The sequence below is a fragment of the Artibeus jamaicensis genome, unplaced genomic scaffold (assembly GCF_021234435.1).
Source record: "Artibeus jamaicensis isolate MK-2021 breed Jamaican fruit bat unplaced genomic scaffold, CSHL_Jam_final contig_471, whole genome shotgun sequence".
Classification (NCBI taxonomy): Eukaryota; Metazoa; Chordata; class Mammalia; order Chiroptera; family Phyllostomidae; genus Artibeus; species Artibeus jamaicensis.
Window position 1 is genome coordinate 4,850,573 of NW_026521850.1, and position 137,157 is coordinate 4,987,729.

Genomic DNA, 137,157 nt, shown 5'->3' on the forward strand with positions numbered 1-137,157 from the left:
GGCTATGTCCACTTCATTTAGTTCTTTTTCTGGGGTTTTGTTCTGTTCTTTCCTTTGGGCCACGTTTCCTGTCTCCTCAATTTAACAGCCTCCCTGGGTCTGTTTCTGTGTGTTAGGTAGAGCTACTTTGACTCCTTCTCTCAGGCACCTGTTAAGTTGTATGGGGTGGGAGAACCCTAGGTAGTTGTGAGAGAAAACCCGCTTCACTGTTCTGTGGCTCTGTAGTGGGGGAGGGAGTGGACAGGGGACCATGATGCTGAGGCTTGCTCAGCACACGACCCTTTTCCAGTCACTTCTTCCCGTTCCTGTTTGCGACAGACACCCCCCTGGCTGCTGCTCTGGTGTTGGTTCCCAGAGCAGGTGGGTTCCTGTTCGTTCTAGGACCGTGCAGGCCCTTTAAAAAGCCTCTCCTGACAGACCGGCAGTTTATTCCTCCGCCCCAGCCCCATGGGTTTTTACAGCCAGAAGTCACGAGGCTTTGTTTTCCAGTCACTGGAACCCTGGGCTGCGTGGTCTGGCCTGTGGCCGGGATCACTCGGTCTCTAATCCTCCCTCCCGATTTTATCCACCACTCATGAATGTGGGACCGCTTCTTCCGCCACCACTGTGTCACTGCCGCTGCCACACTGCATCCTCTCCACCCCTGCACCCCGGCTCCGCCCCACATGCCCATCTGGGTGAATATGGCTTCTTTAAATCCTGGGTTTTGGGACTCCACACAGTTCTGGGTGCTTTTGTTTTTTGAGGTTAGTTGTGATCCTGCTTATGGTTGTGCAAGGAGGTGAAGTGTGTCTACCTACACCTCCATCTTGCCCAGAAGTCCCTGGGTGATTTTCTTCATCTGTGTCCTGGGCGGCGGAATGTCTCTCCTCGGAGCACAATGGCTCGGATAGCATCTAGATTGTTCACGATCTCTCCCGGAGCACAAAGGTCAACCACTGTGGTCTCCTGGGGTCAGGGCGGCCGTGCCTGCAGGTCCTGAAACAATAGCTTTGCACACGCATGAACTACTAGGCTTAATTGCATTAATTACTAACTATTACTCGAAACTAAAATTTTCCCACTCTGGAGTTTCCCCATCACCGTGATGACTACAGTACAAATCTGACCTGGAAGGTCACTTCAAGGGCAGTCCCGGTTTAGGGTTTTTTCCTTAACCACGCATTTCCCCAGACCGCTCCCTGGGGTCAGGAACCAGCGGCAAGGCGGAGCTGCTTCCTTCTCTCTCCGAGCCTCCTCTGAAGTCAGACAATTGCTCCGCGAAGACCTGCTCCCTGCACCACGGGAAACGCCAAGGGGGACGAGCTGGAGGAAGTGCGCGGGGCTCTGGGCGCAGCTCCTGTTTGCACAGAGGTGTAGAAAGGTGACAGCGGCTCTGTTGTGAACGTTTGGAAAAGATGCAATGAAAATAAGAGATTAAAATATACAATAAAGGTACCATTGAATGGAGCTTGGTGCATTTCCCACAGGCCTCCAGGCCCACGGGAGCACCCCACCCCCTCTCCAGTCTCCCTCATACCTGTGAGGCAGGGGCCCCTGTTTCACAGGCAACGAATGTGCCTGGAGCTCAGGGAAAACTGGCCCCACACCCGTGGCTGCCACGAGAAACCACACGGCACGAACACCAGCCCAGTGAGGCTTTAGGGACGATCTTGGCCGAAGATCTGAGAAGGGTCTGTCCTCCTTGCCAGGCCCTGGCTCAGCTGGTTGATTTCAGTAGCCAGTGAGGCAAACATTCCCACCAGGAAGTCACACACGTGTAGTCAGAAGGGCCTCCCTAAAGCCCCACTGGTTTGGGGCCTCAGGAGCCAGCAGGTAACCACCCACCCTTTGCCTGCGCTGGTTTTCCCAGTTTCTGCTGGGGGGGGGGGGGTGTTTCATCTCGTTTCAGAAGAGACCAAGCAGGACTGCGCATGCCTCCTACACAAAGGAGGGAGGGATTCCCAGGGTCCCTCTCTGGCTGTCTCTAGTCCACCATTCTTTCAGGGGGCACAAAAGACCCCACAGCTGAGCTTTCTGAGCCACAAGGAAGACAGCCACCTCCAGCAGTCCCCCGAGGTGGGGGCACAGGAGGCCGACATCCTCTGTTCTCAAATAGAAACATCCAGGGAGCCAGCTCTCACAGTTCCACCCTGTACCCAGTTGGAGATAAACCCGATTTCAGGCTTATCTTTCCAGCCCGGTCCCTGGCCATGACCCGGAGGTATCTCTGGGGGCTGGGACCGCCCTGTCTGGCAGCCCCACGCTCCGGAAACGTGGGTGTCCACTGTGTCTCTTTTTGTTTTTCTTTTCTTTCTTACTTTTTTTTTTTTTTAATTTGCCAGTGAATCTTTTGTCCAGATGCAGGAAGATACGGCATATGGCAAATGGACGAGAAGCAGTAAGGGTGGGAGTTCCAAGGGTCTCCCTCCTGGCAGGCCTGCTGGGTCGGAATTGCTGTCCCCACTTTGAGGAACCCGAGGCCCAGAGGCTCAGCTGGTAGAGGGCCCAGGACCTGCCAGGCGCTGCACAATTAGACGTGACTATCTCAGTTCTCTCAGCTGCTCTGGGGAGTGAGCGACTGCCAGCTGGGTTTTACAGTTGAGAAAACAGGCTCAGAGAGGGAAACTGCTTGCCTGAAGCCACACAGCTGCCACCGAAAGCCGGCCCCGGGACTCCATGCCAGCTGAGTCTGGCTCCAGAGCACATGGCCAGTGTCTTTGTCCTCTGACCAGCCCTTGCCTTGGTCTTTGCTGCTTTGGGACACAGGCCACACTGACACTGCTGTCCCCTCGGGAAGGCCCAAGTTAGATCTTCCCTCACCCCCACTTCCCCAGGGCGCCCCTGACAAAGCAAGCCGTGTTGGCAAAACTAGAGGGACAAGAGTCCTGCCTTTGCCGAGGTCCCACCCCAAGCCTGGGAAAGGGGATGCAGCAAGGTGAGGATTCAGAAACAAGGGCCTAGGAGACTCTCAGGGCACAGACCGCTGACTCGGTCCAGGGCAGAGCTGATGGACCCCTGGGGAAGTCACCACAACTTGCCCGGAGCCTCTCGGGAAAGCACAGCGATGCCCGAGAAAAGCCGTGAGTGTGGGCCTGTGCCCTGTGGCTGCTCTAGCGAATGACCACAGATTGGTTGCCTGGAGGCCAGTTCTGGAGGCCGGCAGTCCAAAATCAACCCCTGTGGGCTAAAGTCAAGGTGTCCGCAAGCCCGGGTCCTCCCGGAGGCTCTGAGGAAGCAGGGGTTCCCTAGTCTTTCACTGCCCCTGGGTGGGAGCCGCCTGCGGTCTCCTGCTATCTCCCTTCATCTTCAAAGCGATCTGTAGAACACCTTCCTCCTCAACAACCTTTCTTCTTCCTTTATCTTTTCTCCCTCTTATCTGCCTACATAGAGACAGCTAAGGCTGTGGAGAATTTTCCTAAGAGTTTATCTGAGCCAAGCTGATGACATGGACTGGGCAGCAAGATCTCAGGTGCTCCAGAGAAGAACAGTTTCACAGCTTCTTCTCTGCATTTGACTCGAAGGAGGGGCCTAAGGAAGATTATGGGGAGGCGGGAGAAAGCGCAATGCAGGCTGGGTTTCAGGATGGTTGACAAGACTGCCATCCATTGAGGTGGCCACTGCTCATTTCAGAGGCCAGTTAATGTCCACACACAGAAAGAAAGGACGGAGCTTGCTCGAGGCAAAGGTAAACCTTTTACTAAAAAGTTATGTGCCTGTCCTGACTGGTGCGGCTCAGTAGGTTGGGTATCGTTTTGCAAAGCAAAAAAAGTCTCTGGTTGATTCCCAGTCGAGGCCCAGGCCCGGGATGCGGGTTCTGTTCCATAGAGGAAAGGTCAGGGCGTGCGCAAGGGGCAGTGGGAGGAGGATTCTCTCGCACATCCCCACCTCTCTCCCTCTCTCTTTCCCCCCCTTCCCTCTCTCTAAGAATTAAAACAACCAAAAGCTACATGCCGGGGGAAGGTAACGACCCACCACAACCCTCTCAGTTAGGGATTTATGATCAGATCACCCTGTGAGGCCACTTTCCATAGAACCCCCTTTTTTGTCCACAAATTTTCCTGCCTCCCTCTTAGGAAAACTTCTGCGATTAAATCAGATTCACCCACGAAATCTAGGGTAATCTGCTCTGCAAAGTCCCCTTGGGCATGTAGGGTAACACAGTCACCGACTCTGGGGATGGGGACGGGGACATCTTGGGGGGGGCAATATGCAGCCTATCGCAAGTAGCAAAGTCACATCAGTGAGGGTGGGGGTGTGGCTGCGGCTCAGGTGTCCGGGCTGAGTCGGGGGCAGAGGGCTCGGTTCTCATGCCCAACACCTGCCCTGACTCGCAGGGAGGTGAGCACAGGTGAGCAACATCTACTACCTGCAGAGGTCCTGGCAGGTGCCGCACTTTGTCGCACCCCCCGATGGAAGGCACAGCTGCACACCCCCACTTTACAGATGAGGGACGTCAAAGAGAAAACCACAGGCCCAGTATGGCGTCGCTGGCGCTAAAAGCCCACGATACCAAAACTAGACCTACTGCCTGGAGGAATCGCAGTCAAACCTCTGCCTGGACCACAACCCTAATCAAGCAATCTGGAATGCCTGGGCCAGCGCCCTGATCTGCATGCAGGCACCACCTGCCCCCTTCCCACCCCCATGAAAAGAAGAGGCAATCTCATGATAAAACTCCTTTCCCTTCTCTTCCCCTCCCCCAAAGAAATGGGGGCTTCAAAAGAACCCTTTCTTTCCTTTCCCATTTAGCTCCCCCCACCTTCTGCCTATAAACATCTTCAGTGTTGAGCCGTCCCTTGCAGCAAGCACCCGTTTAGCTGCCAGACTGGCTGAGGCCTGATTCATGAATCCCTCAGTAGAGCCAATTAGATATTCAAATTTACTCGGTTGAATATTTTTTTAACAGGAAACAGAAAGTGGGTAAGGATTTTCCGGGGAGGGACGGTCCTGGGACACCCGCAGGGTGCCTGCTCCCCCAAGCACCTAGGGTCAGAGGTGCTTCAGCAGCTGGCTGGGAGTGGGCGGGTGCTGGGCGCGGACGGGCCTCCTCGCCGCTCTCCCCGCCTCCTCGCTCCTCTAGAAACCGCCGCGCGTCCTCCCGGAGCTCCCGCGTCGAGATGCCTTCCCCGGTCCTGGCGCTGGTTAGCGGCCAGGTGCTCCCGGCCTTCCTGCTCTGCAGCACGCTGCTCATCCTCAAGATGTACGTGGTGGCGGTCATCACCGGCCAAGTCCGGCTGCGGAAGAAGGTACGTGCCGCCCTCGGGGATCCCCGCGCTGGCCGCGGGCGCGCTTCCCCGCTCGCTACCACGGTGGTTTCAGCGCCAGGATGCGAGTGTCCGGAGCTGTGGGGCCCCGGGGCCTCGCCCAGTCCTGAGGGAAGGCACCTCCGTGGCCCCGGGTTTCAGCAGGGCCCGCGCCTCCCTGTCCTCTGTTTGAAGAGATTCCCTCACTCAGCTGTGCCACCAGCTAAGTTGTAGGCAGGACGATGAGTGCGGCTGAGCTCTTGAGACTAGGAGCCCCCGGGGTGGAGAGAGAGCGCACAGAAACGCTCCTCCGACCTGGCCGCCTCCCAGCACAGGAGATCGGAGGTTTGGGTGGGGTGGGAACCGGCGAAACAGGACCCAAGAGCTTCCAGTGGAAATTCCCAGCTCCCTGGCCCGGTCACTTACAGACCGGCCGCAGGCCCTGGAGGACAGGCTGGTCTCCGCTGGGCTCCGCTTCTAGGGAGGAATTTCGCCCTCCAGTCGGAGTCCCTGAGTCCCAGAACCAAAACAGCAATAAAGTGGCCCAGCCCTGAGCCGGGGCCAGCAGATGGGAGCCACCCACACTGGAAGGTGGGAGGGAGTGGAGAAGCTGGGGGCCAAGGCCCAGGGGGCACCCACTGGTATTTCAGTAGAGCAGTCCTTCCAGGAAAGCGTGCCCCTTCCTCGAGTGCAAAGGCAAGGTGAGGCTGGCTCTGGCATCCTTGGGGGGGTCCGGGGTAGGCACTGTAGAGTTGCCTGCCTTCCACCAGGGCAGCCCACCAGGTGCAGTTACTCCTGGCACACTGAGCACCTGGCCCCCTCCTTGCAGTGGCCCACCCCGGGCTGCCGGGTACAGACACCCAGCGGGGACAGCCCTTCCCTCCCACCGAGTCCCTTCTGAGTGCTGAGCAGTAATAATCCCCAGCATGACCCTGGGGTGGGAGGAGGGGTTGTAGTTGCCTGTGTTCCACGTGAGGAATCGGGTCTGGAGAGGAGACACTCCTACTTTGAAGGTCGCACACCTGGGTTTGAACCCAGGTGTCCAGCTGCAAGGTTCACACCCTGCCGCAGGGGGTGGGACCCCGACAGTGAGGTTCTGGGACCCAGAGTTTTTCCTTTGCCTGAGAATTCGGGGAAGCGAGGAGGCAGGTCTGTCTGAGTGCCTGTCGGCCTGGCCTGAGGGGAGGGGCAGACGGCATTCCCCCCTCAGACTGAGCCAGCCCACCAGTGTCTCTCTCATTTCAGCTTGGGGAGGTGGCCCGGAGGTGGCAGATGCAGGTGCTGGCGCTGGCTCCTCCACCCACCAGCCTTGGGACCCGAGCCTGTCCGGGAGCTCAGTTTCCTCCGCTGGACGCCAGGGTAGTGGTCACAGCGCCAAGAGGATTGGGCCCTGGTGCAGTAAATGCTCCTCGGTGCTGGTTCTCCTGACTTGTGACCGGACCCCTTCACCAGCGTTCCCTGGGGCCCCCCAGCTTCTGGCCACGGGCCTCCTCCGCCCACTCCACTGCTGGTCCCTGCTTGGGCTGACTTGTATTCTAGTCGTCTGCAGGGCAACCGTGAACTCCACAGGCAGCTGCCTGCCGAATGCCGAGACCCCTTACAGGGTGTCACGAGTCCACAGACTGTGCAGGGCCATGGGGATTGGTGATTCCATGACTTAGGGCTAGTAGAGGGAAGAATCTGGGCAGGGGGGGCGCAGTGCTCTGATCCTGAGACACGCATCAGGCATGGGCTCCATTTACCTCTGGGGAGGGCACAGGGTCAGGCCCACCAGGCAGGACAAGCCAGTGCCTGGTGCCACAAAGCATCTTGAGTCAGAAGCAGCAGGATACGCCATTGGGTGGGCAATTCTGAGACCCGGTGCCGAGGCCGGGTTTGCTGTGAGCTGGTGGAGCTGGCTTACTCAGGTGCCAGCAGGGAGGAGCGGAGCGTGAGTGATGGGCGTGAGCCTTTGATAACCTGAGCGTGACCTTAAATCTTTGCTTTCCATGGACGATTCATTGAGTGCCCCTGTTGTTCTGACCCTGGGGCCTTTGCACATGCTCTTCCTCTGCCTCAGTTGCCGTTGCTCCAGCCCTCCTTCCATCCAGTTGATGTTGATGCATCCTTCAAGCCTCAGCTTTCCTGTCACTGCCCCAGAGAAGCCTTCTGTGATCCCCAGACTCAGTCAGCTCTGAGTGAACATTTTGTGAATGTTCTTGAGGCAACCCTGTCTTCTTTTGCTTAACACGCCCCCCCCCCCCCCATTCTGTCCTGGTTTGTTAGACTGGGAGCTTCACAAGAGCGGGGCAGGAGAGCCTTTGCATTCGTGTGTTCAGCCAGCTGTAACAAAATACCATACACTGGGCAGTTTACAAACAACAGAAATTTATTGCTGACTGCTCTGGAGCCTGGAAGTCCAAGGTCAAACCCCTGGCAGACGCTGGGTCTGGCGAGGGCCTGCTTTCTCGTTCTTAGACAGCCATCTTCTGGCCTCGTGCTCACCCGGCAGGAGGGGCTAGGGAGCTGCCTGGGGTCTTTTTTGTAAGGGCACAAATGTTAGGTCTGGACGGTTGAATCTGCTGCGGGGACACAAACATTTGGTGTGTGGCAGCCTCGTTCACTGTGAGTCCCCAGCACTCAGCACATAGAGGGAGCTCCCGGATGCTGGCGAACGGACGTGACCAGGCTGCCCATCGCACGCACAGTAATTCTCAGCTGATGTGTTTCAGGCTTTCGCCAACCCCGAGGACGCCCTGAGACACGGAGGCCTCCAGTACTGCCGCAGCGACCAGTACGTGGACCGCTGCCTCAGGCAAGTACCGCGGGACTCGGCCCGCCCACTTCTGAGCACTGGGGCGTGGAGGGCTCCCAAGGCCGGGTCCGCTGCCTTCCTGGCCCCCTCAGGTGGCCCCATCTTATTCACTGCCTTGGTTTCTAACTGTGGAAGAGGAATACATGCTGATGGCCCCGGATTACAAAGTTAGAGAAGGCTATTCAGCGAGCTGTCTCCCTGTCGGCTGTGACCACCGTGTCCCGGCCAGGGCTACCCTCCGGGGCAGACACTGTCCCAGGCTCCTCTGCCCTTACAAACACAGGTGCCGAGCTTTGTCCCACGCACCTGCAAACCATCAGCCTCTGCTCACTGGTCTGCACTGTGTGCTTTCTCACGGCAGAGATGGTTTCACCTTGGCTCCTAGAGCGCGCCGACCTTCACTGTGTGGCGGCTGCAGTGTCTGTCGTCGCCCTGCGCGTGGTTGACCCTTGACTTACCTAAGTCCCCTCTGATGGGCACCGAGGCCATTCTTACTCTGTGCTACAGACAGAGTGCACAAAACCTCTCATTGGCCTCTGCACGTGCGAGCAAAACCGCGGATGCAGTCAGATGGCAGGAAAGACCGCCAAAGGGGCCTCAGGCCTCCGCCCGGCACCGCGCAGGCTGCTGCTCTCTGGCCGGCCACCTCGGCGCCTCCGCTTCCGGGCGGACACACTGCCAACGTGACAGGTGGAAATGCATGTCACGTCCTGGTTTATTTTGCATTTCTCTTATCCCGAGAGAAGTTGAACATCTTTTCCTACACTTAGCATCCCCCCAGCCGATCAAAAACAAGATTTCTTATATAGAAATCAGAACTATTCACTTCAGACAATGTGGGTGACGTTGGCAATACAGAGACGAGGAAAGGAAACCCACTTAGGATTCCAGTCCCTGTTCACACTCTCTTCTGTCTGTCTCTCCTTGTCTTCTAGATACTTTATATATTTTTTATCCACATAAGCACGCGCTGTATACCCAGTTTGGGGGGTTCTGATATTTTTCAGTCAGCAGCATCTCATGAGCTTTTTCCAATGTCAGTAAATATTACTCAAAAGTGATTCTTTAAATATGGCCGTGTAAAAATTCCATCCGAGACTCAGGGTTAATTCCATGTCGCCAGTCCCAGTGTGGGACTTCTGGGCGGTTTCCTCTCTGCTCTTTCACACCAGGGGCTGGAGAGTGGGGGCTGCGCTCGGAGTCACGGAGAGGTGGGGAGGGTGGGCAGCCGAACGGGAGCGAGACAGGAGAGAGACCCTCACACAGGGCTCCTGCGTTGCAGGCAGAAATGGGTGGGACACTGTAGAAGTAATAGAGAGTGTTTTCTTAAAGCCTGTTTTTCTCATTTTCGTTGTTATTTTCTCGGTCGCTGCAAAGAATCTGTACACGTGCGGCTTTTACCTTTCACAGAAATGTTAATGTGAGAAGTGAAATTCTTTGCCGTTTCACCTTTTCTAATATATTTACAGCATTTGGTCCCTCATATGAGGCCCATCCATCTAGCCATCATCCAGTTAGCATGTAATGAGCACCTACTATGTGCAAGACCCTTTACTGAGACCTAGTTGTGCTTCAGTGAACAAAAGCCTTATCCACTCTTAAATCCATACTGGGGACCCTTCTCCCCACCCCTACCCTGGGTTGGCTTGAGCCTCTGGGCTGCAGTGGGCACCAGCTGCCCAGACCGGACAGCCTGAGCCAGCTCACAGGAGCCACCAGCAGGATGTTGGCTTCCCCCAAGGCCCTGGGGTTCTGTGTAGCCAAGCTCACTTGAGGCACAGGAGTGATCACACGGGCTTATGAACACTTGGTGTGTTTTCTCTGGCTGTACCCATGCCATCAAGAGACATTTGCACCCACCCAATTCAGTTTTTTAAAAAATTTATATGAGAAACACACATGTCATTTTTTGTTGTTGATGTTTGTTCTACTGATTGATGCATTCATTGTTTGATTCTTTTTTTTTTTAAGATTTTTAAAATTTATTTTTAGAGGGCAAGGGAGGGAGACAAACATCAAGGTGTGGTTGCCTCTAGTGCACCCCCTACTGGGGACCTGGCCTGCAACCCAGGCATGTGCCCTGACTGGGAATCAAACCTGTGATGCTTTGGTTTACAGGTTGCACTCAGTCCATTGAGCCACACCAGCCAGGGCTCATTGTTTTATTCTTATATGTGCTCTGACTGGGGATCAAACCCGTAACCTTGGTGTATCGGGACAACATTCTAACCAGCTGAGCTACCTGGCCAGGGTCAGTTTTTTCTTCTGACCACAGTTACCCACCATGTGTAATAGTAGTGACATTCAAATGCTTGAGATTCAGTTCAGCACTTTCTGAGCACCTCTTATCTACTGATGCCTTGTATCTATTTGGTGGGTATTTATTGGGGACCTACCGTGCCGGACCTGGGGTTCCTGGTCCCCCGGGCTCCTCCTCCTGACTCTATATCATGAACTCTGAGGGCACAGAGCTCAGACTCGCACAGCCTGGCACCAGCTCCTCAAGCACCGGCTGGAACCGGGTCCCGGAGGGAAAGATGCCTTGGAAGCGAAAGCTGGTTAAATATTAGACCAGAGTTTACAGGGTGGTCTGGCCCCCCTTCTGCACAAACAGGAAAGCCCTCAGGCCTTGGCTCTTGGAGGTACACCTGCCTTGCAGGTGAGCACCTGCTGGAGCCCGGCCATGAGCCCAGCTCCGCCAGTCAGGAGCCAGCTCTCCGGGAAAAGGAGGAAGCCCACCTCCTTTTTAGGCTGCCCCCCAAGTCCTTGGCCTGTGTATTTTGGCCCAGTCTGAGTCTGTGTGTAGGAACCGGCAGCGAGGGTGAAACCAGAAAAGCCAGTGTTCGGGCCGCCTGTCACCGCCAGACCCAATAAGCAGAGACAGGGACTGAATCTCTGTGGACGCTTCGTTAAGACGGCTGGTGATCTGAGAAGACGGCGGGTTTGCACCCATCAGACCATCTTCCATCTCCTTTCAAGCCTTTTTCATAAGGAGGAGGAAGTGTGGGTGAGGGATTTGGAATCAGGAAAGGGTTAATCAGATCAAAGCTGCCGTCTGTCAATTTCCCCAACATGCTTTCAGCCGCTGACCAGTGCTTTTCTCTCTGGGTCCTGTCCCCTGTGTCCTGGGTGGCGGGCTGTCTCTCCCTGGAACGCAGTGGCTCAGGTACCATCTTTTTAAAGGATTTTATTTATTTTTAGAGAGAGATGAAAGGAGGAAGAAAGGGAGAGAAGCAACGATCTGTTGTCTCTCTCACACCTCCAACTGGAGGGTTGGCCCACAACCCAGGCGTGTGCCGTGACTGGGAATCAAACCGGCAACCTTTCAGTCCACAAGCCGTCACTCAACCCGCTGAGCCACACCCGCTAGGGCTAGATTCCAAGTGAGATCATAGGATATGTGTCTCTCACTGACTGACTGACTTCATTCAGCATAATCCTCTCAGCTCCATCTAAGCACCTGATAGGCACCAAGCCCCCCGGGCTCTCCCAGCAGCCTTTGGAGGAGGGAACTCTTATCTATGGAGGAAGACTCTGGTTTGTCAAGCCAGGAGGCTGTCCTCTGCCTGAAGGCGACTTTACTGTCTTCTATTACACCTGCCTTGAAAACTGAGCAGCCTTTCTTTACGGGGTCTCCAACCCGAGTTCAAGGCCAGCGTTTAAGGAGATCGGGGCACGGGAAGAGGAGAGACCGGCCCTGGCAGCCAGCTTTGTCTCCAGGGGACCGACCTCCTTCTCCCCCTCACCCGATGGCGCGGAGTGCAGCTGGTGTTGCCCCGATTGTCTGATGGGGCGGGGCTGGTGCTGCAGGAAGCCTGCAAGTTCAGTCTAGCGGGGATGCCTTGGATGACTTCTACCCTGAAAAAGCCGTGGTTATCGGAATGACACATTTTGCCCGGGCATCTCTCGGGTACGTGACTCCGTCCTGTCTCCCCATCCAGATTTTGGGGCGGGGAGGAAGGGAATGCGTTTTCTTGCATCATCCCTAATTTCCCCACTTCTCCCTGTCTGGGGCAGCTCTGTGGTTTGCACACAGCAGAGGGCGAGGGAGGACCCGGCCTGACCCTTGGGCTGAGCGCCAGGTCCCAGCCACCTCTCCTTCCTCATGGTTCGGGGGTGGAGGGGGGACGACTCTGAGCCTTCCAGCCCCAAGGGGCAGGGCTCAGCTCCCCTGCTTGGTTTCCTGCAAGGGCCCCTCTCCACCTCCAGGGGCCCATGCCTGCCACGACTGTCCCCTCCCTTATCTTCTCCCCCCTCACCTGCTCTTTGGGGTTTGGCCAACTAGTCTCTTAACTGCTTTCTTTAAAAAGACTCACTCTTAAAATACAAATAGATACTTTTAAGGAAAAGTAAATGAATGGGTTTCATAGCCTACTTATGGTTTTCCTGAAGCTTTTAGATAAAACTATGTAACTATGACAAAAATTACCTATTTACCTAAAAGTTTCAGGACAAGCATAACCAGCCTGTGAAACTCATTCATTCATTCACTTTTTATTAAAAAATGTGGGCCCCAGGGCCAAGGATGCCTGAGACACTGCTGGAAGCAAAAATGGCAAAATTGAAGCTGCCCTGTCTCGGACATGTCCCGGGACCTCCCTCCCGAGAGGCAGGTCCTTGGAAAAGGTGGTCATGCCGGGGACCTGTCAGGCAGCAGGAAAAGAGGGGACCAACTAGGAGACGGATCGACTCCATAAGAGAAGCGCTAGGCAGGAGTCTGCGGGCGCCAAGCAGGGCTGTGAGTTCAGGACTCTGGGGACATCACTCATTCATACCTGTAACTCACACAGGACAGGAACACTCCTCCAGGTGGCTTCACCATGTGGGTGGACAGAGCACCTTCTGGAACACACTGACCTGACCTAAAACAGGTTTTCCAAATGTGTCCCTCTAAGAGCAAGCGGGTGGGGCGCTTGTGTCACAGGGCCATTCCCAAGGGCGGGGCGATTTTAGAGGGATCTTTGCCGCCTTCTCTCTGTAACTCACAGGTGAGGCAAGGGACTTGCCTGATTGGGGAACTGGAGTGGCCCCTGCCCTCAGCTTTCCTCTGTCCCTCTTCCCTGTGGCCAAGACCCAGCCAGGACCTCCTGTCTCTGGTCTGGGAGGAAGCAGCCCCCACCCCCGTGGGTGACACCTGCCCAGTTAGGGACTTCCTTTCCATGTGGCCTGGTCCCAAGATCGATTCCTGGAGAGAAGGAGAAGGCAGGCTCACCTGGGCTCTAAGACATAAGGGTGGAGACCCTGACCACTGTGTCCTGAGTTTGACCTAAGAAAGGTCCAGGCCCTGCTGGTTTTATAGGAGCTTTTGTGCACTGGGGTTGAATTCGACTCCTCACCTTGCTTCTCAGGCCCCCTCCCCACTCTTGTCTGGCCTCGCTTTCCCTCCTGCACCCCACTCCAGCCACTTGGGTCACTTTTCTAGGCTTCCAATATACTGTGCTTCTCCCCACCTCAGAGCCTGTGTGGGTGCCAAATCTCCTCCCTGGGAAGGGTCTTCCCTGCGTGGATGCCCCGCATTGCATCCTCCAGGCTGCTGTGCAAACCTTTCCTCCCCGTGACACCCACCCTGCTGAGACCCCTCCAGCAGTGGATTGCCTGGAGCTCCGGGTCCTCTTCCTGCCCCGCCCGGTCCAGTCTCTTTTGGTCAGGCCGCATACCACAGCCCTTGCCTAAGGCTCTGCAGTGGGTCACCGCCCGGGGCGCTGGGCTGGGCGGAGGTGAGATGCATTCCAGCTGGAAGGCAGGCCTGGAGAAGGGGCTCCTGCTGCAGCAGAGTCCCTGCACCTCACACGCGTGGCCTCTCCCACGGGGAGGTCATGCCCTGGCACCAGGCTCCCATTTATGTGAGCCTCTATCATGCCGTCTATGGCTGTCATCACTTGCTCAGTGTCTAACTTGTGGGGCCCGACCTGCCCACCCTCTGTAAAGAACGCTACCCGTCAGCAGGAGTCATGGAAAATGTGAACGGACTCTTAGCTGAAATGGGCGAGTTTTCCTTCTCGGTCATTTGTTTACGGCAGGGTTATACGCAGGCCGCCCTGAGCCCTTCCCCCGCCCACCCTGTATCACACACTTGGTTATTTTAAACAAAAAAAGCAGGACAGCACAGATGGGACGAAGAGCGTCGCTAGGGTCTGGCAGCTGGTTGGTTGCAGCCAGGGGAGGCTGCTCTGTTGTTTTTACCCTGAAAGGGGGAGGGGATTTGCTTCTGTTCAGGGGCAGAATTAGAGGCAGGTGTGGATTTCAGAGGCGGGCTCCTGGGCTCCAACCCATTCCACCTGGGAGGGCCCAGGAACCTGTGTTTGGAAAGGGAGCAACCTTGGAGAAGCCTGGCCTTGCTGATGAAGAGCGTGAACTTGAGTCAGACCCAGGTCCACCCGGCCCTCACTCAGCACCTTGGAGCCCCACTTTGCCCGTGGTGGGGGAGGTCCAAGGCCAGAGGACAAGGTTGGGGAGACTGGCAGGGACCAAGTCCTGGTGAGCCCTAGGGCTTGGTAAGATGACCCCAACCAGCCACCCACGGCTCCTAGCCTGGTAACAGGCTGTTTCCCCAGCTGCTGGCAGGGCCAGCTTGGGAGTGGCCACCCCTCCTACCTCTGGGTACCTCTTGTTCTGGCCACAAAGGGACTTGAGTCTGGTGCCCTTGAGATGACCCCCAGTGGCACAGGGCCTTTCAGGGCAGAGGGCCCCAGCTTCTGGGACATTCTCAAAGCTGCCACCTGGCTGACCGTCCACCCTTACCTTTCCAGAGCCCACCGTAACGACATGGAGAACATCTACCCCTTCCTGTTCCTGGGCTTTGTCTACTCCTTCCTGGAGCCCAACCCGTTCGTGGCCCGGATGCATTTCCTCCTCGTCTTCCTGGGCCGCATGGTGCACACCGTGGCCTACCTGGGGAAGCTGCGGGCACCCACCCGCTCTCTGGCCTACACGGTGGCCCAGGTCCCCTGCGCCTCCATGGCCTTGCAGATCATCTGGGAAGCAGCCCGCCACCTGTGACTGGCCACTGACACCTCGGCTGCTGGACCACTGACCGCCAGCCACCTGGGCTGGGCCTTACTTGGGGAACTGGGCGTTCTTTCAAGATTGGGATAGACCCCAGGGCCTGGTTTCCTAGCAACCTGCTGAGTGTAGGCTCCTGGCCCAGCCGGCCTGTGTGTGCGCACACACATGTGAATGCATGCCCCTTGGATTCCTGGGAGAAGGCGCTGGTCGGAACCGTTTAGAGACAGGTCGTCAGGGTTGAGAGACAGTCCCTCTACTCGGGTGACAGCACCGAAGACATCACCCAGTCTCTTCCTGCCCAAAAACAGGGAGAGCGCGCAGAGACGCAGCCCAGGTCCCTACAGCCGACAGCCCTCCGGTCCAGAGCTATAATAAATGCAAACTTCTCAGACTGTCCCCAGAGTCTCCGGTTCGGCCAGTCTGGAGGGGCACCTGGACGTCCGCATGTGGAGAAAGCTGCCCTGTGAGCCCCAGCCGTGGTCAGGCCTGGGAGCCCCTACCGGTCCCTGGAGAGGCCCAGGGTCAGCCGGGGTGTGGTTTCTCGGTTTCACTGGAGGTGGGAGTTTGGTGAGGTGGGGTGCAGTTTCATGCGTTTGGGTCCTGGTGACTCCTCCCTGTGCTGCCCACATTTCCTGCCGGTCCCGCTCTCCTTGGAGCAGGTGCTGATGGGAAGGGCGGAGGCGAGGTTGGCCTTCTTTCCCTGAGGCCTTCGCCGCTCCTGAGGGCTGTTAGTTGAGGACCAAGGGCTTTGAATGACTGACCACTTAAAGAAACTTCTGGCTCCTTCAATCTCTGCCAGTTTCAAAAATCGCTAGTGTGCACCTCCTTGGGGAATCAGGACTCTCCTAGACTCTTGTCTCAGGACCTGTGTGGCCCTGTTCTAACCACTTCACTCCACTACCTCACTCTCCCTAAACCCCCTCCCAGCCCTGCCCTGCCCTGCCCTGCCCTCCGGAATCTGGGCATGGGGGCCTCCCACCGCTCTGCAGCCTCTGAACCCCTGCCCCCTCCGGACTGAGGGAGTGGGAGGGGGGTTCCCGGAAGCCCGAGTTAGCCCCTACCCCGTGGTGTTCCGACCTCGGAGCCGGAGCGGATGGCACTGCCCCCTGGTGGTGAGAGGAGCTTCCATTCTTGGGCCGCAGCAGCACACGAGCCAGGGAAGTGCTAGTCTCGCATCTAAGTGCCTGCGGTTTGCTCAACACATGCTGTGCGGTACTTGGAATTTTCCTCTTAACTCCTTAAGCCGGAGGGAGGGGATGTAGGTATGGAAGTAAGGCTCAGAGAAGCAGGTCTCGCGTGTGTTTTTATATTTCTATCGTTTTCCTCCTGGAGAAAGGGGCTGAGGGGGCAACGCACCCAGATGGGACCCAGATGAGGAGGCCATCCGATGGCACTGGGACCCGGGGAAGGGGGCGGAGCCACAGGGATGCTGAGCTCCTTGCGCACCACATCATTCGTTCACCGGTGTGGCACCACCTCTGATAGTGCCCAGCCTGAGGGCAGGGACAGTTGGGGGACACCAGGACAAGAGACAGTGACAACTCCAAGTGCTCAGCACCCTAATGGGGCAGGTGGTGCAGCGGGGGCACAGGGAGGGCCCTCCAACCCCTGCTTGGGGGGAGGTGGAAACTCTCCGGAGATGCAGGGTGAGTCACACTGGTTGGGGGATGTCCAAAGATGAGCCAGCTCTGGCCCCCTGGGGTCTTGCTGCTGAGAAGTGGTGGGGAGGGGGGTATGGAGGGAAAGGAGGCCAAAGGGTCCTCAGTGGGGCTCCCCTGGGGTTGGGGCTTGTTGGGAGTTCAGAGCCCGGGAGAAGGGTTGGGAAATGGGATTGGGAGAGCCCAGAGCCCAGGGTCAGGGTGCTGGGCTGTGAGTGGGGTCCCTCTCCTTAACTCGCTGCCAGATGGGTCTAATGCTGTGGACCCTTTTGCACCCACCCCAGTACACATCCCTAAGGGGGAAGCCCAGACAGGCGCTGGCTGATGCACCCTGCCCACCCGACTTCCCCAGGCCCATAAGGGCCCCTCCAAGGAACCCCTGGGGCTCCGTCCTTTTGTGAATTTCTTGGCTTGAGGCTTTCCAAGCGCTTCCTTCCTTTGAGAGGGACTTGGAGGCACAGACAGAAGTGAGGGTACAAAGGGACCTGGTTTGCACAGTCCTGAGGGCAGGGACAGAACCTGGGGATGCCCCAGGGAGGTAGAGCCCATTTTCCACATAAAATCCAGGGACCCTGTGGCCACTGTGTGTGTGTGCCCAGGAGGCCCCTGCTCTCGGGAATGGCCTTGCAGACCGGCCAGGGCAGTCACAGAAGAGGGAGTGTCTGTCGGAGCTGGTGGCACTCCAGGCGGGCTTCCTGGGAGAGGCAGGTTGGAGTTGGAACCTGGAAGGTGGGTGGGCTTTTCAAGAACTTAATTACTCCGCTCACAGCATGGTCAATGTCAAGCAAAGGCTTGAGAACCACAGAAAAGCTCAAAGAAAGAAAATGTAAACCTCCCATAATCTCACTGCGCAGAGTCTGTCCTGTGTTACACTCTGGGGCTCTGGGACACTTGTTCACACTCGGTGCCACCAGGGCCTCTGTCACTGCAACAGCTTCCCAATCAGAGCCCCACGTCCATCCCTCCCCCCATCCCCCACCCAACCCAGAGGCTTCTCAGGCCTGCCAAGCCCCCCCCCCCCCACGGCTTCTCCCCTCAGAGGGCGGCCCCACACTCTCCTTCATCTGGTGTCTTCATCTACCACGCGTGCTCTTGGGGGCAGGGGTATGGTGCCATGTCCCCAGGTCTGGGGACAGCACCTGGCTCCTAGGGCATTTCCAGTCAATGACTGGTGTGTAAAGTGAGTGTGTGTGTGTGTGTGTGTGTGTGTGTGTGAAGTACAGAGATAGGGGTTCAGGACTGTTTTTACCCTGGATGGAAGTTCACAGCAAAAAAATTTGACCGAGGGTTTCTTGGTGCTGGGAGGCACCTGCGTGTCACAGGCGTGGTGGCATCTGTGCTCGGGGGCTCCGTCTCCCCTTTTGTCATCCATTGGTTGAGACTCTCCTTAGTAACTGTCCACCTGCCCTTTCTCCCAGGCCTTCCCACGGCCAATGTCATGAATTCTACCAGCTCCCAGCGTTCGGTCACCCCGATACCCTCCTTGTTTATGGGACCTGCCCTCGTGGTTGGGGAATCGAGTTTCCAGGCAGCATCAGCACGGTGGAGTCCTTCTCAGGCGCCTTCGAACTTCGACCTCCGTGCACCTGCTGTTCTTTGAGGTGTGTTTCTAGAAGCAAACTCGCCGGACCAAAAGGCGCGCCTGCCCTGGAGGCTTGTGGTGTACACCGCCCCCCGGAAAAGATGGTTCCGATTCGGATAGGGTTTTTCCAATAATACAGGGTGGGGCAAAAGTGGGTTTACAGCTGTTTGTATGCAAAATAATGCAGCAATTAATCAACAGAATACAAGAATAAACTGTTTCATGTACTCACGACTGTAAACCTGCTTTTGTCCACCCCGTCTTGTCAATATGCAGCCCGAGCAGGGACATTTACAAGGGGTCTATGTATCGAGACTAGAGACCCCACATCCCTGAGAAGGTCACTGTTCATGTTAGGGTTTGTCACTTCCCAGACGTTCCCACGAGGCGCAGTAAAGACATATGTATGCTGCATGTGATGTGCGTGGTATATTTATATACATGCACATTAAATATACATTACATTATACTAATTATGCTATAGGTATGTATACACCCACAGTGTCTGTGTGTCCCCAGGGAGAGAGAGGCTGAGGTGGGTCATGTTTCTCTACCCCTGCTCCCAGGGGACCCTGCCACACGGCCACCTATGTGACCATTGTCGCTCCTGTTGGTATCCGTACCAACCAAGACTTTGAATAAAGAAAGCTTCACTTTTTAAAATTTGAGTTGGAAAGAGAATAGAATTCTTCTTCCCATTGTCCAAATATAAAATTATGACACTGAATTCATCTTTTTCACCTGCACGCGCCTCCCCAGACGCGCTACTGTGTCTGCTGACGGCCCGGAAGTTACCTTGGTTTGTTCGAAAGTCGACACCATCGTCTCCCTTGTTGGAATGGATTTTCTCTGGCAGGAGGGCTGGGTGGGGGCTTCAAGGGGACCGTGGAAGGAAGGAGAGTGATGGGGAGAGGGGACTGAGATGTCGGGCTCGTCTCCAGAAGCTGGGGTACGGGACGGGGGGGTTTGAGGCCGGCAGGGAGAGCAGGGCTGGATGGCGGAGCCTTGATACCTGGCCTGGGTGATGGGCTGTGTGGCGAGGGCCGTGGGGAGCCATAGGAGGCTCCAGGTGGGGGCAGTTCATCTGTCAGCTTGTGCAGAATCGCCCGGAAGGAGTTAAAATGGGAGGTCGTTGCTACGGCCTGGTAGATCATCTGGGGTCTGGGGGTACCGCAGGCAGAGCGAGGCCAAGCTCAAGGTGGGACTTCCAAGCTCCATGTCCACCTGTGTTAGTTTTCTATGCTGTGTAACCAGTTGCCACAAACAGAGCTTAAAACAACACCATTTATGACCTTGTGGTTTCTGTAGATCAGAAGTCTGGGCACGGCTTACCTGGGTCCTCTGCTGGGGGTCTCACAAGGCTGCCGTCAAGGGCTCCTCCAGGCCGAGCCCCCCCCCCCCATCTCAGTGTCCCCTTCCACGCCCATCCAGATGGGCAGCAGGCAGAATTCGGTTCCGTGCGCTGTAAGCCCAAGGCCCTCACCACCGCGGGCAGTTCACGGCAAGGCCCTTGCTCTTCAAGATCAGTGGGGCAGCATCCCTCTGCTTTGACTCTCTTCTTTTGAAGGGCCCTCTTTGAAGGGCTCACCAGGTTAGGCCAGGCCCACCCAGGGCAACCTCCCTTTTGATTAAGTCCAAGTCAACTGATTAGGGACCTTAATTACATCTGCGCAGTCCTTTTGTCTTTTCCCTATTCTCTTGGTCAGAAGCAAGTCCCTACACACAGGGACCAGGCACAGAGGTGTGGCTGCCTGGGTTGGGGGTCACGGGGCTGTCCTAGCCTCAGGCCGCCACACCCCCCTCTCCTTTCAGTTCTTCCGATTCCCAGATGCCCCCGCTGCCCCTCACACCCCAAGCTCAATCCCTTCCCACTTCTAAGAGGCAGACCGAGAGTTAAGAAGCCCTCAAACCTGTTTTCTGCAGCACTTGCACTACAAAACGGGGTTGGACCACAGAGCTTCAAGACCAGAGGACTGATGGGGCGTCACAGCTGAGCTGGGGGCGGCGCGCTCACTCAGCAACGGTATCGAAAAGACGAGTCCAGCTCTGGCTGAGGCACCGCAGGGGACGGAGAAGGGAAGCAAGCGCCCATTTGCGTCTTCAGAGGGCTGCTTGTGTAGTCGGCACTGTCGCACCGGCCTGCCTGTTGTGTTTCTCTCCCGGGCGGTTAGTCACATTGCAGACAATGCGGAGACCGGGGCCTGGGGAGTCTCTATGAGGTTTAAACCATTGCCGATTTGGTGTGTGTCTTCCCAGATTTTTGGCGTTGCGGTGTGAGAAACATCTGGGCACACTCCCTCCACCCCCACCCCGTTTTGGATTATTTCTCCACGTGGGCTTAGACGTGAAATTTCTGAGCAAGAGCACGCACACATTTTCAAGGCTGTTGGTGCATTTTCCGGAAAACTTGTGCTGATTTTCTTGCTGTGACCCCTGCTGGTGGTTGGGGATTTGCTGGTTTCTTTGTCTTCCAAGAGAAGGAAGGCTGCGTCTGGAGCTTGCTGCAGGCTGGGTGATCTGTGTGGGCAGGGGGCGGTGTTCTCCCTGCTCTGTGGCCCCACAGTGCCCTCCAGGGGCGGGTGGCGGGGGTGCAGGAGCTGAAGACACGGTTTGGTCCCCAATCGGTGCTCCTAAGGTTCCAGGCCCCTGCAACGCGTGTACCGGGTTCCCGGGCAGGGACAGTGCCAGCTACCCCCAGGACGGGAAGAGTTTTGACTTCCTCAGACTCCACCGCTCCCTGTGCTCCTTCGCCATAGACACGCAAGCCCCAGTTGTGGAGAGTAAGGTGCCAATAAACCCTAGGAAGTGGCTTCTGTGATTACTCTCGTTTACGGAGGGGGAAACTGAGGACCAGAGAAGTGCCTCACTCATTGTAAAGCTCTGGGCATCATTTCTCAGGTTTGGGGGTTCCCAAGAGCCAGGCTGCCTTTCTCCCCATTTCTCTCTCAAATGAATTTCCTTTACACACACACACACACACACACACACACACACACACACACACACAAAGGGAGACAAAGACGCTCTGAGTTCTCCCAGCCTGGGATGGGGCCTTGGGTACCTGCCCCTCGTGGAAAGTTATCCCCGGGGCCTGGTGCCCAGGAGGCTCCGCATGGCCCTGTACTGGGGCTGCCCTGCTACAGCGAGGTTTGGATGTATTTTCTTTCACAGGGAGGGCCCGCGCCCCTCCCTCAGCGCCCCGAGCAACATGTGTAAACAGTTAAGCGGGTTTGTTTTTTCTAGAGCACTTGGGAGGAAGTGACACTGACATACTTGCGTCCCACCGCAGGGCCAGTGCCTCTGTGGGAACCAGGCCCTGGCTTTGGCCAAAGCTGGCAGTTTTGGGACCTGCCTTCCAGGCCCTCAGCGGGAGCCCCGCCCCGCCCCCATTCCCCTTGACCCCATCTCTGCTGCAGACTGCCCCAACCTAGCCAGCTTCGGGGCACCCACCCCAACTTTGAATTGCACAGAGCAAGACCCGCGGGCCTGCATCTGCGCAAATGCTGGATCGCCGGAGGTGCCTGGGTGCTGGGCGCCCAGCCACTCGGTTTCTCGCTCCCTGTTCAGGGCTTCTGGGGAGGAAAGAGACACTGGCTGCCTAGGAGCTCCCTGCTCTGGGCTCCATGCCAGCCCTTGGTTGGTGCAAAGCCCCTGCCAGGTGGGAGGGGTCAGCTCTGTGTGAGGGAGGACTCTTACTCAGACCAGGATGGTCCCACTCTTGTCCACGTGGAAGGCAACCAGCATCTTCCAGGGACTTCTAGCAGGCAGGTCTCCTTCCCAGGGTTCCTTCCTCCCCGGGCACTTCCGGGTGCCTAAGCCAGATCCTGGCCCCCTGGCCTCTGCCTTCTCCCCAGCCCATCATCTCGTCATCAGCCCCCGACCCTGCTGTGTCCAGGACACCTCCCCGATCTGACACCTGACCCCAGCTGGCCCAGGATGCTGTCTCTTCTGCCTGGACGCCTGCCCCAGCCTCCACACAGCGCCCAGGGTGCAGCTTCCTCCTCCAAGCAAATCCCCTCCGTGGCTTCCGAGTGCCAGGGTGACATCCAAACTTTTAGACCTGGCCACACCTGTCCCACAGGAGCTGGCTCCTGCATGTGTTCATTCCACACCGGGACACCCAGCCCTGGAACTGCCCCGAAGAGACGGCTGCTGGCTTTCCCCAGGGCCTTCCCATTTGCTTTCCCTGAGCCAGAAGCACCGCTCTCCCTCTCCTCTCTGTTTGGTGAACGCTTCATCCTTCTCAGACTCCTCCTCCAGGAAGTCTGCCTAGATGCCTTAGACTAAGTCTGGGGCCTCGTGTGCTGGGTATGGCCTCTGCAGCCAGGGACCCTATGTCGGTCCTCTCTGCTTTCTCCTCAGGGCCTGGTGCAGAGTGGCTGTTCCACAATATTTGTTCAGTGATTAATGGCAATGAAGGCCCAAAAAGCCCGAGGCAGAGGCCACACTGAGTGAGAAAACGCAGCCCTGGCTGCATCCACGGGTACACCTGTCCAGGTGCAGCTCTCTCCCCGGCTCCAGCCCTGCCCTCCTGTCAGGTGGGCCCGAGCCAAGTCAGGGCGTGAGCAGCATGGCCCCTCCCACGGCTTCAGCTCCAGCTTGTGCCTCCCTGGTCCCCCTCGGTCCCCCCTTGGTGCTGACTGAGTCCCAACCATCCAGCCACCAGGAAGTCACGCAGTGAGCATCCCCACTCACGTCTGCACATCAGACAGGGCCAAGCTCCGCCCACAAGGACCATGTTTTCACGGTGGAGTTCCAGGCAGAGTACAAGGGAGGTCATCGAGGGGTGAATTGGGGGAGACTGGGGAGGGGTCCTCACCTCACTCATGGGTATAGTCACCATACTTCTTAAAACAAAAATGGGACCCTCCCTCAAGCAAGCCTTTGTCACGTAGCTTGGACCTGACTGAGGTCATCCAGATGTGGCCTGTAGGTGGGACCGCTGGCCCTTTAGGGGTGCTCCGAGGCTGTGGGGCTGGCAGATGATACAATATTGACCCCGTCAGGGCGTGCGTGACCACTATGTCACTGTGAGGGCTGCCCAAACGAAGGGGCTGGTCATCTTCGCACCCTCGAGGGTCAGGGAGCGCCGTCCTATTTCCTGGGGGCTAGTTGAAGTGCCAGACATGAACTTTGAAGGGGTGGCAGAGGGCCGGGCGGAGGGGCTGGCTTCAGACCACTGCCCTCACCCCGCAGTTTTCTGTAGCTCCTCATTGGTGTCACTGGCTGGTGGCACAGGTGTCCTCTGTCGCCCCCAGTTACCACCTGCAAAAAGGTGGCTTGGGGGGCTTGAGCAAAGCCCTCTGGTGTCCTGAACCGTTGGGACTACTCCATCCTGTAAGCCTGCCTAGGACCTCCGCTCTGTGCCCCAACTTTGCGGGCCATTTGCCCAGGCTCCTCCACAGTCAAATGCTCAGAGGGGTCCCCCACTTTTTGTATTCACAAAAACAGGGAATTTCATTTCAGCATCTGCCCATACACCTTCTGGCCAGTTCGTGGTCACCCATCTGCACCGTGCCCTAGGGCAGGGGGGTCACTCCCTGACCTCTTAGACAGGGGAGGGGTCCTCTTGCTCAGAGTCACTTAGACCCTGCATGTCCACAGAGTCTGGGGCAGCTCTTTGTCCTCCTGTCCCTGTCCCCACCCTGGGGCTCTGTGGGGTGAGGCAGGACTTCATTCAGAAGGAGACAGATGTGTGGACAGCTGGCCTCGCTGGCCACTGGACCCAGTCTCCATGGACCCTGGATGGCGGCCCCTAATTGGTTTGCTGCCCGTACCTGCCCTCCCACAACCTTTTTGGGCTTAAACAACTTTTTATTTCTTAAAGACAAAAGCTATTTGGTTTTAATACACAAAGTAAATGAGGTCCTTGGTTAGCTCCTGCTCCACCTTCCAGCCCAACACCTCTGAGGGTCATGGGCCGAAGTCTCCAGCCAGGCTTTTGGCATCTCAGCAGCCTCTCCGTCCCAGGAGTCTGGGCTGGACAGAAGGGCCAGGAGAACCCTGGGGACAGGGACAGGAGGAGGTCACTTTCCTGTGTGCCTGCCCTCTTTTCTGTCACTGTAGACCAGGCAGGCAGCCGGGTCCCCACAGGGCAGGCGGTCAGTTCACGGTGGGCACTTGGCTGTGGTGCAGGCTGAACTCCTTCGCCTTGAGGCGGAGGCTGGCGATGCTGTTGGCCATGTTGACCCCTGGGGTTGCCGGGCTGGAGCCTCCAGGGCTGTAGGGTGGCACTGTACTGGGGGCGACACAAGACACAGGACGCATTGGGTGTGGCCGGCGTGGTGCCCGGGGCACTTCTGGCTGCCTGTCCTGGACCCCAGCCTCTCCCGCCCCCCCCCTCTTCAGCTTGCTCTCCCAGGAAGCTTTCCGCTGGGGGTGGGGTGACAAGGGGCTGCAGCATTTGGGGAGGGGTCAGGAGCACCCACAGCCAGCACAGTGGTGTGTGGACGTTCCTCGCTGGACCAGGAGCTTCCTGAGAGCCGAGCCCGAGTCCCGTTCACCCCAGCACCTGCGCGGGCTGCAGGTGAATGAACACACACCTCTGTTTAAGGGTGCCTCTGCGTGATTCTCCTGCCCCAGGTGAGGACGGGGCAGGGGCAGTTGGGAGAGATCTCAGGCGTCACTAGGACTCCGATCCCACAAGCTGACCTGCTGGATCTCACCTTTGAGGAGACCAGGGCTCCAGCAGAGCTGCTCACAGACTAAGGGGCACCCCCTGGAGTTGTGGGGAACAGATTCCTAGCACCCCCTCCCTCTTCTGCCTCACCCTGCCACCTTGGGCGGAGCCTTTTTTCCAGGTTTGACCAGCAGAAACTGCCCCAGGACTTGGCTCTGGAACCCCGCTGGGTCCCCAGGATGGGGAGGCCATTCTCTCAGCCCCCCTGGGCTCAGTTTCTGGCCAGGAGGGTGGGCGCGGTGCTGGGCTCTCTCACCAGCCGTCCTACAGGGCGCCTGAGGGTGGCAGCGGCTCTTCCCTTCCCCTCCAGACAGGCCTGGTCTTCTCACCCTTCCACACGCTCACGTGCACAGGAGTGTGCATGCACACGCACACTCCTGTGCACTCACACACTCATGCAACACACACACTCACAAGCACACACTCAAACACTTGCCCACATACCACCAGGTGGGCCCCCAGTCCAAGGGGCTCGTGGGCACAGTTCACAGGTCTCTTCAGATGCTCAGAGGAGCCTGGGCCCTGACACGCCCCGGGGTCCCCTGGCTGTGACCCCTCCTTCCCTGAGAGGGTCCTGGCTCTCACCTGTACGGGGACGAGGCCGTCCAGGAGAGGTAATCTGGGCTCAGGGCGGTGGGCCGGGGGGCCACAGGCTGCTCGATGGCGGCCTCCTGGCTGTAGGACTTGAGCAGCGAGGCGGAGCGGTTGGCCAGCATGGCCCGCTCGTTGCGGCGGAACTTGGCCCGGCGGTTCTGGAACCAGACCTGGGGGTGGGAGGGCACGGTGAGCAGGGTGGAGCCGGCCGCAAAGGGGACCCCGGTCCCTTTGAACCCAGCGTGTGCCTGCTCCGCTCCCAGCCCGGGACTGGCAGCTTCACCTCTGCGAGCCCCACTTTTCACGTCTGTAAAGTGGGGGTGAGAGAGTGTGCTAGAGAAGGGGGGCGTGAATGGATGAAACGGCCAATAAATGACACTTCACTGTTGTGAGGTTATCGCGAGGGAGCTGCATGCTGAGCTCTCAGCTCGCGGCTGGCGCAGTGGACAGGACACTTCACAACGACTTTTATTTATCAGAACCCTTTGTGGCGGGCACAGCTCCAAGCACTTTACAATGTACTGACTCCTGTAATTCTCAGAGGACCTCTAGGAAACAGACCCCCGGGACCCTCATTGCACAGGGAGGCACCCAAGGCACAGACAAGTTAAGTAACTCACTCCAGGTCACACAGCTAGTAAGTGGCAGGGCTGGGGTTTGAACCTCAGCCCTCCTGGCCCCAGATGTTCCTGCTCTTAAATGCCTCACCTGGGCAAGTCCCTAAGCCAGAGCCAATGGTCACTGCACGGCCCCACAGATGGCCGACCGATGGGCCGCCCTCACCTGCACGCGCGCCTCGCTGAGGTTGACACGCCGGGCCAGCTCCTCGCGCACAAAGGCGTCAGGGTAGTGCGTGCGCTCGAACACGCGCTCCAGCGCTTGCAGTTGGCTGCTGTTGAACGTGGTGCGGTTCCGCCGCTGCTTCTTCTTCCGCTTGGTGGCGCTTCCGCGCCCAGGACTGGGACACTCACCTGTGGGGGAGGAACCCGAGGGTCAGTGGGGCGGAGGCCATGGCGCGGTGGGTGTCCACAGCCAGGCCAGGAAAGGCCACTCCTGCACCCAGAGGCGCTGGGAAAGGCACCCAGGCATCTGCCTGCTCAGCGCTCTACTGAGCCTCCCTTTGATTCACTCCTTCGTTCATTCGTCCATTCATTCATTCATTCTCCCACACAGTCACCCAGCACCTCCTGTGAGGCAGGCTCAGTGCCAGGGCCCTGGGCTATATAATGGTGAGCAAAAGCGCCAGGCTCTGCCTGTGGAGCCAGGGGGTGGGCACCTGCTGCCATGAGGGACAACTACCTGGCCAGGGAGGGTCCAGGGACGGGTGGGGGGGTCCTTAGCACCTGGTCTGGGCTCTAGCCTGTGGTAATCCCTCCATCGACATTTGTTGTTTAATTAAAATGATATGCAGTAAAAAGCAGTAAGAGTCACAGTTCAAAGGGTCCACTGCACCCAGGCTCCTTAGCACCCACAGATCATTGGGTGCTTGTGGGGACCCTATAGGTCGGTGCTGGATCCTCATCGCTCCCCATTTACAGAGGGGAAGGATGTTCAGCTACTATTTCCACATTTAACTTTTATCCAGGGACAGGAATGCTGACCCTTCATCCCCCAGAGCTTAGCTCACTGCTCCCTCATCCAGGGAGCCCTCCCTGACTACCTAAGTCCACATGAAACCTCCTCCCCTTCACTGCACTCATTTGCCTCTTAGAACCAATGCTTCCCTGTTCAGCACTTCCTTGTGTAGCTGATTTTCTTACTAAATATATATATATATATTTTTAATAACAAGTAATATCACTGCTTGTCACAGTAACAGCTTCAAACAACGCAGAAGGGAATAAAGTAAAACCAGGTACATCCGCCTCCCCAGCTCCACTCTCTGTACTTTATAAGACTACACATGTGCATTTAAAAAAATGTACAAGCAAGTCTGACCCATGTGGCTCCGTGGGTTGGGCGTTGTCCCACAAATGAAAGGTTGAGGTTCGATTCCTGGTCAGGTCACATACTTGGGTTGGGGGCCAGGTCCTCGGTTGGGGACGTGAGAGAGAGAAAGAGGCAACTGATCGATGTTTCTCTCCCTCTCTTTCTCCCTCCCTTCCCCTCTTTTTAAAAATAAATAAATAAAATCTTTAAAAAAATTATTTTCAAGAAAATGTACAAGCATGAAATCATGCTGAACACATTGGTAATTCAATGAGCCTATTTTTATTTAGTAACATTCCAGACGCCATTTCGTTCAGGACAGTAATACTCACCCTTTCCTTTTTTAAAACTCACATCTTTGGGCCCTGGCCAGTGTAGCTCAGTGGATTGAGCACGGGCCTGGGAACCAAACAACCACAGTTCGATTCCCTGTCAGGGCACATGCCTGGGTTGCAGGCCAGTTCCTAGCAGAGGACACACAAGAGGCAACCATACATTGATGTTTCTCTCCCTCTCTCCTTCCCTTCCCCTCTAAAGATAAATAAATAAAATCTTTAAAAAATATATTAGAGTAATAGCCCTGGCTGGTGTGGCTCAGTGGATTGAGCACCAGCCTGCAATTTGCCATTTCCATTCCCAGTCAGGGCACATGCCTGGGTTGCAGGCCAGTTCCCAGCAGGGGGTGTGCAAGAGGCAACCATATATTGATGTTTCCCTCTCTTTCTCCCTCCCTTCCTCATCTCTCTAAAAATAAATAAATAAAATATATTTTTAAAAAGATCTAGGGTGTCATTATAACCAAAATTCCATGTTAAAAAATCACATCTTTAACTATATTTTATGGATTATGCTATTACAGTGGTCCCAGTTTTTCCCCTTTTGCCCCCCTCCACCCAGCACCCTCCACTCCCTCAAGCAGTCCCCACACCATTTTCACGTCCGTGGTCATGGTGTAAGTTCCTAGGCTGCTCCATGTCCTACGCTGCACTTGACCTCCCCAGGGCTGCTCTGTGACTGCCTGTTTGTACTTCTTAGTCCCCGCACCGCTCACCCATTCCCCCAACACCCTCCCATCTGTCAGCCGTCAAAACGCTCTCTGTATCCATGATCCTGTCTCTGGTCTTCTTGTTCACTTAGTTTGTTTTTCAGATTTACCTGTTGATAGATATGTTTATTGCCATTTTATTGTCCATAGTTTTGATCTTCTTTATCTTAAATAAGTCCCTTTAACATTTCATATAGTAATGGTTTGGTGGTGATAAACTCCTTTATTTTTTTCTTGTCTTGGAAGCTCTTTATCTGCCCTTTGATTCTAAATGACATCTTTGCTGGGTAGAGCAATCTTGTGTAGGTCCCTGCTTTTCACAACTTAGAATATTTCTTGCCAAACCCTTCTAGCCTGCAAAGTTTCCATTGAGAAAGCAGCTGACAGTCTTATGGGAACCCCCCATATGTAATTAACTGCTTTTCTCATGTTGCTTTTAAGATTCTCTCTTTATCTTTAACTTTTGGCATTTCAGTTATGATGTGTCTAGGAGTGGGCCTCTTTGCATCCATCTGGTCTGGGACTCTGTGCTTCCTGGACTTGCAAGTCTATTTCCTTCACCAAATTGGAGAAGTTTTCTTTCATTATTTTTTCTAATAAATTTCCAATTTCTTGCCCTTTCTCTTCTCCTGGCACCCTCTGATGCAAAAGTTGGGTTGCTTGAAGTTGTCCCAGAGGCTGCTTACACTATCTTCATTTGTTTTTTAATTCTTTTTTCTCCTTGTTGTTCTGATTGGTTGTTTCTTGCTTCCTTGTGTTCTAAATCATTGATTTGATTATCAGGTTCGTCCACTCTACAGTTGTTTCCCTGTGAATTGTTCTTTATTTCCATCAGCGTGTCCTTCATTTCTCACTGGGTCTTTTTGATGCTGCTGAGGTCCTCACTAAGTTCCCTGAGCATCCTGATAACCAGTGTTTTGAACTCCGCATCTGATAGATTGCTTATCTCCGTTGTGCTTAGTTCTTTTTCTGGAGTTTTAATCTATTCTTTCACTTGGGCTACGTTTCTTCGTCTCCTCGTTTTGGCAGCCTCCCTGTGTTGGTTTCCGTGTGTTAGGCAGAGCTGCTCTGAGCCCCTGTCTTGGCAGTGTGGCCTGATGCAGCAGGTGTCCCATGGGGTCCGGTGGCCCAGCCGCCCCTCCCGCCCACGCTGTCACCCTTTTCTCTGGATTGTTCTCTGCACTCAGTGTTTCCTCTTATTCTCTCCCTCCAAGTGCAGGGACCTGATTCTTAACTCGGTTTGGCTTTATGTTTCTGCATTGATTTTTGCAAATATAATGAGCTGTGCAGGATGTTTTCTCCCCCCATCTTCTATCAAAAGGCAGCCTTCCGCGTGCTACTCTGCTCTCGCTTTTCCTCCCTCGATCTGTCCCAGGGGCCCCTCCACCCAGTGCACAGAGAACTTCCTGGTTCCCCTTCACAGCGTCGGAGCACTGGGGTGTACGGCTGGCTGAGGACTATTCACCAGAGCCCTGGGGACGGCCACTCCCGAGTGGTCCAGATCTTTTGCAACCAAAAGAATGCCGCAGGGCATCTCTGTGCAAACAGAATTTTCTCTTTCCGCCTCTGCGCTTTTGGGACGGAGTCCTGGAGGTGAGATTGCTGGGCCAGCGAGCACAATGCCAGATGTGGCCAAACACGCCAGCCGGGTAGGAAGGCCTGTTCTGCCCAATTTGGCCCACAGAGCTTGGGCCAATCTTTTGGGTTTTAGTGCTTCCTTGTATTTTTGCTTCTCCAGGAACGCATTCCCTTTGTGTGTCCTATGTTCTTCACACAATGCTGTCCATTGGTTCAGCTGAGCACCTAGAACATTCCAGGCACTGTCATGGACACCAGTCGCTCTCTGCTTTCAAACGAGCTCCCAGGTGGGCCAGTTTGCCGACCGCTGAGCAGCCAGCTGACTCGGTCTGAGGCTAAGTTGTTCCGCCAGCCTGGTGCCTGGTTCGGCTGAGGGAGAGGGGCGGGGTGGGGGCGGGGTGGGGGCGGGGTGGGGCGGGGTGGGGGCGGAAGGGGTGGAGCAGTCAGGCCGAGTCCGGGAAGGCGTGGGGGTGGGGGGCAGAAAGAGGGCTTCGCAGCGGGGTCTGGACCAGCGGTTCTCAACGGAGGGCAATTTTGCCTTCAGGAGCGGTCTGGCAGTGTCTGAAGACATTTTTAAAAAATCTTTTAAAAAAACACAAAACTTTATTTTTAGAGTGAGGGGAAATGAGGGAGAAAGAGAAGGAGATAAACATCGATGTGAGAGAGATACATTGATCAGTTGACTCTTGTAAGGCAACCAAACCCACAACCCAGGTACGTGCCCTGACCGGGAATTGAACTGGCGATCTTTCGCTTTGTGGAATGACACCCAACCCACTGAGCCACACTGGTAAGGGTGAGACATTTCTGATTGCCAGGGTTAGGATGGAAAGGGTACAAGCTGGGACGTTGCTAAATGCCCTTCGATACACAGGACAGGCCTCCACATCCAAGAAGTACCCGGTTCCCATCATCCCCAGCGCTGAGGGTGAGAAACCCTGGTGGAGAGGTAGCCCCTGGAGTTTCCACTCGGAGCCCTTTCCCTCGTGGGAGCACAAACTTGCAAACACACGGACACATGTGGAGGGGGGTGGGCAGTGGCAGGGAGCTCAGGGTGGCCCCTGTGAGCCACCAGCCTCCCCTCCCGGACTGTCTCAGTCTTCACTCCTCACCCCTTTCCTCCAAGAAAAGGCGAAGATGGATGGGAATGTCTGGTGCCTGTGAATGTCTCTCCACCCCGTACCCCCGGCCCCCCTGAGCGGGAAGAAACCTTAAACCAAAACAACAAGGGCCCATGCGCTGAAAACTGGGTGGTGATCAATAGCCTGGGCCCGACAGAAGCTTCTGGAACACCCACCATTGCAGACTCAGTGTCCGCCCCGCTTCAGGCAATGCTGTTTGGGCACACGCCCAACGCAGGAGGCATTTCAGCCAAAAATGGAGACTTTTTTCGGGAAGTTTCCAAGCAATTCAAAACGGAGGGTGTTTAAATGAAAACCATTTTGCAGCGCTCGCCTGGCCAAGTGGGCGCCGGAAGGAATAGCTCGTCTCTTCCGCCAAACTGTGCAGGGACTTGGAGCCGAAACCTCCCCCCAAAATCTTGGACTGTACCCCTCCCCGGAGCCTCCCACCCTTGACACCAGCTGGCCCCACAGTGACGGACTGGGCCCTCTCAGGGTTCCCGCCAAGGTGGCTGGGATGGGGTGCACTCAACAGAAGTCGGGTTTGGCAGGAGTGGGGCCCAGGGCGGGTAAGCTGGCGTCCAGGGAGGCCTGGTACCCACCCATGTTACACACGGGGAGACCGAGGCTCCGAGTGGCCTGCCCAAGGTCCTGCGGCTTCGATTGACAGTCAGGTCTGTGGAAGGGCCCGGCCCAGAGACTGTGAGCCTGTCTCCGTGGGGGGTCTCCTTCATCCACCTCAAAACTAGGGGATGTGACGCGGGGGGGGGGGTCTGGCATGCGCTCGGGCCCAGCTCCGGGAGACGCTGTGGGGAGGTCCCCAGGTTCATCATCTCACTGCACTGCCGACGTCTCCATCCCCCTGGCCACCTCTTTCCAGGGAGCGGGGAGGGAGGGACAGTGGTTTGCTCAAGGTCACACCAAGTCCCTGAGGAGCTGAGTGCTACTCAATGGCAGGGGCACAGTAATGGCTGGATTGAGTGCCCGCCACCCGCGGCATTATCGCTAGTGTGCAAGGCACTTGGTGCGTAAAGACAAGGCTCTTCCTCTGTCACCCCAGCCTGGAGAAGAAAGAGGGTGTCAGTCCCTGAGGTGGGCAGAGGAGAGGCAGCCCGGGGTGAGGAAGATCCGGGCAGCATCTGGGAGGTGACTCAGGACTCGAACCCTGAGCCTGGGACTCAGCCAGGGCTCCCCGGGCAGCCTCCGCTTCCCGGCGGATGAGCTGTTCCCGTAAGTTCCTGAATCACCTCCTGAGAAATGTCCTTCAGTGGGCGTGGGCGTCCCCCTGGGGCTGGAAGACAAACACTCTCCAAGCTCCGGCCAAGTCTGGCTATGCCCAGAGTTTCCTTTTGTTCAATAAAAGTTCTGCTCCTCTCTAGGATTAAAACCAAAGCCCGAAACCACCTCCTTTTACCCTGGCTGTTTAGATTCGGTTGGGAGGGGCTGGATCGAGGAGGAAGGGAGGGGTGCGTTCAGATGGGGGCGGCCTGCCACACTCTCTCTGCCTTAAAACCGAAATGACTCCGTCCCCGATTATATTACCACGGAAAAAAATGACTGGCGCGCAGTTCTCTGCCATTAAATTATTTCACACATACCATTTATTTGGCTGACTGTGGGCCAAAGACATTTAAAAACTCCGCTCTCAGCCAATGATCAAGTGTTCCTGGCTCCTCTCCCCGGCACCCATGGTTTTTCTTATTCCATGTAATTTAAGGGCCTAAATAGTCTGGAGGGAATTACTGCAAATTCTTCCCAAGACAAATAAACCCGGCCTCTTCGTTCCTGCCTTTCTCAAGCCGTGGGGAGACACTCTCTATTTGTTTTTGCTTCAAATAGTCAGTTTGCGCCTGACCCCAGGGCCACGGCGAGCTCCAACCCAAATAAATAACTTTTATTAATTAGCATTTATTCTGACCAAAGCAGCAGCCTCCCTGCCCCCCGTGTGATCTCTGCCAACACCCTCACAAAAATAAACAACGGGTCCTCAGGACCTTGATGTGGGTTTAACAAATTAACACCGGGCCCTGGTCAAAGGGGCTGCAGCGCCTTCCCAGGCAGGGAAGTCTTGGGAAGGAAGTGAGTGGGGCGGGGGGCGCAGAGAGGCCAGCGAGGGCTTTGCCTCTCCCCAGGCCCCCAGGTCTCTTGGGAGAGATTTGGGTTCCTTTGCAGGACCCCGGGGAGCAGAGCTCACACAGGAATTCTGGGAACTGCCGGAGCATCTCTGAGGACTGGGGGTGGGGTGGGGAATCTCTTCGCCTCCGCACCCGGGAAGTGAGAGGCAGAGTGGCCTTGTGGGTGAGGATGTGGGAGGGCCTGGCTCCATCAGGTGACCCCTTAACCTCGTCCAGCCTCGGGAATCTCACTGAAAAGATGGGAATAACATGAACCACCTCATTTAGCCCTTTTACCAACCCTGTATGGGGGGCTGTTAGCTCGGTTTTACAGGCAAGGAAACTGAGGCACGGGGGTGAGACAACACACCAAGGCCACGCATGTGGCTAGTAAAGCCGGAGCGGGGCTTGGACTCGGCAGATCCGCACGGCTCCCAGGCTCTGAACGACTGCAGTGCCCCACCCTGGTCCTTGTGCACGGACTCCTGAGCGCCTCTCCAGGGTCTCGGCATGGGGGGGGGGTGTGGAACCACCACAAGGGGGGACGGTGAGGACCACCGAGGCATTTCTGGAGCTGGGGCACGTGTTGGAGTTCCTAGGCACGCAGGCCAGGGGGGCTTCCAGGAGGGGGAGGCGGGTGGGCTGTCTAGCCTGTGAGACCCGCAAGGGCAGGACCAAGGTCAGGCCTGCGACTGACCTTGGTCAGGTGGACAATATTTAAAGAAAGAGAGGAAGGGCTCCCTGGCAGAAGGGAGGGGGAAGGAGAAGATTCACGGTTCCTAGAGGCCTGTGGAGAAGGGAGCGGGCCTCCTGGGGGCAGCCCCCCACCCCAGCCAGGATCCCGTGAAAGGGGCCCCGAGGGTTGGTTTCATCTCCGGTCATGCTGGCCTCAGTCCCGGACGTGTAGGGACCGGGGATGAAGCACAGAGGAGGGTTTGGTGCCTCTGGTGACAGTGCACAGGCTGGCTTCCCAGCCTCACACCCCTCCCCCCACCCGGAGGCCCCCCACCGGGCCCCTGAGGAGCAGGCAGGGCTGTCGCTCCTCACTGGGAGGGGCCAGGGCCCACCCGGGTCACTCAGTGAGAGGGAGCCCTTCGGCCTGCAACCCCAGCTCCCTTCTTCTGCCACAGCCCTGGGGGCCACTTTGCCAGGAACGACAGAGAGAGGAGGACCCCCGGGCCGCAGCCCAGCCCTGGGCCAATCATCGGTGAGCACGCACAGCAGAAGGAGGCAGCCATTCTCCCCAGGATCTCTCTGGCTCGATTCACACCCAGGTCACCCCCGTGACAGAGTCGGGGCTGGGGTGCTTGAGCCATCTCAGGGCTGCTGTCTGGGTTCACGGCCTCCCTGAAGTCAGCGCCCACCCTCGCCCTGTGGAGCCCTGCTCAAAGCGTTCCTGGGCTGGCAACTTCTCTCCCTCCCTGGCTCACCTTCCGGTCTCAGCAGCTATACCACCTCCTCCAGGAAGCCTTCCCCGACCACTCCCCCCCCCCCCACCGTAGCTCTGTCACTGCAGGGTTAAGTGTGAGGTCATTGGTCAAGCAGGAACTGGAACTTACTGTTTTCTGTCCCTCTGGGACCCTTCACAGGGCCTGGCCCAAAGTAAAGTCTTCACAACTATACTTCAAGTGTTAATGAATGAATGAATGAACAAATGAACGAATGAATGAACGACCAGGAGGAACTGGAAGGGTGTAGAGGGACTACACAGACTGCCCTCCGTTCTGGGCTGTCTCCAGACCCCAGGGTCCTTCGTACAGAGCCCTGAAGGCCTGGCCAGTGCCGAGTCCTGTGAGATCGCCTGTCCTGGTCGGGGGGCAGGGTCAGCCATTGCCTGCCACTGCCCCTCCTCCTCCCAAGGATGTTTCACCTCATTAATTTTGAACAAAACCCAAGGTGCTGACACGTTTTTATAGCTACCAGTCTGGAGAAGGAGCAAACACTTCAGGAAGGAAGGTGAGGAGGAACCATGCGGCCCGAGGACCCAGAGAGTGTCACCAGGGGCCGGTCCAAGCCCCGCGGCCTTGTGGCCTCTGCACAGCACATGGGGAGCTAGGGTCACGGCAGCCCCGGCCTGGGACGGCCGCACCCCCGCCCGCTGCCAGCCCCGAGGCCAGCGACCAGTGTGGCTACAGGAAGGTCCCAGCAGGCTTAAGGCCGGCAAGGCTCCTGCGTAGCCACAAGAAACCTCGGCAGCACCCTGGAGGCAGCTGCAATGCATCTGGGTCCCTTGGGGGGCTGGAGCTGCCCTGACGAAGGACTTGGCATGCTGCCTGTGCTCCCAAGGGGCCAATGCACCCTCCAGCAGGGGGACCAGGGGCCAAGGGGGTCTGCCTTCCCAGACAGGATGGGCTCCTACCCACCTCGAGGCCTTTGCACAGGCTCTTCCCGTGCCTGGAGCAAGGCACCCCTTTTGCCCGGCAAATGCTAATCCCACCTTTAGTCAGAGCCTGATTTTTCTGCCCCGAGAGGCCTTTCCAGCCCCCGGACCAGGACGGGTCTTCTCGCTACTGGCTCCCGGGCCCTGGCCCTGTCCTGCATGTCTGTAATTAAGCCATCCTCTGCTGTGGCATCTGCTGCAGCCTGCCTCCTCCACCTGAGTCTCAGCTCTAGGAAGGTGGGTCTGGCTTTGCCTCATCATTGCTGTGTCCCCGGAGCTAAACAAGAAGTTCGGTTCCAGATAAGATTCTGGATAAATGACTATAGAAACAGAGGGATGCCTCATTCCAGAACACGAGCTGGAGCCCCCACGTCCCCTCCAGAGGGCCAGACGGTGGTTCTTTGGATGTGACACCCAGCGCACAAGCCACTGAAGGAAAAAAGAAGTCCTGACGCCATCGAAATAAAAAACTTCTGTGGACACCATTGAGAAAGTGAAAGATAACCTACAGAAGGCTTTGACTTCTGTCAGTTAGCAAACATTTTCAAGAAGAAATACTTGCTAATCATATATTTGATCATTGTAGATAGGAAGCAAAGAACACTTGAAAAGTTAAATCGTGTAATTTAAAAATGGGGAAAGGATCGGAACAGAAACTTTCTCCAAAGAAAGTACACGAACAAACGATAAGCACAGAAGATGCTCAGTGCCCCAGCCATCAGGGAAACAAATCAAAACCGCAGCGAGATTCTACTTCACACCCACCAGAGGGTGGCTACAATCAAAAGTCAGACAATAACAAGTGTGGACAAGAATGTGAGACCCTGGAGCCCTGATCCACTGCTGGGCGGGATGAAAAGTGGTGAAGCCACTTTGGAGAACAGTCCCTCTGGCAGTCCCTCAAATGTGAATCACAGAGTTACCCGATGATCCAGCAACGCCACTCGTAGGTATCTACCCAAGAGAATCGAAAACAGACATCCACACAAAAAAACTTGTACGCGAATGTTCACAGCAGCATCGTTCATTAGAGCCCAAAAGTGGAAACAGCCCACATGCCCCTCAACTGGTGAACAGATGAACCAAGGGCAGTGTAACCACACGAGGGAAAGGATTCGGCCCTACGGGGGGAGAAAGCGCTGGTCCAGCGTACCACCTGGAGGGACCGTGAGGGCGTGGAGCTGAGTGGGGGCAGTCGGTGCCACTCACAGAAGGCCGCGGGCCGTGTGACCCCACTTACACGCAGCGTCCAGAGCAGGCAAACCCACAGAGGCGGACAGCAGCTGGGCGGTGCCGGGGACCGGGGGGGCCTAGGAGGGGCTCGAGGGTGGTGGGCGCAAGGTTTCTCTCTGGGGCGATGAGACCTTCTAGACCTGACTGTGGTGCTGGCTGTACAACCGAACACACTAAAAATCACTGCCTTGCACACTTTAAGTGGGTGAACTGTATGGTGTGTGAATTATAACTCATTAAAGTTGTTAAAAAAACAAAAAGGGGGAAGTGGTCAGAAAGAGACACAGGGATTGGCAGAGACTGGCAAGAAAGGGGACACTGGGAAGAGAGTGACGGGGAGCAGGAGCGGAGTGGCTCAGGCCCAGACGGTGGTGGCTCAGCACCGCTAGGGACCCCAAAGCTGCTCTGCGTGGGGGTGTTGGGGAGACAACCCTCCGTGAAAGGCGGGGGGGAGTGCCACGGCAGGCTCCCTGGGCGAGGCCAGGGGGCGGGCAAAGGTGGGGCTAAAGCTTCTGAGCCCAAGGCAGAGGCCGGGGTGGGGGTGGCGCAGGGGAGAAGCCACTGAGCAGAGAGCAGGCGTGTCCACTGTGAGGCACAGAAAAGGGCCAGGAGGGCCAAGGCCAGGGACAACCGTCCAGCTCCAAGTCCGAGGCGCTCTCTAGAAGCTTCCATCCTGCAGGCTCGATGGCCTTCCGCCTCCAAGCTCCTCGAGCCAGGGGCTCCAACCTCCTGGCTCCCCAGGTCACCTCAGTGGTCAGCCTGGTCATCCCTGCTCCTGCGACCCCAAAACCACGCTCCCGGAGGGGAGGGTCGCCTGGAGGAGTGGGGGTGCAGGGCGAGGGAGCCAGGAGCCACTGAGGAGGATGACAGCAGCTCTCTGCTCAAAATTTGATCTGGGGAGGGGTCGGCGTCTGGTTTTAATCTCAGGTTGGCGGCCACATGCCGAACGTATTGTAAAACCTACATTTTAATAAGGGGCTGGTGTCTGGGGAAGCGCTGCCCTCATTAACCGTTTCCAGACCAGGGCGAGGCTGCCGCTCGGGGCTCGGTGTGGGGTTTCCTCTCCCAGATGAGAGCCACCGGGCCCCTCAAAGCCCAGGGCCAGCAACTGAGAGCCCGAGAGCAGCCTAGTGGTCGGGGACAGCGACGTTCTGACCCCTCGGCTCAGTTCTGGTGTGAACCTGCAAACTGCTCTCATCATCGTCTCAAGGACTGAGACCTGAAAGGACCTCACACATCATCTGTCAAAGCTCCTCATTTTGGCAGGCGGGGAAACTGAGGCACGGGGAGGGGCCGCGAGTTGGCCCAGGGCTCACTGCAGACAGCAGGCCCCCCAGCCCCATTTACTGAGACTCCAGCCCCGAGAACCCCAGTTTTCCTCCTTTCTGCACCCTCTCTATTCTTGGGTTCTATGCGGTGGGGGGCGGGGGTGGGGGTAGGGGAGTAGACCCCTGACCCACCAATTGGACGTGGTTGGAGGGGCAACCAGCTGCCCACCCAGAGGGTAAGTAGTTGCCCCCTGAAGCCTCTGAGAATGAGGAGAGCACCCCCCCACCCCACCGTGTGATGGGAGTCAGGAGAGCCTCCGTCCCGGCTCTCAGTTCCTGCCTCTGAGCCCTGGGGTGAGATCAGAATGGATGCCCCCCTCCCAGGGAGGTGCAGAGAGGGTGGGGCAGCCCAGGGCTGACCTCGGGGCTGGGCCCTCATGGTGGGGCTACACCGATGGTCGTTAGCCCCGATACTATAGTGCCCACGTACAGCCAAGGCCCTGGCTCACTGGCTCCGCCCCTATTTTGATCATGAACCCTTAAGTCATCTGACAGATGCCGTTGGGACCTCTTCCCAGGAAAACACAGGTGCACACAGAAGTCAGCCTGCGTCTCTGGGGCAAGGGGGTGCGGGGGGGGGGGCGGGTATAGTCTCTGAATCCTGTCCACAGACCCCACCCAAAAAAGTCAGCTGGGTGAAGAATCAGGCTTTTTAGCCCCAGAAAAATCTGCCCGTCTGCCCTGTTCCACCTTGAGGTTTCACCTTGGGGTCCCCTGCCCAGGAAGCAGCCAAGAGAAAGGCAGTGCCCACCGCCTCCTCCTCTGAGGCTGGCAGGACCCGGCGCCCCCGGCTCTGCACTCCCAGAGCGTCCGACCTTCCAGGCATTGCTGGAGGCTTCCTGGCCCATCTGCCAGCCCAGGCTGGAAAATGGGAGCCGAAGGCCCGGCTCCGCGCGGCTCCGGGGCTGTCTGGGATGTTCCCAGCGCTCCTGACCCAGCTCGGGCCTGTGGCCAGGGGACAAGGGCTCCTCCTTCCCCACTTTTTTTTTTTTTGGCTTCAATTGACTACAACCAGTGCCTGGCGCTGGGCTCTCAAGCCCTGCCTTCAGAAATGGGAAAGGCATTCGAAGCTTTGGTCTCAGCTGGGGACGGGGAGGGGCACCTGAGGTAGCGGACCCAGGTCACACAGCCAGGCAGCGACGACACTGGGATTCGTGTCCAGTCTGTCTGTCCCCAAAGTGGCTGATGTCTGGAGGACAGTGGCCCTTGTTAACCATTTCCAGGCCGAGGTGAGGTTGCAGCTTGGGCCGGCAGGGGTGGGGTGGGGGGTGCGGGTGGGGGCCCCTCCCAGTGCAGAGCTCCTGGGCTTCCCGGAGCCCCAGACGGCACCTGCTGGGCCCAGGGTGAGCACTGGCGCTGGGCACGGACGCCCGCTCCCGTTTCACGTGGCTTCACTGACCAATCTTCTCTCCTCAAACCAATCTGAGAGCTCTGCCCGCACCCTCACACCAGGCTCCCGGTCCTGGTGCCCTCAAGTCTGCCGGTCCCTTGCAGCGCCCCAGCCTCCCCAGTGAGGTGCTCGCTCAGAGCCTGGGCCCGGAGCCATCTGTGGCCTCTCTGCCGGCTTCCCAGTCACGCCTTGGAGCAACAGCCAGCCTGACTCCAAAGAGTTCTCCACGGCAGCGGCCGTAATCCCTCTCCCTGTGGGTGTCCCCGCTTGTCCCAGGGCCCTATGTGGAGGGGCAGCACACAGAGACCCTCCCCAGGACCACCCAGCTAACATTCGAAGTCAGTTTTCCACCACCTTCAGCCATGACTCTGGAAACCCGCCCTGTCCCCTTCGCCACGCTGTGACCCTCGGGGAGGAGCTGACAGAGCACTTCCAGATCCCTCAAAGAGTGTCCACTGACGATTTGCTTTGGAACTCCCTGGGAAGTTGGTTTACGAGAGATGCTCCAAGCCCCGGCTGGTGTGGCTCAGTGGGTTGCGTGTTGGCCAGCGAACCGAAAGGTCACCAGTTCGATTCCCTGTTGGGTATTACAGTAGACTGTTGGCCAAAGGGGAAATAAAGGCAGGGCCCTCAGCACTGCAGTCCAACAAAGGGCTTCAGCAGGAGGGTAAAAGTAAAGGGGGGCACGTCTCTGGTGCCGACCCGTCAGGTCTGAGCCGGGTTCCGTAAGGCTGCCAGGCACTCGGAACAACACAGGCAAACTGGGACAGTGCAGGGAGCTGGGGGGGGAGGGCCCTTGAAGGGCTGTAGCCATCGTCTCCACGAGCGGGGGTGGGGAGGAAAACCTTGAGAGCTGTATTCATCCCAAGGCCTGGGAGGGGGCGGGGGGCGGACCACAGTGCCCAGAGAAAAGCCCGTGAAACAGCTCTGGTTGATTGTCTGCCCCTGTCACTTGTGGGAAAGGAACAAATGGAGTCGGAGCAAGGTGAGGATTCAGGCTAACAGGGCTAACAGACCCCCTCCCGTACCCACGTTTGGGGAGTCATGTCTCCCCAGGAAAGCTGGCACCACCTCTACCTGTCAATCAACGTGCAACTGCCTCACCCCCAGGCCTCCAACTATAGAAGCCCTCAGGGCGCAAAGGGCTTTCTCTGTCCTCTCGGCCCTTCTTGGGCCACCTGGCCTCTGGCCACCCTTGCTTTTGCTCTCCCATTAGAACTCGGCACTAGTGAACTTGGCCTGCACGCTCACGGGCTGGCTGACCTGTCCTTCTTTACTGTGTGGGTGAGAAGAACCGTTTCTCTGGTAACAAGGGGGCCTGTCTGTTTTGGGCCAGGTCCCTTGTTGGGGGCGCAAGAGGCACCGACAGATGTATCTCTTGCACATGGATGTTTCTCTCCCTCTCTTTCTCCCTCCCTTCCCCTCTCTCTAAAAATAAATAAATAAAATCTTTAAAAAGAGAGAGATGTTTTGGCACCTGGAGTGTGCCTGAGGGGTGTGTGTGTGGGGGGGAAGTGTCTGTCTTTTGCAGATGCTTCGGGAGAAGCTAGAAAGCCACAGTCACGGACTGAACTTGCCTCTTTATCCTCAGCACCTGGCACAGTGTCTGACACACAGTAGGTGCTCAGTAAATACGAGGTGATTCACTGTATGACTGAAGGGGTGGGATCTGGGTCCCCATGGGGAGGGGTTCCCAATTTCCTGTCTATCTGAACACGAGAAGACTTTGACCCACTCTTGATTGGTGTTAACGGTTAAAAGCTGCCCACTTTCCTGACCCTCCCGTCTGCAAGAACGAGTTTCTTTATTGGTTTTTTAAATTGAGGGGTGAGGGCAAGAGCCAGAGAAGTGCCCTCCCAACGGCGCAGGCGTTGCTCAAGGCCACAGGCCCAGAGGCCTCGTTCCTCCCGTGGGGAAGGGGAGGGGACAGAAGGAGGCCCTGGGGCGGGTCCGCGGAGCCTGCCCTGCAGGGCAGAGGGGCCGGACTGTCCTTGGGGTCAGGCTGGATGCCTTCGCAACTGGACCCTCCCTCTACCCCCTAAAGGTTTGGAATGAACAGCCTTGTTCCTTGAGCCTCCAAACGCAGGGCGGATTTGATCTCAAGCCCCAGGCTGGGTTTCAGCAGCTGGGTTGGAATCCCTCCTCCTTGGGCCTGTCTCAAATCCTCGCTGGCCCTCCATGTTCTCATGAAATGGGCAGGCGAAGGTTCCAGCAAGATGACAGTGGTGCCAGAGGCAGCAGCCACCGCAGCGCTGACGCAGGACCAGAGCTCCCCAGGCCAGGTCCCCGCCTCCCCCCCCACCACCCGGGCTGAGCCCTGCTGACAGTGCAGACTACCCTCACCCCACAGGCACTTAAGAGAGGATTCGTCTTTCAGTGTTGATGTTTATGGAGCGGACACCCCCTGCCCCCCACTCAGCATCCCAGCACCCCCCCATTTCTAGAACAGGGAAGGCTGCAAGGCAGGGAAATCCACTCTTTCCACATGTCTCCCAACCCTTTCCATGAAACGCTCCTGGGAGAGCAAGGCGGAGGGGCCCCCAACCTAGGGACCACCCCGACCCGGAAGGCCTCGGTGTGGCTGCCTCAGCACAGCCCTGTCCCCTCCTCTCCGCCACCTCCATTTCGGTGGGACCAAAGGGTCTCCTCCCCACGCCCCCTCCCCACCTTCCTAACCTCAGGGCCCAGGTAGTGAGACCTGGGAGCTTTGCGGGCCCACTCCCCTCACTTCACAGGACCCCAGAGGAGGTCCAGAGAGGAAAGCAGCTGGTCCTGAAGAGCGGAGCACCCCAAGGCAGCCGTGGGGGTGGGGGTGGGGATAGGGCAAGCTGCTGACCGGCAGCCAAGGCTGGGGACCATCCTGTGGTCGGAGCAGATTTGGTGCCAAGCTGGGACGGTCCTCAACGCAATCCCTGTATTTCCCCGGTGGGCAGAAAGTCCTGTTCAAAGTCTGCGCGTTTCAAAGCTGTCAACTCCTACATTTCCTTCGCCCAGTTTCCTGCTCCCCTCCCCCATTTTTGGCATTTCTCAGTATGGACCAAACTCTTCATCATAGGGGGAGCTCTGACTCAGAACTTTAAAAAATCTCAGACACAAACTTAAGAAAACAAACTTGGGAGTTGGGGATTGCGGGAACAGTCCCCAGCCCTTGTAAGGGGGTGTTGGAGAGGCTGGGCTTTCTGAGAGGCCATCCTCCTACCCCTGCGGACGGGGCCAGCGGGCAGGCGGGGCAGATACCACCCGGGGGTTCCAGCTTTCAAGGAGCGGGGTACGGGGTGGGGGACTACTCTTCCATCTGGGAGGGACTCTGTCTGAGCACGGCGGGTGGGTGGGGGTCTCTTTAACGCACACACGGGTCTAGGGTCGACCCTGAAACCCAGGGGGTGCCCGTCCCGACGCGCCAGCCGCCGCCCACCCCGCCTGGCCATGTGCACGCCAGCCCGTGCGTGCGAGCGCGCCGCGCCGGTGGCGGCCAGAGCGGCGCCGCGGCACATCTGGTTCCAGGCGAGCCCCTGGCGCCTGCCTCGCCGCAGACCCGCGGCCCAGACACACAGACGTTAATAGATCGGCGCGCCCAGCCCCGCGCGGCCCGCGCCCGCCGCCGCCCAATGTGAGTGCCGAGTGGGAGAGACGCGCAGGGCTGGGAGCGCGCGGAGGAGGGGCGCAAGGCACGAAGTTCACCCTCCCCCTCTTCCGGCCGCCGGTCTGCCCTCTGGCTCGGACATCTCTTTCCCTACCCCTGCTCCCAACTCTCCGCTAAGTTCGGGGTTGTGGCTAGGCCTGCCCCCTTCTCATCCTGGGAAACCAAATTCCCGGAAATCCAATCGCAGTTAGTAACAGGCGGTTCTCACGTGCCCGGCGCGTCCCTCGGGCCAAGGGCTGGGCTGAGCGCGTCATGTGCGCTCCTCGGCAAAGAATCGCGCTAGGAGTCAGGTACGCTGCCACCCTCGCCCATCGTCATTTCAGAGCCAGGGAAACTGAGGCTGGACAGGTCACTGGCCCAAGTCCACACAGCGAGAAGGCCACAGAGCTCGGCTCTTGGACTCCAGCCCCAGGCAGAAGAGCTTCCTCCACTCCTGACGCTTGCACGTGACACGCAGAGTCACCTAAAGTTGGCCCTAACGCGTGTTTTCCCTTGGGGCGGCCCTCCCCCTCCCCTCCCCTTTTCAGAGAACCTCTCCTCAGCTGCACCCTAACCCCCTCCCACCAGAGCACCTGGGGGCAGTGAGGTTCCGTGGGGACCCTGTGGGGGGGCTCCTTGCCCTTGGCAAGGTTCCAACACGGCTGCTTATGCAGAACTGCTCCCCATGCCAACCTGGAACCTGGAGGCTGTATGCTGGGCCCACTCTTGCTCCCAGAGAAATGTTCTGCTCCAGCAGCTCCCGTTTACTGTTCAAGGGCGCATGATGTGTTGTGCTTTGGAAACGTGGCTGTGAACTTTGGGAAGAGTCCTCATACTGGAATTAAAGGTCCATCAATCCGAGTGGGCCCAAGTGGGTCAGTTTTGGCTTTCTCCCTCCTACCCTCTGTCCCTCTCGCCCTCCCGGTTCCTCTCCCTCCCTGTCTGCCCCCGCCTTACATGTGTATGTATGTATGTATGTATGTATTCATTCATTCATTCATTCATTCATTCATTCCTATTCCAGCCTTTAGTCCCTATGGGCAGAGTATGTGTGCTTGCAAATTGCAAGTAATTTGTTGACTATAGGTTAAGTTTTTGCCCCCCCTTAAGATTTTACTTCCCCCTCCTCCGAGGGGACTTTATAAGGAAGTGAGCCCATATCAAAACGCCACACTCACCCTTACTCTGGGGGAGAGCATTTTTTTCTGAGCTGCTTACACGATGGGGAAGGAATTTGTTTAGAACCTCCCCATTAATCCCCTCTGAATTCACTTGGGGGGCTTGTTAACTCTGGCTGTCCAAAACGCTGCGTTTTAGAACAAAACCACACTTTGAAACGACTCCCAGCCTGAAGGTAATAAGCTCTGTAATGGCCCCGGAGAACGTGCCCGGGCACTGGAAACCGGCCGGCAGTCTCTTTTCCTCTCCAGCCAAGTCCCACATGAAAGGTTCCCGGCTGGTGCGGCCCCTGCCCCGCCCCCACCCCCCAAGCATGTGGGGTCTAGAGAAGAGTAGAATGGGGCGGGAAAGGGAGGCCGCAGCAAACTGGGGGCTCCTGACCTAGCCCTCAGCCCCCACCCAGGATAAGACCCGCCCCTTCCCCAGTGGGCTGGGTGGCGGCGGGGCGTGAAGGCCAGGCCATGGACCACGAGCAGCCAACCCCGACTCAGAGCGTCATGGCCGAACCACACAAGCAAGCTGGTCAGGCAGAGCCTGGAGCAAGTGACATCGCATTTGGAGGGAAGCCGGTCCCTACAAGGTGTCTGTAGCTTCTGCCTCCAGTCCTTCCACAGAGGCAGTTTCTCCTGGTGCTAGAGAGAGCTTGTGGCCGCTCCTGGTCCCCTTGCCTTTCCTTGTACCTGGTGGTCTCTCCTCACCCCCCCCCCTTAGCCAGAAAGCTCGGAAGGGGTGCTCATTGCAGGCACCGGTCCACACTCCGGGGCCCCAGGTCGGGGTGGGGGCGCCCTAGACCAGCCGAACGGCCCTGATCTCCGTGAGGCCCTGGCTTCGGCCGGGCCAAGCCCCTGTGGGGTGCTGAGTTCCTCCCTAGCTGGCCAGGTAACCCCAGTGGGTTAGCCGTGGTGCCGCGGCCCCGCCCCTACTCTCTCTAACCGGCCTGTAGCTCGGCCCACTCCTCTGTGTGGTGGTCCCGTTTCAGCTGGATCCTGCAGATGGTGGGGAGGGGTGCTCAAGAGGAGAGGGGCACTGACCCTCCCTGGCCAGAGGCCCGGCCCAGCCAGGAGGCCTTTGCTCAGCCTCCAGGGCCACGTGCAGACACCACGGTGGTCACCAGGATTCTGAGAGGGGCACCCGGGCTGCCCTCCAGGGAGCCCCCAACATGCCAGGTGCTTTGTGCACGGAACCTGCACACCCGCAACCTGAGGAGGCGGGCGTCGTTATCACCGGTCACACAGATAAGGAGAGAGGACCTGGGAGGTCTCGTAAGTTCTCTAAGGTCACACAGCCTATGTGCGGGAGAACTGGGACTCACTCCCCAACGACTTGTTGACACTCCTAACCACTGAACTACACTGCCTTCCTACCGGGCACAGGTGAGTCTGCTCCGGCCCCGGCAGCCACCTGCTCGGACAGTCAGAGTCGCCGGGGTTTTCAGTGCACTCGGACCAGGGCTGGCTCACACTGTCACCCCTCCGGCCCTTCTCTTCGCCTGGGAGCAGTAGCTGCTGGAACACTGCGTTAGGGGGGATGCTGAGGAGCCCTGGTTGATTAACTCAGGGTACCCTGGGCTCGGAAGGGGGTTCTGACGAGGAAGCAGGCATTTTCCAACCCTGAACCTGGTTCTGTAGGTGCTCGCTCCCTCTGGTCACGCCTCGGCGGGGACACACTGGTCGGGAGGCTCCGCGGAGGTCCCAGAAGTCCCTTGGAGACAGCGCGTTCAGTTCTGGCCCCTTTAAGCAAATTCATGAACAGCGGTCGGGTGTTGCGGGGGGCAGACCCTTGTCAGGGTCGCGGTGGGGGTAGGAGAAATGAGCCGACCTCTGTGTTTAATCAGGGACAGCATTCCACTCCCTGCACAGAAGCACCACATTGCTAGGTCTCGTCGGCAAGCTGGGCCCCAAGAGCACAACTGTTTTTAGGACTATCTGCCATTGAGAAGACATTTTTACAAAAGTTAATTATAAACGACCCAATTTTAAAAATGGGCCAAAGACCTTAATGGTCACGTCATCCAAGAAGATGTACAGATGGTAAGTAAGCCCACGAAACGACGCTTGACATCACATGTTACAAAGGAAACGTGGATTAGACAACAGGGAGATACCGCCACGCACCCAGGATGGCCAAACCCTGAACGCCACCGCCACCAAATGCCGGCGAGGACTCGGAGCAGCAGGGCCCTTTCTCAGCCGTTGCCGGTGGGACGGCTAAATGGTCCAGCCACTTCCAAGGAGGGTTTGGAGATTTCCTGCAAAACTAAACCAGCTCTTACCAGGAATCCCACTTCCTGGCATTTACCCGAGGGGACTGAAACCTGACGTCCACCCCAGAAGCTGCACACAGATGCTACGGCGGCTCCATCCGCCACTGCTCCTGCCGGACACAGCCGGCCTGCCCTTCCGCAGGGGAACGGGTGAGCAGGCTGCGGTCCGCCCGGACGGCGGAACACGGCTATACACCGTGAAGCCGTGAGAGGACACAGAGGAACTCGAAGTGGAAAGGGCCAGTGGGCAGAGACTACACACTGCCTAGTCCCACTGTGAGCTCTGGAAAAGGCAAAACTACGCAGGCGGTGAAAAGATCGGTGTGAGCAGGGGAGGGATGAACAGGCGGAGCGGACAGGGTTCTTCGGGCAGTGGGACTACTCCGTGTGACACTGTCATTAAGTGTCTGTCCAAACCCCACGGACTCTGGGTGACTTTGCGTGACAATGCTGTGTCTGTGTAGGTTCACAGATTGTGACACACGTGCAGCTCTGGGCAGGGGGCAGAGCGCAGGGGAGGCCGTGTGAGTGAGCGTGAGGCAAGGGGAGTGTGCACACTCTGCACTTCCCGCTCAGGGTGGCTGTGAACCTGACGCTTCTCTAAAAAGTACCGTCTAATGGAAAGGGGGAAAATATTAAATCATAGTCTGTGGTGTGTGTGCTGGCAAATGTCAGACAGCTAGTTCTCTGGAAGGAGGGGCCCTTAATTTATAATGTTTGCCAGTGTCTGGGGTGCCAACATTTCCACCGGGGCCAGTGTCTAGCTACAATGTAACAGTGACGAAGGCAGAACTGGGACGAGCTGGGAAGCACCAGACACACCCCCGAGAACGCAAATAACGAGCACCAGTCAGAGGTTATCAGGTGGCTGGAGTGAGGCGAGTTTTGAGAATATATGGCCCTTCTTTTAAGTGTAATTTTAAATGTAATTACAATGACCATTTCAATGCAATGGTAAGTTTGTATTACACTTTAACTTTTGACAGCATCTGCATTTGACAACCAGCCTTCAACATTCTGACAACCCAACAGCCGTGAATCCTGAGCCACAGGAGCCGGCACCACTGCAGTTTCCGGCCCAACTGAGGGAGGTGGGCTCAGTGTCGCCTGCCTTTTCTCACCCTTCTCCACGGGCAGGTGTACTCAGTCAGAGCTGGCCTCGTGGCCTGCGGCCCATTTTGGATTTGGAAGCCAGGTACGGTCGTGATGGCAACAGCAGTGTCTGTCCCAGGACCAGCCGCCCCCTGCCCTCAGGAGGGCTTGGGGGGTCCCCAGGTCCCGCTCACCTTGTCATCAGGATTCAGATCCTTCCCGGCAACTTGATGCCACCTGTGTGTCTAAAAACCTCACCTGCCCTGAGCCCTGGGGGCCTGGCTAAAGCGAGGTGTTCCCTGAAAAGTCCCACTAGAGAAAACAGATCTGTGGGTTTCACCCCAAGTATCAGGAAAAGGTGATGCACCCCCAAGGCGGAGGCCAAGGGCAAGGAAGGATGGGCGGAGGAAGGGGCGAGGGACGGAGGCAGCAAGGTGGGACTGGGGTCCTCAGCCCTCACTGCTGGGTGCAATCACTGAGCGGGGGGTGGGGGCTGGAGGGTGAGGGTGGAGGGAGAGCTTTTAAAAATAAGACGCCAACCCCCAGGACCCCTCCACTCTCAGTCTGACTCACCAGGTTCAGGATGGGGTCTGGCCATTAGCACCCACTGAGTGGTCTCCAGGTAGTGCCACTGTGTAGCCAGCGCACAGAACCACTCACCAAGGCCAAGTGCATGGTCTTTGGGATCAGACCAGCCTAGAGCCCTGACCACAGGCCAGTTACCCCCAAATGAGCATCCATTTCTTCCTCTGCAAACAGAGGCCTCAGCAAACACGGCGTCACAGGGGCACCGCAGGAGGACAGGAAGTGACAGGTCTCAGGAGCGATTCCTGTGCACAGGGCTCTGAGCTGAGTACACTGCCCGGGGCCAAAAGGCCGTCACTTACTCCGCTTTCCAGGATGAGGAAGCCAGGGCACAGAGGGACTGAGGACTTCCCCAGGGTCACCCAACAGGCCAGTGGCAGTGGCAGTGGCAGTGTCAGGGATCAGACAGAATTGGGCAGGCGTGTTACTGAAGACAGGAGAGCTTCAGATCACAGGGCAGGAAAGCTTGAAAGAAGAAAGATGGGAGAGGAGGTGGGAGTGTACTGAGGGGCACATTGGATGGATGGATGGATGGATGGATGGATGGAAGGATGGAAGCCGTGTCTCCCTGTGCCAGGGACCAGCATCCCTAAGCCACTGGCCTCTTGGAAACCAATGACATGGAGCGTCCCTGGCCTTGTGTGTGCCTGGCCTTCTTCTAGTGAGACCCTCAGTCCTCATAACGTCTGCAGTCTCAGCAGAGCAGGCCCTTTCCATTCCATCCTGCGGATGAGAAGGGGGGTGAGCATGCAAGCCGAGAGCCACAGGCAGAGGGTGTACAGCGGGAACTGGTGAACGGTGGGCTCCTACTCATCCTACAAGACCCCACTTGAAAAGCCCTGCCCATGCCCAGAACTCCTTGTGCACGTGTCTGCTTCAGCCTTATTGCCTTGGCTTCCAGGCCTGGTCCCCCGTCTCAAAGCCCCTAGGCCGTGACTCCCAGGTGCCCCTTTGGACTCAGTATAATCGAGCAGTTGGAGACAGGGGAACAGAAACATGGGCCCAGGGAGCCCCTCCTGGTCTTTCTCCTTCCCAGTCAACCAGACCTTGTCCTGCCACCGATGGTGCTTCTTGGAAAAATGTGAGACTGATGTATCGTTAGGGTGGTAGGGTGGGCGGCACAGAGAGAGGGGCAGAGACTGAGGGCAGCTCGCAGTCAGGGCCCACGCCATGGCACCTGGGTGGCTCTTCAAACAACCCCTCCTCACGCGGCCAGGGGACCCTCCCCAGTCCTCACAGCCCTTTCTCACCTGCGCTCAGTCACAGTGCCGGGGGGACTGTCATTTCCTACAGGAGGGGCCGCTGGCTCAGGGTGCTGCTGGAGTCGGGCCACCTGCCCCCACCTCCCACGCTGCACCCACTGTCTGCTCCCCTCAGTGGGCGGGTGTAGGGGTCCCCAGCGCGTTGTTGTAACAATTCCTGGGACTCGGGTACAGTGACCAAGAGTGGCTGTGACCTGGACTGCTGGTTCTGTGGCCTTGGCGAGACACTCTGCCACTCCGTGCCTCAGTTTCCTTGTCTGCACAGCACATCGCTCGTGGGGTGCTATGGGAGTTCCATGGGATGATGTCTGGAAGGCGGCCAAGACCCAGGACCCACAGGGGTCGCCGTGGCAGACAGGCATGGGTGTGGCCCTCTGGACACCTCTGGAAGGGGGTCACCCAGACAGGCCAAGCTCCCTGCCAAGCTGCAGGCCCTTGTCTTTGCCCCTCCCCCCCGCGACGTGTCCCTGAAGGCCCAGTGCCACCCCGACCTCACAGGCTCCCAGGGCAGAAGAAGCAAACCTGCCTGTTCTCCATCACCCCCAGGCCCCCCCGCAGGAGGCCACACCCAGGGGCTGTCCCTCAGCCACCACCAATCAGTTATGGAAAAGAATTGGCCACGGGTTGGGCGGCTTCTCTTGATCCTCCCCTCACGGGTGTCTGGCCCCCACGTGGGCACCCCTCATTTCACTAGCATTCGCCAGGTCTCCCCACCAGGCCTGCCAAGGCCCCCCCCCCACTCAAAATATTAGGACCTTGAGGGTTATTTCACAGAGGGGAGGGGTCCTGGGGGAGGAGGGACAGCTGACAAATTCCAAGCTGAGAAGGGAGAACTTAGGGAGGTGCTGTCTCAGGGCCGACCGGCACATGCAGGGCCCTGACCGTGGCAGGGGCGCCCACGCGCCCCCCACTCTCCTCCCACTGGTCCCAACCCTCCGCCCAGACCAGAGAGGAGCTGATACACCAGACCAGAGCCTGGATCCCAACTTCGGGGGGACCTATCCCTGCAGCCTCATCTGGTTCCCCTGCCCCCCACAAGCCTCCCACCAGCCACACTCAGTCACTTCCTGTCTTCACACATGCTATTCCCTCCGGCTGGAATACTTTTCCCACCTCATCGGGAAGCCCAACCCAGTCTCTCCTCTTACCACTTCCTGTAGGAACCCTGCCCTCACTGCCCAGAAAGGCTTGGGGACCAGTCTGTCCCCACCCCCCACCACTTCACCATCATTGATGAAACTTGCTTGGTCTGTTTTCCTCTGCCCCTCTCCAAGATTGTCTGTGTTGATAGTAGAGCCTGGCACAATATAGGTGCTCAGGAAACACTGGATGATGGATGGGTGGTGGGTGGATGGATGGATGGATGGATGGGTGATGGATGAATGGATGATGGATGATGGATGAATGGGTGATGGATGAATGGATGGGCGATGGATGAATGGATGGATGGTGGATGGATGGATGGATGGACGGATGGATGGCTGAAGGATGGATGATAGATGATGGATGATGGATGGATGGTGGACAGCTCAGTGGTGAATGGCTGGCCCATAGCCCAGTTTTGTTTTCCCTTTAGGCCCACAATGCCAAAGGCCCAGGAACTTTATCAAAGACCCAGGAAAATGGGAGCCCTGAAGTACAGTTTTTTATTGGTTCCAAAAAGCACAGAAGGGTGATTAACAGATGGCTGATGACGTGTTGATGTTGCCTGTCTCCTCTTAGCTGGAAGCTCCTAAGGGCTGATGGGTGGCTGTCTGCCCAGTGCCTGCACATAGTAGGGGCTCAAGAAATGTGTGCGGAGTGGAGGGCCTCTGCTTCTCGCCTAAAAACAGGGATGTTTTTAGAGCCTCTGAAGATGAAGGGAGAGCACGTGGCTTAGGCCACAGTGGGAGCCTCTTCAGGAGGGACAATTGGTCACTGTTATGAGGGGGTCCTAGCAGGGGCTCCCTGTGGACAGTGACTTCTCCCGAGGAAGTGACTTTAATAATGGCATAGCAGACACTTGCACAGCGGGGAGGAGGGCAAGATGGGGACAACAGTCTGAGGTCCCCACGGTGGAGCTGGAAGCCAGGGCCCCACCCTGGGAAGTCCCAACCCTGCTCTGGTGGCCCAGGCTTTTGTCTTTCTGCTGTGCCCAAGGCTGAGTAGCACTGAAGACACCCGGGCGGTCCCCCAGGGTGGACACAGCCCTGCTGAGAAAGGCATGGGGACACTGTCTGCATCCCCCGCCCGTTCTCACCCAGATGTGCCAACAAACAGGAAATAAACAAGCCCTAACTCACAGGGTGGTGCCCAGCTCCAGGGTGGCGCTGGGGTGGAGGGAGACTCTTGCCTTAACCTGGAGCTAGTTTGGGTTGGGACACTCCCTGTCGCCATGCTGGGGAGAGGAGAGACCCTGGGGACCAGCAGCTGCCAGGGTTGTGGCTGGCTCTTCCACCCACCCACCCTCTCAGGGACCTGTCTGTGAGTCGCTACTCACGGTGGTGGTGGTAATAATACCAGCAGCAGCCGTGGGCCACAGGCCTGTACCTGTGGCCCCCACAGGGCAGCCTCGCTCTCCCAACCTCGGCCATTGATCCTGGTTTGAAGAAAGCAGAGAATATTTGCCACGATGTCCCCAGAGCCCGAGAAGCTGCCGTGGAGCCCTGCAGAGCACCAGGTCCCGCTGTGGGGCTCCTAACTGGCCCCCGGGTGCCAGAGGGGGAACACCTCCCACCTCCGGCCTCTCTGGACTGGGTGATGGCTTTCCTCCCCCCTCGCTGAGTCTCCTCCCACATGGTCCACAGACTGACATCTGCAGCGGGTCTGGTTCTGGGCCAGGGGGAGGAGGAGAGGGTGTGGGGAGAATCTGGGAGTGGCACCAGTGGAGGTGAACCCAATAGGCTCACTTGATTCCCTAGCACCCCGAGCTCTGTGCACCTCCCTGCCACCTGCCTCCACACACCCTGGGCTCCCTGACCATCACAAAACCTGCTTCTTGGTGGCCACTTGGACACGTGGGTCCTGGGCAGAGAAAAAGGCCAGCATGGGGGGCGGGGAGCCAGCATCGAGATCAGTTTTCCCATGAGTGCAAACCCCCCACTGAACCGGCTTTGCAGAGGCCCGGGAATCAGCTGCGTTCCAGTGTGTGCACATGTGTGTGCATGCTGGTGCATCATGTGCATGTGCCGCACACACGTGCACATGCATCTACACGCACCTGTGGGGCATGCATGTTTACACACATGTTCATGCTGCAGGCAGGTGGTGAGAGCCCACCCGTAATCCCCGAGCGAGCACATGTGAGCATCTCAGCCTTCCTCCCCAAGCCATCTTCTCCGCAGACCCTCTAGAAGTTGCAATTAACCGCTAATTTGAATTTATAACCTCAAGTACCACATTATAAAAATAATCGTGTAGTGTTTTATAGGCGGTATTTGTCAGGAAATCATGCATGGTTACTATTTGTGCCACAGAAAATAAAACAAGATGCTCCTTCCGCACGAGCTGGGCTGCGGTGAGCCAGCGCCACACTCCTGGTGAGGGGCCCGGGTCTCCAGACAGGGCCGGGCGGGGCACCGGGCGGGTCCTGTGCGTGTGTCGGGGACACCCGGGGCTGGAGAACCTGTCTCCCTTTTGGAGCACATAGGTATCAGCAAAGAGCGAGGCTGGGACCAGGATCCCACAGGTAAGCCAGGGCCCTCCCAACTTGTGGCCCGCCCCTGGGACGGCTGGGGACCCCCTGGGACTCTCCGGGCTGACTCTCTGCTTCCACGCCTGGTCACCATCGAGCCGCATTGGGGACGTGGGGGCCTGGCCTGCCCACCTGGGTTGAGGAGCCGCACTGGGTTCTGCCCAGCAGCATTGCTCCGGCGCTAGCGAATCTCTCACCGGCACCCTCCACACACACGCCATCTTTCTGGGCCTCCGTTTTCTCGCCCGGGAAATGGGGCTGCAAGGCTGCCAGTCCCTAGAGTTTCTGAGGTGGTCCCCAAGGAGGGGTTAGCACGTAGCAGGTGCACAAGGAATGGTCCCGACGGTTGGGGTCTCGGTGACGATGACAGTGATGAAGATGAGCACACCTGAAAGCCACTCCCACCCCAGTCACCCAGCTCCGCTGCCAGCAGCCCGAACTCCCTCCGTCCCTCCAGGGACGCAGGCTTTGCAGCCAGGTGGCCCAGTGGCCTTCCTCATCGTGCAATGGGGCTGCTAATGAAACTCCCATCTTGGGGCTGCCGTGCGCCCATGGCCTGAAGCACTGGTGTCGAGTCCAGGGCTCCAGCCGTGCCGCACACGGACTGGCGAGCTGACGCTGGGCAGGCACCTGCCCCACTTCACTTTTCAAACAGCCCCCAGGAGGTTCCTCACTGGACTTGGGATCGTAGACCTCAGAGTGGCCTGGCCTCCCCAGGTGGCTCTGGGCAGTCGGGACATAACTGCTGTCCCCACGTTAGCCATTCACTTCCCACGTGACAGGGAACACTTGCTCACCAAGGGAGCTCCTGGGGAGGGCCTGGGTGCCCCGGGCACCCAGACGCCCACAGGTGCGCCGGGCACTTCCCCACTGTTCCCAGCAGAACAGCTGAGCACCTTGAGCCAGAGCTCCATCCTCTGGCCTCTCCCACCGGGCACCCTCCCAGCCTCTGTGGCTACTGTCCCCTCCACCTGGAGCACCCTTCCCAACCTCTTCCTCTGGCTAATTCCACTCATCCTTCTGGTTACTCCTGAAAGTCCGCTTCCTCCAGGAAGCCTTCCCTGAAGCCCAGACTAGGGCTCCGTTATCTGCTCTCACAGTAGCCACGACATCTTGTTAGCAGAGACCACACATCCCTCCTCCCCTGTGGGTTCCCAGTACTCGGCCCTCAGCCTGGCACTGAGTAGGTCCTCAACAAATACTGTGGAGGGAAGGCGGAAAGGGCTCGTGGGCTGCCTCGCCCATCATTCCCCGCTTCAGGGAGACGCCAGCCCTTGAAAAGGCAGCCTCCCACCCCAGTTCTGTTTGGCCTCAGATTCGAAGTCACTGCGACATCAACTCTTGCCTTTAAACAATGACCCCGCTTTCAGACACATTAGATCTTTGCCTTTTCTTTTTTTTCCTTCCTGGAGAAACCAGAGCAGCCTCTTTTACTTCTTGTCTCCAGCAATTTCCCGCTCAGGGCCCTGACACTCTCCGCACCGGTGGCCGGCCGGGCAGCGGGCTCTGCGGGGGAGGCCGGCCTCCCAGTGGAAACGCGAGGTCTCTCGGAAACACAAGATCCCCAAAGGCCCGGGTCCCTTCTCGGCCGCCAGCCCCAGCCTCTCCGTCATGGCTCAGCCCTCCTGCCAATGGCTCTGGGTCAGGCTTTGCACAGAGTGTCCCCAGAAAAGTGGCACCTTCCTCAAGGGTTCCCAGGGGAGAATCGGGGAGACAGGAAGCAGGACCCTGGCTGCTTCCAGCAAGAGGACACCGGGCAGCTCACTGAGCATCTGGGGACCCTGCACATGGTGGCTGGTGCTGTACTTCGGGTCTGGGGAGCCTGCATATTTCCTGGATGGCCTTGGACAAATCGTTTTGCCTTTCTGAGCCTCAGTATTTTCAACTGTAAGATGAGGGTAAGGCTCTTCTGCTTCGCTGCCTGATTAGGGGCCAGATTTCACCTGTCCCACCTGGGCACTGAACAAATGAATGAATGAATCCCATGCAGTTTTCTTGGAACCAAAAACCCAAGGCATATCTTGGAGGGGGAGGAGCAGGAAGACAGAAGGCCTGCTTCCTGTAGCTTTATCCTAAGAGAGAAACGGGGAACAAAGTGCCACTTGGTCCTTCTGCCCACCTTCGGGTGTTTTTCTGGACATTCCTCCCTGGTCTGGGAGGCCCTTCCTTCTCCCAGCCAGACCCCCTGAGCAGCACTGGATGGCGCTTCGGGCCCCTCTGGCTCCCAATCCCAGGGGGTAGTGGTGGGAGTTTGGCGGGCTCCTGGCCTCAGTGAGGGGCAGTGGCAGCCCGCTGTCCCTTAAAGGCGGGCTCACGCTCTGCGGGCGCCGAGCGCTGTGGCCGTGAGACCCGTGTCTGCACCCACCGCACCCGGCACGGCGAGGCTCTTGGCTCTGTTCCTCTCAGGATCAGGAAAGGGGCTGACTCCGGGGCTTCTCCACCCGCTGTGTCTCCTTGGGCGGGTCACTCCACCGTGGTGAGCCTCGGCGTCCCCAACTCTAATCTTAGTAGCAGGAACCCTTTCTGAGTGATTCGCAGGTGTCCGCTGCTCTGCTCCCGACACCTCTTCAACTCCTTGAAACTGCCCTTTGAGCAGACGTGAAATCTTCTCGACGACAAACAAGGCTCAGAGAGAAGAAATTTGTCCAGGTCCCACAGCCGGCCAAGTGGCGGCTGGGGCGCCACCATCCAGGGCACGGTCCCTGTACAGACAGACACTCACTGACTGGCTCTCGTCAGTGAGAAGAGAGGCTGAGTGACCGAGCGGGAGAAGGGAGACCCCCAGGTCCCGCAGAGTGCAGAGGGCGGGGGCCAGGATAGGAGGGGGGTGCCTGGCTCTCCCGAGGGCCCTGGACCACCCCCCCGGGGTGGGGGCAGGCAAAACCTGAGCCCCGCTCCGCTGGGCTGCCCGCTGGCTGGACCAGCTGCCCAGGGCACCATCTTGAGAGCATTAGGGGCTGCTGCGAACAGCTGTTTTCTGTTACGTGTTATTTGTTAGTCTAATGAAAGGAGGTGCACTGGCGTTCAGGACCTCTGCGTTCTGCGGGCTTTTATATGGGAGGCCGGCGCGGAGCTCTGGCGGCCAGAGGAGGCCCGCGGCCCCTGCCAGGCGCGCCCGGCGGCTCAGCTTTGATTCTGAGGTTTGCAGCCATCCGCGCGGTAATTCCAGCTCTGGTTAAATGTCATTTTTAATAACGCCATCTCTGGCGTGTAAACGTCTGTGCCCACGGCAAGAGGGGAGGCCAGGAGGGGAGGCCCGCGGTGGGGGAGGACCGACAGGGCGGTGGGGGGCAGGGCGCTGTGGACAATACCTGGGCAAGGTGACCGCCCTTCAGGGGGGAGTGCACGCCCTACCTGAGGGGACTGCTTCGAGGGGAGGCTGCAGGGCTGCGAGGGGCAGAGAGGGGCGTGAGGGGGCAGAGAGGAGCAGGCAGGCGGGATGCTAGGAGGCAGCTTTTCCAGTGACAAGAGTGACAGGGACCCCCAGCTGGGCAGTGAGGCTTCCGACTACCCCGCCACCACCACCCTGGCAGCTACAGGGTGCCAGGGTGCTTGAGAGGGACAGAGAGAGCCCTCCCCCAACGCAAAGTTCCCTTCGTTCCAGATCTCCCGGCTGCCTTGGTGCGGTGGGTGCTCAGTAGGTGCCTGGGGAAATGCTGGTGGGTGGTCAGCAGCCACTGCTGTCTCTCTCCTGGATGCAGGCGTGCAGCTTCCTGCATGAAGGCAGCCTCCAGGATTGCCGGCGGGGACACTGAGGCTCGGACCAGTGACTGAGCTGCAGGGCAGGGGGCAACCCAGTTCCCGGACCCCCGGTCCGGGGCCCCGCCTACTGCGTCCATGGTGAGGGCAGCAGCGTCACTGTCACCGTCACCCAGAGGCGAGTTTTCAAGCAGCCCAGGCTCTTGCTCCGTGTCGGATGGAGGGGCCTCTGTGGAAGCTTCCCGGTCTCTAGCGACTAGGCCTCCTGCTTTGTCACTGCCCCAAAGGCCACCATCTGCCAGGCAGCCCCTGTCCACCTCTCAGGCCCCCGGGTCCCAGGTTCTTGGCTTCTCTTAACTCACTGCCCCCCCACCCTCCCAATCCCTTTCACTGTCCCCCAGGCCAGAAGGTTCCGGCTGGGTGCCCATCCCACATACAGAAAAGCAGAGTGATCACTGAGAGGGACCGAAAATGTCTTCCAGAGCCTGCTTCATTTTTAGGATGCAATAAAAGTCATCATTAACCCTAAAAGGCCCCACTCGAACCGTGTCCTGTCATCGCGGTGGCCCCTCGGAGCCAGGGCGGGAACAAGAGCTTCCCAGAAGTGGAAGGAACATGGGACAAAGGGGCAGCAAGAGCTCTGGAGTCTTTTTAACGACCTTCATTCCCAGGACATCTTGAGATCCCACTCTGGGTTCGGCTGGGCAGGCTCTGCCCGGAGCTCTGGGGAGGCCCCGCCTCTTCCTGGCAGCGACTCTCTCCCCACTCCTCCAGGGACAGGGAGCACCCTGCCCCAGGCCCCTGCCCCTTGTCTCCTCGCCTGGCTTCTAGAGGCTGCAGGGCACCCTGTCTCCTGGACTGCGCTCGGCACGGGGCGGCTGAGACAACCTGCCCCTGCTCCCTCTGTCTAAACAGGAAGCTCCCACGGTGCTCTCTGACTCACCACCTCGCCGAAGGCACTTAACCCTTGGCCCCGGCCACCGCGGTGTGGCTGCTCATCCAGTCATTAGCTGCCTGCTGCCATCCTGGCTATTAAAAGCTTGGCCTTGATTTGGGGGCGAGGCGGGAGCCCTCTTGCTGTGGTGTGTGTGAGTGTGTGTGTGTTGTGTGCATGTGTGTGATGGGGGGTGTCATGTGCACCTGTGAGTCTGGGACAGCCAGTCCACCGTGTGGTCCCCAAATGCCAGCCCACAACAAGCTTTCACCGACCTCCCACAAAATGAGAAAAATCGGGGTGACGTGCGGGTTTTGTTTTGTTAAGCTAAACAGGGTCAGTGTCGGGCAGATGCTAAAAGGCTCTTTCTTGGGCAAACAGACGGGGCCACAAGACGGCGGCTGCTGTGAGTGGATGCTTTTCTTGGCAGCTCCGTGCCCGCCCTCTCTCTGCCGGTCCCCTAAGTGCCGGGAAGTTTCACCGGCGCTTGAAACCCGGAAGTCTGGGTAGGCGGTGGGAACCCAAGGCCTGGCACACAGTCTGCTTAAAAAACGATTGTTGGATGAACTAACAAACGAAGGAATGAATGAATGAATGAATGAGTGGGGGAGTCCGGGGATGGACTGGGAAGGGGGCCTGTCCTTCAGAGTCAGGGACCCTCCACGGTTCTCCCCGTCAGCTTGCAGAGGGTGAGGGAGGCCATGTGGATGTTTCTGGGTGGAAGGGGATCGGAACCCCCTCGCAATCATACCTTCCAACACCCCCAAAGCCCGTCAGTCCCCACACCGCCAGGCCTGGCCTGTCTCATCTCCCACAGGCCTGTGACCCAGGCCAGGACCCCAAGAAGACCCCTCCCCGGCTGCCTCATAGTGCCCAGTTCAGCCCACAGCTGGGAGTGGGTGTCCCCGGCTGGCCACCTGGCGTTTGGCCGGGGTTTGCGGGGTGGCCTGGGACAGTGATGGAGAACAGGGCCTCAGAACAGGACAGGCCTGGGGACACGTGACCTTGGCAAGGGGCTCAACTCTGACCCTCACTTTCCCTCTTCATAAAATGAGGACAATAAAAGGACTGGCTCCCCCGACCGGTGGGGGGACCAGGAGGGGTGAGGCCTGGGGAGCCCCGACCAGTGAGAGGCTGTGTCTTGGTCACCCTGCCCCCTCTGGTTCCCCAAACAAACCTCAGCTCAAGTCCAGTCTCCCAACAAACTGGGGTGGCTTCCCCTCCCCACTCCTCCAGCCTAAATGCAGAGCTGCGCAGAGAAAGAGGCCTGGACTTGGGACCCCCGCTCCTTCCCAGCTGGTGGGACCTTGGGCAAGTTCCTTAGCTTCTCTGGACTTCCAAAAAGTAGGGGTGTCAGTCACTAACCCCTGCCTGACTCACGGGGCTGCTGTGAGCACCTATCTCCATGAGCTGTCAAGGAGACCATTTATGAGCACCTACTATGTGCTAGGCACGGCCTCCCACACCCATTCAAGGCTCACCACGCCTGTGAGAGACCCCACTGTCCAGCGGCCCCATTTTACAGACAGCGACACTGAGCCTCAGGGTGTTTTTCAGGCCTCACGGGCGGTGTGGGAGCAGGCAGGACCACTGCTGCTCCAGTTACTTTCCCAGTGTCTCCCGGGAGGGGCAGCGACAGCTGCAGCCCCTCTGACCTTCGGCCCAGAGGGAAGGGCCCTTGTTGGGGCACTAGCTGGTCCCAGGCTCCCATGCCAGGCCCCCCACCCCGAGCTCCACCCAAACGACCTCTCGACTGGAGGTGCACGGTCACCCTGGAGCCACGAACAAGGGGCAGAGACGCAGACCACTGGCCCCTCTCCCACCGGCCAGCCATTCTCCCGCTGAGTCCCCCTGGGCTCTCGGCCTATCACTCACGCTTCCTCTCTCCTTGCTCCTGCACATGTGCAGAGGGACACCCAGGCACCTGTCTGAGGGTCCACCCCCCCCCCGGGGACCCATCGTGGGGCATTTTCTGAACCTGGGTCAGATGATGACGAGGGACAGGAGGCCCCTCGCAAACGACTGTGCACTGTCTGGCAGTGTCCGGTGGGAAGCTGAGAACCCATGAGACACGCTCAAGGTCACACGTGGAGGGGACAGCAAAAGCCAGAACCCGAACCTGGGGGTCTTGATCCCCCGCCAGGGGCTCCTGTGCTGCGGATGGCTCTGCCCGCCCCGTCCCCGGAAATGGATGAAGGGGAAAGAAGGGGAGAAGAAGAGGGAGGAAGAGGGAAGCAGGCATGTCAGTAAAAAGCTCGGTTCTGGAGAGACCCTTGTCTTTCCCCCCGCAGCCCTGCTCCTGTCTGGCCTGGAGACTTCCGCCACCCCTCTCCCTCCCCCAGGGCCCCGGAGGCCGCCGCCACCGCCTCCACCTTTCGGAGTCGGGCAGAACGAGGCTCGCTAACTCTCGAGTCCACTGCGGGGGATGGAAAACAGTGTGGAGGCTCCTTAGAACGTGAGCCATAGAACGACCGCACAACCGGACACGCCCGCTTCTGGGTGTGCAGGTACCAAAAGCACTGCCGGCAGGAACGGAGCCGCTGTCCGCACGCCCACGGCCACGGCAGCATCAGTCACGGCAGCCAACGACGGTGGGCACAGCCCAGGGGGGCCTCCCCCACGGGTGGGGGAGGGAGGGACAGCCTGCGGCCGGTCCCCATGACAGGATGTCATTAGGTCTCGAGGAGGACATCCTGCCACCTGCCACCCCACGGGCAGCCCCCGAGGATGTGAGGCTGTGAAATAAGCCAGGAGAACAGATACTGTGAGGGTCCATGTACATGAGGTCCCCAGGATGTCAAGTTCAAAGGGACAGAAAGGAGAATGGCGGGTGCCAGGGGCTGGGGGAGGGGAATTAGAGTTTAATGGGGACGGAGTTTCAGTCTGGGAAAATGAAAATTTTCTGGAGAGGGACGGCTGCCGAACAATGGGAATGCACTACAATGTCCCCGAACTGCATGCTTAAAAATGATAGCTTTTAATCTAACTGTATTTTACCACTATAAACATTTAAAAGTTGAAAGCAAGTCTCCCAGTCTCTGGAACTCCATGGTCCCTCAGGTCCACCACCTGGCGCGCCCGCCCTTCCCTGGATGGTGGGGAGCAGGTGCCCACCCCACATCGACACACCCTCGGCTTCCTGTCATCAGGTAGCAGATGTGGCTCAGGAAGCAGGTCCTCCCAGGGATGCCAACGAGCCCCCCTGCCCTGCCTGGGGCCCCGCCCAACCCCTGCTCAGCAGGCACCCCACCACCCTGAATCGCAGGCAGGCGGACCTGCTGGGTCCCCAGGTTTTCCGAAACAGGTACCATGAGCCCTGCTCTCAGGAGGCCTCCTCCGGGGCTGGGGGCCTCTCCCCGCTGGTCCCCGGCTTTGTTTATTTTCTCAGTGTGTCCGCATCTCTGTTTCCGCCCTGCCCACAGGAGGGAACGCTTTCAAGAAAATCTCAGTTATTAATGTGGTTTCTTTTGTTGTAAGTCATTGCAAAGGCAGCGAGTGAGGGTTTATTTTCCTAACGTGCTTGGCATAGCTCAGCGCCCCGGCACAGACCTCACTCAGCATTTGACTTGGGAGGAACCCGAGACCCCAGTTTGCTCTGAGTCACCGGCGAAGCCACAGCCTTCCTGGCCAGTTCTGCGGGAGCCCGGTCTGGGAAAATCATTGGTAAGAATACGCCGTATCTACTGTGGGCTTTGTGAAAACAAAAGAGTAAAAAATATGTTTAAAAAATGTCTGAGCCTGGTATCCTGGCAGGTTGAAAACATATCAATTTTCTAGCCCATTAGCTTCCCTATAAACTCTTATTTTTCTAACAGGAGACACCCCATCTCTCTGGCGGCAGCCCCTTTGTTTGGACCGGAAACATCTCTGGAAGCCACAAGACAACCCGCTTGCAAGTTTGTCCGAATCCTCAGAGAGGTAGCAGGCCTCCCGGAGGGCCCGGGACTGGGGGACAAAGTCACAGCCCAGGGTCCACCCCTGCTGGCCTGGGGTCCAGGGCCCTGGCAGGTGCCCCGAGGGTTGGCTGCCTGCTTTGGGTCCAGTGGTGTGGGCCGGGCTGACCAGGATGAGGTCCCTTCTCCCACACCTTTGGAGACATCTTGCCTGGGAATTCACAGACAGTGACAGGAGAGGGGACAAGGGGCTCTGGAGAAGGAAGGACTGCAGGAAGCTGGCCTCTCCGGGGCCACCTTCTGTCCCCAGGCCCAGACCCAGAGAGCCAGCTGGGGACTCTCACAGGCCCGGGGCAGCGGCAGGGCACCCTGCCCCTGCCCCTGCCCCAGGGTCGCTCTCCTGGCAGCAGGCGCCCCCAGAATGCACGCAGTTGGCCTCAGGAGGTGTTCGGCTCCACATTAAACATTTGGATTTCATGGGCTAGTGATTTGTTTTCAATCTGATGCACGAGTATAGAATTACCTCCTTTTAATTTTGCCAAGTAAAGGCATTAACATAAAACAATCTCCAGTTATTATTCCCGTTTCATAATGACTATGTTTTAACACCAGAAAAGGAGTAGGGAAGATGTAATCCCATATACGAAAGTATCCTTTAAACTGGAGTGTTCAGCTTCCCGAACAAGTCCTCATTCTGCCCGGGTCGCTCCAATGTGCAGAGGTCTGGAGAAACGCCCTGCGGTCCAGGGGTGCTTACAAGGGCGGGGTGTGAGCCTCTTGTTGACCCAACTCTGCCTGAGGCCCCTCACCTCTGGGGGCAGGCTGATCGCCGCCCTCAGGCCCGTCCTACCTGACCCCGCACCCAGTTGTCCTCTGTCTCCAGCACCTGGGTGTTCCCAGTGTGCCCAAGCCGCTCCTTAGGGAAAGGCCAGAAAGTCCCCCAGGCTCTCACGGACAGTGGCCTGGCCCCGGGGCTGCTGAGGAAGCCCGTGACCCAACCTGATACCTGGGGGCTGCCGTGGCCCGGTCCATGCACCTGTGTCCCCAGGTAACACAGCCACTTCCCCCAGGAAAACCCTCCATCCGAGACCTCTTAGGATGTGCTCAGGAGAAGCAAAGCCTTCCACTGCCCATCCCCACGGCCAGGGGCCCAGGTGGGCATGGGCTTCGTCCCTGGCCAGTCCTCCTTCCTTCCCTCCAACCACTCCTGCGCCCCTCCTGATCCTCTCCTCTCCTCTCCTCCCTTTTCTCCCTTCCTTCTTGGCTTTACCTACAGTTTGCTCCTCTTCATCACTCCCCTGGGGCCCCCCATTCATCGGGGTGAAGTCAGAGACCAGCTGCCCCTCCCACGAGACCTGAGATCTGGGGACCAACTGGGGATGGCAGGGCTCCCCGTTCTGTACCAGAGAGCACCCCACTTCACCCCTGGCCTAAACCAGATACCCCCTTCCACTTTTCCCCCAGGGACTCCCCACTCCCATGGGTGGGCCTGCCCACTTTACGTTCACTCCACAGGGAGAAGGGACATGTTGGCCCGCTGTGGCTGGTGGGCGGTGAATGCCAGTGGGAGCCGGTGGCCACCAGACACAGCGGGCACCCGCCGGGCACTCCCTGAGCTACAGGCACGTATCAGGTACCCCGCCTTACACACGTGCCCCTGAGGTTTCAGAGAAGGCAGCGGGCGGCACAGCCAGCTCGGCACCTCCTGTCATCCTGGACGCGGGTCTTGCCGCCAGTGCGGCTCCCTGGGGACCTGGAGGCTGGTGCAGGAAGTGGGGGTCCCGGGGGTGGGGGCAGGTGGGAAGGCTGCTGGAGTCTGGTGGTGGGTGACTCTTAAAGGGTCCAGAACGTCCAGCAGGCCGGTCTGTGTTCCTGAGCTAGGGGATGGGGACAGGGGTCCCAGACCATCCCACCTCCTACTCAGGGTGTGGGTGAGCAGCACCGACTAGGGCGCCCCTGCTTCATGAAACTGCCCGGGGCTGGACCTGGGCTTTATCTTCCTTTTCTCTCCTTGCTGCCCCTCCCACTTCTTACCAAGGGTTCAGGACGCTTCCAACCAGCGTGACTTATTTTGAAAAAAGCCACTTGGGTGGGTTGTTTGTTTTTAAAGCCCCTTCCTGATGACCTTTAACCTTATCAGGAAAAGCGAGGCCTAGCTGGCTCTTTAGGGCTGGGACATTCCACCTAGGAAACTGCTAGCCGGCCAGACCGGAGTGGGGGCAGCCCCCCACCCCCACCCCGCGCGCAGGCTACAACCCAAGTGTTCAGAAGTCCTAGTGCAGCCAGGGAGGCGTCACGGAGGGAGGGGGCAGAGCTGGAAAGCCAGCGCTGTGGCTTGGTCTCTGTGCTCCTCGGAAGCCTCAGTTTCCCCAGCTGTATGATCGCACCCACCTTCCCAGGCTGCTTGGGAGCAGGGCCCGCGAGGGCTGCCCCGGAGCTGGCCCCAAAGGCAGCCGACCTCCTCCCCGACCCCACCACGACTTGAGGTAACTTAAGGCCAAAAGGCGGCCCCTCCCCGGTGGAGAGCTGGGGTCACCGCACCCCACCCCACAGTAAAAGGCAACCTCCACTGTGGCCGCCGGGCAGCCTGACCCACTGCGCACGCGGGGCGCCCGCACCCCGGGGAGGTCCCGCCACACGCAGTGTGTCCGCCAGCGCCCGTTTCCTTCGCAGCCTCGGACCCGGCGGCCCGCGCGCCCCGCGTCTTTGCCTGCCGCGTGCGCGCTCCTTGGGCCCCGCGGGCCCCCAGCCTCGGCCCCCGAGAGCCCGGGACCCCGAGTTCCGCTCCCACGCCCCCGGGCCGCGCCCGCGGAGCCCGCACTCACCGTCCTGCGGCGCCGCCTCGCTGCCGCTGCTGCCCCCGGACGGGTCCCGCGCCGCGCCCTCCCGCGCCTCGGCCCCCGCGGGACGCGCTGCCAGCCGCCCGGCCGCGGCCACCTCCTCCAGGTCCAGGAGGTGGCTCACCGTGAAGTTCTTGCGCGCCTGGGCGCAGTCGCCGGGCCCCAGGGCAGAGGGCGGCGGAGGTCCCGGGCCCAGCGCCGGCTTGTCCACGGCGAAGGCGGCGGCCGCGCTGTCCATGCCCGCGAGCCGCCCCGGGGTCGCCGGCCGGGTCGCCGGCGGGGTCGCAGCCAGCGCGCCCCGCCGCCCCGCACTCTGCCCGGCTCCGGCCGCCTCCCGGCTCCGTGGCCACCCGGCCCGCCCGGCGCCGACGTCGGGGGAACCAACTTTCCGCCCTCCCTCCTCTGCCTCCTCGCTCTCTCCCAAGTTGCGAGAACACGAGCCGCTCCGGCCACACGCCCCTTCTTGAAGCAAACCTCGCCCGGCCTCTCCTCCTGCCCCTCCTCCCCGCCCCTCGGGCTGCAGGCTGGGAGGGGGTCCTGCGCCGAGTCCGGCTGGCGGCTGGGGGCGGGGAGAGGGGGCAGAAGAGAGGGCGTCGCCTTCCCACCCACATTTTAAGGAGCGGGAAACTTCAGTTTTGTTGCTGTTAATCCCCGCGCAAGTGTGTGGGGAGGTGATGGTGGAGGGGTTAGCAGCCCCCCCATGTACAAATTCCTCCGCGGGGGTCTGGGGAGCGACTCAGAGACAGTTGACCCCCCCAGCTCCGCCCTCGCTCCCCCTGCGCCCCAACACGGCCCCTGTCTTGACCGAAAGACTCAGAGGTCTTCTCTGCTCCACCTGGTCCCAAGTTCTCTTCCCCAGAAAGCCCCACATCCTCCACCTTCTAGGGTGCATGCGCCCCCCACAACACCCCTCCCGCCCACCTCCAGGATGCGCCAGGCAGCAGAGCCCCTCCAGGATTCCTAGAGGATAGACAGCCAGACGACAGCCAGACTGACAGATGGGTGACGGGGAAAGAGAGGAGCAGGCTGGGGTCTCTGCTCCTGTTGTCGCTTTTGAAGGGAGGCGCAGGGCAGTGGCGCCCGGCGGCTGAGCCGACTCCAGGCCCTCCAGGTGTCCCAGGTCTTTCCCCAGGAGGGGTGGCTGCTGGCCTGGCCCTGTCCGCCCTGGCTCTCAGCAGAGCCCCAACAGTCATAGCAACAAAACTAAGGCCACCAGGCGGACTTCAGAATGTCCTCTCTGGGGTCCCACACAGAAAGCCCACCCTACGTGCCCCTCTTAAATCCTGCAGGCCAGCAGCATAGGTTCTGTGTGACTTGGTTTTCCGTGTGACCCACAAAAGAATCACTCCCCAAGTGAGGCTGAGTGTCCCGCCACAAGCGACTTGGGCCACGGCCATCCCTGGGGGGACGCAGGTGGGCAGGCTGGGGGTCCAGAGACGATACAGGTCGTCAGCAGAAAGCCGCCCCGGAGAGCCCCGCCCGGGCACCGGGGGCTCCTCAGCGCTGCCCATGGTGTGTGCGGTTGAACAACCTTCTGAAGGACCGAGCAGGGTGGGCCCAAGACGCAGCCCCGGGGACCATCTGGGAGGGACTCGCCCCTGGCAGAGCACCCGGCAAACCCAGAGTGGGGACTTTTCTGGGGACAGGGCAGCCCAGTGTTTGGGACGGTCTGGTGCCGGAGACGAGGTTGCAGGCCCAGCTCTGTTGTGCACTGCCGGGGGACCTCAACCACGCAACCTTCCCTTTCGGACCCCAGCTTCTCTCCTTGTAGAACAGGCCAATAAAGCACTATCTCCCTCGCTCGTGGGGATTCTGTCCCTGGGAACTCCTGGGCCCGTGGCCGAGAACACAGAGAGGGTACTGTCTGCACAGGCCTGCGGAGCTGGGACGGCCCGAGAGGTCAGGTACGTCCCATTCCCTCGGACGGCAGGGTGAGGGACTGAGGCTGAAAGGCAGAGGCTCTTTCCAGAGCCAGGGAACCACCGACGGGGTGCGGTCCGAGCCGTTAGCTGTGCAGGTCGGCAAAGCAAGGTGCCGAGGTCTCTCGCTGAGGCCGGTGGTCACCGCGCCTTCCAGCGTCCGCTGGTGCGTTGATTCATCTGTGTGTGTGAAGAGGGAATATCCTACCTCTCCGTGGGAGGATGGGCTCTGGCTCCAAAACCAGGCCTTGCACTTCCTTGCTGGGGACCTTGGCAATCTACTTAGCTTCCGTTTTTCTTAGTGTCTCCTCTGTAAAATGGGTGCTTAGGATGATTAAGTAAGTTCTTCTTTTAAAAGATTTTATTTCATTTATTTCTAATAAGAGAGGAGAAGGGAGGGAGAGAAACATTCTTGTGGGGTTGCCTCTCACGCGTCCCCTACTGGGGACCTAGCCCACAACCCAGGCATGTGCCCTGGCTGGGAATTGAACCAGCAACCCTTTGGTTCACAGACGAGTGCTCAGTTCACCAAGCCACACCAGCCAGGGCTTAAGTAAATTGATAAATGTGGGCCCTTGGTACTTAGTGAGCGCTCAATAAATGTTAATTACTATTTTCTAAACACCTGTTTCCAAGAAACAGTACAGGGTAGTGCTGGCAAACTTGGACTTCAGAGCTGGTGAGATGGGTTTGAGTGAGTTCACTGCCATTTACTGGCTGTGTGGCCTTGGGGCTGGGGGTCCCGAGGGGGGTCACTCGCTGGTCCTCTCTCAGTCTGATCTGTCACCTGTGCAAAGGGATACCAAAGAGGCCAGCCCGAAAGGACTCTAGTGAATTTGGCATTATTATTATTATTGTTGTTATTGGGTTGTTGCTACCCTTGCCAGTCCCAGGCTGGGGGTCGAGTGGTCCTCTGATGGCAGTTGGGGACAAGTTGCTGGGACTGCTACACCAAACCTCAGCTCTTGAGGAGGAGCTAGGCCTGTCATAGCCTGCAAATGCACCCAGGACAGCTCCGGCCAACCCAAGGATGGGGGGACTCATCACCCCAAAGGGAGACGGATAAAAACGAAGTTCCTTGCTCTGTGAGTTACATAAACCCTACGATGCCAACCCCATGTGGGGGATGAAGGGCAAATGGGGTCCCAGTTTGGAACCTCTCAGTCCAACAAATGTTCATGGAACCAAGTCCTGCTCTAGGTGGGGGTGGGGGTGGGAACAGAGCGGGCACAGAGGGCCCCTGTTCTCCAGACGGCAGGCCGTGGGTTGGCGACCCTGCGGAGATTGGGTCCTGGGTGTGGCCTCGAGTGAAAATGCACATTTGCCCCCGTTTCAGAAGACCACATGCCAAACAATGACAGAAAACAAACAAAATATGTGAACTTTTGTTATGACAGAAGCAATATGCTTTTCGTGGAGATTTTAGAAAACAGTAACATTGCGAAAATAAAACTCACTTGCCCCACTCCCAGAGATCTCGGACACACAGTAGGTATTCTGTACATTTTTTAAACTTAGTTTAATGACAGGGATTGAAGATAACCATTTATTTATTCAATGTTGAATTGAAGACCTAGGAAAAGCAATAACAGAAGAAAGGGGGCTTTTAAAATACATTTTTCGATTTCAGAGTGTATCTTCCTAGTCTTATATCTACGTTCTAGGTAGAGTATGTCTTACTAGCCCATATCTATATCCTAGATGGATGGGGAAATAGCCACAAGTATTACAAAAGCTGAGCCATGAGGTGCCAACGTTTAAATAATTGCTTACCGTGTCATTTAGTCTCGCCCGCCACTGTTTTTCAGGACAGCCCGGAGACACACCACTCACTATTGCTATACAGCCATAGTTATTTTCTTGATAATAAAGACCTAGCAATAGACTATCTGGGTGCAGTAGGCAGACAAAAGCCTCCCGAAGATGTCCCCCCCCCATAAGCCCTGGGACCTGTGAATACAGCAAAACAGAAATTAGGTAGCAGGTGACATTAAGGCTCCCTATCAGGTGACCTTAAGAAGGGGAGATCGTGCCCTGCCTGGTGTGGCTCAGTGGGGTGAGTGCTGTCCTGAAAACCAAAGGGTCGCCAGTTCCAGTCCCAGTCAGGGCATGTGCCTGGGTTGCAGGCTGAGGCCCTGGTTGGGGGTGTGCGGGAGGCAACCAGTGGATGTTGCACTCCCTGTTTTTCTCCCTCCCTTCCCATCTCTCTAAAAATCAAATAAAGCAGAAATAGAGGACAGCCACCAGGTACATTAGAAAGCTAAAAAAAAAAAAAAAAAGAATGGGAGATCATTTTAGACGACCCGGGTGGGCCCCGTGGAATCACGAGGGGCTTCAAAAGCGGAAGAGAGAGTTAGGGGCCTCATGGTGAGAAACGCTGGCCACTGCTGGCGTTGGAGGTGGAGGAAGGCAGCCGCCACCTAAGGGACGCGGGCAGCCTCTAGAAGCTGGAGAAGGCAAGAAAACAGAGTCTCCCCTAGAGCCTGGGACAGAAGCCCAGGCAGCCTGACACCTTGGGATAATACATTTGTATCGCTTCGAAACACTAGCTTTTCGATCATTTGTTACAGCAGCGAGAAGACAACAAACACTGGGTCAAAGATTCCCCGAAAGATTTAAGGCTTTTGAAGGTATTGCCGCAGAGCCTGCAGAAGCGTATCCGTGTGTCTGCCTCTGGCGGGGTCTCTGTGTGCTTGCTAGCAGGGGCTCCGCCGTTTGTGTGTTTGTATCTGGCAGCATTTTTATGGTTTTATTTAGCACAAATAAAAGAGCACTTGAACGTGCACGGGAACGTCTGTTCGTTTTCGCCATCAGCCGGGCGTTGGGACTGTGACTGATGGTGCCGGCTGCTCCTCCCAGGCAGCTTCGCCGCTTAAAGGCAACGCGGTGGCAAGATCGGGAGCGACCTCGAGGAGTGAGATTTGTTGCACGTCAGCGACGGTCACTTCCTGCTCCTTGACGCTGCAGGTCTTAGAGGAAACGTTGTGGCAACATCGGGAGCAATTTCACAGAGAAAGATTTGTTGCACACCAGCGACATTTGTCACTTCCTGCTCCCTGACACTGTGGACCGGCAACTTCCGGAAGTCAAGGGGTAGCGTGTGTTTGGTTTTCTTATTGCCCCTGTCACCGCTGTTAGGCATGGAAACAGCTCTCGGAGAAGACTCAGGGGCTGTTTCAGTGCCGCTGGGTGCCTGCCAGTTGGGCCTAGTTTTGATCTTCTTGGTTCTGTCTGTGACGATCTGAGGCTGCCCAAGGGCCCGAGTGGGGACTGGCTGCCATCTCTGTAGGCAGCACCAAGGAAGGGCGGTAATAATGACCGATTTTTAATTTCAAAAGGCATTTTCTCATTTTCATCTGCCTACCTTGAATTATTTCTGAAGGATTTTCTTTTTAGTATTTGATAGCCACTTACATTTCTTATCTGTAAAAGTCTATACACATTCACTACACATTTTTGTACTAGACGGATCCTCTCCTATTTCTTATGGGGTTATATTAGTGTCATTCTTTTTTCTTTTTTAGAGGGAGGGAGAGAAACGTTGATTGGTTACCTCTCAAACACAGTCTGACCAGGGAATGAACCTGCAACCCAGGCACGTGCCCTGTCTGGGGATCCAACCAGAGACTTTCAGCTTTTCAGGGCGATGCCCCACTCGCTGAGCCACACCTGTCAGGGCTATCCTGGTGTCACTCTTTAGCCACGACAACCTCTGCAAGAAACTGTCGGTCACTCAAGGACCAGGCCCATTCCCCAGATGTGGAAACAGAGACCAAGCGCATGATGGAACCCTGGAGGTCCTCGGGTTCCCCTGCCCAGCCTCCGTGGCCACACACCCAGGAGCCGCTTTGGAAGGAGCCGGTTGGGCAGAGGCAGCGCACGGAGGCACACGGGCCGAACCGTGCTCTCCACCGCACGTCTGGGAATTATAAACACTGAGGCCGTGATGACTCAGACGTGACCAGGCACGACAGTAACAGATCGCAGGGCTCTGTAAATATTGTTTCAGGCGGCGATCACAGTGGGGCACCCTGCTCATCCCAGACCCTGGTCCACCCTGTGAGAAGCAGAGGGGAGCCCATCGGGGCTGGACGTCTGGCTCTCTCCCTCGGTTCACTGCCCAAACATCTCCCAGCCTCAGTTTCCTTCCTGAGCACCTCCTGCTGAAGTGACCAGTTCTCTGCTCTTGGCAAGAGGGGAATACCCTTCGCAAAATGTTTAATAGCAGGGGCTCCCATTTAATGAGCCTTGCTGTAAGCCAGGTGACACACTGGACCACATTTTCTCGCAGCTGCCTCACACTCACCATGCAGGGAGGGGAAACTGAGATCAGAGAGCTCCAGCTCCATGTCCTGTAAGTTTAGCAGGCTCCCCGCCACCACACCAAGTTGTTCCAGGAGAATTTAGGGCTGGGAAGGTATTTGTTTCTCTTGAAGAATTATAGTCTCTCCAAAAAAAAATAAAATAAAGAATGAAATAATGAGACTTGGGCAACACATTGCATTTCCCTTTTTGCCTTGGCCGCCAGGAAACCCATAGCTAATGTTAAGACATAATCGCGGTAACTCTATCTGTCAAGGTGGCAGGTCTGTGTATTATTAGCTTCTCGTTTCTTCTCCTCACATGTGAGTTTCTGTTTTCCTTGGCTTTGTTTTCAATCTTTTCGATGCAGTGGCTTTTTCCAGCAGCGTGACATCGACTGGGTTACTAACCTCTCTGGGTTTCCCCATCTGTAACTTGGAAGTGACAACGGCGCCTGCCTCGCAGTGCTGTTGTGAGACTCAAGCGGAGTAATCCGTGAGAATAAAAAGCCTAGCACAAGCTCAGCACGTGGGAAATAGTCAACACACATCATCTATGGGTGTCAAAAAGGCTTTGATGAAGCCAGAGCAGAGAGGGCCTGTCCCCAGTGGGAAGACTTGGCTGTATTTGAGGCTGGCCCTGCTATGGACCTACTGGGTGGCTTTGGGCCATGAGTTTCCCTGTCTGAGCCTCGGTTTCCCACCTGTAAGTGGCCGCTCTGTCCCTTCTCCTCTGTATCCCAGAGCCTGTATAGGAGAAGAAAGGAGCAGTGAGGTAGGCCCTGGTGCTGCACATAGTAGGACTCTCCATACATGTCGAGTGGCTAGGATCAGATTCCCCTTTGCTCAGGAAGTGCCTTGGCAGTGCCTGGGGCAGTGCCCAGGTGGCATGAATGCAAATCTCAGGTCCTGAGGAGAAGGGCTGGGACAGGCCTGGATCCGAGTCTGGGCCAAACGACAAGCCCGTGTGGAATACCTACTGTGTGCAGTGTCCCTGGCAGGCAGAGCTTGTTGTCCGTGTATACGTTACATTCTAGACACATGCCACCCTCTTGCTCAGGGGGCTCAGGCTTCACAGGAAGGTGGTCCTGAACAACTCATCCCACAGCTATTTACTCAGTGCCCACTGCACGCTGAGGACCGGGGGTGAGGCCAGGCCGTGAGCCCTGGGAGGACTGTCTGAGGAGAGGCTGCGGCCTGGCCATGGCGGCCTGGGCCCCAACACTACCCTCGAAAGGGCCGGTCCCTCGGGTACATCAGTGACATCGTCCGACCTGCTGTCTCTGGGTTCCTGGGACTGACGTGACCCCGGGGCCACCCTTTTTGAAGAACTCCCTCCTGCAACAGGCAAAGGGAAAAGAGCCGAGCTCCCTGTTGCTCTCCAGAATTTTCTCTTGGGGAATTGCTCTACCCCCTCTTGCTCTGCCTTCCCTGGGAGTCAGAGGAAGGGTGCTGGGGGCGAGGGTGTCGGTCAGACGCAGGGGAGCCGCGTGGCCCCGCCATCGCCCCCGCCAGGCTGCAGTGTCTCCCTGCGGTCCCTCCGTAGTGAGTAGGTGGGAGCCACGCACTCTCCGAGGCTCTCCCTGCGCCCAGCACGGTGGGGGCCGCAGGACGACCGACTGCGAAGGTGGCTGAGGACAAGGCAGGGCTGAGGGAGGGGACGATGCGTTCAGCTCACGGGCCTAATGGGGGACGTAATCGTTATGATTATCTAGAACTTGCTCTTGAACCCACGCCAGGAGAGTGTGTTCGCAGTCCGCACGATCCAGGCAGGCGTTAAATAATTAAACCAAGGTCCTAATCGGCGGCGAAACTCCCCCTGGGCTCCCACTTCCTTAGTTCGCTGATTGCTGATATTTTGGGGGTGAAATATGACCATTTTTACGATCAAAGAGATCAGAGCTCCAAAGGAAAGAAACGGGAAAAGGGGGGGCGGGGGGCGGGCTCTTCCAGGTTTCTTTCCCTCTGACTTCGTGGTCTGGTAAAGTTTCTTTAGACATGCAAAGATTTACACAGCGACCTGTAGGGAGCCTTAAATTACTCCCGATTCCTCGCACGCTCCCGGAGCCCGGGAACAGTAAGTCATTGAGAAGTGGGCAGGCCCCTCGTAATCGCGCCGGCGGCCTTTGAGAGCGAGAATGTCTAATGACTTTTTTTTGAAGTGGAGGTCAAGGTTTTTTAAATAAAACAATCTGCGTTAATGCAATTTCCTTTTCAGCCGCAGCACTGGGCTTTATTTTATTTTATTTTTTGGACACAGGAGGCGGAGGTGGGGAGGCGCATCGTTTTTCTCCCGCCAGACAGCGCGTCCCTAATGAGATACATTTATTTAAAACTCTGTATATCATCACCCTGTCAGGGCCTCCGAGGGGGACCCCGCGTCTCCCTCTCGGTTTGTTTCAGATTAGCTGCCGTGCGGACGGCCCTGCAGTCTGGCTGGCGCTCGCTGCCACTGGTCTTCACCTGCCTGGCTGCGGCCACAGCGCGTGCCCACATACAGCAGTGGCCATGGTCACCATCATTACTGCTTCCCTAGACCTAGAGCCACAGGGCAGAACCCCTGCTGTTTCCCCGTCTTTCCCCAGCTCATAAGCCTGCTGCCCCCAAAGGCAAGCTTCCCAGTGCTGGATCCCCAGGCTGGAGCACTGGGGATAGGGTGGTCCCGGCCTGCAGAGAAGTTAATGAGATCAGGGGACCATGGGGGGAGTGGGCTGGGGGAGGCCTATCAGGGAGGGCTTCCCTAAGGAAGGGGCATCAAGCCGTTCTTGGAGCCGAGCAGGATCTAGCAGGTGACAGAGGGCAGGGTCTTGGGGTGGCCAGGCAGGAGATGCTGCAATGTTTGAAGGACCCACGGAGCCACCAAACCTCACCTGTTCCAAGGGGTGGGCCCTGCGGAAGCCCCTTGTTGGCCTCTCTGAGCCTCCCTCGCCCCTTCGTGCCCACAGCTTGAACTGCATTTTTAAACTGCTCTGCGTGGCCCAAGTTCCTGAGACACCCAGTCCACAAATATGTACCTTGCTCCTTCCTAGGCCAGCTCTGGCTGGGCCTGGGGCTGCCCCGGGGACCGGCTGGAGCTGGCTCCTGCCCCCGGGGCTCACCAAGGAAGAACGAAGGTGGAGGTGAGCTCAGGCCTGGACTGCAGGTACTGCCATCCCGGGCAGGGGGTGTCAAGCAAGGGCCCCCAGGTTGTGTGGACTGGAGGGCAGGGGTTGGGGCTTGGGGAGGATGGGAATTACCCCAGAAGTCCTCTGCCCAGAGCAGGGATCACGCTTTTCCCCTGGCCGGTGGACTCTTGGGAGCACTGCTGTGGCCTGGGGCTCTGGGCCCTCATGGGAGCCCCTCTGCGGCCCTCTGGGCTCTGGACCCCCTGCCCCCACTAGAGACCAGGGACAGGTTACTAATGAGTAGTGATGACACAGCTTTGGGGGTCAAGGCTGGGAAGCCGTCTACCCATTCCTACGACCATGAGCACCTGCAGCCTGCAGGGTTCTGCGCCGCAGGGCAGGAGAGGCCCCAGGGCCTCCGGGCAGGGGAGGCACCCACTTTAACCACTGCAAACTGCCTGGTCAGGGTTGGCCTGTCCAGCTCCAGACCCGCTGGGAGCTACCTGATGGCCTTCCACACCAATGCCCCGAGAACCCAGTCTGGTGCCTGGCACACAAGAGCACAAAGTAAATAGTTCCCACGTGCAGTAACGGCAATGACAGTGACCGAGGCAGCATGTCTAGATGGGATCTGGACAGGCCTGGGATTGACCCCTGGCATCGTTACTCAAGGGCTCTGTGACCTTGGACAAGTCATTCTGCCTCTCATCTGTACTGGGGCTCATAACAGTATCTGTGCCTCAGGGGGGTCAGAAGGAGTCAACCCGTGATAAGCTGGGGCTTAATGCCGGCCGGCACCCTGCAGGACGCTCGGCCCGGTGTCCATTTCTGGAACCCTCTGAAGCTCTCTCAGTCTGTGAAGTGGGCCTTTACTGCTTTTACTTCGGAAACCTCCACAGCCAATTCCCAGCACACAGCCGGCCATGCCCCTCCTCTTCCGGGCTCTCAGTGTTCACCCGTCCCCGCTCTCCCGTGTCTGCCTCCAGCAGGGTGTCCCTGCCTTTGGCTCCCCTCCCTCTCTGTCTGCCAGGGGTCCTGTCCCAGAGGAGCTGATTCTCCAGGGTCTCCCGCGCCCCCCTTCACAGCAGCGAGATGGGAAGAGGGAGGGAGGGAGGGAGGGAGGGAGGAAAAGAGGGAGGGAGGAGGGAAAAAAAATCAAAGCCCACATATTGGTTCCAGATGTGGCCCTCTCTCACAGCCCTCTCCAGCAATTTAATTAAATTCCCCCAGACAGCCAGGAGGGTTTCTTAATGATCAAATTTCCCGGCTCCCCTCCTCGAACGGCTCACTCTGTCTCCCTGACGGATGGCCGGCGGGGTTCTTCCTGCCGTCAGCTTTGTCAGCTTTGCCAAGCAGGGCCAGTGGGGGTGGAGGGGGGGCTTCCCGGGGAGCACAAAGGACCCTGCACTGCACCCGCCTGCCCTCCCTCCTTCCCCAGGGGATGTAAGTTCTCAGGAGCCCTCCCTTGCCAGGGCAGACGAGGCCTGGCTGCAGCGGCTGGAGGTGGCCCAGGGGACCCCTCCCCGGAGCTCTGCCTCAGGGCTGGCCTGCCAGGGACCCATGCCAGCAGGGGCCAGTGGGGGCTTCAGTGGGGAGAACTCTGGGCTCACAGACTAGCCAGAGATGAGGCAGGCTCAGACCTCCTCGGCACCCTCCCCCACTCATTTGGCAGCCAGATAGACCAAGGCTCAGAGAGGGCACGACGTGGGCCCAGATCACACAGAGCGGCTTGCCAGGAATGGGCCACGTGAGCACGCAGGCCGGGGCGGCCGACCAGCACTGAGGAGGAGAGGGTCTGCGGGGGGTGGAGGGGTGTTGGGTGCTATTTCTGGGTGCAGTTCTCCCATGTGAAGCTAAGGATCACTCTCAGCAGACCTTTGGCTTCTGGAGTAGGACGGAACCTGGGGGAGCCTTGAAACCACCATCTTCTCCCACAGACAGTGCAGTGAGGCTGAGCCAGCCCCACCTCCCTCCCATCACGGGGTGAGGGGTCAGAGGTTCTCTGTGTGGACTGAACGTTTGTGTCCCCCACGAGTTCACGTGCTGAAGCCTGAACCCCCATGTGATGGTATTACGAGGCGGGGCCTGTGAGAGGATTATGTTAGATGGGGTCGTGAGGATGGGGCCCTCGGGATGGGATTGGTGTCCTCCTAAGAAGAGGAGACATCTCCAGAGGTCGCCCTCCCTGCCCTTGAGCAGAAGAAGGAGGTCGTGTGAGCACACACAGAGGGCGGCTGCCTGTAAGCCAGGAAAAGAGACTTCAGAGGGAACCTGCCTTACAGCTCCACGACCTTGACTTTCCCAGCATCTAGCACTGCGGGGAACCAAAGCCTGCTGCGTAAGCCGCCCAGGCCACGACAGCGTGTGGCGGTAGCCTGAGCTGACTAAGACAGGCTCTCGGCACCTTCTCGCCCCGTTCTCCTGGCCTTCTGGGGGCCCTGGGGACTTGCCCCTCACCCCCCCCCCGGGGAGAGGCTGGGGATCGGGCAGGGCCCCTGATGTGGACACGGAAAGGATGGTGGAGAAAGAGAGGTGCCTCAGCGATCCATCCGGGTGGCCCACCTGGGGCTTTCCCCAGGGCCCAGCCCAGCTCATAGCTGGCTCTGAAGGCCCCACACCATGGTCAGGCACGGGCACCGGCTGGCGGGGCCTGGGTGTGGAGTGGGGTGGGTGTTGGCGAGGAGGCGGCCCTCAGAGCCAGGGCCTCTGGCCGGCCGGGGCAGTTTTCCTGGAGGCAGCAGATGGCGCTCACACGAGGGAGGAGTAGGGCAGGCTGCTGGGAGGGCAGCGGACCCAGGGCTTGTTGCCCAAGCATGAGGATCCCCCGAAATGGTGCTGAGAGCTTCGCAGGAGCGCGAATGGGGTGAGGGAGGAGACAGGAAAGTCTGTCCCTAGCCCAGCCGATGTCCTACCACCCATTGCTCCTGCCCCCAGCCTGCTGGCCCCTTAGTTCCTGGCTGAGTCCCCAGCAGTGAGGGATCTGGGCCCTGCCCTTCAGTGTGGGGACCGAGGCCAAACAGGGCCAGGTGGACTGGGTCTCCTGGTCAGAGACATGCTGGGGTCACGAGGTAGGAGGTCAGAGGAGGGTCAAGGTGAGAGGAGGGAAGAGGGAAGGAAAGGGTAGAAGCGGTCTGGAGGAAGCGCGGGGGACAGTTCCTGGCCACACCTCAGAGCCACGCCCAGTCCTGCCCCTCTGGGTCTCCATGCCCCTGGGACCTGCAGGGCTGAAGCTATGCCTGCCACCAGGTCGCCAACCTTTCCAAAGGTCTCACTTTATGGAAACTGCCAAATCAAAAAAGGAGACATTAAGGGGGGCTTTTCACCCAATATCTCCCTAGAGGGTCTTGTAAAGCTCAGACTGGGCTGCTGACGGCCCCTCCCAGGCAGAGGGGCCTGGGGGAGGTGAGGGTGCTGGGATGGGGGCAGGGTCACCACCCTTCCAGGGGCCACCACCCTGGCCACCGGTGTAACAGTGTTTAAGTGTGAGCATGTGTGTGCCTGTGTGTGAGAGAGTGTCTATGCACGTGAGGAGTGTGCAGGGCCTCATTCTCCGCCTCCGGCTGATTGAGCATTTTGAGTCCAATGGAAAAAGATACATTCATTGGTAAAAAGGTAGAAAATATGTAGAAGATAAAAGTTCCCCTGTCCCAGCCCCCAGAGACAACCCTGGCACCGGCTTGGCATGGGGCCAAGAGGACGAAGCCCGGACACACACTTGTGCACACGCACACCCACGCCCCGTACCTTTTCCTAAACGGGACCGTGTGGTACCTGCTGTTCCGTGACTTGCTTCGCTGAGCTGCTGTAGGGCCGAGCCTAGCAGGTGACAAGTCCTCTGTGTCAGCTATTGTCACCACTGGTGGCGGACAACTAGAAAGGCTAAACTTCTCACCTGGTGTTTGTGGACAGTTTTTCGTCCTTTGTGGCTCGCCTGGACACATCCTTTGCCCATTTTTCTCCTGGTGTTTTTGCCTTCTCCTTGTTGGTTTTTAACAGCTCTTTACATATTAAGGTCACCCCACTCTGCACATGGGAGAGTGGGAGTGACTCCCGAGCTGCCTGCAGTGCAGGAAGGAGGGAGAGACCCTGCCGGGGTCCGAGCGCCAGGAGGTTGGCCCCAGGACCCCAGCCTGCAGAGGAAACCTGGAGTCGGGCAGCAGGAAGCGGCGGAGCTGGCAAGGCAGTGGGGGCCGTTGGCAAAGGGAGAAACGGAGTAGGCTCAGAGCTGAAAACAGAGGGTCTGAGTGACGGAGGGTTAATGGGAGGCAGATGGAGGAAACCAGGTTACCCTTGCTGACAGGAGGGAGGTCAGGGGGCATGGAGCTTGCTCAAGACAGGAGCCTGGCGACAGGCCGGCGGCAGGGCCTGGCTCCAAAGTGTGGTGCCCGAGGGCTGGGGCAGAGCAGGGGTCGGCTCCTCCCTGCTGCATGTCCTGGGCCTCTTGGGCCCAGAGCCTGAAGGACCACAGGTCACTCGGGCCCCAGGGGTTGGACAAGCGCCCAAACCTCTCCGAGAAAACCTCTCCATTTCCTTGTCTGTAAAACGACCTGAGACCATCCCCTTCTTCACAGGGTTTCTTGAGATCAGCATGTCAGATATCAGCACAACGCCTGGCACTTTGAGAGGGCTCAGCAAGTGAAAAGTGACTCCTTTTGTCACTGTGCTGGTTTTCCTCCTGGTGGGGCTCTGTCAAGCTCTTGGCTGGCTCCGAGACCGCCAGGGCGAAAGGCCTCCGGCTCTGAGGTGAGGAAACCGAGGCCCAGGGACCACAGGGGGCATGCCTGTCCTCCAAAGAGAGATAAAGGGGCTTTGCACATGTAAGCAAGTTAAGAAGATGTCACGCTGGATTTAGGGGGGCCCTAAATCCAACAACTGGTGTCCCTTGGAGGGAGTGGGAGGTTTGGACAGCAACGCGGACATGGGGAAGCAGGCCGTGGCACAGAAAGGGATGGAGACGATGCTGCCGGGTCCCAGGGGTGCGTGGGGCTGCCCTGGTGGGGAGAGTTCGGGAAGGAACCTTCTCAAGACTCTCTGAAGAGAGCGTGGCCCTGCTGGGACCAGGGTTTCTGACTCCTGGTCCCCGGAACCAAGAGAGGACACGTTTCTGGTGTTTTGAGCCACCTAGTATGTGGCACTTTGTTCCAATGACCTTAGGAAACTAACAGAACCAGGGAAGAAGTGGGGGGACAGTCGGACCAGACCGTCCCCCCAGGTCTGCTCTGGACCCCGTTCTAGAGGGGCCTCGTCCACTTGTGCACTGTGTGCCCTCCGGCGTCGTCACCTGTGCTGTGGGGCGCTGACCCTGGGTCAGCTGAGAGAAGGGCTGTGCAGCGCTGGGGTCACCTGTGGGCTGCTGTGCCATTCGGAACCTTGGGATCAGTGGGGAGGAGGGTAAGACGGCAGGGTGTGGACCCTGAAAACAGAAACGGACACTCCCCACCGCCCAGGGTAACACCTGGGGAGGCTGAGGCACACTGGAGCAAGAGCCCCATCCAGATGCTCATCGTTGCCAGAGAGAAATTTGGGCCCAGGTGCCGGATCTTCTGATTTTACAAGTTAAGCTGGAAATCTCCATTTCTGTGTTGACAAAATTTCCTAATTTCAGTCATGGGGAAGATCCTTCTCTTCTGGATCATGAACCTAGGCAGATGTGTGCTGGGAACCTGAGGTCTCATGCTGGCCGTCCCTGAAGAGGCCTAAACCAGCTGCCCACCCCAGGCCTCCTTGCTCTTCTAGGCAATGGAAGGGGAGGCAAAATGAGGCGTTTTGAGTGGCTGATAGGTGTTTTAATTAGCTTGTCGTTTGATCTGCAAAACAACCTTATAAACCTAAGAATACCAGCGGTGTGCAATTATCCATCCCCTGCTGCATACTTGACCCCACTCGGTCCCCACAGCTGGACCTGGGCAAGCTTTCGATGGGGTGTGCTTGTGAACGGTTTTGCTCTTGTTGGAGGAGGCTTACTGTGCCCATTTTAATGTCTAATGTCTTTAAATGTGACTGTAACCTGATTTCCTCCCCTTGACAACTCTTGCCTCTGGCAAGGTGCCAGGTGGGAGAGACTCCCAAGCCTGCATGGTGGGAGTGGTGGAAGGCCAAGGCTGGGATCACAGGCCTCTTCATAACGGACTTTCCAAAATCATTAAGAGATCAGGGCTCCACAGGGGAGCTCGAGGTTGGGCAGGTTCAAATACGTGTCCCAAAGGAAGATGCCGAAAAGTGGTCCTAGGCTTGGGCAGGCCAAGGCTTGAGTAGGGGCATTGGCGGAGCCCAGCAATGGGCGGAGCTCGGACGGCGCCCAGCGGCCGCGGGCGGGATCGCAGGCGGAGCAGGTCTGTGCAGGGAAGGGGCGAGAGCGCCTCCCGCTGAGATTCCGCTTGGCGGTGAGTCCGCGCCCTTCACTCCGGGGTAGGTCGACCTGACACCTCCCGCTCGCGCGCCGGGTCGCGCCGCGGTCCTCCGAGCCCGCAGGGGCCGCTGTTGCCCAAGTTCATTTCCGGGGTCATAGCGAGTCGGAAGTCATTGCGAGAGTTACTTCCGGCGTGGAGCAGCGGGTGCGGCGGCAGACCTGGCCGGAGAGGGGCTTGGAGCAGAGCAGGCCTGGCTAGTCCGTGGCCGCTCATCGCCCCCGGTCGGTGTCAGAGCCTCGGCAGAAGGTGTGGCAGCCCTGCCGCGCCCGGGGACGCCGCGATGCCATTCCTGCACGGCTTCCGGAGGATCATCTTCGAGTACCAGCCGCTGGTGGATGCGATTCTGAGCTCCCTGGGGATCCAGGACCCGGAACGGCAGGAGCCCCTGGACGGGTAACTCGCTGTCTTCCTGCTGACCCGGGCCGCTCCGACCTGGTTCTGCCTTCTTTTAATTGTCACTACAAGCGGGGCGGGGAGCGGGGTGTCTGTGTCCCCACTGTACAGATAAGAGACAGGAGGGGCCCCCGAGTCGCGCAGCTTCGAGTGCAAGCCGCCCGGAGCAGGCGGTGCAGGAGGGCTGCACCAGTACAAGGAGAGCCGGAGGGCGGGCGCGGTCGGGGCCTCTGCCTCAGTGCCCACCCTTTTGCAACTACACCCGGAGCTGCAAAGGAGTAGGGTGGCATCTATGAAGGCCTCAATTTTTATCCTCAGTGCCAGAATGAACTTCCTGCAGCTGAGTTAGCATTTTATATAAACAGGAGTAGGTTTCTCCGTGAAGCCGTGGGGAAGGTGTCAGAAAGTGCATCATTCAGGGTTATGTCAGGGTACTAAACAAAACCTCTAGCCTTCCTGATGCTCACGCGCCAGAGGAGAGAGGCTGACGATTATGGAAAGTACCTAGGATTTCTGAGGAAAGGGGGATCAGGTGTGTGTTTGCAGGGATCCGTTGGAATTTCACAGTGGTGGTTATGACTCTCTCCGGGGACTTTGGTGGGAACCAGGCTTCCATCAGGGCTGTTCTCTTCACTTTGAGTCTTGTTCTGAGAACGCAGTGCTAGGTGTCTCCTTAACTGTGAGGCTGTTCTGGGGTGGCTGCAGGGCTTATATTTTCATAGTCCCAGAATCTCTGTTTTGCACGGTGGGGCACTGGGCACTCTCCAGGGCTGGGGAGGTGACAGCAGGAGACTAAAGGCCACCCACCCACAGGATGCCCAGGCCAGCTGGGCCCACAGCTGTTCCCACACTCAGCTGATCTGCCTCTCTCTTGCACCAGGCCCAGTTATGTCCCCAGCGAGGAGGGCCGACTCCTTGTTCTCACTGAGCTTCTGGAGAGAAAGGCCCACTCCCCATTCTACCAGGAAGGCGTGAGCAATGCCCTGCTGAAGATGGCTGAGCTGGGGCTGACCCAGGCAGCCGATGTTCTCCTGCGGCATGGGGCCAACCTCAACTTTGAAGGTCGGGGGAACCCCATGGGGCTGGAGTGGGTGGGTGGCTTCAGTGGAACCCTGCTTCCTTCCGGTGGGCAAGCCAGCCCTTTGGGCTCTGCTGACTGTTGTCTTAGAAGCTACACTTCCCTCATTTATTTCCCGGCTGTTGACTAAGGAAACCCACACTGGGTGGCCTCCCATCCCCCCATCTGCTGGGCTTTAAATGGCCCTTTCCACCTCTGGTCCAAGAGCAAGTGTTGCTGCTTCTGTCATGGCATTGACTTAGCAAATCTTCTCGGCTCCCAGCTAATTCCCTGCTTCCATTAATGTAAAAATGCAGCTGCTGGCACTGTGCCCAGAGCTAAGAGAAGGTAGCTCTGCCTCGCACTCTGAGCCATCTTGCATTTTTGTTCCTGCTGTAGGAAGTGGGGGGAAAAGTCACACTGGGCGTACATCACGGGGGGACTGTGTTGGCATCTAGCCTGTAGGTGCTGGCGGAGGGGCAGTGCAGCACTTCCCTCTTTGGCTGCCCCAGGGAGGGCAGGGTCAGCTAGGAGGCTGCAGGGCCAACTTATGACCAAACGGGGGTCTGTGTACTGACCCAGGATGCAGCCGGGCGTGCCTCCTCTCCCCATTTGAGGACAGGCTCAGAGGCTGCTGGGCTGCTGGAGGGTCAGGGGGCTGAGGGCCAGCCAGCTTCTCGAAGCTGCCAGTTTCAGTGTCCTCTCGAGAACCCAGAGGAGATATCGTGTTGTGTGGCCCCATTTTACAGAGAGGAAACGAGCCCAGACAGACAGAGGACACTGCCCCTAGAACGCCCCCAGGACTGAACCTAGGTCTGACCCCAGAGCCTGTGCTATAGCATCCTATGAGGACAACTGTGTTGTGACCCCTCAGGGTGACAGAGCCCGGCCTCCTGTGCTGGGAGTGCTGGGCCCAGGCTGCCAGGCCAGGGCCTAGGCTCCTGCAGGAACGTGCCACCGATAGGCAGGGCTGACTGAGCTGTGTCTTTACCTTAGACCCAGTCACCTACTACACGGCGCTGCATATCGCTGTCCTGCGCAACCAGCCTGACATGGTGGAGCTGCTGGTGCGCCATGGGGCCGACATCAACCGGAGGGACCGGGTAAGAGCTGGGTCCAGCCTACTGTGAAGGGGGGGTGCGGGAGGGAGCCACGAGCGGCCTCCAGGACGACCTGGCTGTGCTTTCTCGGCCCAGATCCACGAGAGCAGCCCCCTGGACCTGGCCAGCGAGGAGCCCGAGCGCCTGCCCTGCCTGCGGCGCCTTCTGGACCTTGGGGCAGATGTCAACGCAGCCGACAAGCATGGTGGGCACCTCCCGTGGGAAAGCAGGACAGCCCCGGGCCTGGGTGCCTTGTGAGGGGAGTGGGGGTACCCAAGGACGACAGGTGGGCAGGCACAGCACAGTCCAGGTTGTGCTCAGGTGACTTGCTCACTTGCAGAGGCTCTGGAGAGAGTGCAGGCATCGGCCCCACGCCAGCCCCAGGAAGGCTTCTGTAGGGGGATGGGGGGTATGCCTGGCTTCTGAGGGAACTGTGTGTCAGATAGCTTCTCAGGGGCCAGAAAAACCCTACCTCCCTTGGCCCTTGCACTCTGATTTGTGTGGGTGGAAAGAGGATGGCCAGAAAGTGGTGGCCCTCAGCCCGAGTTGAGAGGGCAGTCCTTTCCAAAGATCACTTGCTGATCTCCCGCCACCATTGCATGCCCCGCCCCGGGCTCCGCAGCCTCCACCCTCACTGCCTCTCCTCCTTAGGAAAGACCGCTCTGCTCCATGCGCTGGCCAGCAGTGACGGGGTGCAGATCCACAACACTGAGAACATCCGCCTGCTGCTGGAAGGAGGTGAGGCTGGTCCCCAGCTGTCCCCAAGCCCCGTCCTTTCACAGGGTGCTTCGGGTCCTGCAGGCTCTCCCCAAGCCTAAACACTGAGCTACTTTAAGGACGTTGGGGCTTCTCCGACCTTCTGTTCTCCTGTCCGCTCCTCCAGGGGCCAATGTCAAAGCGACCACCAAAGACGGGGACACCGTGTTCACCTGCATCATCTTCCTGCTCGGTGAGACGGTGGGTGGGGACAAAGAGGAGGCCCAGATGATCAACCGCTTCTGCTTCCAAGTCACGCAGCTGCTGCTGGCCCACGGGGCCGACCCCAGCGAGTGCCCGGCCCACGAGTCCCTCACACACATCTGCCTCAAGAGCTTCAAAGTGCACTTCCCCCTGCTGCGCTTCCTGCTGGAGTCCGGGGCCGCCTACAACTGCTCCCTGCACGGCGCGTCCTGCTGGTCCGGCTTCCACGTCGTCTTTGACCGGCTCTGCTCCCACCCCGGCTGTGCCGAAGACGAGAGCCATGTGGACCTCCTGCGCAAAGCTGAGACCGTCCTGGACCTCATGGTGACGAATTCCCACAAGCTCCAGCTGCCTGAGAACTTCGACATCCATCCTGTGGGCAGTCTGGCAGAAAAGATCCAGGCCCTTCACTTCTCCCTGAGGCAGCTGGAGAGCTACCCGCCACCCCTCAAGCACCTGTGTCGCGTGTACATCCGGCTCTACCTCCAGCCGTGGCCCGTGGATGCGAAGGTGAGGGCCCTCCCTCTGCCCGACAGGCTGAAGTGGTACCTTCTCAGTGAGCACAGCAACCCCGTCGAAGACGACATCTGACTACCCCCGGACTGAAGGGGCCAGGTCTGGGACCCTCTGTCAACCTGCCGGTGGACCTGAGTACCCGTGGCTGTCTTAGAGGGGACCTTCAGCCCTCCCTGTCCAGGAGGTGCGGGGTGAAAGGAGACCAGACCCTTAGTGTGGAGAAGGCCAGGTGGAGCCCGGCCGCTGTGGTCATCCCAATGGGGAGAGGCTGCCTGTCTGTCGGGGAGACTGCCCCTTCCCTGGGGCAGCACCCCCAGGTTCTCAGCTCACATTGGCAGAAATGACAGGGTGCGGGTTTGGGCCGAGTTTGAAGGGACTGCTGGGCATTTCCAGAAGTGGGGGAGCCCTGAGCCCAGGTCCTCAGCTGAGAGCTGCATGGAGACAGAGCTGAAGCCAAAAGGAAGCTGGGAGGCCTTTGGGGTGCAACCCAGCCAAGATCCTTCCCTCCACAGAAGTGTATGTATCAGTGGGCTGGGGAAAGAGCTGAGTGGCTTGCTGCTCTGGGGTCAGGACACCTGTGGCCCCGCCCACCAAGGCTCAGGGCCCGTACTCTGTGCCAAATCCAGGGTCTTGGGGACCACCCCTTCTGCTAAAGAAGCAATCGTGTGACCAGGGACAGCCCTTTCCAAATTGTCCCGTCTGATGGAGAAAGTAACCAGGACGGAAAGCCAGCCATGCCACTCAGTGCAGAGTCCCCACAAAGCTCTTTTTGTCACATTGGTGGTTAAGAATTATGTAAATGCCTTGGAAGGCAACTAAATGACATTTATATTACCAAATCAAACTGGTTTCTCTTGGCCTCAAAGGTCCTTGCTAACACTCTTGCCCCCCAGTTGGGGTGAAGGGCCGCATGACGGCCAGCAAGAGGGTGGTAGGCGCAAGCAGACGCTGCGTTCGGGCCGAGCAGCCAGCACTCGTCTGGGAAGGAAGGCACTGCTCCAGACTGGCGGGGCCCTCACTGCACGGGGGCTCAGCATTTTTAGTTTTTAAAGGTTTATTTTTCCTCATTCAAGGTGGGGGTTGGGGGAAAGGGAGAGCAACATCCATGCGAGAGAGAATCGCCAATAGGCTGCCTCCTGTGTTCCCCAACCCAGGACTGGGCGTGTGCCCTGACTGGGAATCAAACTAGCGACCTTTTAGTTACAGGATGATGCTCCAACTGAGCCACACATGCCAGAACAGTGTTACCCTTTTTTATTTTGAAATGAAATGCTAGCCAAGCAGGAGCCACAAGGCGTAGCCAAAATGAGGTTACAGACCTCTCTCCTTGCCTGTAGGCTGCTGTGACCACCACTAGGCCCGGTCACCAGCTGCAGGTACCACAGTGCAGCCGCTCCAGCAGCCGCCCCTCCCCCCAAGGTAGTGTCCTCTACCAAGTTAAGAGGGTTCTGCCTTCTGAAGGCAGCCAGCTAGTGCCTGGAAGGACTGGCGATGGCAGCGGTGGGATCCAGGGTTCTGCCCAGTCCCCAGCTGCGGCAGCAGGGCCAGGTTCCTGCCCCGCTGCCTGTTCAGCCGTACTCCCCAGTGGGTCCTATTATTTTTTAAAAGAGCCTATGTGGAAGGTGAGTGGATGGCAGGCAGGCATATCCAGTGCCTCACTCAACACTTGCGAACCATCGACGTGGATGGAGCCTCCAGGTAGCATGCGGCCACCAGCTCCCCGCCCTGCACGGGTCCCGCTTCCTCCTGCGGCTGTCATCTCAGGGCCAGGCTGTACACGTGGTAGATCTCATCGGGCAGGTTCTCCTGCCGCTCCTGGGCCAGGAGGCTGAGGCCTGCGCTGCGCACGATCCCATGCACCACCTCCAGGTCCCGGCACACACTGCTGTCCACGTCGTCCAGGATCACGCCTTCCTGGGCCATGTTGTCCTTGATGACGATGATGCCGTTGGGGCGCAGGCCCCGCTTGCAGCGCCGCAGGAACTCGGCGAGGTGCTGATCGGTCAGGTGGCCTGTGGGGGCAGGGGCAGGGGTGCTGCGGAGGGTGCAGGCGCGGACACCCCGCTGGGCAGTCCCTTCAGCCACCCCTTCCTGACTTAGCTGAGCACGCACTTCGTGCTTCACACCAGGTCGGCAGCCTGCAGGGGCTAACCGAACGAACCCCAGGGGTGATCATGAAGCATGCTGCTGGGATTTCACCCTGACTGGGTGACTTCCAGGCCATGCCTGACACCTAACACCACATACACCCACCCCTCCTAGGCCCGGACCAGAGGGGACCAGACTTCCCTCCACACACTGAAATGCCAGAGTACGGGGCCAGGCCCAGCATGTCCCAGGAGGGCAGTGTTTCCCGCCTTGGAGTGGGTGGCTGAGCATGGGGACAGCGGCCCAGAGGAGCACCTGGGTGTGCTGTCAGCCTGGGGGCGTGCAGGACAGGACGGCAAAGCCAGGCTCCTCACTGCCAACAGCAGGGACTGCCACAGTGTCCGTGTTTCCCCCTAGTGAAGGCCCTCTTTTATAAAATCTGTCCATGTTCTTTGTAAGGTAGTTAATGGGTCATGTAAATGTTTCAACAAAAACCTGCCCCCCCCCCCCCCGCCCCAGTGCGCTGCAGCAGGTACTGAGTTAATGAGTTAAACCAACATGGAGGGAGAGGCACTTTCCAGGTGGCGAGCCCCACGGTCCAGGGAGCGCAGGGCAGACGAGAGGAACCCTCGCCGAGGGAGCACTGGCTCCAGGACCTCGGGGGGCTGCAGTCTCCACAGTGGGAGACAGGCAGGGCCAAGGAGACGGGCGGCAGTGGGGCACTCACCTATCACCCACTGGATCCAGATGACATCGTAGGAGTCGGGCTCAGGGCTGAAGTCCTGGAGACCGCAACAGAAGTAGTTCCTCACCCTCTTGCCCTCCTCACCCAGGTAGGTTTTTGCTTTAACCAGAAAGTCCTCCGTCACATCCACCATGTCCACCACTCGGAAGAGGGGCAGGAGCAGCCGCTTCGTGATCCTTCCAATGCCAGCACCACAGTCCAGGGCACAGGAGGTCCCCGTCTTGTTCGGGCCTTCCTGGAATGCAAAGAAAGGGGGTGGGGGTCCCCATCATGCCAGGGGCCCCTGGAAGTGATCAAATCTAAATGGGGCACAGGCTGGCAGCTGGCACCAGTGGGGACATCATGGTGGGAACGTGACCTGAGGGGCATTCACGTCCGCTCCTGACATCCCATTAATGTGGCAGCACAGAGAGTGAAACGACTCCATCAGTGAGGGAACAGAAGAGGGTAATCGGTAAGCACGCGGTTTTAACCAACTTGGGATGATGGCAAGGGGGCAGAGGAGAGACGGGGGAGATTGGTGGGGGGCGGGCAGCAGCCTCCCTGGTGCTGAGGGAGAGACAGGAAGGGGACAGGGTCAGGGAGGCTCCAGCCACCAGGAGAAGTGGTGGGCAGAGCCTGCCTTCAGCAGAACAGCCAATGGCCAGGGCCCAGATGCCCACGCACATGGCCAGAGAATCCCCCTGAGCCACAGCCAGCTCCTGCCTGGTAACCTTGAGGCCCGGTCCATAGTCCACGTGCCGCCCCCTGCCCTTTGTTCGAGGCATGGGTGGCAGACAGTAACAAACGGCCTCAGACCCTTCCTGGAACAGGGAAGACGGGCGCCAGCCACACCCTTTCCTCCTGCAGAGCACCCACACCTGCCTACCCTCAGAAACCTCTGCAGGAACTTCCGGGAGCTGCCGATGTCGATGCTGGAGATGTGGCCATACCCCCCGAGCATGCCGTCCACCGTCGGCGGGACCTCTTTCCAGTACATCTTGGCCTTCGAATAGAATTGTTTCTCGTCTTCTATCACCTCGCTCGTCATGCTGCTGCCGACGTGTCTCCGCCCAGACACGGACTCAGCAGTGGCCCTTCCTGAATAAACGAGAACGAGTCAGCCAGGTGGAGGGCCCTAGCCTCACACCTTGCATCGCGGGCCACACAGTCCAGCCTGGCACAGAGGGACATCCAGTGTCCCCCAACCTGCTGCTACCCTTTGGAGGGCAGTGCCGGTTTCTTGCACTGAAGTCCTTTTACAGACCTATCGTCATGTCAGAGCCATGTCATGGCTTCTAGTGCTCCCCTTACTCTGCAGGACACCTGGCACAACGGCTTCTGACCCAGGGGGAAAGAGAATCTGACCTTCACTGCAGAGGAAGGACCCGCAGCAAGGAGCCCAAGCCTGCTACGGTGGGTGGGGCCTGGGAGGGGCCTGGACTGTCCCCACACCTCCCTTCTCATTCGCCAGCACAGAAGCTAGCTCACTGTGGGGACCGTCCCTCATCGACGATCTGCCAGGACTCTGTAGGCACGTGCTGCAAATGGGGAGCCAGAATACAGCTAGATACAATCCCACTGTGAGGGCTGTGACATGCAGGACACCAGAAGAGGTGACACCCAGGGGCTGCCTCCAGTGGGGTCAGATGCAGCCGAGGGTGAGGACGTGCTCTTGAAGCAAGCAGGACAAGCTCTGGAAGAGCGCAGGCAGGGCCCTTGCAACTGGAAACTCCAGGCCCTTCGGGTCCCATGTAGTAGTTTACATCTCACCCTAAAGAGCGATGGGCGAGCAGTGGGACAACTCGGGGCTAAGCAGGGAGCGACACGAGAAGATGTGTGTTTCTGGAAGACAGTGTTGGCAGCCGTATGAACTGTTGGGGCAAAGGGAAAAAGCAGACACTGATGGGAGCGTTACCATATGGACAGAGGGGGACCACCAAGGAACAGCTGGGCACTTGCAGAGAGCTCAGGCCCCCCACGCTGGCCGGAGGGTGGCTCAGCAGCCCCACACTCAGCCTGCCAGCCCACCTCATACCCGAGAAGGACCCAGGATCCCCTCGCTACCCTGGGGCACTGGCACATGTTCCCCCCACACAAGCACTGTTCTACCTTCTGTGAGGCTTGTGCACTTCAAGTCCGGCCCCCACCCTGGAGAGCCTGCCGTCCAATAGGATAGACAGGGCAAAAATGAACCCGACTAAAACACAGGGAGAAATTACAAGGACTGTCACTGGGCCAGAACGAGCCGTGGACACTCAGAGGATGGAGGCATCCTTTCCGAATGCGCAGCAGCCGAGAGGAGGGGGCGCAAAGATGCAGCAGTGTGTTTCTCTGGTGCCCTGTGTGGCGCATAGGTGTGCACAAAACCTTCACTTCCCATTAAATGAACAGAGTAAATCGGGGGCCAAACACTCACCTGGCTCTACTCTCTCTGCCTATCTGTTCACCTTGCCTCCCTGCCATGTAAGCCCCCCGAGGGCAGGGTCATTACTCTGAACACCATTAGTCCTGCACCATTAGGAGTGGCACAGCCGCATGGCTGGGAAGGGGCTGGAGTGCAGCTGGGCTTCGTGGGCCCTCCAGGCTAGCCCCCAGGGGAGAACAGAAACCCTTGGCTCACAGTGAATTCCTGCTCCTCAGGGGGTAGGGTGTGTCTGCTCATCCTTTACGGTCATCCACCACCTTCTCCTCCCCCTCCAAGGTGTTTAGGGGAACACCTGCTACCCCAGCTACTTCCCCCTGCCCGGGATCCATGGGAGAGAAGGGTGCCCATCACCGCCGGTGCCTGGAAGAGTCACCACAGTCTCTAAGAGAAAGCCTGGATGCAAAGGGAGGCCAGGGCCTGGCTGAGGTTACCTCCTCCTCCTTGCAGCCTGCTGGCCTGGGCCTGTTCTCCTTGGGTCCCTGTGTCTGCAGCTGGACATAGGAGAATGGCAGCGTGCTCTGTGAAAAGGCAGGGGAAGGAGGGAGGGAGGAAGAAAAAAATTAGGGGAAAGTGTTAAGAAACAAACAAAGGCTCTGATGGAGCCAGGGGCACCAGGTCTGAATCGGGCTCTGCTGCTCGCAGCTGCTCGAGCTCTGAAAAGACACTTAACCTCAGGGACAGAAGTCCCTCACCTGTAAAACAGGAGCAGCAGTGCTAACTTTAGGGCAAGGCCTTGCGATGAAAGGTGGGCAATAAAAGCATAAAGCATAGATTACTTCCGACTTAGAAATCTCTAACAAATGGGATCCTCGTCAATTATCTCTGCCAACTGTGAAGGTCAACGAGACAAACGCAGGGAATTGCCCTGTGTGCTGAGGAGCATTGGACACACCAAAGGGATTATCACTGACATGCTGGGTGGTGGGTCACTCCAGCAGCCCCAACAGCACTGGGCGTGCAGGGAACGGAAGGAAAGGGAGATGTGAGGCCGAGTCCTCCCAGGGGTCACACATCCCACGGGCAATGATTCTGTACATCCAGACCGGCTGCACTGCCGCCCCACCCCGTGGCACCCGGGCCTCTGGCCCCACCGTTTCTTTCTACCCCTTAGGAGACAGCCGGCAAAACGAGCGTCCTGAGAGGGATCACACAGCGGACAGGCAGAAAAGCCAGGCCTTTCGGTGTGACAGCTTCTCCATGCACAGGCTGACCTTGGCTCCAAGGTCTCCCGGCGGCGAACTGTCCTTTGCACGGCCCCTGGGTCGGGCCATATCTGGGGCGGGGTCGGGGTGAAACACGATAGCGACTTCTCTGTCAAGGGCACTGCCTCGCGCCCGGCTCCGAAGTGAGCATTTTACTGAATCCTGGCACCCACCCTCCGAGTGCGTGCGGTCCTTACCCCCGTTTCTCAGACGGGACACCGAGGCTGAGAGAAGGGAAGGGGCTTGCTGCGGCCTGGGGACCGGCGTTGGGGGGGTGCCCTGCCCAGCCTTTGGGTGCCCCGACCTGCCTCCGCGACCCCCACCGAGGCCCGAAACCTTCCCCGAGCGCGCACGTGCGGCCCTCAGGGTCTTCTTAGCGCCAGGTCACCTAACGAGCCGGGGCCGCAAGGCGCCGAAGGCAGTCGGGGGTCAAGGCCCCCCCTCACCCGGCGGCCGCCGCCCCCACTGTGCCTCGCGCTACTCACCCCGGGCAGGGACTCCCGGGACCCGGAAGAAGAGGACAGGGCTAGAGAAAGAGAGGGCGGCGGCAGAGAAGAGCCCAGAAGCTCACAGCCACCTAGGTCAGACCAGAACCAGACAAGACACCTCGCGGCGCGCGCTGCCTTTGTCCGCTCGCGTCAGTTCCGGGTGCCCGGGGGCGGGACCTGGTTGGCTCCGCCCCGCGCCGGCTTGCCCCGCCCCTTGGGCTCGTGACCTAAGTTGACTTCTGCGTCGTCTCAGGAAGGTGGACGTGGGGGTGAGAACAGGCGCAAGCCGACCCTCTACCATTTCCAGCAGTGGCACCGGTTCATTTGGAGGCTCAAGGCTGGACTTTTAAAAACGAGTGTTCTGTAAGCTTTCCACTGGGTAAAGTGGAGGGGGAGGCTTTCCCCCTCAAATTCCATGCATAACAATTAGCATGTAAATACAGATCCAAAGAGGAAAGAAGAAAAAAAAAAAAAAAACCTTGGCAGTGCCAAGGGGTTGCCATTCCAAATGAGCATAACAAGTCCATGAAGTTTCCATTTCAAAAAGACTGCCCTTTGCCCTGGCTGGTGTAGCTCAGTGGATTGAGCAGGGGCCTAAGAACCAGACAATCGCGGTTGGATTCCCAGTCAGGGCACATGCCTGGATTGCAGACCAGTTCTCTACAGGCTAGTTCCCAGCAGGGGACGCACGAAAGGCAACCATAGATTGATGTTTCTCTCCCTCTCTCCTTCCCTTCCCCTCTAAAGATAAAGTCTTAAAAAAAAAAAAGACTGTCCTTCTTTATGTTCCTCCCATATAATAGAAATTTTGGCGTTTCCGGCAGCCTTGATGGAAATGGGAGTTTGCTGGTAACTCGCCGTGGAGCAGCTCCCCAAGCCTCATTCTCCTCTCCTGCCAGGCAGGTATAATACTTGCTCACCTCCAACTCCCGGAGGGTTAGATGTGTGGGACATTGCAGTTCGAGGCTTCAGCCCTGCCCTTGCAGCCATTATCGTGACTAATGAGAGTAAATGACAGAAAACTGTACTTGAACAACAATTAATAAATAAATTTTTTTTTAAACCTTTATATGTGACCTTTTTCCATGTGGTCAAAAGAACATTTAATAAGACAATTACTTAAACCAAAAAATAATAATAATGACGATATCCATCCTAAGACACGTCCTAAACTGACACCCTAGTCTTAGATTGTCAGCCCCTTCCTCTGAGTGTTGCACACAGGTGGTGCTTAAATTGTGTTTGCTTTAATGAGGTGACAGCTATGTGGTGGACAGCCCCACCTGTGGAGTCCCCCAGATTTGTTTATGTTCATATTATTTGGCATCCTCTCTGGAGTACTCCAAGTCAGACTTGGGTCCCCTTTCAGGCTTCATCTTCCACATCCCTAGGGGAAAGGAATAATGGGTAATGTCAATTGCCTGGGTGTCTATCATCTTATTTTGGGGGCTGCTCTGAGTTTAGCTGTTTTGGAGGTTCCTAAAAATCCACTCCTGCTTTTATTTCCTGTCCACAGAAAAGGAAGTCCCCTCCCTACACCGTGACCCTCAAGGCCTTTCCAAGTCTGGCCAGCCCCCAACCCCCCAAACCTCAAAGTCTCTTGCATTTCTGAATTCCCAAATCTTGAACATAGTAGCTGCTCAATCAACATTCATAGCAAGGTAGGGCTGGAGGGCTCCTTAGAAGTCATCTAGTTAGTCTGGTGTTCCTCATCCATTTTTAAAAAACTAATGTATCCTTAAAATAAATATCAGCCCTAGCTGGTGTGGCTCAGTGGATTGAGCACCAGCCTATGAACTAAAGAGTCACTGGTTCGATTCCCAGTCAGGGCACATGCCTGGGTTGTGGGCCAGGTCCCCGGTAGGGAGCAGGGGAGAGGCAACCACACATTAATGTTTCTCTCCCTCTCTTTCTCTCTTCCTTTCTCTAAAAATAAATAAAATGTCTTTAAAATAAATATCAAACTTTCTCACTTTCCCCACTCCATATTCTAACTTCCCAAAGAGGTATCTCCTCCTGTCGCTGGCTGAGGGGTGTTTGCAGGAAATGGACACACCCTCTGTGTCTCCTCCTCCAGGCAGATGCCTTGTAACTGGATTTACAAAGCTTGGGTTTTTTTTTTTTTAATTTTCAAATTATGAAATTATACCATGCCAGTGAAGTTACTGGTCCAAATTACCTTTGTTCCTCACTCAAATTTCACAGTTCAAGCCTTCTCCTGACAGTACATTTTCCCATGAAGCCCCGACAAAGAAGGGACTGGTCCGTGGTTGCATAGCTCACAGAGGCGGATCAGGGTCCCCAGGCGGATTCTCTGGGACTCCGAGCCCACTGCCCTGATGCTGCCCAACCTTCCGCTGCAAGTTCTCCGTCCAGAACCACCAGCCCCAGCATGACCTACCTGGGCCTCCCTGATCTGGAGGAGGGGGTAACTGAACCCTGGGCCCTCCATCCCCGCGCAGGCGTGGCTGCTCCGATCGTGAGTTCCCCCACCTGGTGACTGCAGCCTTGGTATCCTGAGCACAACTGCCCCGCCCTCTGTCCCCAGGCCTCAGTGCCCACTGCTCTTCAGGTAGCCTTGGGTGAGGGGCGGATCACAATGACCCTGAAGAGGCCCTGAAGTGGCAGGGAGGGGCCAGCAGAGGGACCAGGCTGGGAAGATGGGGTCTCCCAAGCACCAGCCACCTGCTGAGGGCTCTAAACTCCCTGGGACCTTCTCCTTCCCCACCCCCAAGGCGCACTAGGGTGAGTGGCACTATTAGGAGCCAGCTCAGAGCTGACAGCCTCTGGGAGCGGGGTGTGGTAAGGAGGAAGCAGGCTCTGAGACCCCCAGAGTCAGGATCTGGGGACAGGTCTGGGGTTCTATCTCCTAAAGGGAAAGTTTGTTAAAAGTATGTGTCTTAGCCCCGCCCACACCTACTGCTGTATTTTGCTGTTTATAATGTATTCCCGTATATAAGGCACACCCATGTTTTTGGCCCAAACTTTCAGAAAAAAAACTTTTTTAATTCTTAATTTTATTTGTTTGTTTGTTTATATTTAGAAAGAACCAATTATCATATTCCAGGGTATTATTTAGCATATGGATATTGTTATTGCTTTCTAGAGTTAACTTTTTAAAATTTAATGGTTCAAGTACAGTTTTCTGTCTTTTACTCCCGTCCCAGCCAACCCCTAGAGTTACACATTTAAGGCATAAGCATAAATAAAAGAATTAAAAACATTTATATAGACACGGAATTAGTACTACCCATGTATAATGCGCATCCTTATTTTCCCTTCAAAATTTTGGGCAAAAATGAGCATTATACATGGCGAAGTGCGGTAAATCAGAATCTGGGGCATCTGCGTTTTTGAGGAGCTCCCCACCCCCGCGTGGGGGTGGGGAGGCCCCAGCAGGAGGCAAGTACTGAACAGCTCTCTCCCTTCCAGCTGGTTCCAGGTTCCCTCATTCCTAGCAGGGCGAGTGTTAATAACAGTATCAGCCTCCAGGACTTGACACTCCAATGAGGGAAATGCTCCCTACCACGTGACCTGAGGCTATTTCACTCACCAGGGGGCGGGGCTCTGCTATCCCCACTTCACGGATGAGCCGCTGAGAGTTCGTCAGTTGGCTCGCTACAGGTCACAAAGCTAGTAAGTAGTGGAAATGAGGCTAAATTCTAAATAATTATTTTTAAATCCTCATCATAATAGCAGCTAGTGTTTGTTGAGCACTTGCGATGTGCCCCACGTTATTCTAAGCCTTTACGTGTGCTGGCTCATTTCAACGTCACAGCAACTCAAAAAAAGGTGGGTGCTCTTGCCGTCACCACCCTCCAAGTGAGGAAACAGAAGCCGGCGAGCTCTAGTTGGAAGCCACTCGGTGTCTGGCAAGCCCGGGATGTTACCCCCAAACCAGGCTGCCTCGCCCTGGGCACGATGGCCCTGGGGCTGGTGTGTGCCCTCCTCGCCACTGCACACGGCAACCCGCGCCCCCACTGGTGTGAGGATGCCCTGAGCTGATTACAGGCCAGACATGCCCTGGCGTCACCCCAACCTCCGAGCCCAGCAGGTGGCGCCCAAGGGGTTTTCTGGCGAAGGCTGGCGCCGAAGGAGAGACCTGGGGCAGCCGGGGCTGCCTCCGCCTGAGCTCCGATCAGCGCCCGGCACGTGGAGATCGCGGGGCCCCAGGGCCTCGAGGGGCAGCGCTGAGTGGTGGCCGGCCTCCAGTGGCGAGTCCTCGCTCACAGAGCCAGGGGCGGATGTCTGGAGTTCCCGGCTGCGCCTGCCCCCTCTGCCCACCATGGCCCCGCGGGCGACGCGGAGCAGGACAGGGCTGAGGTCACTGCTGCAGCCACCCCGACACCACAGGCCTCAAGAGTGCGAGGACTCCAGGAGGGGCTCGGCCAGGAAGACCCCGGGCTCCTTGGGCTCCTTCCTAGGAGAGTTCCTCCCTCGCAGGTTCCGGGAGTTCCTGAACCAGCTCGGTGCAGAGTGGGTTGAACAGCCACAGCCACCGCCACCGAGTGAGGCCCTGCCTGGTCCCCAGGGGGCTGGGCGAGGGGGCTGAGTCGTTTCGGGTGGGGAGGCCCGTCACCTTTCTAAGAATGACGCTAATGTTAGTTGAGTTCCTGGCAGAGTCCCGACAGCCATGCTTGGGGGCGGGTCTACCACTGCCCATCTTGTAGGAACGAGGAAACTGAGGCCCAAGACCATAGAACTAGGAAGACCCTGGTAAGGGCTGTCCCCAAACAAAGGCTCACAACTGTTTCCATCTCCTCCTGGCTCCCAGCATCCTCAGAATCGCCACATCAGAGGGGTGCATCAGAGCGCTGGGAGGGACCGTCCCCTCCGAGTCCCAACCGCTCCTTCCTCCCGGACTCGCGGTAAGCGTCAGGGGCCTGCTGAGGGGTCAGGGTTGCCATCGATGCTCCAAGGGTGGGGACCCTGACCACTCATGCCAGATGTGGCCTATTTGTCTTCAAGGTGCCAGTCATTGAACTTCCAGAATAGTCTTAAGAAGAGTTCACTTGATCATATACCTAGCCTGCGGCCTCTGAGGAGAGATCAAGAACAATTCATCAAGGTCAAAAAGGCCAACAGGTGAGTTCTGGGAGGATGGGGGTTGGGAGGGAGGAGAAAGCATTTCTCTGTTTCCTTTCTTTCCTCTGTCTTTCACCCAGGAATTTACCTATTTATCCATCTATCCGTCCATCTGCGTGTGCATCCATGAATCAGGTCTCCTGCCAAAGCAGTCATAACCCACCTGTGAATCCACCCATCCTTCCATCCATCCACCACGCCGTCCACTCACCGTCCCATCATTGCACACACCCATCCATGAATCAGGTTTTCTCCCAACACATTCAAGAATCATCCATCAACATCTGTGAATCCATCCACCCATTAATTAGCTCTTCCACCAACATGTTCATAATTCACCCATTAATCCATTTGAATTTTCATTTTCCCCTTCACCCATCCACCTTGTATACATCTTAACCAGGAATGAGGTCTTCTACACCCTATTCAGGAATCCACCCATCCATCCATCCATCCGCCCATCTAGTCAGTCAGCCATTCATCTGTTCACAAACTCCCACAATTTTATCCGTGGACCCAACGTGTAGATCAATCACCTGCAAATCCTTCTATCCACTTACAAACCCAGGGTACTAGCCACCTCTGATCTAGTCATCAAGCCATCTGCAAGTCGACATAGCCATCCACGTGATTGTTCATCCACCCATCCACGTAATCATACATCCACCCATCCTCCTAAGACCTAGTTCTTCCATCCAGACCTTTTCACTAATCCAGCCATCCACCTACCCACCCACCAGTCTTCCATCCTTTTACCCATTCCACCATCCGATCATCCATGTCTTCGTCTAACATTTATTACATTTTATTTTATGTTGAATATTGGGGGAAAATAAAATAAGGGATGGAGGCAGGAGAAGAAACCATAACTCTGATGGAGGAGAGAACAAATGCAGAAAAACATCTTCCAGCTTAACCAGGCGTAAACAGGGGTGAAGGGTGAAGAGCGATGAGCAGGGGTTTAAAGACCAGCCAGAGTAAATACCCGACATATGCGCCATTCCTTCTAATCCTGCACCCATGGCAGACAGTACTAATTGATTACAGCACTTCTCCCCACTGACACCATGCTCCAGGCAGACACTGCTGATGCATCAGAGTAGGAACCAGAAATGAAACACATTTGCCAGGCCAGGAACTTTAAATCACTCCGGCCAGATAAACACGCCACTCCTCGAGAGACACAATAAAGAAATGTACAGCTCTCAAGGGCTCAACTGTGAGAAGAGCAGGGACGTTTACATTCTCGGTGCTCCATAGTCAACAGCTAGTACTCGAGCACCTTCCAGAAGATTCCCTGGTGGGCCTTGGGGTGGGGGGAGTGCGGGGTGCATTAGAACAGGCTCCAGCAGCCTTTGAGAGAAGCTGAGATTTCAGAGCATGGGCAGAGCTGAGATGCCTTGGCCCGGCCCTGAGTGCAGCACAGAGCGGGCATAGCTGTGCCAACTTCTGCCTGCCAGGCTCTTTCGTGGGCTGATGCAAAGCATCCCTCCACACAGGCGGGAAGATGTGGTCAGATGAACAGGCACAGATGTAGCAATGCCTATGTACCTTCGGTCAACCATGGCCTTTTCTGAGTCACAGAACCATGGATGGATCAGGCAGGCCCTCATGTAGCCTTGGCCTTGAGGACAATATTAGCAACAATACATGTAACAATAACAGATCCCTTCTATTGAGCACAGAGCCTGGGCTAGATGCTCCACACGAGCTCTTTGATACTCACCAAACTCTTATAAGGATGCTATTATCATGTCTATACTGTATAATCATTTAAAGGGGAAACTACAAGGGGAGGCTCAAGGACTGTCCCCCAGAGAAATCGAGGCTGGTAATTACAGTAAGAACAGCTCCCAGTTAGAGATGTTCACCTTCGGCCCTGCAGACCCTCGGTGGGGTGCTCTGCCGTACATTCCACCTCCTCACAGCCCTGGCTGGTGGGCAGGACTGGGGTCCACTGCAGGGATCAGAAAACCAAAGCTCAGAAGACTGGAACTCGAAACCCAGAACCACGTGGCGCCTGAGATGCTACCTTTGTTCCCTCTGCGGAAATGCCAGTACATAAGGGTGCCGGCTCTGGAACCAGGATTCAAAGCCTGGCTCCATCTGTCGTCGGCTTTGTGACCTTGGGCACGTTGCAAAACATCTCTGTGGCTCAGTTTCCTCATCTGTAAAATCGGAACAGTCACAGTTTGTCACGGAGGTGTGCGGGCTGGGTGGGGCTGCGGGCTCCTGCCTGGCACACAGGAAGTGCTCGGGGAAAGGCCAAGGGCCGTGACCGTGAGGGTCACACGGTGAGCTCCAGTCTGGTGGATGTGACCTGTTGGGGTGGAGGGGGGCTCAGGGGGCTCGGGCCCCAGCCCCCCCAACTCTCGCCTCTTTCTGCAGGCCCCACGGTCTCGGGGTGCCCAAGCTCAAGGCCGAGCTCACCCACAGCTCCTCGGAGGAAAGCTCGGGGCACCACCGGCGGTGCAGTCCCTTCCGAGTGCGGTTCGCTGACGAGACCGCATGGGACACGGCCTTCCGCTACTGGGAGCGCAGCCGTGCACGTAAGCAGACGGGACAGGGAGCCCCAAACTCCAGAAAGCTCCAGCCTGCACCTGGGAGAGCAGACCCTGTGGCCCTGGGTGCGGGGAGGAAGGCACCAGCCCACAAAGGCCAAAAGGCCGCCAAGCCCGCAGAGGAGGCACCTGAACTGGCCCCTCTGGAGGTGTCAGGGGGACCTTTGAGGACGAAGTCGAGGGTCCGAGGTCCGGTAGAAGTGTCCCAAAGCAGGTGGCACCAGGCAGCAGCCACAGCGTTGGACCAGGAAACCATGGCTGCCCAGACCTGGCCACCGCGGAGGGACTTCTCGCCCCCAGGGTTCTCACGGGCCACATCTGCCCACCCCAGAACCGGTGCCCACAGCCTTCCGACCCGTATCTGGCTCCTTGTACGGCTTGCAGGGGCTGGTGACGGTGGGAAGGTGGCAGAAGCATCTTCCAGTATTTGTGAAAGCCGGGTTGGATGAGAGGGTGTCGAGAAAGTTCCAGAAGATTAGGGAAGACCAGCACCACCGGGTCTGGCAAAGAAGCTAGGAACCAGCAGGCCCGGGTCTGCGGCAGACATCTGCTGCCCGCTCCCCCACGACAATGGAATAGTCTGTCCGCTGGGGCGTGGTTTCCAGCGGAGGTCAATGAAGCTCCCTTTCTCCGCCTTCCCGGCCTCTTCTCTCCTCAAGGTCCAGCAGCGACCCTGGGGGCCGTAACCTCCAACAGTCAACAGTCTGCATCTAATTTTGTGAGCACCTACTAGGCGCAGTTTCAGGACACAGCTGCCCAGAGTCTAGCTGTAGGGAAAGCCCTAAAAATGAGGACTCTCACTGACTCAGGGGGATCCTGAGGGTCCCAGGACACTGCAGAGAAGCTGTGATGTTGCCCAACTTTTGATTGCTTGATGAGGACACCAAGGGCCTGAGCAGAGGGCACAGCCACCAAGAAGAGATGCCACAGGGGCCCCGGCCACTCCGGGCACCCAGGGGAAGAAGGCACCTGGAGAAATAGTCTTGTGTAAATGGCGGATGTCCCACACAGGAGAACTCCCTGACCAGCCACAGTTCAGGGGAACTGCGCCTGCGCCCCAGGGTGCCAGACTTGGGGCTCTGCGGGTGGTTCCCAGCCACTTCCTTCCTCAGGATTCCCGACCAGTCGGAAGGGCCTCTGTTGGTTGGGCAGGAAGTTCTCCATCCCCCGGAAACCCCTCCATCCCATGGGAGAATCCATACCCCCCAAACCTCCATTGTGGGGTGACTGGCCTTCCCATGGTAGAAAAGGGGGGCCATTTAGGGCTAGAGCAGGAGTAGTGTGGAGATATGGGGGCAGATTGGGTAATAAAGGCAAAAACAGTCACACAAGAGAGTTTTAAAACCGGAACCTTCTCTGGAGGTAGCCAGAAGGCGCCGGGGAGCCTTGGGTTTCCATGGAGACCGGATCTGCCAGGCTTGCCTGCCAGAGGGGAAAGAGGGGAGAGCTGGGGGGGGGGGCTGCCCCCTCCCTCAGGAGCGCTCTCACAGTGCCCTCTCTCCTGCAGTGCAGCAGGACGTCACCGTCACCGAGAACAAGCCAGCCACCCAGTCGGAGGCAGCATCGGAGCGTGCGCTTGGGAGCTTCGGGAGATGGGTGGAGAGTCTGCCCGAAGCTCTGGACTCCCAGGCCAAGGAGGAGGCCGCAGCCAGCTCCCTGTCCAGCTGGAACAGCCCCAGCCTGTGAGGCTTCGGGGAAGGGCTGGGTTCCCATGCATTGCCAGGGCTCCCCCTCCTCACCTAGTTGAGCTCCTAGTCCGAGGTCCGCCCAGCTGTGGGCAGGCCACGGGCCTGGGCCCTTGAGGGCCTTGCCAGCCATGGACGGACCTGTGACTGGGGCTCCATGCAGCTCACAGGCCACTGTCCCCCTCAGGCCCATCCCGGAGCTGGAAGACTACCTCTCTGAGGACACCCCTCTGAACAGCAGCCTGCCCTACACCCCCAGGACCACCACCCAGAGGCAGCTGAGAGACCGCAAATCCTTTCTGGGCACACACAGCATTCTCGACCAGGTGGGCAAATCACCCTCCTCCTGGAGCCAGAACCTGGTGAGTGCCTGTGGGCAGCCAGTCACCTGGAGCACCTCAGTCCGGGGGGGGGGGGGCAAGTACCAGGTAAAGCCGCCCCACACGCTTGGCTGAGGGGTGGGCTCTCGAGCCCAGCTGCCCGGTTCAGACCCCAGCTCCGTAAGAGCAGGCTGCCTTTGCATTTTGGTTTCTTCATCTCTAAAATGGGGTCGAGTTCCTGCCCCCTAGGGCTGAGGCCCCAGGAGCCCTGTCTTCTGCCCAGGGACGCTCCGCCCAGGCCCCAGCTGGTCCCTTTCTCACTCTAGGAGTCCTTCCTGCCCCGGCTGGAGCTGCACTCGACCCTGAATCAAGGCCGCCTGAAGGGATACCAGCTCCTCCTGCCTTCAGTAACACGGCAGCAGGCTCAGCAGTAAAAGACTTCCAGAGCCGAGCCCAGGTGTGGACGTGGGCCGGGGGCGAGGAGAGGCCTTCCTTGGCCCACAAATAAATGTGCATCCCAGGTGCCTGGACCTTGCTGCCAGGTCTCACCCTACAAGCCCCTCCAGGTGCCTGGTGTTGCTGTTCTCTAGGGGGCCCAGACCATGGGGCGGGGTTGGCAGGGTCACAGCTGAGATGAGGCTGACGGAGGGCACAAGGCATCTCCAGGGGTCAGGGTTTGTTCTAAGTAAATCCCTCTTCTGGAACGTGAGAGACCCCACCACACACCTCAAACCTGGGTCCAAGCCTCTGTCCATCCGGATCAGCCTCCACCTGAAACAGGTGTGACCTCTGGCCTGACCTCTGCCCCCAGCCTGCATCTCTGATGGAAGGAACCAAAGGCTGCTTGCTGACCTGCCACTGTGGGGTGAGGGCGTCCAGACTGAGGCCGAGGGAAAAGAGCCCTATAAGAGCTCAAACGTTCGTCGTCTGAGCCCCCAGGCTAGGCTCACACCCTCTGTCCCTGGTCACAGCATCTGGGTGGGTGGGCCCCCACCAGCCATCTTTTTTTCCTCCTGGTGGGGGGAGTCGTGGGCAGTGTTCAAAACCACGTCAGGAGGTGACAAAAAGATTAGGTGGCAGGCACTGCCTGAAGTTAATCTGACCTCGGTACTGACCCCCCGGTGCCACCCTACATACCTGTCTTCCAGGTGTGGCCCTGCCACAACAGTGTTCCGACGCCCTGACAAAGTTTGAGCCCCCTGCCCTCGGTGAAGCCCAGCTGGGCCCCAACCCCTGGCCAGGCCCAGGACCCGGGTCTTTATCGCCACCTACTGGCCAGTAAGGAAACTGCTGAGGAATCCACACCCGGGCACCCCGATGAATGGGGGGAAAGGTGGGGTTTGGGCTGGACCAGCGGTTGGGGGTCTCAGGGCCAGGACAGCTTGTGGATGCGGATCCCAGTTTGAAGTGGTTCCCTGGCTCCAGAACAGAGGCGACAAGTGTAGGCACAGTTTGGACAAACCTTGTAGGGGATGGGTTGGGGGCAGTGCTGCCACCCCCTTGGGTGGGGGAGCGGGGATGCGGAGCTGGAGCGGGATCTCAGTCCCTGGGATGACTTTCCCTCCGCACCATTTTCTGGACTCTCACGCCCAATCCCGGCACAGTATTTCCATTTCCCGCAGAGACTGAGGGTCTCACGGGAGGCCTGCTTCCACCGCACCTCCTACCGGTGACCTCGGGAGCCCTTCTCCCGGGTTCGAGCCTCAGTTTCCCCCGCCCGGCCGCCGGCTGCCGCGCCACCCCGCGCCCACGCGGGGGCAGTGTTGGCCTGGCTTTGGCGCCGCCTGGCGCGGCCCAAACTTCTCCGCCTCTCGCCCGAGGGTCGGAAACTTTTCCCCTCGCGCCGCTCCCGTGTCTCCCGCCCCCACGCCGCCTCCAGCCCCGAGCTTCGCTGCGGCTCGAGCGGCCGCCTGCCACCTGCCCGCCCACGAGGGCTTGGTGGCCGCTGGTCCCGCAGCTTCTCTTTCTCACCTCGTGTTGATTAACCAAAAATTGCTAAGCTTGCGGCAGAGCTGTAAGCAGCGAGCCCTTGGAACCGAGTCCCGTGTGCAGCACACGGGTGGAGAGGCCCCTGGGAAACCTTTGCCAGCATCTGGGGGGGACCTAAAGCCGAGCACTTGCCCCGCAGGCGGCGAGAGCAAAGGGAAGGAACTCGGACAGGGGCCTGCGGAAGGGGTGGGAAGGGGGGGCACTCTCCACCTCCCCCGCAGGCTCGGGCGGGCTGGGGTGCCGAGCAGAGGTGCCGCACCCGGGCAAGTGGGGACCTTCTGCCCCTCCCTGCTTCCCTCCACCTCCCCCACTTCCTTAGCGCCCCTTCCCCAGCCCTTCATTTTTTCTTTCCCTTGCCCCCACCCTCCCTCGCCTCCCTTCTCTTCCTCTTTTCCTCTTCGACAAACATGGATTCTGTGTCAAGAGGACCTTGAGCGGCAGCTCCAAGCCTCACATCCCACTCAGCGCCTGAGCGGACGCAGGGGGACACCTGCGCAGGCACCACACGCACCGCCACACACGCACACACAGCAAGCACGCCGCACGCGGAGACGCCAGCCCAACCCACAGACGCCACACGCAGCCGACACACCACACACACGCAGATGCCAGACACACATGCACACACTTCAAAGGCATCACACACACACAAACAGACACTCATGCAGGGACCCACACGCACACACTAGGGACACCACGGATGGCACACACACATGCCCCCCACACACACTTAGGATCTCCCAGTGACTCCAGCCCCGCATTCCCAGGCCCACCTGCTGACTGGGAGGCCCCAGGTGCACCCCCCAGCCCCTCCCCATCCTCCCTAGCTCTAGTCACCGTCATGCCCTTCCCCCACTCAGGCAGAGCTTGAACTTGAACTGGGTGGCCAGAAGGAAGGTATGGAGACAGGCAGGGGGTGCTGCAGTGTGGGCGGGACCCCCTCCCAGATGTTCCCAGGTTCTCAGCTCTCGCCCCTTCTCAGGGCTCCCGACAGGGTCCTTTCCTCTGGTACATTCCCGCTCAGGCTGGCAGGTGGCCAGCCTCTCCCCGGGCTCCAGGGAGCAGCTCGGCTGGAAGGCCAGGAACGACGTGGCCTCCGCAGCTGGAGCTGGAGGCAGGCTCTGGTCCCCACCACCTCAGAATCTCTGGGGCACAAGGCAGGCGTGCCCTACACAGGTCTCTTCCGCCTTCTCGTTCCGAGCAAACGTAGTCCCCACTCCATTCCACTCCCCGCCCTCACTGTGGTCCATGCGCAGACCTGGGACAAGACCATGGGTGGGGGGGCAGGGGGAGCTGGGTCTGGTTTGGGAGTGGTGGAGGGAAGAGCAGGAAGGAGAGGAAAATCGCTGCTCCTCTCTCCTGAGCCCTCCCCGCCCCCCCAGCCCTTCCACCCGCTGGGCTGGCCAGGGCATCTCCTAGCCCCTTTGCAGCGGATAAACAAACTGAAGCTCAGAGAAGGTGCAGCCGTGGCCAGGCTGTGTCCTCTGCCAGTGCCCGGCCTTCAGCCACACACGAGTTCTCAGGGGAACTCGTTCACTACTGGGGAAACTGAGGACCAGAGAGGTGCAACTCTTTTTTTTTTCTGGTTGCGTCTCGTATACATCTGTTCAGGGACCGAGCCCGCGACCCAGGCATGTGCAGAATGATGCTCAGCCACACCAGTCAGGGCAGGTCAAAGTCTTCCTTAAGGCCCCGTAGTTTTTAAGTGTCGGAGTACGGACTGAGGGTCAGCAGGAGGAGACACCATTGAATGGCAGCTCCTCTTGGCGGCGGACCACGTCTCCCACTGAAAGGCACGCCAGGGGGTCCATCGTCCAGCACGTGGGCATTGTGGTGGCAGGGAGGACCAGGGCTGGGTCAGAGAGGGAGAGAGGTTATTTGGAGAAAGTGGAATTGGGGGAGGGTGTGCACATTGGAAGCAGAGCTGCAAGAGCAAACGGTCAGAGGGGTAGGAGGCCTTAAGGTTCCTCAGAGGGTGGAGGCCACGGTGGCTGGACCCCGGGAGAGGGCAGGGCAGTGCTGCCTCCGGGCAGGGGCTGGGCAGAGAGGGGCCTGACTCCGATGCCACATAGAGCCACTGAAGATAGGAAACCCGCAAGAAGGCAGCCCAAGCAGGGCTCCGGGGACATGAGCTGCCCCGTGGGCCCATCTGCTTTCATGCTGCAGGCCGTTCATTGAGCACCTACTGGGTTGCCACCTACACGCAGGCCCTGGGCACTCAGTGGACACTAGAACAAATAGCCCTGTCCTCAAGCTACAGTCTAATGGGGGACAAAACTCAAACAGGACACAGTGACTAGTGATGATGGGAAGCCTGGGACTTGGGAGCAGGGAGGGGGTCCAACCCATTGGACGGGGCAGACGCTGGGGCCTTTCCACCACTGTGAGGTCAGGGCATGGCCAGACCTGGACAGAGGAACAGGAGGTGCGGGGAGGGAGGCCACTGCTGCTGTCCTGCCGTGTGGCTGTGCGGCAGTTCTGAGCCTGGGGGGCAGGGGCCCAGGCAGGCCATCGACAGGCGAGGGGAACGGCTCCTGTCCCCCTAGACAAGAAACACGCACACACGCGTGCCCTGTGCCCCCACGTGGGCTGCCCACTGCTCGTTCCAGTCCCTCTGCCTTCGACTGCCATTGACCTAACCCCCACCCGGACCTCCCTCTCTGCAGCATCCCTGTCTTTTTGGGTCCCGTTGCCGCTCCCTCCCAATGTGTCCTAAATGACAGATGGTCTGCACCAGCCAGGGGCTCTTGCTGAAAACCATTAAATCCCTCTGTGGAGACAATGTACGCTGCCACCTCCAGGCAGCCCTACAAGCCTCAACATTCCCTTAAGCAGATTCAGGAAAGGCGGTGACACTGGTGATGTTCATTACGCTATTTGAGCCCATCAGAGCTGGCTCTGGGCAGAGCCTGAGCCAGAAGCAGGCACTGAACCCTCCAGGTTGGCTCCGGAACCCTCCTGAATGGTGACACTTGGTCCCCAAGAGCAGCAGCCAGAGCAACTCATTTGCCATCTCCCGTCATGGGGCCTTGGGAACCCTTAATGACACACCCGCCAGGATCTCCCTAGTTTATTGTCTGCACCTGGCAGCCCTGGGGACTGCAGTGCCACCCCCAAGCTCCCAGGGAGCCCCTGCTGGGCTCTGGGCTGACCTCCAGCTCCGCTGGCTGCAAGCCCTGCTCGCCCAGGCACCTCGAGGGCCCAGGCCACATTCTCCAGGGAAGGACACCTCCCCAGGCTGGCTCATGAGTAACTTCCAACAGCCCACAGCCAGTCTGGAATGTTAACTAGGGCAGCCAGGAGTCCATGGAAGTGGGACAGACCCAGAGCTCCGAGTCCCCCCAGAAATCAGAGGAAGAATGACCGATGCCTGTATCATGAGCAGCCTTTGGTCTAAAGACTGCCATGCTTAGAGCACATCTCTGAAGTAGGCACTGCCCCAGCCCCACGTGACAGATGAAGAAACCAGGCACAGAGAGGTTAAGTCACTTTCCCAGGGTCACACAGCTGAGCCCCGTGAGAAGTGCTCTCACGGGGCAGTGGCCTTTGCTGGGACTGGGGTTTGCGCCTCCAGAAACTGGCCAGATTTTCCCCCAGCCCAGAGGGTAGGGCTGAGGGAGCAGAGCCGCCCGCAGCCGGGCTCCCCAGGCTGGCTGTGGATGGTGAACTCGGCCCACGCATCGGTTCCATTCCTTCTCTTTCCTTCATTCCCCAACGCGTACTGAGCATCTACCGTGTACCGGGCTGTGTTCTGGGCCCTGTGAACAAGACAGGCAGTGCCCCTGACGCAGGTGTCCGCGTCTCAGCGAGGAGGGTGCGGCTGGGGCCAGCTCTCAGGTGTGCGCCCCTGCGGCCTGTCCCACAGGGCCCCTCGTCTAGAAGGGCCGTGCACTAGGTTTGATGCTCTGCTCTTGCCCTCTTGAAATTCTTAACCGGCTTTGAACCAGGGCCCTATGTTTTCATTTTCCCCCGAGCCCTAGCAGGCCGTATAGGTCCGGAACGCAGACATTACGCCGTGGTCAGTGCTGGGCTGGGCCCCCTGGAGGGCTGGCAGGGGGGCCCAGGAGGCTTCCTCAGAGGCAGGGCCAGATTGGCCCAGAGGAGTGGGCTTTGTCCTGACCCCACGTCCTGCCACGGGTCCCCGGATCCCTTGGGGCAGTTCCCTAGGACCTGGGTCAGTATCAGGCACGAGGTCACCAGTAAGGCTCCGAAAGAACTCTGAAGACTCATGTGTGTACTGATCAGATAATGCATGCGTGCGGCTCAGTGCGGGCGGGCACGGGCCGGAAGGCGGGGAGGAGAAAGTCCCCCCTAGCCACCTCTGCCCAGCCCTGGGCCCTGATCCTCCTCCTAGGTACCCCTGTTTCTGGGTGCTTCCCAGAGATGGTGCACACACACATGAGGGAGTGAGTGCACGCGTGCATTTCATACTGTACAGTTGATGATGCGTGTGTTCTGTATTACACACATTTCTCTGCACTTACTGTCCTCACCTCACAATCTAACTGGAGGATCGGAGGAGGCTCTTTCAAGGTCACTTAGGCACAGCATAAGCATAGCACCTGGCCTTGGCACAGTGCGGTCTACGGCCCCACCGGGTATTTGCCATATACCCAGGCCTCCCCCACAGCCTCTCTCCTGCCCCAACCTCGATGGAGGCAGCCAAAGCTCCATCCCATGAAGGAGGTATTATGATGACTCCCAATTCCACGTGATGCTCAGAGAGGGGCGGCCACCACCCTGGGGTCACACAGCGGAACCAAGGTTGGAATGAGCGAAGAAGCTGCAGCACCTCTCAGCAGCAGATTTGTGTTCCCGGGGTGGGGTGGGGGGGTCACCATCTCTTGCAATATATTCGCAGCCTCCCTGATGCCAGATTGGGGAGCAGGTGAGAACTGGGCAAAAAATCCTTCTGGCCAGAGGGAGCCACCAGGATGGGGCTGGCAGGAGTCCCAGCAAGGCCTGGAGGGCGGGGCCGGGCCAGGTGGCCTGCTGGGGGTGGGGCAGGTGCAGCGCCCTGGCCACCTAGGCCCCAGCTGCAGGGGAGCTCCCAGCCCGCCCCTAAGTGGCTTGTGCCTCTCACCAGGGAGGGCTGGCGTCAGCTGGTTGAATGTGCCTGGGGCTGTGATTCAGCATTTGGGTTCAGGGCTTCATTTCTTTTGGGTTTTGTTTATTCAAAGCTCTGCCTTTGAAATTTGTCTTCACGCCTCCCCATCCCAGAGAAGAGAGCTGGTTTGGATGCAGCCATGGGGCGGCATCTCGGCCTGAAAGGTCATTCCCTTGAATGGGGGCTCATTGTCCCTGAGCACATGTGGCCCCCATGTGGGGTGTCTGTGGTGGCTCTGCAGGACCATGGACACCCAGCAGCCCTGGCCTGGCTGGGGCAGGCACCAAGCAGCTGTCCGAGCCCTGGGGCACTGGCACCGAGGCCTCAAGGAGGCTCGGCTTTGGGGAGTTATGAGGCCCTATGACAGGAGCTAAGGACCACCTCTGTTCAGAAAAATTCTAGGAGCATCTAGGACTTCTGAGGCCCATTGTAGACCCTCCCTCCCATTTAGAGCCCCTCCTAAAGGAATCCTGCAGCCTGCCTTTTCGGAATAATAGTCCTTGTAGCTAACATTGAGGCCCTCCATAAACACTGTTTCAGGGGCCATCATCTGCGGTTTCTGGGATTAACTCACTTAGTGCTCATAACTGGGGCACAGAGAAGTTGGGCCACTCACCCAAGGTCACACAGCTGGCAGGTGGCCAGGCCAGGATCTAAGCCCAGCCAGTTCACGGTTGTTATACTCCTAACCTAACGGAAGCATATGCACGTGCACACACACACAGGTGCACACTCGGAAACCTGGGGCTGGGCCCAGGGGGAGACCTGTGTGTGTTACGTGCCAGGGCATGGGGTCTGGCTGAGTGGGAGGACGGGGTCCAGCCCCTTGTGAAGGTCAGATGAGACCCACCCGGGGGTTCTCCTGCCCCGAGGCCTCCACCACTGGGGCAGCTGACATTACTGTAGCAGACGGAGAGTGGGGGTCCCATGGCACAGACACCCCTGGTGGTGACCACCATCAGCACAGACAGACGCCGGCCCTTCCTCCGACCCAGTCACTCCCCTCTCCTTTTTCTCTTCCCTCCCTTCTTACTGCTTCTCTTCCTCTGCCAGCCCCCCTCCTCTCTGCTCCTCCCCCTCCCTCCCGCCACCCACGCAGGACAAGGATAAGGCCCGCTGAGCCTCCGCTGGTAGAGGCGGCCAGACCCTGTCCTTGACACAGGTCTGATAAGCCCAAATCGAACGTGGGAGCCACGGATTCCAGAGGCCTCCTGTGTGCCCGCTGGTGAGCCTGCAGACCAGGCCGGGCAGCCCAGGGCTCTGGCTGCCCCTTCCTTCCCCGATGGGGGGACGGCCATGGCCCCACAGGTCTTCCGGGGTCGCCAACATTTGTGGTGTTGAGACCCTGGTACTAGTTTCCAGCGCTTTTGGTGGTTTAACAAAATTGAGGGTACATCTAACTTGCAAATGTTCCCTTCTGATCTCACTCCTTTTTTTCTTTTTTCATTTTTTAAAATTTTTAGTAGCTCAACGGGAGAGGGTTCAGGACAGGACTGGAGCCACTCCCTCCTCTGTCCCGTTTTCAGCTGGGGTCTCCTGATGTTTCCATCAGGAGATTCCTGAAATGCCTGTGAGGTGGTCCCTGCGGGCGGGATTCCTGGTTGCCAATCTTGGCCCCCTCCCCACTCACCGCCTCACCCCCCCACCCAGCACCGATCTGCCTAAGGAGGCGCTTCCTCTGGCAGCCCCAAGGTTCCGTCCCCTCTGCCCCTCCCTCCATGCTCCCCCTCACTCTGCAGCAGGCTTCTGGTTTCTTCTTTAATCTCCTGAGTCGAAGTCCTTCATGTCCCAAGGCCTTTGCACATGCTTTTCCCGCTGCCTGAAATGCTCTTCCCACCAGCTTCAGTGACTCCTACTTAACATCAGGTCTCAGCTTAGATACCCCCTCCTCCAGGAAGCCCTCCTGGATCAGAATCGAGCGGTGGTAGCTTCCTGGCACACAGAGGACCCCTCTCAAGCAGACCCTGAATTCCAGGTGCACAAGGACTGAACAGGCCCCAGCACGGAGCCCACCCCACACAGGAGGCCCTCAGTAAATGCTGGGCAAGGGGGCAGGCAGGACATTCTGGGCAGACCTCCCTGCAGTGTTTGGTGCCTCAGTTTCCCTGCCTGTAAGGCGAGGGGGTGGGTGGTCCTCCTGCACTTGCCCTGTGATGATCCTCTGGTGCTCCCGCTGGCTTTCTGGTGAGGATCACACTCATTCCGCGGTATTTGACTTCCTTGATTACCTGATTTCCCAGGGAGGAATGTTAAATCTCGAGGTTGGGGTGGCATCTGCCAGCTAGTCCCAGGCACCAGTCCCACCTCACCAGCCCAAGTGCCCCTGGCACCCCGCCAGGGGGTGGGGTCCCCCTCTGGGCAGATGAGAAACCGTCCAGGTTTTGAAACTTCGAGCTGCTGCTGGTGGTCCTGCTGTCTGCAGCCCGCGCTATCCATCAGGTCGGCCCCTGGGGCTCGGAGCCAGACAGGCTGGGTTCCAGTTCGGACTCAGGCACTTTCTGGGAGACTGAGGCCCCCCTTCACGCTCCCGTGCCTTGGCCCTCAGTTGTATAATGGGCACAATAAACAACAGCACCCCCCGCCAGGGCTCCTGGGTTCACGGGGATGGTTCCCTGCCTGGGGTCTGGGGGGTCAGGGGCCTGCCCTTCTCATCCCAGGGCCAGTGGCTAAGCCTCAAGCCTCTGGAGCCAAAAATAAGCCAGGTCAATACCTGGCTTTGCTATTTAGCAGTTGTGTGACCGCCTAGTGTGTCAGTTTTCCCGTCTATAAAATGGGGGTGATAGGTTCACCCTGCCTCTTTTAGAGGCTGCCCGCACTCACTCAGTTGCATATCAGGGTCTGCTTTCAGCAGTCCCAGCCTGCCCCCCCCACCTCACTCCCCCCCCCCATCATCTCCTGATTGATGTGGGGCAGCAGGCATGAACGACACAGCAAAGACACCATGGGGCCACAAGCATCCTCCCCCAGGCATGCATCTGGTCCCACTTTCCCAGCCCTGCGACCTGGGGCAAGTCCCCTCTCTGGGCCTCAGGCTCTCTGCCTGGGGAAGGATGTCCAGATTTGACCACAAAGGGCACTGTGAGGCTTACGTGGAACAGCGTGTGGCCATTGTCCTAATTACCGTTGTGTCAGAAAGCAGAGTGGGACCCCTCCACCCCATGCTAATTAAGATGGGAAAACAGGCTTGCCAGAGGGAGTGTTCAGTCTCCGCCCGCGGGAAGGACACTCGCACGCCACCCCCTGGAGCTTCTGCAGGGCTGAGGCCCAGAGAGGGGAAAGCCAGGCAGCGGTTACGCTGCGGGTTGGGGACACACAGAGAGAAACCACAGTTGCTGAGACTACCTCCAGGAAGGATGGGCGCGATGCGGGGGGCCTAGAGCAGGCGCCCCAGGTGAGCCCTGGCTCCCTGCTCAGATCTCAAGCATCCAAATGCGCAGAATCTTCCCGAATGCCTCTCCCAAGAAGCCCCCCTCCCCAAGAAGGCCCGGAGCCCAGCTTTCTGGGCAGGGAGCGGGGGCAGCCAAAACCCAGAGAAAGGCAGGGACTGACCTGGGGTCACACAGCACAGACACGGCTTTATAGCCCCCCTCCGCCTCCACCCCCGCCCCCCAGCCTCTGCCTTCCCGGACAGCTCAGCCCTGCTGAGACCTGCGGCGCCTCCCGGAGGTCTGGGCTGGGTGGAGCCGCGGGATGAAAGGGCGATCCGCTGAAATCCACCTCCCTCCCGGACTCGCCCGCCCCTTCCACCGAGGGAATGGGCTGGGGGGCGCTCGCTTTGAAGTCCCACAGCGGCGCGCTCCCCGCCGGCTCGGGGGACCTGCCTCCGGGAGGCGGACATGAAAGGGAGACCGCGGGCGGTCCAGTCTCCCTGGGACCCGCCGGGAGGAGTGCACAGGGGCCTGCCACGCCCAAGGAGCGTGGAAGCGAGTAGTCCTCAGCGTTCCAGGCCCTGCGCTGGGTGTCCTGCCTCTGCCACCCGTTGCCCCTCGGCCACTGGGCCAGATAGAATCACTGTGGTTCCCAGGTATGGCTCTATCTCTGGCCTTAGCACATGCTGTTCCTCCTGCCTGGACCGCCCTTCCCATCTTTTTCTCCGGACCCGAGCCCAGCTCCTTATTTGCTTGCTCTCTTGCAGACCTGCCCCCAAATGGCTCCCTCACCTGCTTCCCAGGAGCGCTCCCTCCTAGTCCTAGTAGAGAGGAGGGCACCTGGGCGTCTAGAAGCCCCGTCTGCCCCAGCCTCTGGCTGTGAGCTCCAGGAAGGCCTCCTCGGACCCGGAGCCTGGACAGCCGTGGGTGGGCGCTCTGCGCACTGGGAGAATTCAGTAATAGCCTCACAGGCCAGTCTGAGGGGGTTCCAGGCTCCTAGACCACCACATCACAGGTTCCTGCGGCACCACAGCTCCAGATCACAAAGCTGGGAGACCTTTCTCCCCACCCCCAGCCCAGGCCTTGACCTCACTGTGCAGCCCCCACCCCCACCCCCACCCCACTGCCTGCTGAGGGCCCAGCACGCGGGCTCCACCACTGGCAGCTGATAGAGCCCCAGCCTCGGACTCCCTGCCTCAGAGTCCGGGGATGCTCTGCAGTGGCCTTCTGGAACCCTCTCCTCGGGATCAGCTGATTTCCCGGCCTCTCCCAGAGCCTGGGTCAGCAGGCGGGAGGGACAGAGTTTCAGTTCTGAGTTGTGGTCGGGGACACTGAGGTCCACAGAGTCCCAGAGCTAGTGGGACAGAGAACCGCCCCCCATCCCTCCACCCAGGCTGGCTTCCAACCTAGGACTCTGTTCAACCAAGGCCTCCTGCAAGGGGGAGGGGGCCCAGGCACCATCTTTTTTTGGGGGCTTCGGTAAACTAAACATGGGAGCAAATTAGCCACAAGCCTCAAGGTGGGTTCCCTGTCATGTGTCAGGACCGGATGTTTTTGACACACGCACGGAGCACCATCTAACCGGCTGGACACGCACAGGATCCAAGAGCAACCCTGAGCCGGGCCCTTTCCTGTCTCCCCAGGAAGGAAAGAGGCGGGGCAGTAGGCGGGGTGGAGGGGGTGGTAGCGAGGCGAACGGGGCGAGCTGCCGGCAGGAGCTTCACCCTGGGTGGCCAAAACCAGATGTGAGCTCCAGCCCCACCCCCAGCCCGGCTCTGCTGCGGCTGCCTCCCCAGTGTCCTCTGTCTACAGCTCCCTACCACCACTCCTACTGCTCCCACCCCACCCTCTGCTCTGCTGGGCTCAGGGACAGAGAGGGTAGGGAGAGGGTATGGACAGCCCACCGTAGGACCTAGGACCACAGGCAGGAGACCTGACACCCCCACCCCAGCCAAGCTTCTCAGCCTGTTTTCTCATAGATCCTGGAGGGCTGGACTAATTTTCCTCCTTCTTTCCTTTAACAAATGTTTGCCGGGCACCTGCTAATGTGCCGATCCTGTGCTAAGTGTGCAGATGCCTCTGTGGACAGCACTGTCGTCATTTAGCCGGGGAGGGAGACACAAGTCAAATAGACCCATAAATAGGGGCTATCCTGGTGGAACTCCAGGCAGCTCAGAGAAAGGCTCTAACCCAACCACAGACAGCAGGGCAGGCTTCCTGGAGGAAGTGGCATGGATGAATTGAAAGCAAAGGCCAGAGTGAGGAGAGTGAGTGGTGGGAGGGGAAGAGTGTGGAAGCAGGTGAGTGACTGGGCTGGATTGTGTGGGTGGGAGAGAGGAAGGAAGAGCAGGCTGGTGTGGCAGAGGCCTGGGGCAGCAAGGGGTCTGGCTGAACAGGGCCTTGCCAGACCTGGGAACCTACAGAATTCAGGGACAGGTTAAGGAAACTCAATGGGTGGGACCCAAGGAAACAGGAGTTAAATTGGGGTTGGGAGAAAATCCCAGCCTGGACTACGGGCCCCACCTGGAACGGACTGGCCAGAGGTCGAAGTGGAGAAAGCCAAGCTGGGCTCTGAGAGGGTGTGATGGGTGGGGCTGGTCCACAAGTGGATGGCAAGTAGAAAGGGCCTGTCTCCCACTCTCCTAGAAGAGGCAGCTGGGAAGAGGCAGCTCAGGCTAGGGGCCCAGACCTCCTACTGCACCCCAGCCTTCCTTGGGGGCTTCTGGCAAGGAAGAGTCCTCCTTCCTCCGTTCCTGCGGGGATGCTCTTTCCTGCTCCTCCATCTGTCAGATCTCAGCTCGAGGGTCCCCTCTTCCCAGTCCCTCCAGCCCCCCATCATGCTCTGTGCCCTCATTTCATTTCCTCCAAGCTCTCCTTTATTTACATGGGTACAGATGTTCCCCCCAAGTAGACTGAGGCTCCTGGAAGGCAGGGTCTGTTCCCCTTGCTCACAGCTGTGTTCCTGTCTCAAAAAGGGTTTGGTTGTGCTTCAAACAGGGCAGGCTACAAATAACAGTAGTTTAAAACAGAAAAAAATGTCTATTTCTTGCTGCAGTAAGTGCAGGCCGTCAGGTCTGGAACAGGGCTCCGTGGCTGCTGGGGACCTGAGCTCCTAAGGTCCTATTTGCTCTGCCATCCTCAACAAGCAGCTCCAACTTCACAGTGCATAGCAGCTGCTCCAGCTCCAGCCACTGTGCTCACTTTCTGGTCTGCAGAAAGGAGGTAAAGGGACAAAGTATCTGACCCTGTCCTTTAAGGAGACTCCCAGGAAGTGATATAAACCACTTCTGTCAATATCCTACTGGCCACAGCTTGGTCACATGGCCATATCTAGCTGCAAGGGAAGCTGGGAAATGTAGTTTCCAAGCCAAACAGCTATATGTTCAGCTAAGGATTGGGGGGTTGCTAGTCTTGTAGAAGAGGAGAGAAAAGACCTAACAGCTTGTGTCACAATCTCCATCTCCTAGCTCATCATCATCATCATCATTAATAATAATAATAATAAATAGCTGACATGTATTCAGTACTTTGTAGGCATTCACTTAATCCTCATAATAACCCTAACCCTCAAGGCAGGGAAACTGTAGGACGGTATTGGTTGAATCACCTGCCCAAGTGGCAGAGCTGGGATTTTGACCTAGGGCCACCTGGCCCCAGAGCTGCTGTGACTCTACTTCTTTGCAACGACAACGAACTTGCTGTGGAATGAATGAATGGTGACTACTGAATGTGCTCTTGTCTCCCACAAATGGACAGTGTGCCCCTCCGTGTGGCCTCCAGGATTTGAGCCTGGCCTGATGCGAGGGCACTCAGAGAGTGGATGGGGTCAGGGTTTCTGCCACTGGAGGGGAAGGAGGAGCAGGGACAGCTGTGATCTGGAGTCTGCTTCAGGTGTCTTTCAAAACCCGGGACTGGATCAGTGTGAAAAGGAGACCTTTCCAGGGCAGTAGTGAACCTGGGGTGGCTCTACCCAAGTTCCTGGCTGCTGGGGTGTCCCGATCCTGGTTGAGGGCAGGCAGGAGAAACTGGGAGCACGGCAGGCCCTTGCCCGGCCCTGCAGGAGCCCAGGGGAGTTGGCTGGCAAGCCAGCACTCTGCTCTCCCTGGAAGGTGGTGTCCCTCCCCAGGGCATCTCTGCCAAGGAGCTGTTCCTGGAGACATTTTCCTACCCAGTCCCCCTGGATTTGGTACAGAGAGGAGGCTGTAAGCACCCCGAAAAGTCCCGGCCTCCGCTTTGTGGTAGCATCTCTCCAAGAGGGAGGCCCAGACAGCCAGAGGGTGCCAGTTTCTGCCCATCTAGCCTCACCTGGACACCTGCCACGCCGCAGCCCGATTCCCTGTGGATTTCCCAGCTGTTCTCCAGGCCCTGCTTCCCACCCATATATCCAACATCCCAATTCCTCTCCCTGCAGTGGGGTGGGGTCCTGGCTTTATCTGTGCCACCGATCACATGGGATCTGGTGACACCTTCACGCCTTGTTTTGTTTGAAAATGGATAGCAAATACCTAAAGTTACACCGTGAGCCAATTAATTTGAAATACAGCTGACCAGATTTTTTAAACCACTGTGACGTCATAATAAATGTGCTTCTTTGTTAAGCATTAACCAGACGCAGCAGGAAGCCTAAAGCGAAGTTGCGAGGAGCCAGAGTTTGAGGGGTCTGCATCCACTTTGATGTGATCTGCAGAGACCGCTGCTTTCCGCTGGGAACAGAGCGCCGGGGCTGCGGGCTGCAGGGGCTGCTGGGTGGTTCGTTCATCCCTGAAGGAAGCGCTCAACTGAAGCTAGAGGGGAGGGAAGACGAAGCTGTCACTTTTTTCCCAAGTTCACAAACACCCTGAATTCTGTCCACACCACACCCCAGGTTAAGGACCCATTCTCTGCCCCAACAACTGGGGAGCCTCAGGACACTCACCAAGCATGGAGTTCTGGGAAAGTAAAGAAGGGAGGTTGGGGCGGGGCTGTGAGAGGGGCCAGTAACTAAGGGGCAGGAGTGCTGGACTCTTGGTAGAATCTCCTGGCCCCAATAACCAATGAAATGTGAATATTGAGGAAGGGGGCGGGACTAATTTGCTTGCTGGTTTCCCTAACCTGGGGTCCTGGGCTTTAGGGTCCCAGATAGAAGAGGGAGATCAGAAAGAGGGCGGAAGATGAGGGTATCAGTCCGGGACTGGATCCAGCTGGGGGAGAGAGTGGACCAGTCAGCTCTTGATTGCTTATGCTGTGGTAACAACCAGTCTCCACATCACGAGTCTCAAAACCTAGGAGATCTACTTCCTGCAAAGGTTAGATGTCAGCCGGGCTTCATGAAGACAGCGGCTCCACTTTTCTATCACCCTCTCTCCAAATCCAGACCCAGACGTTGCTACTTTCCAGGTAGAGTGCAGGCCCCACGAATGCCCGCTTCTGGCCATCTCACAGGTGTGTGCTCAGGAGCCTGGGCCATTCTGAATACCAAGTAGGTGTTCAACAGGTGGAACTGAGTCTCGCCCAGCCCGGGACCAGGATCCATGAATATACTGCTGAATGAATGAATGATTGAGTGAATGCCAGCCTGGATGCACGAGCAAAGAGGCTGCGACCTCGTGCACGTGCAAGCTTGTTCATTACAGGAGGGGTACCAGCACACCGTGCTTCCTAAGTTACTGATAAGGGGCCACTGATTTGGGCAAGGCTGTGCCTTGGAATGGGACTGGAGCAGGGGAGGCCAGGGCCCTGCACTCCCCACCCCGGGTCTCCTCTCCTTGCTCCAGCCCAAACCAGAGACTTACTAAGGTTGCTTTGTTGTTGGAGGGGGAGGGGAGGGCCGAGAGGGAGGGGGACAGCAGAAGCCTGCAGCCGACAGCCTTTCGTGCTGACACATTCTGCTCCTTCCTTCCTCCCTGACCTCTCTGTGACCTCCATCGTGCAGCCTGGGCCCCTCCATAGAACGGGGGAAGGGACAGGGACCTCCCAGTGTCACCAGGATATGTCCAGCCTAGCTGGGCTTCTGCCTTCCACCCCCCAGTGTGCTGCCATCCCCCCAGCTCCTGCCTGGGCCCTGGGGGAACCTGGTCAGGCTGGAGGTGGGCAAGCCACCGCACAGCTCCCAGGGAGGCGGGTGAGGGCACGGCCTGGCCCACCTCTCTGACCCCTAATCCTGCGGTCCATGTAGGGGCTGGCAGCACTTCCTCAAGGCCTGTGGCAGTTGTGAGAGCCTGTTGACAGAGCCTTGACACCAAGCTGGCACTGGGAAATGCTCAGCACGATTTTGTCATCCCCATGGCGATCTCTCCCTCCGGCCTGCCTTCTTGCATGTGGGACCACACGGGCTGGGCCCCACACCCCCGGTCCCTCAGGGCAGATCTATCTGGGCAGCTCTAAGTCCCCAGCCTCTGGCACCACTCCAGGCACCAAGTAGGTGCGCACAAACACCAAGCAGCAGAGTTACTTGAGGGGGAAGCCCTTCCTCCCCCCGCACCGCAGTGTCCTCATGTGTGAGATGGTGTCCACGAGCTCAGAATCTCCGCGGTCCCACCTGTTCTGAAGTCAGGCCCGGGCACTCCTGGCATTGCTGTGCTAAGTCCGTTTGTGTATAAAAACGTGTGTGTGTGTGTGTGTGTGTGTGTGTGTAATCACATCATAACACATCTCCAAGTCCTCTCATCCCACCGGGGCCCCAGCCACCCTCTTGCATCCTGGCCTGTTCCTGAGCTTTGACCTTAGTCCCCGCCACACAGTGTTGCAAGGGGTCTTCAAAACACAGACCTCCGTCTGCGGGGTGGGACAAGAGTCTGTAACACGGCTCACAGGGCCTGCTCGGCCCAGGCCTTGGGGGCCTTCCCGGCCTCCTCCAAAAGCCTCCACCAGCCATAGTGCGTGAGCCCTCTCCCTGCTGCTCCTTCCTCTACAGGCCCTTTGAACATGCTGTTCCCTCAGGCCGCAGTGCTGTTCCCTCCTTCTTCACCTGGGTAACTCCTACTCATTCTCCAGAACCCGGCTCTAGGCCTGCCCCCTCTGGGAAACCTTTCCCAACCTCTCCCGCACTGGGTCCAATCACCCCATTACTGACTGCCGTAGCCTTTCTCCCTGAGTACTTGGCCCTGGGTCTTTGTATGTGAAATGGAGACCAAGCTAGTTCCCCCTACAGGACTCGTGAGCCAGCGAGCCCATCTGTGCACAGTTCCTGGCCTGGTGCTCAGCCCAGTGCCTTGCTGGGGCCAGGAGGGTTGGGGGCATGGCCTTCAGGGGACACCCCCAAAGCCACTCTGCAGCTGGTCTTTAGCAGGCATTAAGGAAGAGCCTCAGAGTGGCTGCAAAAAAAAAAGCGGTGAGGGCTGAGTGTGTGTGGCTGAGGGCTGTGTGTGTGTGTGTGTGTGTGTGCGCGTGTGTAGCCAACAGGGAGGAGCCTCTAGCTGAGGGGAGCAGAGGAGGAAGGGAGGAGGGGAGCAAGCTGAAAGTCCAGCGCAGCAGCAGCAGCAGCAGCAGCAGCAGCAGGGAGCTGGAGGGGATGCGTGAGAGGGGAGGTGGGCCTGGGTGGAGCTCCCCAAACCTGTGGGAGGAGACTGCAGGATTCTGGACCCTAGGCCTGACGACTTGCTTGGTCCCCTAGCATTCCTGCTGTTGAGGGCCTGCATGCCGCCACTCCAAGACCCCTGTTTGAATTCAGGCTCTGCCGCTTAAACAAGCTGTGTGACCCCGGCCAAGTCCTTTGCCCCTCGAAGCCTCAGTTTCATTGGTTGTAAGATGGGTATGATAACACATCAGTTTGCTAGGGCCGCCATACCAAAGAACCACAGACCAAGTGGCTTCAACAACAGAAATGTATTTCCTCACAGTTCTGGAGGCTGGAAGTCCAAGGTCAAGGTGGTGGCAGGTTTGGTTTCTTCCGAGGCCTCTCTCCTTGGCTTATAGATGTCCGTCTTCTCCCTGTGTCTTCACATAGTCCTTCCTCTGTGTCTGTGTCCTGACTTCCTCTTCTTAAAAGGACACCAGTCCTCTTGGGTTAGGGACCACCCTAACAACCTTGTTTCACCACAATCACCTCTTTAAAGACCCCATGTCCAGACTCGGTCACATTCGTAGGTACTGGGGGCTATGTCTCCCACATATAGATTTGGGGGGCACAGTTCAAGCCCTGACACCTGCTTAGTTTTACCTGAAAAGAGGCTAAACCAAAGGCCGACATACATGTTGTTTGTTTGGGAGCGTATTCTCGGGACAAGAGGGAGGGATGGTGCGGGCAGAAGAGCAAAACAGGAGAGGAAATAACCAACGTGAAAACGAATTACTGAGTTCACCACAATGGAAGTCTTGGGGCCCAGACCCCAGGTTGTCTGAGATTCCCTACGAAACATCTCAGGACTGTCTGCTGGTGGCTACATCTCCCCTAGATCAAGGGTTGGCCGATGGGGTGTTACAGTTGAGCATGGATGACTGGTGGGTGGGTTCCTGGGGTGGGAAGGGTGTCTCATACTGGGCATCAGAGAAGCCCCGGGGCAGGGAGGTGAGATGCCCTGCAGGCCCAGGGCGAGGCACTGCCAGGCCAGAGCCCGCTGCAGCTGTGCTTGTCGCTGGCCCGGATGAGGAGGCGGAGCCGAGAGGTTTGCCGAAGTGCGGGAGACGTGGTGGGTACAACCTGCCCCATGCAGCACTCAGCTCTGCCCCGGCCCTGCTCTGGGTCCAGTCCGTCAGAGTCCCCTTCCAGGCTGGCCACCCGCAGTCCTTGCAAAGAGGTTATGGGAGACCGTGACGTGAGACGGTTACCGCAGCCAGGTCGGGGGTGGACTACCCACCCTGAACAGGAGCTCCTTTCTTTACCTCCAGGTTCCTGGCAAGAGGACCCCCAAGGAGGTCAGAGGGTAGCCACAGCTTTGAGTTAGTGGGACCCATACTATCACAGGTAACCAGGTAACCCGGGCCTCCATCCGATAAGAGCTAAGGTTATAGGGACCAGAAACACAAATTCACAAGTGGGGCACTTGGAGGGGACAGGGAAGGGGGATCCTGTTTCCACAGCTTGTCCGTGGGCCTTGTCTCAGCTCCGTGGGACATGGCACCAGTGACTGGCTGTCAGTTTTGTGCACAGGGTGCAGGACAGTGAAGCCCAGAGAGGGTACAGTGCGCTGGGGTCCAGCGTGACCCCCACGCCAGTGCTCTGGCGACCACACCCCAAGAGCAAAGGTGGGGGTCCCGGGGAGGAGGGAATGGGAGAGGAATGCCCCACACAGCGCAGGCACTTACTGTTGTACAAATGTTTATACACATGTTTGCTGAGAGACTGTTGCCCAGGTGGGCAGCGGGGATGGACACATGGACAGGCAGCTGGCAGGACCTAGCTCCGTATTGTTCTGAACTCCAGGCACCAGTCTGGTCCTTCCTCTTCTTTCATTCATTCTTTTTTTTTTAAGGTTTTATTTATTTTTAGAGAGAGGGGAAGGGAAGAAGAGAGGGAGAGAAACGTCAATATGTGGTTGCCTCTTGTATGCCCCCCACCAGGCAACCTGGCCTGCAACCCAGGCACATGCCCTGACCAGGAATCGAACCAGCGACCTTTGGTTTGCAGGCCAGCACTCAGTCCACTGAGCCACAAGAGCCAGGGGACCTCCTCTTTCTACCTCATTTGGTTGCTTGCAGGAGCCCTCTCATTTCTGCCAAGTCCCGGCTCTCAGCCTGTGAGGAGCCCAGCTGGGTGTGCCAGGAATCTGAAGGGAAGAAAGACGGACAACCTCAGAACTTCACCATCAGCTCCACTTTCCAGATGAGGAAACAGAAGCAGGGGAGCCCTGAGGTTTGCTCAGCCCCAGAAAGGCCCACCTGGTGCCCGCCAGTGGGTGCCCGGCTCACTGGCCGCCTTGGTCGGATGTTGGTAAATTGTGTGCGTGTTGGGGGGGGTCTGGTCAGCAGAGTGGATTCCCTGAGGCCCACCAGTCACTTTGAGGCCCCCTGGATGTGTACTAGCACGACCCCTGAAGCCCCGAGGAAACTGCAGTTGGCCTCCGAGAGTCACAGTGGGGCTCCCCAGCCCCCTGACCCAGGGAAGAGGCCGCCCTTCAGCACCACTCCCTGCCCCCCCCCATGGCTTTCCCCTCCCTTCTCTCTTCCTTTCCTCCTTGGTGCCTCCCACGCTTCTCCAAGGTCTGGAGGCAGGACCCAGAGTCCCACCTCTGTGCCCCACACGTCCTGTGGTCCTGCACAGGCCTCTGCCCCTCTCCGAGCCCCAGCGGCCCAGCTGGAGCAGGCTGGCTGCTTGAGTGCCCCTGACCCTGACCCTCCAGGACTCCTTGACCACCAGAGATCCGCCCTTCCTTCTCCCTCTCTCTGCACCCCCTTTCTCTCTGGGCCCCCTCCAGCCCCTACCATGGCCAGCCTCTCTGTCCCTCTGGACGCCCCTACCCTGCATCTCCATTCGCCCTCCTCTCGCTCCCCCTCCTCCTGCCCACCCTCTGCAGAGAATGCCAAGTCTGCAGGTTTCCTGCGACCTTGAGCAGCCAGCTGGTTGGAAGCAGAGCTGGCAGCTCAGAGCTTTGCAAAGGGGCCTCTCTTGGTGGTGTCCTGGGGGCCACACTGCCTCTGGGCCCCCCCTTTCCCCACACCCTGGCCCATTTGCCTCCTTTATTTTTCGCCATGGCATCTCCTCTTCTCCCCACTTCCTTCACGTATGTGCTGTCTGGCCATCCACCCCCTCATTGGCGTGTCTGCTCCACACGGGTTGGGGCTCCTGCTGGGTCCCTGCTCCGTCCCCCACTCCTGGAACAGCGCCTGGCCTGAGGGCGCTCAGTGAGTCACATGGGTGAAGATGCCCTTCACCTAACCAAGGCCACCATTTACAGCACCTACTTGGGTACCACCTCACTGTCCCCATCACCGGGTCTCCATGCCCAGGACTATACCAGGGCCCTTTGGGAAGAAGGGGAAACTGAGGCTCAGATAGAGCCCCGAGAAAAGAATGAGTCCAAGGTCACGCATGGGTAATTGGTGGAGATGGGATCCGAACCCGCAAGTCCAGACCTGGGCGCCTGTGCTCTTAGCCCTTCCTCCCAGTAACCAGGGGTGGCCTCCCGCTCTGTTGGTCCACGAGAAAACCAAGGGGGCCGGGCCAGTCTGCCCGGGGGCCTTCGGCCACGCCCCTACTAGTGGACTGGAGAAACTGAGGCACGCGGCTTCCTCGGATTCCCTGGAAACCTCCCCCCAGACCGGAGTCAGTGCTGGAAGCGGCTGCTCTCCCTCCCTGGCCCCGCCTCCTCCCCGGCCCCGGGGCCCGAGGCGGAGCTTCGTCCGCGCCCACCGGGAGCCAGGAAGGCAGAGAAAAATGAGTTTTCCTGCCGCCCGGTGGCGGTGTCAATTGATCGGGAGCAGGCGGGGGCCGCGCGCCGGGCTGGGGGCCTCGCTCGCAGCTGCCGGCGCACAATTATCGGGAAAAAACTGGGGCGGCTGCTGCGGTGAAATTAGTTATCGATCCCTCGGCGGGGCCGCGGGGCCGCGCTCGGCGCGGCCGGCTTCAGACCTCGGCCGTCCCCACTGAAAGAGGGAGCGGGGAGAGGAGAAGGGGGGCGGGGCCGCCTCACTCCCCCCACCTCCCTGCCGCCCTGCACCTCCTCCTCCCCGCGCCCTCGCTGCGGCTCCCTCCGCTCTCTCCTCTCCCTTTCAACCCGTAGCAGTATCGACCCACCGCTGACCCAGCGCGCACCTGCGCCCCCCTCCCAATCGCGCTCTTCTCCCCTAGTCTGCGGGCCTGGTACTCCGCACTGCGCAGGGATGCGGGGGTGGGGGGAACCCAAGACCTGGTGGGGAGGAACAAACTCGGGGCGGAGGGGGCGGCTCCCGCGGAGGTGGGCAGCGGGTTCCGGAGGTGGGAGACAGCTCTGCCCCCAGTGACCCGGTTTGGAGCCCTGCTGCCTGGGAAAGTGCGTGACCTCTGAGCTTCAGTTTCCTCATCTGTAAACGGGGCAGTTCCCACCTCTTGCTTGTGGAAAGGTAAAATGAGAGGAAGGGTTCATGAGAAGTGTCTGCTCTTGCCACCTGGCAGCGTGTTGGCGTTATTTTGTGTTTGTATCACCGACTCTTCCCAGCAGTCCTTAGGAGATGTGCCATGTCCCCATTTTATAGATGAATAAACAAAGTTTGGAGAGGGGCGTGGCCTTGTAGACGGCCACACATCGAAGGAGTGGTCCTGTGACTCTAGAGACCAGCTCTCAGAGGGGACACCGGAGGGGGGCTTCTCAGTGGGATGCTGACATATTGCAGAGCCTGGGTTGCTGGGTTGGTCAGGAAGTGTGGGGGGGGACAGGTCAGAGACCCCCAGGCAGCTTGGCTCAGGGCAGTTCAGCTCTGCAGCCTCCATGGAGAAGGGAAAGCGGGGGTGAAGAGTGTGGGGGGTCCACAGGCCCGAAAGCAGTGGCCTGTGGACCCCTGAGTTTCATTACTGCCCCTCTTCCTCACCAGTGCGTGGGCTTGGGCAAGTCCCTCCTCACACCCTCTGCAAAGAGGTGTTGGATCTGCTGTCCCCCAAGACTCCTTAGGCCCACCCACCTTCTCTCTGCTGTCCCCGCCGCCACCTGCCAGCCGCAGCCTCACTGCTCTATGCAGCACCACCCCTCCCAGCGCCCACTCTGGGCCAGGAGCTGTGCTGGTGGGTGCAGAGGACACAGCCAACAAGACAGCCCCCAGCTGTCTGCCCTCTTGGGGCAAGATGGGTATTGAGTGAAGCATTACACAGCCATGTAGGAAACCTGTCGTAAGTTCGAGGGACTGTGACAGGATGTGGCTGAGCCTGCGGGTGGGGTGGTCTGCCAGGAGAAGCCTTCCCAGAACAGACGGCCTTTGCGCTGAAATTGAAGGTAGAGCGGGAGGGGTCCAAGGCAGGGAAGAGGACCCATACGGGGGGATAGGAAAGGCCAAGGCTAGAGTCCAACAGAAACTTGGAACGTTAGGGGAACTGGGAAAGGCCAGTGTGCTGGAGGGCAGCAGAGGAGGGGGAGGCGGGCCAGGCCCGGCCCAGGAGGGCGTGGGAGCTGGGAAGGAGGATAGGCCCCGTGAAGGGGCGCGCGGGGCGAGGGCTGGGTGTGCTGGGCCTCACTGCCGGAAGCCTGGCACCCAGAAATCCTGCACTGGAGGCCTGGCTCTGTTCTTCGCCTCCCTGAGCCTCAGTGTCCTTGTCCGTGAAATGGAAATAACGATTTCCATCACTGTAGGGCTGTGGGCTTTGGAGTGAGTCAGCCTTGGGTTGGAGCCTTCTGTGAAAGTTGGGGGACCTTGGGTGTTGTTGACAGCAGCTCAATCAAAAGAGCGGGCCAGCAAGAACCTCTGGGTGTCTGTGCCCCGCCCACCTCCAGCTTCCGTGGCTCCCCAAATGGGACTGAGAGGCGGTGCTCAGGATCCAGAACACGCCTCCAGCCAGGCTGCTGTAAGCATGAAGGTCCATGTGAGGACATACACACCTGCACACACGTTTGCATGTGTGCGTTGTGTACCTGGGCCTGGTGCGCGTATTGCTGAGTCTGCAGGTACATTGCGTGAGTAGCCCCATACACACATGAATAATTACGTGTTTGTATGCATGTGCGACTTTACGTACACGTGCATCTTTGTATGGGTGCGTGCACCTGGCATGTGCCTGTGTATAGCTGTCTGTACTCAGTTTTCAGGGCACACCTGTGTGTGTGGGTGACCATCTCCATGTATGCTTAGAAGCACATGGAACGTGTTAGGGTGGTCGGTGACGTGGGCTGTGAAAGAATTCACAAAGAGAAGAAAGTGCAGAGAGTGAAGGGTTTGTTTTTACTTTCCAAAGGGAGGGAGGGGGCTGGGTGCGGAGAAATGCACCGGCATCGGCACCAGCCCCGAGGGGTGGGGGCTGTGAGTTTTACGGGGTGAAGGGGGGCAGTAGAGCAGGGTGTTGCAGACATGACTTGTCTCCATGTCATCTTCAGGTGGGGGTCCGGTGGTCCGTGTCCCTGGTGGTCTGGTCTGTCCTGTTTCGTGGGTCCCTAGAGCCTCTGCGCCTTCAGAGCACTTCCAGTAATTTTCCAGTCCTGACGATAAAGGCTCATCCAACAATGAGGGTCAGTCATGCTTCAGGGGGTCCAGCCAGCTCTGGGAAGAGGGCCTGAGGAGGTGGCTTTTGTCCTGTTAGAACAGGCCTCTCCGGGTGCACAGAGCTGCAAGGCTATGTGCGAAATGTCCGTGTGTGCACGCACGTCTGATGTCTATTTGCATTCTGGTGCACGGTGTGTGAGCATGGGCATACATGGGTATGTGGCACACATGTTGCATGTGCCTGCCCGTGTGTAACTCTGCTGCACACGTGCACATGCCTAGGGAGCTATTCCAAGGGCACGCCCATTTCTGAGGCTGCTTGTGTTTGTGCCTGCGTGTTTGCCTCCATGCACATTCCGAGCATGCACATGGTCACACACCATGTGTGACCCCACGCTCAGTGAGACAGCAGGCTGCCTGGGGATGGGGGTGCTTCCTCACGTTTCAGCAGAGCACCAGAACAGAGAGCCTGGGTGGGGCCTAGCTGTCGCTTCTCTGGGAGGGTGCTGAAGAGGGAGGCAGAAGCCAGCCAGGGCCACCCAGCTGCCCCCTGCACCCAGCTGGTGTTCAGGGAAATGGCCTCCTCCCCACTCCTCCCAGACCCCCAGAGCTGCCTGGGGAAGGGGGTCAGAGGCAGCAGGAGGCCTTGCTGAGTAGGCAGAGGCCTCCCTTGGGCCCCCTGCCAAGGGAGGCTCTCCTGAGCCTGGGAGCTGACAGAGAGGCGTGCCACGTCCCTGCTAGGGCCTCACACCTGCGCCCTGGCCTCTCTGCCAGAGCGTGGGATCCAGCAGCCTGTGGGGCTTGGCTCCTCGCCACTTCCTCTCCACCCCCCAGCCCTGGCTCCAGGGCCAGGATAAGACTGGAGCTGCCTGCGAAGGCAGGATGCGGGGGCACACCCTTCTCAAGCTGCCCACCTGGGTGGTAGGGAGAGCCCAGTGTGCAGAAAACCAGCTCTCTCTCTCTGCCTCACTCCCTTCCTCCATGATTCTTAACCAAGCCTGCGATGCCCTTCCATCCACCGTGGCTTGCCTCTTCCTGACCCCCACTCTACTCCCAGAGACCCCTGTGGTTCTGGCACCCCAGTTTCTGGCACCCCGGTTCCCGGCACTCCTTGCCCCTGGCACAACTTTTCCATTTAGGGCTTCGGGGCCTCTAGGAGTCTGCCTCTCCATTTAGAGTGTCCCTTCCTAGGCACCAGGAGGACCCCGTGGCCAACATGCTGTCCTCTTTTCTCTATCCTGTCATCTCCCGCCAGGGACCCCGGCTGGCCCTGCACCGTGGTCCACCCTAACCCGGTCATTGCTGGCACAGCAGCACCTGGGCTCTGAACTTCAGCCACTCCACCTCCACCTGGCCCCCCTCGTCCAGACTCCTGCACAGGATCCTGGGACAGTCCTACCCCAGGGTCAAGCCCTCCTGACCAGACTTCACCTCCGAGTGACAGTGCTGCCACCTTAGACCGATTTCTCATCACGGTCTCCCTGCTCCCTCCCTGGGGGTCTCCTCTCGGTCGGTGGGGCTCTCTGGTTTGCTGCTTGATTAACGGTGGTGTGTCCTGGTTCGGCTGCTGGCCCTCCGTTCTCCCCTTCTGTGCCCGCCACGCCCCCGGTCCATTACCCTTGAAAGACAGACCTGTCACTTTTGCTGCCCTCGGGCATCCCCACTGCGCTCCCGTAGCCCACACAGGTCCTTCCTACCCCAGTCCCACCCCACCTGCCCCTTCCGCAGGCCTCCCCCTTGGAGAACGGTCCCGGCCATGGTCCCGTGGGCCAGAAGCTGGGACGTCACCCTTGTCTGCTGCCTCTCCCACACCTTCCACATCCAGTCGGTCACCCGGCATCTGTGTTGGAGTTCACTGAGCTCCTTGGATGCAGCTTCCATTGCATTTGAAAAACTTCTGCCATTATTGTTCTCACTAGTTTTTCCGATTCCTTCCTCTTTCCCCAGGCAACTCTGACTATCCATCCATGCATTACGCTGCTTGGAATCACCTGATGGCTCACTGGTGCTCTTTCCTTTATTTATTAAGATTTTATCTATTTATTTACAGAGAGGGGAAGAGAGGGGGAAAGAGAGGGAGAGAAACATCAAGGTGTGGCTGCCTCTCAGGTGCCCTCCTTGGAGACCTGGCCTGCAACCCAGGCATGCACCCCGACCAGGAATTGAACCGGCGACCCCTTGGTTCACAGCCCATGCTCAATCCACTGAGCCACACCAGCCAGGGCTCTTTCCTTTTTTAAAATTCTTTTTCTCTGTGTTTCATTTTGGACAGTTTTTATTCCAGTGCCTTCAAGTTCACTAATCTTTTCTTCAGCCTTGTCTAACCTGTTGTGAGTCCCCATTCAGTGTATTTTCCTCTCGGACATAATTTTTAACTCTTAAAAGTTCATTTTGGATGTTTTTTCTTATCTTCACGTCTCTAACATTTTGAAAATATGGACTACAGTTATAAAAACTGTTTTAGAGCCTCGGCTGGTGGGGCTCAGTGGATTGAGTGCTGGTCTGAGAACCAAAGGGTCACTGGTTTGATTCCCAATCGGGGCACATGCCTGGGTTGTGGGCCAGGTCCCCAGTAGGGGGCGAGGGAGGCAACCACACACTATGTTTCTCTCCCTTTCTCCCTCTCTCCCCTTTTCTCTAAAAGCAAATAAAACCTTAAAATAACAACACCTGTTTTAGAACCCTTCTCTGCTGATTCAAACATCACAGGTCACTCCCAGGTCAGTGTCCACTGGTGGATTCTTCTTTTCCTTGCGTGTCAAGTTTTCCTGCCTCTCCTCGCTGCCTGGTCATTTTAAATGGATGCCAGACATTGTGATTTGGGGATGTTTTTGTATTCTTATAAATCTGCCTGAGCTTCATTCTGGGAAGCCGTTTAATCACTTGGGAACCAGTTAATCCCTTTGAGTCTTGCTCTGATAAATGTTGGGTGGGTTTTTAGGAATGCCTAGTCCAGGGTCAGTTACTCCCCACCCGAGGCCAGGGCCCCCCGTGTCCTGTGCCCACTGCCCTGTGAACTAGGGGCGTTCGGTCTGGTTGGTAGGCACGGGCCCTGTTTTCAGCCCCGTGTGAGCATCAGACACTGTTCCTCTAAATCTGTCAGATGGTTCTCTCTTGTAGCCACTGTTCTGTGTATTTTTTTTTCTGAAATATTCAGTTGTTTCCAGTAGGATGGTAACTGTGGCCTCTTGGCCAGAAGCAGGAGTCCGTCCCAGGTTTGGAGGAGCGTCCGTCCTAATAAGTCTTGAAAACCTCCGCTTCTCTCCCACCCCTGCCACCGAGCCAGACCTCATTACCTCTTGTCTGGGTGACACCCGTGACCTCTCAGGGCGACGTCTCTGCCCCATTTACATCACTCTCCCTGCAGAGCTGCCAGGGCAGTCTTCCCAGATTGCCCGCTGACCCTGCCCCTCCCCAGCTTCCAGCCTTTTTGCCTCTCATTGTCTGAGTTCATTTTAAACTCTGGTCTGCGGCTCCTCCTCGGGTCTTGATAGAGGCAACCAAACAACTGCCTGTCATTGCCTGCCCAAGGGGTTATTCTCTATGCGGAGCCTTCGCTGGGCTGTTACTACTGCCAGGGGCTCCTGCCCCTCTCCTTCTCTCCTACTGTGCTGTAGGCCACGCCCAGGTGGACCTGTGCTCTGTAGGAGGTGGTGCCCCTCCCCTGAACCTGCCCCTAAGCACAGATCACTCTGGGCTCTAGCTGCCTGGGGGGGCTGTTCCCAGGATTGGGCCTCCTGAGGGCAAGCCCTGGCCCTCCAGCTGAGCTGCCTAGCATGTCCACTGATGAAAGGGTGAATGAGAAGAGAATAATGGACAGTAGGGAGGGCTGATGCGAAGGGGAGGGAGGCTGGGACTGGGGTTCCGGAGACTTGTAGCTTCGCACCCGCCCTCCCCAACTTGCTGTGTGATTCAGGCCCATCACAGCATCCAACCGAGCGGTCTCTGAGGCCTGGTCTGGATCTGTCACGACACGGCATTGTGGAACGAGTCACAGTCCTGCGGAACTGTCCTTGTTTGACTAATGGGGAAACCTAGGCCTGGTGGTGGGGGAGAGCTGAACCCCAGGACCCTCAGCACATCAGTGGCAAAGGCCAGTTGGAGGTCCATGTGACAGTTCTCAGTTCTGCGATTCTGGGCTTTGGCAAGGAGTGTGGAGAAGCAAGTCCCCCACTCAGTGTGTCCTTTGAGGGTGAGTTCGTGGGCAGGCTGTGGCACTCTGGGTCGAGGCCAGGACTTCTCAGTGTCTGTGTCCCCAAGATTCAGAACCCACCAGTAGGGAGGAGGAAGAGAAGGGTCACTGTGAAGTGGCCACATAGCTGATAAAGGAGGGGATTTGGGAGGGAGGCTCAAGGTCAGACCCTATCCAGCTTAATTATTCATTAACCAGGCTAGTCCAGGTGCTAAGTGAATGACCACCACAAGGCCCGGGAGGGGGTGAATTCTTCCCCCAAGGGTGGGTATGACCTGCAAGGACAGAGAAGCCTGTAAATGAGCAATGGGTGGAACAGCTCTTCATTCATTCGTTCGTTTGTTCATTCACTCACATACGAATTCACTACTGTCTCTGTGTCTGGTGGAAGCACACAGCGGTGGGGACAGCAGTGTCTGTCCCTGGCCCCAGGAAGGGATGGCCGGGGCCTAGGTGGGTCTTGTGTGCCAGGGCTGGTAGGGATGGAAATTGAAAGGTGGGGGGGGGGGGGGGTCAGCCACAGGACAGCAGGAATGGTGGTGGGGGGACACGGAGCTGGTTAGGAGGCGACAGGGTGGTTCTGAGGGAGGAGAGACGTCAGGAAAGGGGATGAGCAGCGCCCTCCGGTGGGCCAGGGTGTCCCCTGGGAGTGCGGTGGGATACCGCGGGGGGAGGGGCTCCGTGGTTGGGACTCGCCAGGAAACTCTCTTGGGCACTTGTGTGTCACAACGTGGGTGTACGTGTGTGTGCGTGTTGCCGGTTCCAGACCTACCAGATCTGTGGCCCCTCCAGAAGACCCTGTCCTCCCGAGGCCCCATCCTCTGTCCTCCCTGCAGAGATGTGCTTGGCAGGGACACCGGCCCCTATTTTCTCGGCGGGGTGGAGGGATATCGAGCAGCCTGGGCCAGTGCGCACAGTCTCCTCGGTCCTCGCTGCCCTTGGGGAGCTGCTGGAAGGCTCTGGGCAAAGGCCGCTCTTTTCATTGAGACTCAACAAAACCCTCCTGGGGATAGTTCGCGGCCCAGCCTGTCTGGTGTGAGAACCAGAATCCCAGGGCGGGACCCGCAGGAGCAGCCTCAACGGGAGAGCAAGGGGAGGAGTGAGCAGGCGCGGCTCCCCCAAAGAGGCGATGGCACCCCAGGATCTCAGTCTCCACCTCCCTGGGCTGCCTCCACCGCTATGGGAGGCCCGGGGCCCCAACCTGTAGGGCTCCAACTGCATTCTGACAGGTGGGCCTCACACCGGGGTCCCCCTTAGGCTGGGGAGGAGGTGGGCTTCCGGCTGCTGGCTGGGGCAGCTGGGCCTCGAGGGTGGCTGGCGGGAGCTGAAACCCCCTCCCAGGCAGCTGCACCCACAGGGGCGGAAGCTTCAGTGGCAGCCTCAGGGTGTCTGCCTACCCCCCACCTCTTAGCGCACTAGCAACAAAGGCCCGAGCCCCAGAGGAGGGGCGTGTTTGTTGAGCCCCGGGGTTGGGGGGGCAGGAAGCAGATTTTCAAAGCAGTTTCACCCTTTGTTACCCCTTCCTGGCTCCACCCTCACGCCCCAGACTGCATTCCAGAACCGGAGGGGTCCTGCCCCTGGGAGAAAGCCGCTGAACCGAGGCTCGGGTTACAGCCGAGCTGCTCGGCGGGCAGAGGGGCCAGCTGTCCCAGCCTGAGATGGGACATTCCTGAAGGCTGGTCTCTGGGTCCACCCCAGCCCCACGCTGGAGCCCCCTCCAGGCGCTCGGGCCTCAGGGGCGGGCGGGAGGGGAGAAGGCCAGAGCCGTGCGGACGGGGTGATGGGGTCTGGGTGGTTTCTCTCCGCAGGGGGCGAGGCCTCAGGTTTTCCGCGCCCAGCCCCCCGCGCGCAGCCCCCCCGTCCTCAGGCGGGGCAGGCAGGGTGACTCCTGACTTGATGAGGTAGGCTGCGTGAGGTGGGAGCTTTCCCTCCAAACAGGGCAGGCTGTTTACCCCGTGTCCAGTCCTTTCCTCAGGTGCATTGCATGTAACATAAAATGCCCCTCGTCTTCCATGGCCTGCTCCGGGATTTCTTACCGTTCTGTCACGGTGTGACAGCCGCCCTGGGCAAGGCACGGGGCATTGCCATCACTCCAGAATGTTTCCTCCTGCCCCTTCCCACTCGCGCCCCCCTCCCCAGGGAACCAGGATCACCCCTGCACCCCCAGACCTCCTGGCCTGCTCACGCAGATGCGACCAGGCATGCGCTTTGGTGTCTGTGACTCAAGACACCATATCATGGTGTCACCCTTGTCATCGGGTATGTCACTGGCTGTCCGTTCTCGGCTGGGACTCTGAGAAGCTGAACGTGCACGGACCTGTCTTGTGTGGAGAGGGAGGGACTTCCTGTGGCACGTTTGTCTCTTCCCAGGTTCTCCAGAGGGACCCGCAGAGACACAAGGCCTTGGCACGTGCTGTTCCCTCTGCCCTGTCCTGCGTGACTGGTTCCTTCTCCTCAAGGTTGTAGCTTAAGTGTCACTTTCTCAGAGAGCCCCTTGCCCCACCACCTGGTATAACAATGCCCCCCAGCCCTTCGCTCCAGATTTCCTCGTTCTGTTCCATTGTTATTGTGACGTCACTGCCACCTGTGGCCATCTGACCCCGGTACTGATTTGTTGGGTACCTGCTGGAAGGCCTCTGAGCTCTGAAGGTGGCCGCTTCGGCCTTTCGTGCCCTGTGCCTGGAGTCCCAGTGACCAAACACTGGGTGTGTCTGCAGGCGCTGGGAGGTGGAGACCCTGCCAGACTCAGAAATGCAGCCTCCCCCTGGGGGAGGGGCCACCTGCAACCACGACCCTTGGCCCCGGAGGCCAGCCAATGAGGGGCGGGAGCCGAGGAGGGGTGGGGCACCTTTGGTCACACTCACACCTTCCTTATCTGTGGCTAAAGCTTTGCGGACAATGTCTTGCTTCCAGAGCCGAGGGGTGGGTGGGGGCAGAGGCCAGCCTCGCCCCTCACTTCTACCTGCCCCTGCGCTGCATGGTCGTCAAAGCGTTCTAGAAACAGGGGTGGAGGGAAGTCTCCCTGCCGAAGTGGGCGGTGTGCAGGCCGCTGCTGCAGGCCGTGGGAAGCCGTCAAGCGTTGGAGGAGGGGCTGCAACGGAGGTAGCCCGCTGGGGCGATCTAGCCCGAGCTGCCAAAGGAAGCGCTGGCCTCAATCAGTTTGCCGTCAGCCTTTCCCGGGCTGGGAAACCGCAAGATGTATTTTCAAGGTTGCTTCAGGCCCCTGGAGCAGAGAAGGAAGACTGAGTCCTCGGAACTAGGCTAGCTCGGCTGCTGAGGGCAGCAGGTTGGTGTAACAGCCGGGTGCATCAGACCTTGCTTTGAACTGGAGAGTATATGTCCCCACAAAAGACATCAGTACCTTCCAACAGGATACAAGGCCCCTGGGGTGGAGCCCCACTGGATGAAGGACAGGACCAGGGAGGGAAAGGGTTGTGCCCGTGGTCAGCCCCCCTACTGGTTAGAGGCAAAAGCAGATGAGAAGCAGGTACTAAGTCCGAGGCAGAGCTGGCTTCCCTTGAACTGCCCTTCCTCAAACCCATTCCTCGCCTCCCCCGAGAGCCAGGCTGGAGAGGGGTTCTCTTTGCAGACTCCTCTCTCTATCCACTGGCAGGCCCCTGGGGGTGGTGCCTGGGCAGGGAGGGTGTGGAGGGGCTCAGCCTGCGTTCCCAAGTGGCATTCAGGGAGGCTGGCCTGCTTCTGCAGGAGGGGCCCCTACCCCACTGCCAGAAGCTCTGGGGGTGCTGAGGGGTGAGCAATATCATTAGCACACTCAAGTGTTTACTGAGCCCTCAGCGTTTGCCAGGAGGTGCTCGATCAGGTGGGGGTGACTGGTGGTCAGGATAGGCCTGGACTCGCCCTGGGGGGTCACAGCCTCCGAGAAACTCCAGTCCAGTGCTGTGAGGAGAAACACTAAGGATAGGTGGGGGAGGGGCAGAACAGGAATGACGGAGGGAGGGGAGGGGTCAGGAACAGCAGCTGCAAGGAGGGGGGAGCTCCTGAGTTCCACAGGACTGGGTCCTCAAGGCCCCAAAGAGGCTGCCATGAACCCCTGTGAGTCCTTGTCAGTATTTTCCTGTGTGGCTCTAGCCCGGGCCGCCTTTCTGTTCCAGTGCAGAGCTTCTTACTCTTCCCCAAGCGGCCAGGTCAAGCTGCGGGGGGCGCAGGGGGAGGAGGAAGAAGAGCTGGCTTAAACTGCGGGGTCTCTGGGTCTGCATCCAGGGTGCCTAGTTGGGACAGTTTGTGGGTGGGGCCCAGGAATCCGCATTTCAAGAACCACCCTGTCTGTTTCCTAAGGCTGCGGGACCACTGACCATAGGCTGGGTGGCCCAAAGCCACAGATTTATTCTCTCGCAGGTCTGGGGGCCTAACTCCAAACTGAGTCTTGCAGGATGGAAATCAAGCCGTTGGTAGGGTTGGTTTCCTCTGGAGGCAGCCATGGAGAACACCTTCCTTGCAAGTCCTTGCTCCTGGTGGCTGCGTCTTGGCCTGTGGCCGCATCGCTCCAGCCTCTGCCTCAGGCTTCCTTCCGATCACCTTTCCTGTATCAGATTCCCTCCGCCCTCCTCTTACAGGACACTTGTGATTCCATCGGGGCCTGTCCGGGTAATCCAGGACAGTCTCCCCATCTCGGGGTCCTTAATTTCAACAATCTGCAACGCCTGCCCCTTTTGCCACAGGTTCTGGGGATTAGGACTCAGATATCTTTAGGGGCGATTATACAGCCTCACTCCCTACCCCTGTCACCAGTGATTCCAATGTAGAGGGTCCAGATATCCCCCCTGAGAAACCCTGGTCGGAGAATTTGTTTATTTGACTGATGGCCTCTCCCTCACGATCCTCTGAGCTGAGAGAAATGGGACACCGTTCAGCAATCACTTAACAAGCCTGAAGGGTGTGCCCCCTCCGTGCCACGCCCCCCCGCCAGAGGCTGGGAGCACCACGGCCAGTGGACCCGGCCGGAGACAGGGAGAATTCTGCCTGGGGACCGATCCAAAGGTTTTGCAAGTTTTTCAAATAAGTCCGTGATTCAGAAAGCTTAAAAACCTGAGCTGGATAGAGGGAGAAATTGGGCTCCTGCCCCTGATTCTAAGGCTGATGGTCTTTGTCAAAGACAGAACCTCCTTTCTGTTGTGCTTGGTGTCCTTTGTCATCCTTCTGATCTCCCCCCTCCCCGCCGTCCCCAGTGTGTGGCAGCTGCAAGGCTGGCCTTGCCCACTGGTTCCAGAGGTCTGTTCTAAGCCAACCGTCTCCTGGAAATCTGATGCAGACCTTGGCTGGCCCACTGGGAAGGGAAGGGGAGGGGAAACTGAGTCTCACGAGTGGGTAGGTGAATCTCTCAAGGTCACCTTTGGGCACAGAGACACGGGATTAGAACTCAGGCCTCCTGGTCCTAGTCCAAACTAGAGCACTTTCTTTTCTATTCATTTATTTATTTTCAGAAAGAGGGGAAGGGAGGGAGAAGGAGAGGGAGAGACACATGTGCGAGAGAAGCATTGCTTGGATGCCTCTCACACACCCTCCCTAGGGGCCCGGCCCACAACCCAAGCGTGTGCCTGACTGGGAATTGAACCTATGACCTTCTAGTTCACAGGCTGGTGTTCAATCCACTGAGCCACACCAGCCAGGGCCAGACTTGAGCACTTTCTGCTGAACACTGCCACACACTGCTGCCTGCCACGGGAGGCCGGCTGACTCAGGAAGGGAAGAGGAGGTGGGAGAGGAAAGGAAAAGAGTGTGTTGGGGGAAAGGCCCGAGTTCCAAGGCCTGTTCTGCCTAGTCCTAGAGGTGACCCCAGGCCAGAAGGAATTTCCCTTGTCCGAGTCTCAGTTTCCTAATCTGTGAAATGGGCACAGTGGTACCCCCCTCACAAGTAGTTGTGAGAATGGCAGAACCTTTTCGCTGCCTGTCCCCTCTGCCTGGGATGTTCCTCCTTGGCTCTTCAGGGGACCAGCTCCTTCTCACCCTTTCATGTTCAGCTCAAATGCCCCCTCCTCAGAGATGCCCTCCCTGACTACTCCTGTCTAAAGAAGCTGCCACCCCACCTTGCCCACTGGTTGCTGTCTATCTCATTAGCTTGCTCATGTCATTCTTGTTTCTTGTCAAAAGCTATGCTCAGTTCATTAATTTATTTCTCTGTTGTTTCATCTCCACCAGGCTGTGAGCCGCATGAGGGCAAGGAGCCTCCCCGGTGGTCTATGCCAAGCAGTGCCTGGTAAGCAGAGGGGCTCAGTAGATACCTGTGGGAGTGGCAAACGAACAAAAGATGATGTAAGTGACACGCTCAGCTCAGTGCCTGCCACGTAACAATAACCGCTTAGTAGGAGCTAGCAAACGTGCTTGCTACAAAAGACCTTGCTACAAACGACCAGACTCCCGTTTGAGCCTGTCTGCACCCAGCACGGTGGCCTTTGGGTCAGTCACTCTTTGAGCTCTACTGCCCTGGAGAGAGCGCAGGGTGGGGCTCTGGCAGGGAACCCCCCCCCCCTGCCCCGGCACGATGTGAGTGGTTTCCTGTGGCTGTGGGAACAGTTCAGGGCATGGCGGCAGTGACCTGGCACTGGCTGGGACGTGGAGGCTGGGGTGCAGGCTGATTAAATAACAGGGGACCTGTGAAGTCCTCAGAGGTGCCCCAGCCCAGGCCTGGCTCACCTGTCTGGCCTCCCATCTCATACCTCTTGCAGGTAATGACCTGTTTATATGTCTGTCTAATGTGATGGTCCCTGGCTAGAGTTTGTCGTGCATCACCCAGACTTAGCATACACCTGGCACATAGTAGGTCTCAAAAAGTATTCATCGAATAGATGAATTAATAAGGAGCAATGGAAGCATCTCTAGGGCTGTCATTTTTAACCTTTCTGAATCACTGACTTACTTGAAAAACTCATGGAACCTTTGGATCCGTCCCCAAACAAGTGAACTCAAAGTGTAATGTACAATTTTGGGAATCTCATGGAGCACCCCCCTCCCCCGCCGCCCCGCGCTGTCTTCCACAAAGCTCGGCTGAAAATCTTTCTGTGGCAGGGCAGGAAGGTCCCCCGCTCCCTGGGAGACCGTGGGGAATCTGTTAACAATAGGCACACGGCGGAGCCCAAGCTCCCCCAACAGGCTGGTGCGGAATGGGGTGAGTCCCTTTTCTTTTACTCTGTGGTCTCCAGGGGAAGGAAAGGAAGCGAGCATGAGGCCATCTGGCGGGAGGGGGGAGAGCGGGAAACACAGAGCCAGGAGGAGAGGGGAAAGAGAAGATGCGAGAATCAGAGAGAAGAGGAGTGACGGAGGGGCTCCGTTCCGCGGAGGGAAGCACAGCGCAGCTGGGGAACAAAGAGCGAGCGCGCGGCGCAGAGGCGCCGGCAGGGAACGAGGCTGGACCCGCCGGCCGCCCGGGCGTCGGTTTCTCTGTCAGTGCGGCTGATGAACGGGCCGCCTTCCAGCTCCGAGCGAGCCGCGC

General features: G+C 58.2%; 5 protein-coding genes across 7 annotated transcripts; 3 read left to right on the forward strand and 2 right to left on the reverse strand.

The window, feature by feature from the left end:
- Positions 1-4,918: 4,918 nt before the first annotated feature.
- PTGES (prostaglandin E synthase) lies at positions 4,919-15,413 on the forward strand. Its single transcript, XM_037145504.2, has 3 exons — positions 4,919-5,228; positions 7,937-8,019; positions 14,769-15,413. The coding sequence occupies exons 1-3, from the start codon at positions 5,100-5,102 to the stop codon at positions 15,016-15,018; spliced, it is 462 nt and encodes a 153-aa protein (XP_037001399.2). The 5' UTR covers positions 4,919-5,099; the 3' UTR covers positions 15,019-15,413.
- Positions 15,414-21,695: 6,282 nt separating this feature from the next.
- PRRX2 (paired related homeobox 2) lies at positions 21,696-65,183 on the reverse strand. Its single transcript, XM_037145613.2, has 4 exons — positions 64,683-65,183; positions 26,321-26,508; positions 25,529-25,707; positions 21,696-24,502 (listed from the first exon to the last, which is right to left on the reverse strand). Exons 1-4 carry the CDS (start codon positions 64,933-64,935, stop codon positions 24,367-24,369), a joined length of 756 nt encoding a protein of 251 aa, XP_037001508.1. The 5' UTR covers positions 64,936-65,183; the 3' UTR covers positions 21,696-24,366.
- A 12,166-nt stretch (positions 65,184-77,349) lies between these two features.
- ASB6 (ankyrin repeat and SOCS box containing 6) lies at positions 77,350-85,301 on the forward strand. 2 transcript variants are annotated; one of them, XM_037145730.2, is made up of 6 exons: positions 80,515-80,824; positions 81,705-81,886; positions 82,878-82,984; positions 83,078-83,186; positions 83,633-83,719; positions 83,865-85,301. In XM_037145730.2, exons 1-6 carry the CDS (start codon positions 80,712-80,714, stop codon positions 84,530-84,532), a joined length of 1,266 nt encoding a protein of 421 aa, XP_037001625.1. In that variant the 5' UTR covers positions 80,515-80,711; the 3' UTR covers positions 84,533-85,301. The 2 variants fall into 2 exon arrangements, with proteins under 2 accessions (XP_037001713.1, XP_037001625.1); XM_037145818.2 differs by lacking the exon at positions 83,078-83,186 and having other exon boundaries at positions 77,350-80,824; positions 83,865-83,969.
- A 393-nt stretch (positions 85,302-85,694) lies between these two features.
- On the reverse strand, positions 85,695-91,557 carry NTMT1 (N-terminal Xaa-Pro-Lys N-methyltransferase 1). 2 transcript variants are annotated; one of them, XM_037145911.2, is made up of 6 exons: positions 91,385-91,557; positions 90,129-90,215; positions 89,043-89,143; positions 88,159-88,370; positions 87,273-87,525; positions 85,695-86,469 (listed from the first exon to the last, which is right to left on the reverse strand). In XM_037145911.2, the coding sequence occupies exons 4-6, from the start codon at positions 88,318-88,320 to the stop codon at positions 86,213-86,215; spliced, it is 672 nt and encodes a 223-aa protein (XP_037001806.2). In that variant the 5' UTR covers positions 88,321-88,370; positions 89,043-89,143; positions 90,129-90,215; positions 91,385-91,557; the 3' UTR covers positions 85,695-86,212. The 2 variants fall into 2 exon arrangements, with proteins under 2 accessions (XP_037001806.2, XP_037001884.2); XM_037145989.2 differs by lacking the exon at positions 89,043-89,143.
- A 3,848-nt stretch (positions 91,558-95,405) lies between these two features.
- On the forward strand, positions 95,406-101,643 carry CUNH9orf50 (chromosome unknown C9orf50 homolog). The gene is made up of 7 exons (XM_053667677.1): positions 95,406-95,895; positions 96,162-96,255; positions 96,356-96,472; positions 98,861-99,021; positions 100,541-100,715; positions 100,906-101,080; positions 101,365-101,643. The coding sequence occupies exons 1-7, from the start codon at positions 95,406-95,408 to the stop codon at positions 101,470-101,472; spliced, it is 1,320 nt and encodes a 439-aa protein (XP_053523652.1). The 3' UTR covers positions 101,473-101,643.
- Positions 101,644-137,157: the final 35,514 nt, after the last annotated feature.

Excerpts from the sequence above, each read along its gene's own strand:
- PTGES (XM_037145504.2), top strand. The coding sequence starts at position 5,100 with ATGCCTTCCCCGGTCCTGGCGCTGGTTAGCGGCCAGGTGCTCCCGGCC. Across the intron at positions 5,229-7,936 it reads AAGTCCGGCTGCGGAAGAAG|GCTTTCGCCAACCCCGAGGA; the intron begins GTACGTGCCGCC and ends GATGTGTTTCAG. Across the intron at positions 8,020-14,768 it reads TACGTGGACCGCTGCCTCAG|AGCCCACCGTAACGACATGG; the intron begins GCAAGTACCGCG and ends TTACCTTTCCAG.
- PRRX2 (XM_037145613.2), bottom strand. The coding sequence starts at position 64,935 with ATGGACAGCGCGGCCGCCGCCTTCGCCGTGGACAAGCCGGCGCTGGGC. Across the intron at positions 26,509-64,682 it reads CGAGGCGGCGCCGCAGGACG|GTGAGTGTCCCAGTCCTGGG; the intron begins GTGAGTGCGGGC and ends CCTCCCCCACAG. Across the intron at positions 24,503-25,528 it reads ACGGCCTCGTCCCCGTACAG|TACAGTGCCACCCTACAGCC; the intron begins GTGAGAGCCAGG and ends TGTCGCCCCCAG.
- ASB6 (XM_037145730.2), top strand. The coding sequence starts at position 80,712 with ATGCCATTCCTGCACGGCTTCCGGAGGATCATCTTCGAGTACCAGCCG. Across the intron at positions 82,985-83,077 it reads ACATCAACCGGAGGGACCGG|ATCCACGAGAGCAGCCCCCT; the intron begins GTAAGAGCTGGG and ends TTCTCGGCCCAG. Across the intron at positions 83,187-83,632 it reads CAACGCAGCCGACAAGCATG|GAAAGACCGCTCTGCTCCAT; the intron begins GTGGGCACCTCC and ends TCTCCTCCTTAG.
- NTMT1 (XM_037145989.2), bottom strand. The coding sequence starts at position 88,320 with ATGACGAGCGAGGTGATAGAAGACGAGAAACAATTCTATTCGAAGGCC. Across the intron at positions 87,526-88,158 it reads TCCTGCAGAGGTTTCTGAGG|GAAGGCCCGAACAAGACGGG; the intron begins GTAGGCAGGTGT and ends TTTGCATTCCAG. Across the intron at positions 86,470-87,272 it reads CTGGATCCAGTGGGTGATAG|GCCACCTGACCGATCAGCAC; the intron begins GTGAGTGCCCCA and ends CTGCCCCCACAG.
- CUNH9orf50 (XM_053667677.1), top strand. The coding sequence starts at position 95,406 with ATGCCCTGGCGTCACCCCAACCTCCGAGCCCAGCAGGTGGCGCCCAAG. Across the intron at positions 96,256-96,355 it reads TCCTTCCTCCCGGACTCGCG|GTGCCAGTCATTGAACTTCC; the intron begins GTAAGCGTCAGG and ends TTTGTCTTCAAG. Across the intron at positions 101,081-101,364 it reads CCTCCTGGAGCCAGAACCTG|GAGTCCTTCCTGCCCCGGCT; the intron begins GTGAGTGCCTGT and ends TTCTCACTCTAG.